At 46.8% G+C, this 129,730-nt stretch overlaps 4 protein-coding genes across 7 annotated transcripts; 2 read left to right on the top strand and 2 right to left on the bottom strand.

Annotated features, from left to right (window-relative positions):
* Nucleotides 1-6,012: 6,012 nt before the first annotated feature.
* LOC308664638 (HLA class II histocompatibility antigen, DR alpha chain) lies at nucleotides 6,013-14,091 on the bottom strand (the record flags this gene model as incomplete). Of its 2 annotated transcripts, XM_081322061.1 has the most annotated exons (5): nucleotides 13,940-14,091; nucleotides 12,237-12,515; nucleotides 9,442-9,723; nucleotides 8,360-8,510; nucleotides 6,013-7,568 (listed from the first exon to the last, which is right to left on the bottom strand). In XM_081322061.1, exons 1-5 carry the CDS (start codon nucleotides 14,025-14,027, stop codon nucleotides 7,565-7,567), a joined length of 804 nt encoding a protein of 267 aa, XP_081178187.1. In that variant the 5' UTR covers nucleotides 14,028-14,091. The 2 variants fall into 2 exon arrangements, with proteins under 2 accessions (XP_081178187.1, XP_081178188.1); XM_081322062.1 differs by lacking the exon at nucleotides 6,013-7,568 and having other exon boundaries at nucleotides 8,356-8,510.
* Nucleotides 14,092-20,244: 6,153 nt separating this feature from the next.
* On the bottom strand, nucleotides 20,245-25,752 carry LOC308664664 (H-2 class II histocompatibility antigen, I-E beta chain-like). Of its 2 annotated transcripts, none has more exons than XM_081322107.1 (6): nucleotides 25,213-25,299; nucleotides 24,000-24,272; nucleotides 23,074-23,355; nucleotides 22,796-22,909; nucleotides 22,538-22,561; nucleotides 20,245-21,110 (listed from the first exon to the last, which is right to left on the bottom strand). In XM_081322107.1, exons 2-4 carry the CDS (start codon nucleotides 24,205-24,207, stop codon nucleotides 22,812-22,814), a joined length of 588 nt encoding a protein of 195 aa, XP_081178233.1. In that variant the 5' UTR covers nucleotides 24,208-24,272; nucleotides 25,213-25,299; the 3' UTR covers nucleotides 20,245-21,110; nucleotides 22,538-22,561; nucleotides 22,796-22,811. The 2 variants fall into 2 exon arrangements, with proteins under 2 accessions (XP_081178233.1, XP_081178232.1); XM_081322106.1 differs by lacking the exon at nucleotides 25,213-25,299 and adding an exon at nucleotides 25,601-25,752 and having other exon boundaries at nucleotides 20,248-21,110.
* A 27,489-nt stretch (nucleotides 25,753-53,241) lies between these two features.
* On the top strand, nucleotides 53,242-63,767 carry LOC308662213 (uncharacterized protein). Of its 2 annotated transcripts, none has more exons than XM_081317771.1 (5): nucleotides 53,242-56,952; nucleotides 57,150-57,276; nucleotides 57,429-57,481; nucleotides 58,122-58,248; nucleotides 59,410-63,767. In XM_081317771.1, exons 1-5 carry the CDS (start codon nucleotides 55,204-55,206, stop codon nucleotides 61,035-61,037), a joined length of 3,684 nt encoding a protein of 1,227 aa, XP_081173897.1. In that variant the 5' UTR covers nucleotides 53,242-55,203; the 3' UTR covers nucleotides 61,038-63,767. The 2 variants fall into 2 exon arrangements, with proteins under 2 accessions (XP_081173897.1, XP_081173898.1); XM_081317772.1 differs by lacking the exon at nucleotides 59,410-63,767 and adding an exon at nucleotides 57,834-57,937 and having other exon boundaries at nucleotides 58,122-58,232.
* LOC308663074 (rano class II histocompatibility antigen, A beta chain-like) lies at nucleotides 63,663-74,445 on the top strand (the record flags this gene model as incomplete). The annotated part of the gene is made up of 6 exons (XM_081319219.1): nucleotides 63,663-63,701; nucleotides 67,163-67,214; nucleotides 70,518-70,727; nucleotides 73,691-73,972; nucleotides 74,124-74,212; nucleotides 74,377-74,445. The coding sequence occupies 6 exons, from the start codon at nucleotides 63,663-63,665 to the stop codon at nucleotides 74,443-74,445; spliced, it is 741 nt and encodes a 246-aa protein (XP_081175345.1).
* Between the last annotated feature and the right edge of the window lie 55,285 nt (nucleotides 74,446-129,730).

Consider the following 129,730-nt stretch of genomic DNA (forward strand, 5'->3'; position numbering starts at 1 on the left):
GGCGTATACATATACATATACATATACATATACATATACATATACATATACATATACATAGAATGAAGGCCATTACTAAGCACATTGGTTTGTGCTTAAATTGTAAGCCGCCCTGAGTCTTCGGAGAAGGGCGGGATATAAATGGGATTAAAATAAATAAATAAATAAATAAATAAATAAATAAATAAATAAATAAATAAATCTCTATCTGCAGAATGCCAGAGTTGATAGGGACCTTGGAGGTCTTCTAGTCCAACCCCTGCCCAAGCTGGAGACCCTATATAGTATTCTGGAAAAATGGTAGTCGAATCTTTTCTTGAAAACGTCCAGCGTCCGAGCACCGATTAATTGTCCTAATCATTGTCAGGAAATTCCTTCTTAATTTTATATAAATTCTGTCCCTCTCTAGAAGCCAGTACATTTCACTTCGCCAAGACAGAGGGCAACAAGCCATTCTGGAGCCCATTATTAGCAATCTGCAAAACCAAGCTTGCACTGTGCCTGGGGGAAATCAAGCCTGCCATGAAAAACTCACATGAGCTTTTAGAAAATGTACTGTCAAAAGTTGGACCGTAAGAAAGGCTGAGCGCCAAAGAATTGAGGCCTTTGAGCTATGGCGCTGGAGAAGACTCCTGCGAGTCACTTGGACCGCAAGGCGACCAAACCGGTCAGTCCTAGTTGAGATCAACCCTGACTGCTCTTTAGAAGGCCAGATCCTGAAGTTGAAACTCAAAGACTTTGGCCACCTAATGAGAAGGAAGGACTCACTGGAGAAGAGCCTCATGCTGGGAAAGATTGAGGGCAAGAGAAGAAGGGGACGACAGAGAATGAGGTGGCTGGATGGAGTCACTGAAGCAGGAGGCGTGAGCTTAAATGGACTCCAGAAGATGGTAGAGGACAGGAAGGTCTGGAGGAATGTTGTCCATAGGGTCGCGATGAGTCTCGGACAGGACTTTGCAGCTAACAACAACGGTCAAAAGTGGGAAAGTTATGCTGTGTCCAAACCTGTCTTCCAAAAATCTAATCTACTCAAGTATTACGGTTTTCCTGGGCAACTTCCATTTGAAAGCTAATAAACTAGCAACCTTTGAATTTTAATAGCTACCAGGAACATCCCACGTTGTTTTTCCCCCCACTGTGTAATCTCATTGATTGCAATGGGATTATGAAACAATAATCACGAAACACTGTTAAAGAATCCCATGAGCTGAACTTCCACTCACACTTCGTGGGCAAAAACAGGTCTTCTTGTCGACTATCAAATTATAGTCCCAAAGAGGCTTTTCAAAAGATAACTGGACTTTCTCGTTTCTTTTTTTCTTCTCATCTAAGAAGCCTCTTCAGTTCATTGAAGAACTGAAGAAGCTTCTTGGACAAGAAGCGAAACATTTTCAAGGGAACCCCACCCCCACCCTTAAGAAAATCCACTTACCCTTTGGAAAAAGCACCTTTGGGAAAACCATGACCTGGATGGTTGAGAATCTCATAGACGTTTAGCAACACAAACACACACACACACACATACCACAATGCTTTATTAACGTTTACTATAATACAAAATACAATAAAAATAAAGGTTTAAAAAAGAGGGGGGGGCAGGATAAAAAGAGGGGGGGAAAGGAAAAAAGGCGCTTTTCCAGTAGAGTGAAAATACTTACATTTGACTTTTAAGTTATATTTAGCAATTACACTAGCCGTTTCTATAACTGCACAATTAATCAAACTAAACTCCAAATTTTTTTTTCCTATTTCAAGTGTAAAAAAAGAAGTGATTTCCCAATGGAAACAGGGAAGTAAAAGTTCTTCTCTTTGTTTAAAAAAAGTTTCTACTGCCATACCAACCAAATCTATTTTTCCCCATCCATTTTTTCCCCCATGGTGACAAATAGCACATTTCTATTTACGCTTATTTAATTTTCTGCACTGTCGTCATTCAAGACGTTGAGAGTTTGGGAAAAATTCAGCGACGACCAGCAACTGAGAAGATCCAAGGCCTGGAGACTAAAACATACGAAGAAGGGATGGGGGACTTGGGTTTGGCTAGTCCAGGGGTAGGCAACCTCGGCTCTTTTATGACTCATGGACTTCAACTCCCAGAAATCCTGAGCCAGCATAGCTGGCTCAGGAATTCTGGGAGTTGAAGTCCATGAGTCATAAAACAGCCGAGGTTGCCTACCCCTGGGCTAGTCTAAAGAAAAGAAGAAATAGGGGACAGATGATAGATAGCAGCGTTCCGGTATTTGAGGGGCTGCCCCAAAAAAGAGGGAGTAACCCTCTTGTTCACCAGAGCACCAGAGGGACGGACGAGAAATAATTCCTCAATGGAATTGAGGAGAAACTTCCTGACAGGGTGGACAATGAACCTGTGGAAGAACTTAGCCCCAGAAATTGTGGGCGCTCCATCACTGGAGATTTTTAAGAAGAGACACTAGGTTCTCCTGCTTGAGCAGGGGGCTGGACTAGAAGACCTCCAAGGTCCCTTACAGCTCTATTCTGATTGATCGCTTATTCCCCACCATCAGCGAGAGCTTCCGGACTCCGATGGCGGCCCACAAGATCCTGGATCCGCCGTCCTCGGCCAGCCCGGTAGGACCAAGAAAAATCGCCCCTCGCTGACTCCCCTAAAGCTGGGAGAGGCAGAGCTGGGCTGGGCTGGGCTCCGGGTGGGAAGAGGAGAGGCCAGCGGTGGCTTACCGGGTCCACTTCGTTTCCTTGCTTGGCTGGACCAGCACAACTCATGGGGCGGGGAGGGGAGGGTGGGCAAGAAGGACCCCGCCCCACTGCCGCTCCCAGGGTGACTTTGGGCCAGTCTGTCTCTCTCTCTCTCCCCGCTCCCGGTCCTCCCTCTCTCCTATCTCTTTCTCTCCCTTTTCCTCTCCATCTCTCTCTCTCTTTTGCTCTCTGCCTCTCTCTCCCCCTCTCCCCCTCCTTCTTCCTTTCTTTCTTTCCCTCCCTCCATTTCCCTCCGTCCGTCTCTCTTTCCCTGCCCCTCTCTCTCCCCTCTCCCCTCTTTCTTCCTCTCTCTCTTTCCCTCCCTCTCCTTCGTCCATCTCTCTCTCTTTTGCTCTGCCTCTCTCTCCCCCTCTCCCCCTCCTTCTTCCTTCCTTTCTTTCCCTCCCTCCATCTCCCTCCGTCCGTCTCTTTCTCTGCCCCCCTCTCCCCTCTCCCCTCTTTCTTCCTCTCTCTCTTTCCCTCCCTCTCCTTCGTCCATCTCTCTCTCTTTTGCTCTGCCTCTCTCTCCCCCTCTCCCCCTCCTTCTTCCTTTCTCTCTCTTTCCCTCCCTCTCCCTCCCTCCGTCTCTCTTTCTCTGCCCCTCTCTCTGCCCCTCTCTCCCTCTTGCTTTTTTTCTCTCTCTCCCTCCCTCCCTCTCTCCCTCTTCCTTTATCTTTAGCGCCCCCTCCCCTCCCTCTTTCTGTTTCTCTCTCTCTCTCTCTCTCTCTCTCTCTCGCTCTCTCTCTCTCTCGCTCTCTCGCTCTCTCGCTCTCTTTGTCTCCCTCCCGCGCTCTTTCCCCCTCTCCGTCTGTCTGCCTGTCTCTCTCACTCGCTTGCTCACTCTCAGGTTTGGGCACTTTCTGGGGCTGCTGGAACCCCGCCCACCTTTGTCTTGTGACATCAGGGCGTGTAACACAATCCTTGGCTTTGTGAGGCCAGGCTGCCGGGGCAGCGTTTGTGCGTTAAGGCCTTTGCTTGCAAAGCGTCCTCTGAGCCGAATCCTCTTTCGGCCAGCAGCTTCTTCTGGGGCCGCGCGCGCGCGCGCACACACACACACACACACACACCCGCAAGAGCTGCTGTTGGGGAGAGTCTGCCAAAGACCCACATATAACCCCCCACCCCATTGATCACTGAAACACATTGCTGTAATCCTGACCCCCCCACCCCACACAAACATACATTAGTGAAGATGGGGCGCTCCCCTGCTGCACCCCAGTTGCCACCCCCTCTCCTAAGAGTCAGATCCAAGGACTGCAGACGCAGGTGGTGGATGCAAGCTTGGGCTGAAACGGGGTGGGGCTTAGAAGACACCGCCTCTGAGCAAGAGCAAAGTGCATTTTCTTCCCGGTGGAGAAAACTTCCCGGCGGGATCAAAGGCAAAGGATTGCCTTGGGCGTGGGGGTGGCTGGAATATTCCAGCAGCGGTTTTTTTGGGGAAATAAAAATCCCCATGACTTATTGGCTTATTGCCATCTGATAAAGCAGAAGTGGGGTTCAATGTCCCCCAGGTGCTTTGCAACGCCCCGCCCCCTCTCTCCAGCCCCCCCCCCCCTTTCCGCTGGACCCACGCCAGGGGGTTTCCTCGCCTGGACGGGACTTTCCATGAACTGGCCAATCACAACTCTGAAATAGGCCTCGTCACTATTTGCCAGGCAGGGAAAGTCTCCTTCTGGTCGGATTCACCACTTCAGCTGCGCGGCTGCCTTGAAATTTTCGCATCTCTGCCCAAGCGATTCTGTCCGTCCCCCCACCCCCGCAATATTTTATTAAAGTTTAATATAGCATAAAATACGATAAAAATAAAGGTTTAAAAAAGAGTGGGAGGGGGAGGATTAAAAAAAAGAACAGAAAAAGGCGTTTTTTCCAGTACATACTTACATTTGACTTTTGAATTATATTTAGTTATTAATGATTAATCTTTATATGTTACTTATATGTAAGGGTGTAGGTCTATACATATGTTGTATATAGCATGTTTTAAATGTGTGTTATGTATGTGTACACTTTGAGAGTAAGCAATTAAATTTCATTTTTAATGCCTGCTGTTGTGCCCACAGGGAAAAAATGACAATAAAAGGTTATCTAATCTTGTTGTTGTTGTTAGTTGCGAAGTCGTGTCCGACCCATCGCGACCCTATGGACAATGTTCCTCCAGGCCTTCCTGTCCTCTACCATCTTCTGGAGTCCATTTAAGCTCATGCTTAAATCTTATTATTAGTTATTTCTGCAACTTCACAATTATCCAACCTTCAAACTTAAGTCTATTTTTTTTCCTATTTCAAGGCTAAAAAAAAGAAGCGGTTTCCCAGTGGAAACAGGATTGAGTAAAAAAATCTTCTCTTTGTTTAAAAAAGTTTCCACTTGGGTACCAACCAAATCTATTTTTCCCCATCCATTTTTTTCCATTGTGACAAATAACATATTTCTATTTACACTTATTTAATTTTCTGCGCTGTCATTATCCAAGGTTGTTGACTTACAACAGACAACAACAACAACAACAACAACAACAACAATAATAATAATAATAATAATAATTTGGAAGGGACCTTGGAGGTTATCTAGTCCAACCCCCTGCTCAGGGAGGAAACCCTATATCATTTCAGACAAATGGCTGTCCAGTGTCTTCTTAAAAGCTTCCAGTGCTGGAGCATTCACCGTTTCTGGAGGCAGGTAGTTCCACTGGTTAATTGTTCATTTAGTAAACATTCAAAGTCGCAACAGCACTGAAAAAAGTGACTTATGACCGTTTTTCACACTTACGACCGTTGCAGCCTTCCCCAATGGTCACGTGATTTATATTCGGATGCTTGACCACTGACTCATATTTACGATGGTTGCAAGTTTCCTGGGATCATGTGATCCCCTTTTGCGAACTTCTGACAAAGTCAGTGGAGAAGCCAGATTCCCTTAAGGACCGTGTGACTAATTGAACAACTGCAGTGATTCGCTTAACAAACATGGGAGGAGAGGTCGTAAAAATGGGGTAGAATTCACCTAACACATTTCTCACTCGGCAACACAAATTTTGGGCTCAGCTGTGCTCGTAAACCGAGGACTACTGCACAATGGCGCGAATCACAACATTCTTTCAAAGTCTTTCCCCAACGATTCCAATTTTTATGTTCCTTTCTCAACATCCGCAGAAGGGATCCTTCCGCCAGTCACGCAATCTACCGCTTTCTTGGTAGATTTCTGGTAGGTTTCTCCAACCCTTCCCCCCACCCCCCATCCCATCCTACAAACCACAATCGACCCCGCTTCCTTTTTCCAATCACGCAAAAGGGACAGACAAGGCACGGTTGAGTAATAACCATCTTTATTCGAAAGAAGAAGCAGCGCAAAGCTTGGAAGCGGGTCCGGTTCTGCAGCGGTTGCGAAAAATTAAGGGGCTGGTTTTGCAGGACAAAGGGGTGGGCGGCGTTTTTTGTGTGTGGGGGGGTGGGGGGAGCGCAGAAGGAAGGCACTGTTCAAAACAACAACAACAAAAAGCCTTAATCATTCTGCGGGCCGCGTAAGAGAGATTGCTTAAATCACTGTCCAGGGTCCTGACAAAGGAAAGGAAAATTACTCAAGAGGTAGGGGGATGAGCACCACAGAGGGTGCCCCCTTCAGCTAGCCCCCCCTGTTCCTGGGCTTGGAGCAGGTGCCCCCTTAAAACTGGCCTTTCCCATCATTGGTAGCCAAGGACCCCGGTCCTGTGTTTTTTCTTTCAATAAAGGAGAATATTTGTATTTCAGGTTGGAAATGAGGGGTCCTTGGTGTTCCTTCAGCTTGGTGGTTGGTAGACGTCTCATGACCCAACTAGGGAACATCATTAGAAGAGAGGGGAGTTGGAGGAGGAGGGGGAGGAAGAGGATGAGAAGAAGGAGGAGGAGGAGGAGGAGGAGGAAGAAGGAGGAGGAGGAGGACTGTGGGGTCCTTGATGAAGGAGGAGGAGGAGGAGGAGGAGGACTGTGGGGTCCTTGATGATCCTTCAGCTTGGTGGTTGGTAGACGTCTCATGACCCAACTAGGGAACATCATTAGAAGAGAGGGGAGTTGGAGGAGGAGGAGGAGGAGGAGGAGGAGGAGGAAGAGGAAGAGGAAGAGGAAGAGGAAGAGGAAGAAGAAGAAGAAGAAGAAGAAGAAGAAGAAGAAGAAGAAGAAGAAGAAGAAGAAGAAGAAGAAGAAGAAGAAGAAGAAGAAGAAGAAGGAGAAGGACTGTGGGGTCCTTGATGAAGAAGAAGGAGGAGGAGGAGGAGGACTGTGTGGTCCTTGATGTTCCCTGAGCTTGGTGGTTTCTTGCAGATGTCTCATGACCCAATGAGGTAACATCATCAGCGCTAACAGGAGTGGGATTTGTAGAGGGGGAGGGGGAAGGAAGGAGGAGGAGGATGACAACTGTGGAGTCCTTAATGTTCCCTGAGCTTGGTGGTTTCTTGCAGACGTCTCATGACCCAACGAGGTAACATCATCAGAGCTCAGAGCTTGGGGGGGTTGTTTGCTTGCAGATGTTTCATGACCCAACTCGGTATCTCTCATCAGTGCTAGGGCAGATGTTACCTAGTTTTGATCATGAAGACAACCCAGCTCAGGGAGCACCCTTGCCAACCTCTCTCCATTCCAAAAACCCCTCCGATATTTCCCTCCAGTCCCAACGCTTGAGAGAGGAGGCAACCCCAGGATCCCCTGGGAATGTTGCATTTCTCAGATCTCCGACAAGGGAAGTGGGGAAGAACGCTGCCACTCCCTGGTTTACTCTGGAGTCATCACAAGTGTCAGAAAAGGAAAAGTGTGCAGCACAGGTAGAAATGCAGCTCACGGGAGGGGTGGGGGTGGGGGACGCTGATGCCTGCCCCAATCCTGGTTCACCTGGAAGGAAGGAAAGAAAGGGGGAGGGTTGAGAATCCTGGATGGGGGGTCCACTGGAGAGAAAGACCCGATGTATAATGCTGTGCCTGATCGCTGTGGGTCTTCCATGGGGGGGGGGGGCTTCCCAGAACCATCCCTTCTTCCGGGATGTACGGAGTCACAGCCCCTCCCCCATTTCAGGAGGAAGCCCCACCTGGCTGAGGGGCTGAGGGGGCAGAAACCAACCCATCATGGCTTCCTCTCATGCAGATGGTCCAATTAAGGTCTACGGGATGGGGGGCAAGAGGGGGAGGATCCAAAAATCAAGACGGAGGCCACAATCCTGCGATCAAAGCAGGCCCCTCCCCTTCAGTTGCCATCTTGATTGTTTTGATCCGTCCCAGAATCCTTGACTGCGGGTGGGTGGGGGGTGGTCACTAGATTGGATCTCTTCAGAGTCACGGTTTTTTTTTTTTTAAATTGTGGTTTGTTGAAGAAGCAACAGAACAAAAGAGCCTGGAGAAACATACGCAACTGTTCACACAACACACTCAAAAAAGGAAGCTCTGCTGGAGCTCTCTCATGCAAAACCTCAGATGGCCGCTAGGGGGGCACAACAGAGACTGCCCCTGGCTGCCCCCTAGTGGCTCTCTGGGGTTCTGCAGCCCAGATATCTCCCCTGCTTCCTAGTTTTGCCTAATATCGGGGTCCTGATGTGAATCTTACCCACCCTGGCTGATGCCAACCAGGTGGATTCCCCCCCTCCCTGGCCCTCCCCCCCAACGCAGAACTTAGAGGGTCCGGGAACTTACAGATGTCCTCGGCGGTAGCTGGCCTCTCCCATCCTCCTGCTTTTTATCATCAGGAAGGTGCCAACCACAATGCCCACCATGCCGATCGCCAGGCCCACGGCGCACACCACATTCTCGGTCGTCTCCGGGAGGGGCTCTGGAATATTGGCGTCTAAGGGGAGGAGAAAAGGACGAGGTGGAGAGACTGCCACCCAACCACCTCCTGTTTCAGAAGGCACCGCAGGGATTCCCTGGGAGGTTCCACAGTGAGGGTCGCGCGGGGGGGGGAGGAGGCAGCCAGAACAAATCAAATTTCAGCAAGTCACAAATGCCTAGGACTGCAAGAGAATTTGGAGGTCATCTAGTCCAACACACACACACCCTGCCCAGAGCAGGAATCTTCAAACTTTGCCAGGCAAATGGCTTGCCCAGTACTTTCTTGAAACCCTCCAGTGAACGAGCCAAACCGGCGCCCCCAGTGTGGCTTCAAGTGGCAGGTAGTTCCCCTGCTTCTGTTCTGTTCTATCCTCTTCCTTTCCCTTCAATATTTTATTCTGTTCTGTTGTTCTATTATTCTGCATTCTCTTCTATTCTACTCTCCCTCCCCTATCCTATCCTATCCTATCCTATCCTATCCTATCCTATCCTATCCTATCCTATCCTATCCTATCCTATCCTATCCCATTCCCCTCTTCCCTTCCCTTCTATATTCTGTTCTGTTATTCTGTATTCGCTTCTATTCTGCATTCCCTATTCTATTGAACTCTCCACTCCACTCCTCCTACTCTACTCTCCTTCTACTCTACTCTACTACTCTACTCTACTCTACTCTACTCTACTCTCCACCCCACTCCACTCCTCCTACTCTACTCTCACTCTACTCTACTGTACTCTCCACCCCACCCCACTCCACCCCACTCCACTCCACGCCATCCCATTGACAGTTTCAGGAGTGGGGTTTTCCAAGGGGGCACCCTCCTTTTCCCATTGGCTTACATACATGGGACCCCTGACCCAAAAGGCTGCCCTGTGTAAAAAAAGCCAAGGGGGGCTGATTCCCACCCACTGCTGCTACCCACCCCCTTGCCCATTCTTCTGCTTACTCCAAAGCTTGCCCAGAGGCTCCGTGAGGCCCCAATGATCCACCTCACAAATGTAGTCATCGTCCTGGTTTGGGACAAAGGTCAGGTAGGAGAACCGGCGGAAGGCATGGTTCTTCTTGGGGTAGTAATCCATGGTCTGCACCCCTTCGGTCACCAGCTGGCCGTTCTTCAACCAGGTCATGTTCAGCACCGGTGGAGAGAAGTTGTCCGCCATGCAGATCAGTAGGTTGGGTTCCCCTAGCTCCACCTCCATCTCCGGGTAGACCATCACTGTTGGAGGCTCTGCGGGGGGCGGGGGGGGAGAGGAGAGGGGCTTCAGTTGGGGAGGGGGGCCAACCTTGGCTTCCTCCAACTCTTGGACAAAGAAGGCCGTCCTTGGATGATGGGAAGGTAATGGGAAGGTCCTCGGGAGAAGTCTGAAGGATTTCTGAAGGGGGAGGGGACGGCTCCACACACGTGGTTGGCAAATACGTTCATGCACAGCCCCGTTTGTGCACCGCTCATGCCAGTTCTGAAAGGCTCAAGACTTGGTAGTGGGCTGTGGGCAGGGTATCCAGGGTTGGGGACCCCTGCAGTAAGCAGTTAGGAGCAAGAGAGAGAAGGACGGGGGTCTCCCCTCCAGTTTGGATCAAGCGTTCAAGTCAGAGGGTCCCCATGTGGCATCAGGGATAGCAACAAAAGTAATATTTGTATGCTTTATTTAATTTTAATTTTAATTTTAATTCTTGTTTGTTATGCCATCCTTCTTCCCCACATGGCATCAAGGATAGCAACAAGATTAATATTTGCTTTTATTTTATTTTATTTTATTTTATTTTATTTTATTTTATTTTATTTTGTTTTATTTTATTTTATTTTATTGCTTGCTTGTTATGCAACCCTTCTTCCCCACATAGCATCAGGGATAGCAACAAAAGTAATATTTGTATGCTTTATTTAATTTTAATTTTAATTTATTGTATTTATTGCTTGTTTGTTATGCCACCCTTCTTCCCCACATGGCATCAAGGATAGCAACAAGATTAATATTTGTTTTTTTTATTTTGTTATTTTATGTTATTTATTGCTTGTTTGTTATGCCACCCTTATTCCCCACATGGCATCATGGATAGCAACAAAACTAATATTTATTTATTTATGATGCCACACTTCTTCCCTACAAATTGACTCTGGACAGCATACAATTTTCTAGACTCTAGAGAAGGGAGGATGCAAAAGATTCTCACTGAGAAAATGCCTCCCAAGCTTGCTGCAGTTTTGAGTTTTTTTGGAAATATCTCCCTCTCTTCCCCCCCCCCCCCCCAAGCTCATGAAAAATAAGCTGGGCAGGCTGGGGGAATTCAAGAAAGGGAAGGGTGAAAAGGAACTAGTCCGTCTAGATCAAGGTCATAATCCAGGGTAAAAAAAGGTGGAATGCAAATAGTAATTATAAAAAAGAGAGAAGGGGGGTGGGGAGTGTTACACATAGAGGGCAAAAAGAAGAGGCTGAATCCGCTCCCCACCCCCACCCCTTGTCATTTGTGTTCATGGGGAAGCATCTTCCAGGGATCCATCTGGTGTAACCCCCCCCTCCAAGTGTCCTCCGAACTCTGTGCTCCCATAAGAGACGAGGGGGGGAGGGAAGGGGAGGGTGCGAGGGAGAAAAGGAGGGAGACAGACGGAGGGAGGGTGGGGGAGGGAAAGAGGGAGGGAGAGAGAGGGAGGGAAGGAAGAAGGGAGGGAGAGAGGGAGGGAGAGGAAGATAGAGGTAGAGAGAGAGGGAGGGAGGAAGAAAGGGGGAGGGAGGGAGAGAGGGAGGGAGGGAGAGAGAGGGAGGGAAGGAAGGAAGAAGGGAGGGAGAGGGAGGGAGAGAAAGATAGAGGTAGAGAGATAGAGGGAGGGAGGAAGAAAGAGGGGCGGGGAGGGAGAAGGAGAGGGGGGAGGGAGAGGGAGGGAGAGGGAGGGAGAGAGAGAGGGAAGGAAGAAGGGAGGGAGAGGGAGAGGGAGGAAGAGAAAGATAGAGGTAGAGAGAGAGAGGGAGGGAGGAAGAAAGAGGGGGAGGGAGGGAGAGGGAGAGAGAGAGGGAGAGAGAGAGAGGGAAGGAAGAAGGGAGGGAGAGAGGGAGGGAGAGAAATATAGAGGTAGAGAGATAGAGTGAGGGAGGAAGAAAGAGGGGCAGGGAGGGAGAGGGGAGAGAGAGAGGGAGGGAGAGGGAGAGGGAAAGAAGAAGGGAGGGAGAGAGGGAGCGAGGGAGGGAGAGGAAGAGAGGGGAGAGAGAGAGGGAGGCAGGAAGAGAGAGGGGGAGGGAGGGAGGGAGGGAAGGATTGAGGCAGAGAGGGAGAGGGCGGAAGGGAGGTCAAAAGAGTCAAGATGGCAGCTATTCACGCGAAGGAGCTGCGCCACCAGGCTCCAGGTTGACTCAGCCTTCCATCCTTCCGAGGTAGGTAAAATGAGGACCCAGATTGTTGGGGGCAATTAAGCTGACTTTGTAATAATGCAATGCCGCTTGGGGGTGTGTGTGAAAGCCCTAACAAGCAGGCATATACATAGAATGAAGGCTACTGCTAAGCTTGTAAGCCGCCCTGAGTCTTCGGAGAAGGGCGGGATATCAATGGAATTAAAATAAAAAATAAAATAAAAAAATAATGCTTCCACAGTTCCATGGCTGTGGCCGCCACCTTGACTTTTCTGACCACCCCCCCTCACGGATGGGGGTGGTGGTGGAGTGGGGGTGGGGAAGGAAGGAAGAGAGACACACGCGCCCCCTCCCCACCCGCCCGCCCGCCCGCCGGCCCGTCCCTCCCGGCCCCGCTCACGGTTGGCGGCCGGTGTGAAGTTGGATCGCTTCATCAGGATCTGCAGGTTGGACTGCAGGACGGCGATGTTGCCTTGCGCTCCCTCCGCCTGGAAGCTGGTGAAGCGCCCGAACTCCGGCAGCCGCCAGATGGTCTGCCTCTCCTGCAGGTCCACGTGGAAGATCTCGTCGTCGTCAAACTCGAACATGAACTCGGAGCTGCCGCTGGTGTTGCGGAGGGTCTTCTGGACGAAGGCCACCTGGGACAAGATCTCCTCGCCTGGGACCCGGCTGTCCTGGGCTGAAAGCGGGGAGGGAGGAGCCTCGGTGGAGCAGTGGGCTGATGCCTCCTTAAGTGACACCAGCTGCCTGCCATTAGTGCAGGTTCGAGTCCCACCAGGCTCAAGGTTGACTCAGCCTTCCATCCTTCCCAGGTAGGTCAAATGAGGACCCAGATTGTTGGGGGCAATTAAGCTGACTTTGTAATAATGCCGCTTGGGTGTGTGTGTGTGAAAGCCCTAATAAGCAGGCATATACATAGAATGAAGGCTACTGCTAAGCTTGTAAGCCGCCCTGAGTCTTCGGAGAAGGGCGGGGGATATAAATGGAATTAAAATTAAAAAAAAAATCAGTCTGGCCCGGGACTCTCCAGCCTCCCAGTCCGCGGAAAGGGGGCGGCACCCCTTGGCACGCCTCCCTCCACCGCGACAGCGAAGGGGGGGGCGGGGAGGGAGAAGAGGTGGCGCGCTCTCCGTTGCCCCACCCATCTCGGTCGAGGTGTGTGTGTGTGGGGGGGAGGGGTAGCGGGTGGGGCGGAGCCGGCGCCACCCGGAGGACAGCCATCACAGAAAGGGTCTACGCGGTCTCCTCCTTGAGCAGGGGGTAGGACTAGATGACCTCCAAGGTCCCTTCCCGCTTTTGTTGTTCTAATTGGCGCTCCAGGATAGCTGAGGGGAGAGGATCGACTTGGGGGGGGCAGAACGGTCTCCCCGGGGGGAAGGGGGCTCCTTCCCCTGTCCGCTCCCTTCTCTGCGGACAGCAACACCCCGAGTCCTGCTGGGCGGGTGATGGGGAGACGGGGGGGGGGGAGCGGGCGGTGAAAATGCCAGCTTCAGCTCTCCCAAGCAGGGCGGGGGTGTCCTGTCTTCTCTGTGCGCCCCGACTGGGTCCCGGACGGGCCGTTCTTGCCTGGGGAGGCGGAGGAGCGGGCCGATCTTTTCAGCCCGCAGGCGGTGGCTGCGTCCCCACGAAACAGCCAAACTCGGCCGATTTCCGGCTTCGCGGAACGCCCGGAACGCGCTGGCCCAGGGCTGGCTTCGCTCCCCCCCCTCACCCTCCCACCCCCGAGTGCCGCGGCCAGCGGGTAGCTGCCACCCTGGCACAGGAAGACGCGGAAAGCCCCCTTTCTGAGAATAGCCGGTCGTGTGAATGCACCCCGTTTACCTTCCCACGGATCGGGTCAGCAGATCCGCCCCGTCCCCAACTTTGCCAACTCGGACAACGATCCTCTCCCCACAGCTATCGTGGAGCGCCAATTAGAACAACAAAAGCGGGAAGGGACCTTGGAGGTCATCTAGTCCAACCCCCTGCTCAAGGAGGAGACCGCGTAGACCCTTTTCTCTCTAGAGGGGCGGCCTCAGATTCTTTTCCCTTCCCCCCCCCTTGGGTGAACTCCTCTTCCCCCTCCCGCCGCTCTCCCAGGGACCCCCAGAGAGGCGCCCCTACCTCTCCCGAGCTCAGCCAGGGCCAGGAGCAGCAGCAGCCGCCGCGCCAGCCCCTCCGCGATCCCCGCGCCGTTGCCTTTGCCAGCCATGGCGACTCGGTCGCAGCAGCGAGACGGCGAGAGGGAAAGTGGAAGCGCCGCGCCTCTCAAGGGCAATTTAGCTCAGCCGTCGGCTGGCGAGCGAGGCCCCGCCCGCGGAGCGACCAATTGGAAAATCGAGCGCCTGTGACGCCGCTGTCGCCAGGTAAAGATCTCCTCGCAGGTGGACGGTCCCGTAGATAAGAGCGCGGCCGGGCGCTGCAACCCCCCGGCCAGCCTCCCTGCAGCCCCCCCCCCCACTTCTTGCCCGGGGTCTCCGGTTCCGGGGGGAAGGGGCTGCTGCAGCCAGGCGCTACAGACCTGGAGCAGCCTCCCTGCCTTCCCACCCCCACCCCTTGCCTGGAGTCTCCGGTTCTGGGAGTTGCTGCTGGATATCCCCCTCCCCACAAGACGGGCGGAGGTGGGTTCGGTCTTCACAATTAAAAAAATAAAATAAAATAAAAAATTCCAAACGGGGCAGAAGGGACGGTTGGTGGGGCCCAGCTGGAGTCTCTGATTCACCCAATCAATCAGAATAAAGTTGGGAGGGACCTTCGAGGTCTTCTAGTCCAACCCCCTGCTCGAGTCGTTCCACACAGGTGGCTGTCCAGTCGCTTCTTAAAAGCCTTTCAGTGATGGAGCCCCCATGACTTCGGGTGGCAACCCGTTCCACTGGGTAATCGCTCTCACCGTCAGGAAGTTTCTCCTTAGTTCCAGGATCCATTCAGATGCCTTCAGATCCTCCCCGTGCTCGGCTAGGGGTTCATCAGCTGGCCCCGCAAGGATGGGGTGGCGAGTTCTAATTCTGACTTGGGCATGAAAGTCGGCTGGGTGAGCCTCTCTCTCTCTCTCTCTCAGCCCATCCCACCTCACAGGGGTGTTGTTGTGGGGTAAAGGAGTTGGCCGAAGGATTAAGTTATGTTCGCTGCCTTGCATTATATGTAAAAGTCACTTGAACCAGGCAGGAAATACATTTGATAAACAAATATAAAAAGAGGGGGGAGGGGTGTGGATAAAAAAAATGTAGTAATGCTATGGTAATTAATTATTTCCACAAAGAAGCTGAAGAAAAAGTGGACCACTCGGTGAGCCCCTGCAAGAAGATCACAGGGACTGACAATGTAGCCAGCGGCATGACAAAGTCGCCACAATGGAAGAATCTGCAATAATAATAATAATAATAATAAATCACCATTTGCCTGCAAGGCAGAGCTTTTCTGAGAGCAGAAAATAGACAAAGCAACACAAAATGAGGAAGCTGAAGTGCTCTGGGACTTTAGAGTTCGAACAGACAGGCGCCTGCCACACAACAGCCCAGAACTGACAACTGTCCATAAGAAGGACAAAAAAAAAAAAGTCTGGATCGTGGACGTGGCACCACCTGGAGACAGCAGAAGAGGAGAAAAAGAACTGGAGAAACTCACAAAATGCAGATCTGCAAATAGAAATTTAAAAAAAAAGGTATAAAAAAGCAACTCAATCCTACATTTCCATCGCTCAGCAAGATGGTTATTAAATGAGTTGCCCCCCTTTTTATGACCTTTTTTTTGGCCACCGTTCTTAAACGAATCGCTACGGTTGTTAAATGGGTCATGCTTTCCCCAGTAACTTTGCTTGACAGAAGCGGGCTAGGAAGGCCACACAAATGGTGATCGCGGGATCCCAGGAGGCTGCAACTGTCGTAAGTACATGCCAGTTGCCAAGCGTCTGAAATTTTGATCACATGACCATGGGGATGCAGCAAGGGTCATAAGTGTGGGAAAAACGGTCATAAGTGTCACTTTTTCAGTGCTGTTGTAACTTGGGACGGTTGCTAACTGAAAGGTGGTAAGTTGAGGACTTCCTGTAGTACCAATAGAGATGGGAGAGGGTTTGGCCTTGAGCGCAATCCCAAAACATCTGGAGCACCCCTTGAATACACCGTGGGCGTTGACGAAATCCCCCTCGGTCAATTGCGAAAGGCAGCTTTGCTTGGAACTGCTGAAATCCCGCAAGGAGAGCTTTCACGCCCTCAAACGTCCGCATCTGCCTCTCCCGGGTCCTGGGGCTCGATGGGTGGACAAAAAGGCCAAATGCAGCCGGAACATCTGGCTGTGGGACCCACCCCAGTGCCAGCCCCTCCCGGCGCCTCCGATCTTGCCGCCGGCCCCTCTTTCAGCCGAGAGAACGATCTCCTGCAAAGGGCCCAGCCGCTGGCTCCTCTGCCTGGAGACGGATGACGCTTCCAAAGCTCGCTTTTTCATTGGATGGGGCGGAAGTTCGACTTTCTGGAAGTCAGAAAGAGAGTTTCGCGCCGCTGCCGCTTCCCCCTTCGCTCTTACCCCTCCCCCGTCCTCGCTCCCCTCTCCCTCTCCCTCCCCCTCCCTCTCTCCTCGCTCCCTCCCCATTCCCCTTCCTCCCTCCCACTCGCTCCCTCCACACTCGCCCCTCGCTCTTCCCCACCCCTCCCTCTTTTCCCTCCCCCTCCTCGCTCTCCTCTCAATCTCCCTCACTCGCCCCTCGTTCTTCCCTCTCTACGCCCCTCTCTCCCTATTCTTCCTCACTCCTCCCTCACCCCCCCTCGCTCTTCTCCCTCCCCTTCCTCGCTCCCCCCTCAGTCTCCCCTTGCTCCTTCTCTTCACCCACCCCCTATTCTTACTCCCTCACTCCCCCTCACTGCCTTCCCACTTCCCCGTCGCTCTTCTCCCTTCCCCCTCCTCGCTCCCCCATCAATCTCCCTTACTCTCCCCCCAATTCTCCCTCACTCCTCCCTCGCTCCCCCGTCCCTCCCCACTCCCCCTCGCTGTTCCCGCTCACTTTTTTCCCTCCCCCCTCTCCTTGCTCCCCCTTGCTCCCCCTTGCTTTCCCCTCGCCCCCCTCATTCTTCCTCACCTCCCTTCTCCCCTTCCCCTCGCTCTCTCCCTCTCCCCCCTCTCTCCTCGCCTCCAGTTTTCCTTCCTGCTCCGCGTGGGTGCCATTTCCTCCCTCCTGATGCACGGCTGGGGGTCGGGCTTCCTCATGCATCTGAGACCCACAAGAAAAGGGGGATCGGCCCCAAGGGAAGAGGCCAAGGGGGTTGAGGACCCCCAATTACGTCCCTTGCGTCCTGAGCCTCTGCAGCTAGAGATGGAGGCAAGGGGGAAGGGAGATGAAACCCCCCCATTGCCCTCTTTAGGGTTTCTGCTCCACTCCAACCTTGCCCCTCCTCTCTGGACAAGGGGAATTGGGTCCCCACCAGGGCTTCCAAACAGCAGGAAGTGAGGAAGGGGGGAGGGGGAGAGGGGAGTTTCAGAAAGGCCAGGCAAGGCTAAAAGAGGAATGAGAAGTGAATTTTTTGAGGGAGGCAAGTTCGAGAAGGGCTCATGGCTGAAGCTTCATCCTCATTGCCTCAGACTGTACAGTAGCCCAGATGCTTCCTGGTGGTCCCCCATCCTCAGACTAACCAGGCTGATCCCTCTCAGCTTGGCGAGGCCATCTGAGGCTGGACAAGGTGCTGTCAGCTCTAGAGGGCTGATCTTAAAATATTAGTTAATTCTTGGTGTTGCCAGATCAGCCCAATGCTCAGAGCTCCGCCCCTTTCCCAACTGCAGCAGGCAGACATCCCACAGGGTGTGTATCCTGAGATGGCCTGGATCCTTTCAGGGGATTGGGGGTGGGTGCTGGAGGGGTCAAAGTCCCCCCTGGCCCATCACCAGCCTCGGCGGGCCAGAGCCGGGTCCTCCCTCCCCCCCCCCCCCCGCAGCTGCAGGAGGCAGCAGAGTCCGAATATGCTCCACAGTTGTGTATCTGGACACAGCCAGTCACACAAACTCGGGCCCAGAACCAGGCAGCCTTGGGAGGAACGGGGGGGGGGGGCTCCATCGCTGACCAAAGCAGAACTAACTAGACTCTTCTCATGTTTCCCTAGCACGATTTTGATTTTCTCCGAGTTCTTCCTCACACACACACACACACACACACACACACACAAACAAACATACAGAGAGCAACTTTGTTTCTACAACCCCCAACAGCTGCAGAGGCGCTTGAGTTTCGCTTCCCCACGCGCCCAGAATGAAGCGTTGGGCTCCTCCGAAGCGGAACCGAGAAAGTGGCCATGATCCAGCGGGCAACTAGCCTGGATTCTTCCCCGGGGCAGCTCCGGGACTGTCCTGCTCTGCCCCGCGGCGGAGTCTCCGGGTGGGGCGGCCCCCTCGGTCCTCTGTCCCCTCCCCCCAGGAGGCTGAGGGGTCCCTTCCCGACTCCCGGGGAGATCCTGGACAGCTCAGGAAACAAACTGATGGAAGTTTGGACAAATGTCCAGAGGCTCCGATTCTCCTCATTCACACATTACGTGCAGACTCGGCTCTCGGGGTGAGGGAAGGGGGAGGGCTGTGATGCCGGGAAAGAGGGAAGGAAAGAGAGGAAAAGGATGAGAAGCAGGGAGGTGGAGGGGCTCGGTTGCAGTGGGGGAGGGGGATGATGACGGAGGACCTGGAGGAGTGGGGGTGGGGTCAGGTCTCCCCAGAGAAAGTCTATCCATGGGCTGGTTTAACGTTGACACCAACCTGATGGCACTAACCATCATTAGCTGTCTGTTATAGGAGATCTCCAGCCTTTTCCCCATCAGTAAAAGCACTGGGGGTGGTGATGACTTAACAACAGTTCATTTAATGGCTGTTCAAAGTTACAGTGGCACTGAAAAATCTGACTCTTCACCTAATATTTCTTCTTTTTAAAATTTTTTTATTGTTTTTAATGTGTTTTTTTAAATAATTTTATGCATTCATGTGTTTAGGTTTGTGTATGAAACCCAGTCACTTGTGAGATGGGTGGTTATATAAATTTGATAGCTAGATGATATAGTGAGTGAATGAGAGAAGAGAAGAGAAGAGAAGAGAAGAGAAGAAAAGAAAAGAGAAGAGAAGGGGTAGTGGACAGATAGATAGAAATGACAGAAGAGAGAGACAAAGAAGAGAGATGAAGATAGAGATAGGGAGAGAGAGAGATGATAGAGAGATATGATAGAGAGATAAAGAAGATAGAAATAGGGAGAGAGATGATAGATAGATAGATAGATAGATAGATAGATAGATAGATAGATAGATAGACAGACAGACAGACAGACAGACAGACAGACAGAGATATAAAATAGATGTAATAGAGAAATGATAGAGAAGAGAGAAATTATAGAGATAAGGGAGAGAGAGAGGGAGGGAGGAAAGGCAAGAAAGAAGGAAGGAGAGAGAGAACTGTTAGATATAGATGGAGAGAGAGGGGGAGAGAGAGAGAGAGAGAGAGAGAGAGAGAGAGAGAGAGAGAGAGAGAGAGAGAGAGAGAGAGAGAGAGAGAGGGATGATAGAGATAAGACAGAGAGAGGGAGAGAGTGTCAACCGTCCAGCTGGCAAATTCAACATTGAAGAAACTCTAGGGTCTTGAGGTGCCATAAGAGATAACCTTTATTGAATACACATCCCGGCACTGAAAAAGTAAAATCAGCTCTAGTTTTCTTGCCCGGAAAATCTGGTTAGTTAATCATAGCCTTTCATAACCCCTGCCCACCCTTTGTTCACGTTGCCCAATCGCATTCCTTCTGTTTGTTATGGGAACGGTCCACTTCTCTGCTAGACATCTGATTCGGATGACCTTGGGTCTCATGGTCGGAATCCTGAAAGTCCCATTTCTTTCCCAGACTCCCCCTCTCCCTCGTTTCTATGGCGTTGAGCAGTGACAGAGGATAGCGAGCATCTTAGCGATTCAATCTTGACAGGGAGGGAGAAAAAGAGGGAGGGAAGGAGAGAGAGAGGGGGGGAGGGAAGGGAGAGAGAGAGAGAGAGAGAGAGAGAGAGAGAGAGAGAGAGAGAGAGAGAGAGAGAGAGAGAGAGAGAGAGAGAAAGTGTGTGTCCCTCTAAGGTCCCTGCCCCGCTCCCAGCCAGCAACCATTCTTGATATGTGAGCGTGAGTGACAAGTTTGAAGAGAGAGAGAGAGAGAGAGAGAGAGAGAGAGAGAGAGAGAGAGAGAGAGAGAGAGAGAGAGAGAGAGAGAGAGAGAGAGAGAGAGAGATAGTGTCCCTCTAAGGTCCCTGCCCCGCTCCCAGCCAGCAACCGTTCTTGATATGTGAGCGTGAGTGACAAGTTTGAAGAGAGAGAGAGAGAGAGAGAGAGAGAGAGAGAGAGAGAGAGAGAGAGAGAGAGAGAGAGAGAGAGTGTCCCTCTAAGGTCCCTGCCCCGCTCCCAGCCAGCAACCGTTCTTGATATGTGTGAGTGACAAGCTTGAGGAGAGAGAGAGAGAGAGAGAGAGAGAGAGAGAGAGAGAGAGAGAGAGAGAGAGAGAGAGAGAGAGAGAGAGAGAGAGATCTGCCCGGAGTGGTCTTGCATACTTGCTGAGATCAGCCCTGGCGAGGGAGGGATTTTCACCTGCTCACAGGGAGCGTTTCCTTCTCTAGATAATCCCAAAAGCTCTCTTCCAAAGTAACAAGACTCAAAAGAAAGCTGCTTCTCGTTTCCCCTTCAAATAAAGGGTGGATTTCATCTTCCTTGAGGCACACCGATCAAAACGAGTGAAATAATCAGATCAGCTAATTCCCATTTTAATAAGCATATTTTCAAACCAAAACAAAGAATGGCAAGCACATTGGATTTTTTTTTTAAAAAAAACAACAATGTAAAACAGAGTTAGGGAGGACTTATAGTAGTTAACAGAAGGAGAAAGCTTTTCCTAGGCAGTAAAAAGAGCGAAAGAAAGTGAGCAAATGGATTAGTCTCTAAGTAAAGATTTGGCCCGAAGGCTTTGAATTAAAGTGGTTAGGAGTCCCAAGGCGTTTCTCCATATCTGATTTCAGAGAAATGGGGGTGGGTGGGTTTGGAGTGACAGGCAGTCCTGGAGAGCTGGGGTCAGTCTAGATGGTCTCCACCCCTCCCTCACCAGAAACGGAGGCCTTCAAAAGAAGATGGGGGGGGGGTGGTCTCAGCAGGCGAAGCTCCAGGCTGCCGTTCTCCTCCCCCCAATCTAAAAGCTTCAGCCTCCATTTTTCAGGGGTTGCAAAAAAGCCAGAAATTCATCAGCTACTGAAAAAAAAAACCCAACTTCCTTTCGCATCAGGAAGCAGGAAGGACGGCAGGATTAATTCATGAGTGCTGTAGAGAAAAAGAGATGGGGAGAAAATGAGAATACAAAGCGAAACCTTCAGTGTAAAGCTTAAAGAACTTCTTATTCCTCTCTTTCAGCTGCCCCACCCCAGGAAGACCTACACTGCAGGGGTGGTGGTTGATAGGCAGGGGCAGAATGAGTGACAATTCCCCACCCCCTTTTCAGGGAGGAAAAAGATGCAAAGGACCAGCAATTCAGGGGCTGGTGGAATTATCCCCAACTGACTTCAATGGGGGGGGGGTAATCAAAAGAGGAAGGGACGCGGTGGCTCAGTGGGTTAGGATGCTGAGCTTGTCGATCAGAAGGTCGGCAGTTTGGCGGGTCGAATCCCGAGTGCCGCGTAACAGAGTGAGCGCCTGTTACTCGTCCCAGCTTCTGCCCACCTAGCAGTTCGAAAGCACGTAAAAATGCAAGTAGAAAAATAGGGACCACTCCGGTGGGAAGGTAACAGCATTCTGTGCGCCTTTGGTGTCTAGTCATGCCGGCCACATGACCACGGAGACGTCCTCGGACAAGCGCTGGCTCTTTGGCTTTGAAACGGAGATGAGCACCGGCCCCTAGAGTCGGAAACGACTAGCACGCATGTGCGGGGGAACCTTTACCTTTACCTTTAATCAAAAGAGGAGGCTTCCCCCCACCCCCAACATTTCATTTTATTAATTAATTAATAAATTAATTAATTAATGGGACTTATATGCCGCCCTATCTCCCGAAGGACTCAGGGCGGCTAACAACAATAACATATAATAAATACAGAAGTTAAGATAAAATTAAAATTAAAGGCCTCTGTACAATAAATTAAAATTAAAATTAAAATAAATTAAAAATTAGAGTTAAAAAATTAAAAACATAATTAAAATCCCTGTCAGTCCAGGTCAGCCAGGTGGAAAAGGAGTGTTTTGAGGCCGCGGCGAAAGGACCGGAGACCCGGGGCCATCCGAAGCTCAGGGGGGAGCTGGTTCCACAGGGCTGGCGCTCCCACAGAGAAGGCCCTCAGCCGACATTGTCTAGCCGACGGTACCCTGAGGAGGCCCTCTCTGTGTGAGCGTACTGGGCGATGGGAATTCATTCCTGGCATATTAACATATTAACAAAGAAGATGGGGCCAGGATGGGGCGTGGCAGCAAAGCCGAGTATCACTTGGCCAAAAAATGTGTGAAAAGTCACAAAGAGACTTTCCTTCCCTTTTGCAATTTCCCCAAAACTTGGAAACATCCTGGGCCAGATTTTAGTGTTTGTGTGTGTGTTTGTTTTTGATGGCACCGTTTTCAGGTCTCTGGAAGGAAAAGCTGCCCAAATTTTCAAAAATGTGTTGTATCCACAGCAAGGAGGTTTTGTTCAGCCACATTTTGTTTTAAAAAAGGAACAATTAACGAATGTTAAAGAAACATCTGTAACTTGAGGAGAAACTCACCTGCAGGAGGCTGGATGGGAATTGCTGGAAGGAGAAAAAGAGCCAATCAGAACCTCTCATGGGCTGGAGGACTCAGGGGTCCCCCTCCCCATCGATAGCCCATAATAGGTTGCAGGATGCTCACTTATACAGCAGACCCTCCGAGAACAGAATTTCCCATGCAAATTTCCAAGGGGGCCTCCTTGCCCTCTGCTAAGCTTGCTGAGAGCCCCCCCCCAGATGGTCCCCTCCCCACAACCTCTCATCCAGCCCCCAGACTCACCTTTCTTGCTCTTCAGAGGGAGAGCCCCGTGGCAAAGAAGATCACCCCGATCAGGGCCCCCATAATCCCCGTCCAGAGTTTTCTCCTGGCCGAGTTGGAGGATCGGGGCTCTGGGGAAGGAGAAGGAGCCTCCCCTGAGCAGGAGGATCAGGGCCAGCTTCCCCCCCCAGGAGGGTCCATCCCAGCTCCCCCCACAGGGAGGGCCTCTGTCCCCCTCTCAGGGCAGTTGGGGGTCCCCAGAGCAGGAGGGGAGGGAGGGAGGGGAGGGGCTCACCCCACTGGACGGTGATGGGGGCCTCCAGGCTGACGTGCCCCACCTGGCAGGCGTAGACGTCCCCCCGCTGGGGCTGGGTCTCCAGCATCACCTGGAGCTGGTAGGTCCAGTCTCCGTTCTGGAGCTCCTCCCCGAAGGCCACGCCCTCCTCCTCCGGCCGCCCGTTCTTCAGCCAGCGGACCTCGATCTCCACGGGGTAGAAGCCCCTCGCGGTGCAGAGGAGGATGGTGTGGGGGGAAGCCGGGTCCAGCTTGGTGGAGGAGATGGAGACGGTGGGCTTGGCTGGAGGGGAGGAGGGGGAGGAGGGACACGGGGGAGACACAAAGACGGCCGAGAAAGGGAGACCAAGTTGGTTAGTTCAGGCCAAGATCCCTTTTCACTCCTGAAAATATTATTTGTTTGAAGTCATTTCCAAAGCAAATTGCAGCAAGAAATTAAAAGGGATCCTGAAAGATGGAAAAACATAAATCGTCCCCAGTTGGGAACAGTTTCCATGATAAAATTGCACAAATCTAATAGGAATAAATGCTGGAAATGCCCTGGGATGGAAGGAACCTCCTGCCAGATTTTCTTATTTTGATGGAGCCGTGTTGCTATCTTGTCCCTTGCCAAGAGACGCAGGGGGAAGTGGGGAACAATCCGATGTGGTTGGACCAGTTTAGTCTGGCAAGGAATTTAAACGGTCATTTAAATTTTAACCTTATTTTTATTCATGGGTTTTGTTCTATCGTGCACCACCCAGAGCCCCTTTGCGGGAGGGAGGGAGGGGGCGGTTTAGAAGTATTAATCAACAGTGATAAGATACGAATGAATAAATTTTGCGGATCTGAGAGGAGAGAATATATAAGGAGGGAATCTTTCTCCGGGAGAATCCTAATAAATGAAAGGAAGGGGGGGGGGGTCCCGGGATCCGCTCCCGCACTCACCTCTCCGGCCGACCACAGAATTGCTCTTGAATGTCTCGTAGTTATGCCGGCAGAAGGAATCCACTTCGGCTCTCTTGATCTGCATGAAGACCTTATCGCTGTTCCACTTGTCCACATCAGGCTGCGCCAACGGAGTGACGACCACGTATTTCCCGAGGTCGCTGTCGAAGTAGTCAATCACCTGCCGGTCGTAGATGCCCCAGTCCATGAGTCGCACCTGCTGCGTCCCGTTGAGGAAGCGGCACTCAGGCTTCCTCTGGAGCAGGAAATGGGCTGCAGGGGGGAGGAGGAGGAGGAGGAGGAGGAGGAGGAGGAGGAGAAAAGGGCCCTCAGGAGGGACTCCAGGACCCATCGTTCCCAGCCGCCAGCAAACAGGGACCCATACGGGAAGCGGGAGGAGGGAGAGGCTTTCCGTGAGAGACTGGTGAAAGACGCCCCCTGCAGGAGAGAGGGGGAAGTCTCTCAGTGCCAGCGGGAGGTGGACTTGCTGGGTGGGTGGGGGGCTGCTGGGGGGGAGGAAAGAAAAAGGGGGAGGGGAGAACGTCCTGCTGGACTCCCCCATCCTCCCCCGGTGGGAAAAATCAGGCAGAAGCTCCACTGGTCTAGCAGATCTACTCTCTGCAGGGACCGTTGGATCTAAAGGGGGAGGAATTAGGGGGTGGGACTTAAACTTTCTGGGGTGGATGGAGAGTAATATCCATAACCCCCACTCTCTCTCTTCCTTTGGGGGGGCGGGGAAGATGGGGAAGAGGGCAGAATGAGTGACACTCCTGAGGGGTCCCAGCCCTTCAAAGGCCCACCTTCCCTGGGTGCCCCCAACTTATCTTTTACTCCCTAATCTTCAGCCCAACTCCCTGCCTTGGGATGATTTTCGAGGGTAATACTTGTTTCCTATCCCCCTCCCCAAAAAGGCCCCCTGCAGCCCCCCCGAACATCTGAAAGGGAGGGTCTCCAGCCTCTCTCACAATAGGGATTGTTGTGTGGAGCCCTAGGGGAGCAACTCGGAGCCCCCCAAATCCTCCTCTCTCACTTCCCCCCTCCCTCCAGGTCCCGAGAGAGCAATGGGGGATTATGGGGTGGGGGTTTATTGGCCTCCTCCCCAAATTCAGAGCCTCCCCTAGGAGGGACCGAAGCTCAACTCTGGCCTGACTTTGAAAGCCTCAAATTTCAGATTTGGGAGGAAAAACTGAAGTCTTTGAAGAAGCAAAAATACTTTTGCCAAAGTGCAGCTTTTTCCTTGTGTGGATTCAGGTCTGAAAATGCCTCAGTTTCCCGCTTTTGCTTTCCGTCCCTCTTTCGATGCAGCCGACTCCAACTCCTACCCAGCCATTTTGGGGAGGCGAGAGAGGGGCCCGGCGGCGACTCCCCACCTCGGCTACAATCGGGAAAGAAGGGGTCCCTCTCCGCCCTTCTGAGGGGGAGAAGTGGGGAGGGAAGGGGGAGGAGACCACGCAGAGATCGAGGCTGTTGTCCGCTCCCGTCACTCTTACCGTCTGAAGAGGTAGCAGCTTCCTTCTCCCCTCCCACGAGTATTGGGGGTGCTTCCCAGCCCCCTCCCTCCCCCGAAACCTCCTTCCCCCCGCCCAGCCCCCCCTCCTTACCGGGGGTCTCCTTCCCCCCTTCGCTTCCGGGGATCCGGGCCAGCGCCCCCACCAGCATCAGCATCAGCAGCATCAGGGGGAGCCCAGCGGAACCCATGGATGCCGCCCCACAAGCGCCCCCAAAGAGACCAGACAGAGACGCGGTTACTCCCCGCCCCAGAGGCAGAATCGGAGGGTCTGGATTGGGGGGGGGGGGGAAGGCGTTTTCCTCTGACTTCGGAGGGCCCAGAAGAAGCAGAAGGACCAATCGGAATTCTTGGTTTTGTAGCGTCATCAATCTCCGGGCAGAGTCTCCCTTGACTTCGCCGGATAGAGGAGATAGTTCGGAGCGGAGACAGGCGGAGAAAGTGGGAGGGGGATCCATTCAGTCCTGGGGGGGGGGGGCTGCAGCGTCGGGAGGTGTGTGTGTGTTTCATGCCAGCTCCGGAGAGGAGCGTGGATTTCCTTTTGCTGCCCACCCCCGGCATGATTCTCACCCAGTCTTCCTTTCTCTGTGCGCCTGGAAGGGTGGACTAGATGCCCTTTGAGTTCCCGGGGTGCCCAGGGGGAATCCCGGCCGGGGTTGGTGAAACTCCAGAAGGCCAAAGAAGAGCCGGAGCTTTGGGGCTCCTCAAGACGCAGTTTGGGGGAGGGAGCCCCCAGAAGCGTCTGGACTCTGCGGGGGGGGGGGGAGGGGAGGATGAGCTGGTGACTGCGGACACACAAATACGCACACAACTCACACACACACAGGTCCTAACCCCTCAGGCAACCAATTCCCACACTTCCTGGCCCATGGGGTGAAACCTCCAGGGAAGCCTCTGACCTTTGACCCCCTTCATTCCTGGCAAAGGGGCTGCGGGGGGAGGAGGTCTCACCCCCAGCACTGTGGGGTTCTCTGACCCGCTGCAAACGGCAGGTCGGTTTCGGATCCACAATGGCTGTTGTGGATCTTGATGGGAGGAAACTCGGAGGGGGGACAGAAGGGGGGGGAAAATCTCCGCAGGGGAATCAGCCCCCCCCATCCGAAGGGCCGCAGGAAGCGGGGCTGTGTCGGGGTTCAGCCCAGAGCCAGGAGGGTCCGAGGCAGCCTCCCCTTTGGTGAACAGTCCGGGGCTCCCTGGATTCCAACTGGATCTACCCCCACCCTCCATCCTCGGAAAGCCCAGCCGAGACCCCCGTTTTCCACCCTCCTCTCCCGGAATTCGGGAATCACCCCCCACCCCCCCACCCCCACCCCAGATGGAGCCGCGGCTCTTCCTGGCTCAGCCCGGCCGGATTGCCGGGGGAGCTTCACGCGCAGCTTTTCCTCCCGAGTGGAAATTCTGAGTTTGTTTTTGTCCACTAATCCTCTTCAACTTTTGTCTGTGTGTGCCTACAAAACTTCTTTTTTTAATATATATATATATATATATATATATATATATATATATATATATATGTATGTATGTATGTATGTATGTATGTATGTATGTATATATATATATATGTATGTATGTAGATCTAGAGTCTCGGGTTTCTTCCCACGTTCCTTTCATCTTCAGAAAGTTGTGGCGACGTTTCGACGAAATCCCATCCGTCATCATCAGGCCGGAGTGTTCCTCCTGCTGCTTCCAGGAGCAATGCGTGGTCTGGCTGTTCCTTTATTTCCAACTGCCGGTGGGGCTGTGTTCTGACTGGGAGGAGGCGTGGCTGCTTTCTGATTGGGTGGGGGTGTCCTCCGACTGGGTGGAGGCGTGGTTGCCTTCTGATTGAGTGGAGGCGTGGCTGTCTTCTGATTGGGTGGATGCGTGGATGTCTTCTGATTGGTTGGAGGCGTGGCTGTCTTCTGTTTGGGTGGGGTGTGTTCTGAATGGGTGGGGTTTTTTGTTGTGTTGTGATATCCTGAGTGTTGTGATTTGGTGTCCTGAGGAGTGGGCTGTGTAGTGGCCTCCAGAGCTTTGGTTTGGCTCCGAGTTTGAGGACCTGCTACGTATCTCTGGTATGGGTCAGTCAGGTTCGTGTGTGCGTTCTTCTGCTTGGGTGATGGCACTTTTGCTTGACTTGTTCTGTCTTCTGTGTGGGAGAGTTTTTGTTCTGGGTGTGGATGAGTCTTGCTGGGGCTGGTGGCATTTGGGGTTGTTTGTTGGTTTTTTAAATCCTTGTTTGCTGAAATTCGTTTCTCTATCAATGCTGGTTTCCAAATGGCATGTAGGCGGGAGGTGTCGTCTCGCTTGTTCATACTGTCTGGGTGTTTTTCTATTTCAATGGCTTCTCTGATTATTCTGCTGTTGAGATGTTCTATTTTGGCGATTGTTTTTGTACCTTCAAAATTGATGTTGTGTCCCGTAGTGTTTATGTGTTGTACTAGTGAAGATGTGTGATCTTTCTTCTGTACTGAGTTCTTATGTTCTTCTACACGTACCTCTATTCTTCTGTTAGTCTGTCCGATGTATGTTGCTGGACAGGAGGCGCATGGGATTTGGTATATGCCCTGGTTTTCCAGTTCTATTTTGTCTTTGGGATTTCTCAGGATGGTTGATATCTTTCTGTCAGTGTTAAATGCGGTTTTGATGTTATGTTTGCGTAGTACTTTACTGATTTTGTCGGTTGTTCCTTTTATGTAGGGCAAGATGGCTCGTCCGTTGTTCTGTTCTTCTTCTTGGATGTTTTTCTGTTTCGGAGTCCCCTGCTGAATCATATTGGTGATTTTGTTTTTTTGGAACTTGTTTGCTGTCAATATGTCTGTCAGGGTGTGTAGTTCTGTTTGTATATGTGTTTCATCTGCAAGGCGTCTGGTTCTTGTTATTAGTGTTTTGGCTACTGAATTTATTTGTGCTGGGTGATGATGTGATTGCGCATTGAGGTAACGGTTGGTGTGTGTTTTCTTTCGGTAGACTGTGTGTCCTAGCGTGCCGTTTTGTTTTTTGTATATAAGTACATCCAGGAAAGGTAACTGGTTGTTTGTTTCAATCTCCATGGTGAATTTTATTTTGGGATGTAGGCTGTTCAGGTGTGTTAGGAAGTTTTCTAGCTCCTTTCTCCCGTGGGGCCAGATCACGAAGGTGTCATCCACATATCTGAGCCACAGTTTTGGTTTGTTTGTAGTCTTTTCCAGAGCGTTAGTTTCAAATTCTTCCATGAAAAGGTTGGCGATAACTGGTGATAGAGGGGATCCCATTGGTGCGCCTTCTATTTGTTTGTATCTCTGGCCTCTGTGTATGAAGTATGTGTTTGATAAGCAGTGTTCTGCTAGTTCTATAATATGGTTTGGTGGTTGGTATTTGCTTCTTATTGTTGATAGAGCTTCTTGGACTGGCACCTGGGTGAATAGTGATACCACATCGAAGCTGACTAGCAAGTCTTTTTGGTCTATCTGTAGATTTTTCACTAATTCTATAAAGTGGTATGAGTTTTGGACATATGAAGCTGCCATTTCTGCATGAGGTTGTAGTTGTTTTGCTAGGTATTTGGCTAAGTTTTGTAGTGGTGAGCCTATAGAACTTACTATGGGTCTTAGTGGGATTCCATCTTTGTGTATTTTGGGGAGGCCATATAGTTTTGGGCATCTGGATGACTTCTCCCTAGGAATGATTGTTTGTTGGGTTTCTTGGCTTATAGAAGTTGATTTTATCTTTTTCTTGGTGGTCTTTTCTAGATAGGTTGTGGGATCTGTAAATATAGGTTTGTATGTAGTTTCTTTGAGTAAGTTGGACAGTTTCTCTTCATAGTCTGATGTGTCCATTACCACTGTAGCATTGCCTTTATCTGCTGGTAGTATGATTATGCTGTTGTCTTTTCTTAGGTTTTGCAATGCTACTTGTTCTTCTTTTGTTAGGTTGCTTTTGGGTGGTTTGCTTGTGCATAGGATGTGGGTGACTTCATGTCTGACTTGGTCTGCTTCATCTGCATTGAGTTTAGTTAAGCTGGTTTCAACTCCACATATGATGGTTTCTGTGGGAATACTAAGTGACATACCTTTCCTATGCCAATGTCGAGACCAAAATATAAGACCAAATTGTTTCAAATTGAAATTCCACATCAATACCACTTCAACCAAACGCATTCTAAGAAGAACAGAAATGGCATTACTAAGAAATGAACAAGGACCTCCTTGTTTGTTTGGTCTAATTGAAATCTTTTATTGTGGAGTTCATTTCTTAGTAATGCCATTTCTGTTCTTCTTAGAATGCGTTTGGTTGAAGTGGTATTGATGTTACAATCTTTATTTTAGTTTTATTTCTCCCACCAAATTCTGACTGGTGAAGATTTTCTCAAAAATTAATTACATTTATGTTTACAGATTGAACTCTACTTCTTTTGAATAGAAATATCCTTTCCAAATATGGGCAGCTTTTCTCACTTTTTCCAAATCTCTGCCTTAATTTGAAATAAACATTAACAAAGTCCTTAACATGCCACAAAGACATTGAGGGAAGAGAAACTAGATTGCAAACTCAAGTCTCTATAGAAGGATTTAAGGCCAATCAATCTGACAAACAATTTACATTATGAACAGAATAGAATTCTTAATTCCTGCCATTCGGTCTTTGCCAGTGAACTCAACATTTTGACTGCCAGGATCCTGGCAGAGACGGAATTTCGTGGGAAGAGGAATCCGCCCTGGGACACTCACTCATCAAGGCTCTGAGATTAACTCCGTTCTTCTGAATGGGGGTTGAAGGAAATATTTTGCCAAAAAAGAAGAACAAAATATCCATATCCATGGGCATTAACGGTTAAGATTTTCTTACTGGTAAATCATTTTAGTATCATTTTGAGATGGAGGAAAGGATGGATGGATGGACGGTGTGTTAAACCAAAGGGTAAATTTATAATTTATGATATAAATCGGAAGTTCAATAGAAATTCTGTGGACTTCAGTAATCCTTTACCCACAAGTATAGGATCCCAGCCTTAACCATTAAAGTCTGAAAAACCTTTTCCTCTCCCACAAACTTACCCAAAAGCAGACATTCTGTTTCTCATGTTTTACTACATGAGTAGAAAACAATTTTTCTAGATTCGGGTTCCGGTTACGCAAAGACAGAGCCTCAATTCCCGTTTCTCTTCAAAAGAGCTTTGGGGGTCCAGAGGGGGCCTGAATTCTTCCCAGACATTTGGTGGGGGATGGAGGGGTCAAACTCCCCCCTGGCCCAGCATCAGCCTCAGCAGGCCAGAGCCGGGTCCCCGCCCCCCCCCCGCAGCCGAAGGAGGTGGCACAGTCCGAATCCCCCCCCCCCCGTTGTGTGTCTGGACATGGAGGAGGAGGAGGAGGAGGAGGAGGAGGAGGAGAAGAAGAAGAAGAAGAAGAAGAAGAAGAAGAAGAAGAAGAAGAAGAAGAAGAAGAAGAAGAAGAAGAAGAAGAAGTTGGAAGGGACCTTGGAGGCCATCTAGTCCAACCCCCTGCTCAAGCAGCTTCATCTCCATCACTCTTCCTCTGAATCCCTTCCCTTCCCTTTGCAATAAAAGAATAAACTTTATAGGAAACCCTGGAATTCCTCCCTCCCTCCCTCCTTCCTTCCTTCCTTCCTTCCTTCCTTCCTTCCTTCCTTCCTTCCTTCCTTCCTTCCTTCCTTCCTTCCTTCCTCTTCCTCTTTCCTTCCCCCCCAGGAGGGTCCTTCCTTTCCCCTCCCCAGATTGACACCTCCCCTGCCTCCAGGTACTTCAGGTCTGAAGTGAAAACTGGTTTTGGAGGAGGGTGGGTAGATCCAGGGAGGGGAAGAGGCAGGACCCCCCTCTCCTGCTCGGAACCCCCTTGCTCTGCTTTTCCTCAAGCCCACTTTTGAGGACCAGGATGCCAGGAGGCGTGGTCCCCTTCAAGCACTTGTGGGGAGCCATTGGGGGACCTCGGAGACTCCCCCTATACTCACCCAGGCATTTGTGCATTTCTCTCCTTCACCACTGGAGGGTCCTGCCCCATTTTGGCCCCTATCCAATTTACATAACCACCCATCTCACAACAAGTGACTGGCTTGGATCCACAAAGTTCAACACAGGTATATACATTAAATCAGGGATCTTCAAACTTGGCCCTTTTATGACTTGTGGACTTCAACTCCCAGAATTCTTCAGCCAGGCATGCTGGCTAAGGAATTCTGGGAGTTGAAGTCCACAAGTCATAAAAGGGCCAAGTTTGAAGACCCCTGCATTAAATTATTAAAAAAACATTAAAAACAAAATTTTTTTAAAAGAAGAAATATTAGTTGAAGAGTAAATTTTTTCAGTGCCACTGTAACTTTGAACAGCCATTAAATGAACTGTTGTTACGTCATCACCATCCCCAGTGCTTTTACTGATGGGGAAAATGCTGGAGAGCTCCTTTAACCGATGGGCTAATGATGGTTAGTGCCACCAAGTTGGTGTCAACGTTTAACAGCTGATGGATAGGCTTTCTCTCGGGAGACCTGACCCCACCCCATTCCTCCAGGTCCTCCGTTATCATCCCTCTCCCCCCCACTGCAACTGAGCCCCTCCCCCACCCTGCTTCTCATCCTTTCCTTCTCTTTCCTTCCCTCTTTCCCGGCTTCAGAGCCCCCTCAACCTCCCTCCCCCCCCAGAGACGAGTCTCCCCGAAGGAGGAGAATTGGAGCCTGCGGGCCCTTTGGGCTTCCAGGGACGTTTCTCTAACCCTCCATTGTTTCTTCCCTCGGCTGTCCAGGGTCTCCTAAGGGGTCGGGAGGGGCCCCTCAGCCTCTTCCGGGAGGGGCAAAGGCAGAGGACCGAGGGGGCCGCCCCACCCGGAGAATCAGCCACGGGGCAGAGCCGGACAGTCCCCGACCTGCCCCAGGGAAGAATCCGGGCTTGTTGCCTGCTGGATCAGGGCCACTTTCTCGGTTCCGCTTCGGAGGAGCCCAGCGCTTCAGGCTGAGGCGGGGAGGGGGGAGAGAAACTCAAGCACTTCTTCAGCTGTTGGGGGTTGTAGAAACAAACAAAGCTCCTCTGTGTATTGGTGCGTTGAGGGTCGGGGTGGCAGGAAGAACTCAGAGAAAATCAAAATCTTCCTGGGGAAACGTGTAGAGGACAGGAGTTCTGCTTTGATCAGGCCAGCGATGGACGCCCCCCACTCCACTCCCAGACGCTGCCTGGGTCTGGGACCCACTTTGTGTTACTGGCTGTAGATACACAATTGTGGTGCAGCCTCCTTCAGCTGCAGGGGGGAGGGGGGACCCGGCTCTGGCCTGCCGAGGCTGGTGTTGGGCGAGTGGGGGGAGCTTCACCCTCCCAGTCCCCCTCCCCCTCCCCTGGAAAGGATCCAGACCCCCTCTGGACCCTCAAAGCTCTTTTGAACAGAATCGGGAATTCAGGATCTGCCTGACCCGCCTTTGGGTAACGGACCACAACCCGAATCTCTACGGAAAACTGAAAAAAAAAGGTTTCCACTGATGTAGTGAATCTTAAAAAAAAGTATGTTTGGTTTTTTTGGATAGTTTGGGGGTGTGTGAGAAAAAAAAGGTTTTCAGACTTTAATGGCTAAGGTTGTAATCCTATACTTGAGAGAATAGAATTACTGAAGTCCACGAAATTTCTATTAACATTCTGGGTTATTTTAACAACAACAATAAAGTTGGAAGGGATGTTGGAGGTCATCTAGTACAAACCCTGCTCAGACTCTTCTTAAAAACTTCCAGTGTTGGAGCATTCACGGCTTCTGGAGGCAGGTTGTTCCACTAGTTAATTGTTCTGTCAGGAAGTTTCTCCTTAGTTCCAGGTTGCTTCTCTCCTTGACTAGTTTCCATCCGCTGCTTCTTGTCCTGCTTTCAGATGCTTTGGAGAATAGCTTGACTCCCTCTTCTTTGGGGCAGCCCCTGAGATATTGGAAAACTGCTATTATGTCACCCCTCACCCTTCTCTTCATTAAACTACACATACCCAATTCCGGCAACCGTTCCCGATATGTTTTAGCCTCCAGTCCCCTGATCATCTTTGTTGCTCTTCTCTGTACTCTTTCTAGAGTCTCGACATCTTTTTTACATCGTGGTACATTGTTTGGTTTAATATGCTGTCCGTCCATCCATCCTTCTTAAATAGTACTGAGATCAGGGGCTACCACAAAGAAGAGGGAGTCAAGCTGTTCTCCAAAGCACCTGAAAGCAGGACAAGAAGCAACGGATGGAAACTAGTCAAGGAGAGAAGCAACCTGGAACTAAGGAGAAACTTCCTGACAGTGAGAACAATTAACCAGTGGAACAACCTGCCTCCAGAGGTGGTGAATGCTCCAACACTGGAGGTTTTTAAGAAGGGACTGGACAGCCATTTGCCTGAAATGGTATAGGGTTTCCTGCCTGAGCAGGGGGTTGGACTAGATGACCTCCAAGGTCCCTTCCAACTTATATTATTATTATTATTATTATTATTATTATTATTATTATTATTATTATTATTATTATTATTATTATTATTATTATTATTATTATTATTATTATTATTATTATTATTATTATTATCTTGCTCAGAACCTCTTATACATCCTGTCCGTGGATATGGATTTTCCCCCTCTTTTTTCTGAGGCAAAATATTTCCTTCAACTCCCATCCAGAGGAACGGAGCGAACCTCAAAGAGTTCATTCTTGGGAGGGAGTCCCAGGGCTGATTTCTCTCCCCATAAATTCCCCCGCCCCAACATTTCTCTCCCCCCCCCCGCTTCTCGCTCTGCCCCGAACTCTCTCCCCAATCGGCTGAAATCAAAGGAGACCCTGCCCGGAGATTGATGACGCTTCAGAAGGGCGATTTCCCATTGGTCCTTCTGCATCGATTCCACCTCTGGGGCTAGGCGCCTCCGCGTCTCTCTCCGTTCTCTCTGGGGGCGCTTGTGGGCTCTTTTGGGGTCCCCCTGACGCTGCTGCTGGTGGGGGCGCTGTCCCGGATCCACGGAAGCCAGGGGGGAAGGAGACCCCCGGTAAGGAGGGGGCTCGTCGGGGGGAGGCTATGGTTGGGAAGCACCCCAGAGGCTCGTGGGGGGAGGGGGGGAAAGAAAGCTGCTTGTTCTCCGGACGTGACTTTGGGAAACGGGTTGAGGGTAAGAGTGGTGGGAGCCTGCAACAGCCTCGATCTCTGCGTGGTCTCCTCCCCCTTCCTCCCCCCCAGGAGGACGGGGAGGGACCCCCTTTTCCACGATTGTAGCCGAGGTGGGGAGTCGCAGCCAGGCCTCTCTCTCGCCCTCCCCCCTCCAGTGTCTGGGTCGGAGTCGGCTGCATCGGAAGAGGAAGGGGACGGAAAGTGAAAGCGAAAGAGGGAAACAGGCATTTTCAAACCTGAATCCACACAAGGAAAAAGCTGCTTTTAGGCCAAAAGTATTTTTGCTTCTTCAGAAACTTCTCAAATTGTAGGTTTTGAGGGTCAGGCAAGAGTTGAGCTTCGTTCCCTTCTTGGGGGAGACTCTGAATTTGGGGAGGAGACCAAGAAACCCCCACCCCACAATCCCCCATTGCTCAATCGGGGCCTGGAGGGGAAGGGGGCAGTGAGGGAAGAGGACTGGGGGGGTGTCCACATTGCTCCTCTGAAAGTGGCTCCCCCAAACTCTCCCTTTTGTGAAGGGGGAGGGGACCCTCCCTTTGAGATGAGCTGGGGGGCTGCAGGGGGTCTTTGGGGGGAGGGGGAAACAGGCATCCCCAAAAATCATGAAAGGCAGGTAGTTGAGCTGAAGGTTAGGGGGGGAGAAGAAAAGTTGGGGGACCCAAGGAAGGAGGGGGGGCTGAAGGGCTGGGAGGATCCAGGAGTGTCAATCCAGATATCCTCATTGTGCCCCCTCCCCATATTCACCGCCCCCCCCCCCGTCAAAGGAGCAAATCAAAAACTCCTTATCAGAAGTCGATGAACCTTGGTTCATTTGACGCATGGTGCATTCCAGGTAAAAGAAAGAAAACCCGAAACATATTCTACTGTAAAAACTTTAATCAGAAAATAAAAGAGAGACTCTTAACCGACTACAATAGGCGGTCCGGAGTAGGTTTCGGATAATTAGGGAAGTGGGTGTTGAGTGTGATAAAGGAGGGGGGAATCTGTGTCGGGAGCAGGATATAAAAATGTGCCAAACAGCTGTTTAAGGTGTGGCTGAACTCCTGTGTGTGTTTCAGTTCACCAAGCCTTTGCAAATGCTTCTTTTTAAATAAAACTTTGTTGCTGGAATTCCAAGTGAATTTCTTTGTTTTGGGATCATGCCAGACAAATCTTATTGCATTCTTTGACCAAGTGACAAAACTAGTGGACCAGAGGAATGCTGTAGATATAATTTACTTGGACTTCAGTAAGGCATTTGATAAAGTAGATCACAACCTACTACTTGATGAGGTAGAAAAATGTGGGTTAGATAGCATCACCACCAGATGGATTCGTAGCTGGCTGACAGGCCGTACTCAGCATGTGGTCCTCAATGGAACTGCATCTACATGGAAGGAAGTGTGTAGTGGGGTGCCCCAGGGCTCTGTTCTGGACCCAGTGCTCTTCAACATCTTCATTAATGATTTGGATGAGGGGATAGATGGGGAACTCATCAAATTTGCAGACAACACCAAGCTGGCAGGAATAGCCAATACTCCAGAAGATAGGCTTAAGATACAGAAGGATCTCGACAGACTCGAACACTGGGCACTATCTAACAAAATGAAATTCAATGGTGAAAAAAGTAAGGTTCTACATTTAGGCAGGAAAAATCAAATGCATAGGTATAGTATAGGTGGTACCTTGCTCAATAGTAGTAACTGTGAGAGAGATCTCGGAGTCTTAGTAGACAATCACTTCAATATGAGCCAGCAGTGTGCTGCAGCTGCCAAAAAAGCCAACACAGTGCTAGGCTGCATTAACAGAGGGATAGAATCAAGATCATGTGAAGTACTAATACCAGTTTACAATGCCTTGGTAAGGCCACACCTGGAATACTGCATCCAATTTTGGTCACCACGATGTAAAAAAGATGTCGAGACTCTAGAAAGGGTACAGAGAAGAGCAACCAAGATGATTAGGGGGCTGGAGGCTAAAACATATAGGGAACGGTTGCTGGAATTGGGTATGTGTAGTTTAATGAAGAGAAGGACGAGGGGGGACAGGATAGCAGTGTTCCAAGATCTCAGGGGCTACCACAAAGAAGAGGGAGTCAAGCTATTCTCCAAAGCACCTGAAAGCAGGACAAGAAGCAATGGATGGAAACTAGTCAAGTTGAACAATTGCATTCAAGGGGCCCAAAGCCCAAATCTAAGCAACATTCCTTTTAAATTGCCCCACATTTTTTTTCAGATATCAGGAAAGGCTTTTCTTTGAGTCAAAATCATATTTCAATGCTTCAGTTTGCTGGGCCAAGACATTATCTCTCAGCAATCCAGTCATTTTGATTCCATGTCAACAAAAATTCTTGGACCTCCTTCATAGGAGCAGAAGGCCTATTGCACTATCCTAGTGAGGTGAACGATCAGAATTGATAAATCTAGCCAGAACTGGGTTTCTTAAAATCTTCTTGCCCTGTCCTTCTATGGGACACTGGCCCCAAACAGGACAAGATGAATCTGATTCCAAATCTTATTTTCAACTAGAACCAAAAGAACGTCCATCCAGTCTTGATTCAACTTCATCAAATTCAATCCAAACCTGAATTCAGGCGCTGCTCAATAAATTTGCCTTCTTGTTTGCTATTTGTGGATAATGGAAGAAGTGGATCGCAATCCCCAGCACTTGAGGAATTACCCCTCTCTTACCATTTTCATGCTACTCCACTTCAACACTGAGCCAGGGTGCATAGGCTTAGTCCAATGAAATGGGTCAGAAGCCTTTGGTAAATAGAGAAAAAACACCAATATTTCTCCTACCCTGTTGTGCAACTTGTGCCATAAGAGATTTAATTTAATTTAATTTAATAACATTTATATACCGCCCTTCTCCCTAAGGACTCAGGGCGGTTCACAGGGCAGAATAAAATAGCAAATACAAACATTAAAAAAGATTAAACAATTGCCCTAGTTAAAAACAATATAGATACAACGCTAAAAACCCCCAGAAAAATTAAAAAGCGAAAGATAAAACAACCCCAACACAACCCCCCTCATGATCTCGGTTGATAATAATTCTCTGTTTTTCAACAGTCACCAGTTTGTCTCTCAAGGGGTTCTTCTTGGGGAGAAACACCGAGCTAAATATACTTAAATCGGCCTTTAAATCTCCATTTTGGTCCAAGTACAGTTTGTATTCAGAAAGATTGCAAAACTCATTCTTCTTCAAAAAAGGATGGAACTAGAATGAGAACATCCAGGTATTTCAAAAGCAGTAAACTTGGTAAATTAGCCCTTTGTTCTCATTTGAATCTTTTTTTTACAGAGGTCTAACCAAAGAACCGGTTTCACTTCTATGTTCAAAAATGAAAAAGAAAGTCGGGGGGAGGGGGAGGGAGGGGAAGTGGGGGGGAGGGGGAGGGAGGGAGTTTATGTTTTTAAAATGTATTTTAAAACTTTTCAATCAAAAAAATGAAAAAGAAAGCTTCAGCAAAATTTGTCAAATATATTGAAAATATATGTATTGAAAACAATATGATTGGAAAAAAATTGTCAGTTATGACAGATCATGCCAGACAAATCTTATTGCATTTTTTGACCAGGTGACAAAATTAGTGGGCCAGAGGAATGCTGTGGATATAATTTACTTGGACTTCAGTAAGCCATTTGATAAAGTATATCACAACCTACTACTTGATAAGATAGAAAAATGTAGGTTAGACAGCATCACCACCAGATGGATTCATAGCTGTCTGACCGGCCGTACTCAGCATGTGGTCCTCAATAGAACTGCATCTACATGGAGGGAAGTGTGTAGTGGGGTGCCCCAGGGCTCCCTTCTGGGCCCAATGCTCTTCAAAATTTTCATCAATGAGATGGATGAGGGGGATATATGGGGAACTCATCAAATTTGCAGATGACAGCAAGCTGGCAGGAATAGCCAACATTCCAGAAGACAGGGTTAAGATACAGGAGGATCTTGAAACACTAACATTGGGCGCTATCTAACAAAATGAAATTCAATGGTGAAAATAGTAAGGTTCTACATTTACTGTAGGCAAGAAAAATCAAATGCACATGTATAGTATAGGTGGTACCTTGCTCAACAGTAGTAACTGTGAGAGGGATCTTGGAATCCTAGTGGACAATCACTTAAATATGAACCAGCAGTGTGCTGCAGCTGCCAAAAAAGCCAACACAGTGCTAGACTGCATTAACAGAGGGATAGAATCAAGATCACGTGAAGTGTAAATGCCACTTTACAATGCTTTGGTAAGGCCACACTTGGAATACTGCATCCAGTTTTGGTCACCACAATGCAAAAAAGATGTTGAGACTCTAGAAAGAGTACAGAGAAGAGCAAGAAAGATGATTAGGGGACTGGAGGCTAAAACATATAAGGAACGGCTGCTGGAATTGGGTATGTCTAGTTTAATGAAGAGAAGGCTGAGGGGTGACATGATAGCAGTGTTCCAATATCTCAGGGGCTGCCCCACAGAAGAGGGAGTCAAGCTATTCTCCAAAGTGCCCGAAGGCAGGAGAAGAAGCAACAGATGGAAAGTAATCAAGGAGAGAAGCAACCTAGAACTAAGGAGAAACTTCCTGACAGTTAGAACAATTAATCACTGGAACAACCTGCCTTCAGAAGCTGTGAATGCTCCAACACTGGAAGTTTTTAAGAAGAGACTGGACAGCCATTTGTCTGAAATGGTATAGGGTTTCCTGCCTGAGCAGGGGGTTGGACTAGATGACCTCCAAGGTCCCATCCAACTTTATATTATTATTATTATTATTATATTATTATTATTATTATTATTATTATTATTATTATTATTATTATTATTATTATTATTATTATTATTATTATTATTATTATTATTATTATTATTATTATATTGAGCCACGTTCCAAACACCAGGGAGTGGAAGGGACAGGACTCCCCCCCCTCCTCCTCAATCTCTCCGAGCCCTGCCAGATGGAGGGGACTCCTCAGAGACACCCCCCCATTCCTGCTTCCCCTGGAGAGCCTCTTCCGTGGCTGGGCAGCTGCTGGAGCTGGAGGTTCTCCTGGGGTCAGCAGGGGTCTCTGGCCTCCTGAGTGGGTCTCAGAATGGGGCCCCAAAAGCAGAGAAAGCCATCAAAAGTTTACAGGGCCCATCGAGCGATTACTGGAAAGCTCCTGGGCATGTGCAGAGGGACTCTTCCCTGCTCTTTGGATGCTCTGCTGTGGTGATATCCTCCTTCTCCTTTGGATGGTGACCTTGTTTGGGGCTTGGGGTGTCATGAGAGCCCCAAACCCCTTGTCTGCTTTGCAGTTTTAAGGCAGGAAGGGAACTCCTGCTTTCCAGCCGGGCCCCTTTGCTGCCCCCCCCAAAACCTGCTCTTCTAGTCCTCATCCATGATTGGGGGGGGTAGTGGGGGATCCCTGAGGAGGCCCCCAGCTTCAGGTCAGCCCCAGGGCCTCCTCTGAGTGCGGAGGAAGGCCTGTTCTGTCTCTTCCTGGACCGGATCCCCTTTGGCATCTCTTAATCCCTGTGCAGGGGTGGGTGGGGGAGGTGTATTTTGAAAACAAAATCCCATTTGTTCCTTCTGAAAGAAATATCGGTCCTAAATTGGGCACCTGCCCCTAAATGCTGCCTCCTAGTGGAAGTCAGAGAAAGACCAGGCCTGGAGAACCACCGAGCCCATGAGCCTTCCCCTCTTAAGCCCCGCTCAAGAGCTGGCATTCCTTTTGCAGGACCTGGCCAAGATGTCTCTCTTCATTTCAAATCCTCTGGGTCATTCTGAGGTTGACTCTTCCCGAATCCGTTCCGACTATTGTCACCCACAGCACTGCAGCTTGTCCTTGACTTACAACCATTCATTTAGTGACTGTCTGAAGTTACAGCAGCACTGAAAAAAGTGACTTATGGCAGATCCTCAAACTTAGGACCCTCGCAGAATCCCCGGTCACAGGATCAAAAATTGGGCACTGAGCAACTGGCCTCGCACTTACGACGGTTGCAGCATCTTGTGATCACCACTGGCAACCTTCCCAGTCGGCTTCCGAGGAGCAAAGTCAACGGGGGAAGATGGATTCACTTAACGATTGTGTGATTCACTTAACAGTGGCAAGAGCGATGACAACAAAGGTGAAAAAAAAATCAGACGTGACTTGTTTAATGACCGCCATGTTTGGCGATGGAAATTCTCTTCCCAGTTGTGGCCGTAAGTCGAGGACCACCTGTGTTCCAGGATGACTGTTTTCCCTTCTCTGTCACGTATGTCCTTTTCCTGGAACCCCCTCAGTTGCTCCTGCCTCGGCCCACTTCACTCACGAGAACTCTCAGCAACCGTTCCTTTAAGATCAACCTTTCCGATCATTTCTCCCCATTTTGAGCTCCTTTTCCTTTAAGGAAACAGAGGCAAGGTAATTGGAGTGTCCAACACAACCCTTTTCCACAATCCAAGGGGTCATACCCATCAATCTCCTTTTAATTGGAAGTCGTTTTGCTACAATAACATGTCTCTTTGCATTTTCCACACATGGTTTTCCCTGTCTGGATAGTTTGATGTATCTAGAATAGATGGAGTTCCCACGATTTCTGGTGGCAAGCTGTTCCACTGCTTAATTAATCTCAAGGGCCTATTCCGAGGACCCAGTTTATTAAAACCAAATTCCTTCCCTTTGCACCATCTCCCCCATTTCCATAACTATTTATTTATTGAAAACATTTATATTGCCACCCATCTTACGCCAAACACTGGCCAAGTCCCGACTAGGCAGCCTCATGACTTTACCTTTGACATAAAAATTGTCCAGAAGAGTTTGATTACAACAGACTTTGTCCATCACTGATGTCTGGAAATAAATTTGATTCACTGCACAGGCAGTCCTCAACTTATGACTGTAATTGAACCCACAATTTCCATCCTCAGCTGTGACATCATAAAGTGGGTTGTCACTTTACAACTTTTTTTCGTGGCAGTCGTTCAGTGAGCCCATTGTTGCTACGGAATGGTTTTTGATGGAAAGCAGAAGTAAGCTTCAATTTGTGACAAAGGCTTTATAAATCGTGGTCACAGGATTGCAGGGCGTTGCAAATGGCTGCAAAGGTTGCCAGGCACCCAAAATGTGGTTTCTTGCAGCCCCCCGCCCCCCAGCAGTTGGAACTTCAGAACCATGTCATAAGTACAGCAGTTACAACAGTTCGTTTAGTGACTGTTCAAAGTTACAGCGGCATTGAAAAATGTGATTTTATAACCCATTTTTCAGAATTACAACCTTTGCAGCATCCCCCAAGGTCACGTGATCCAAATTCAGATGCTTGGCAACTGGTTCATACTTATGACCATCTACTGAGCAACCGAAGTAATGGAATAAATTGAAGAATAAATAATGCATCCATAAAAATCTCTTAAAAGTATAAAAACAGAAAGGGGGAGCTGCAATAGGTCACTTCCGATGATCCGTGATGAAAGAAAACGCCAGCCAGGACTTTGGGGGGTCACCTTCGGTGGGACCTTCCCCAGAAACTGAAATGACCTTCTCTCCCCCATCACAATGTCAGCTGACCCGGCTTTCACCATCCATGGGATGGGGTGGGGGCTACACATCCTCCCTCACCACCCTTCTGGATCAAGCACCATTTCTGGAGAGGGGATCCCATGGTGGTGGTACCCAAGCATCCTCAAAAACCCCACAGGTGTGTAAAACAGGTGAGAATCCCCCCAATTCCAGGTGCTACTTCTCAGCATCACCCACTTGCGAGGCCAAAGAGAATAGAGAACATGGAATACCAGGGCTGGAAGCGAGAAGGACCTGGACAGCCTCGCCCTTAAATCCCAGATGGCCTGTCCTGCGTGGAAAAGAAAACCCATCCCCGAGAGACTCCAACCGAGGCTTCTCCTTTTTTTCCAGAGCCCCGTGTCCTTTGAGGAGGTGGCTGTGTACTTCACCAACGAGGAGTGGGCCCTCTTGGCCGCTGGCCAGAAAGCCCTCCACCGAGAAGTCATGCTGGAGAACTCGCGCAATGTGGCATCCTTGGGTAAGGCCTCTTCTCAGTTCGGGCTGTCAGAATTTGGTGTGTGTGTGTGTGTGTGGGAACCTGGATTGCAAGTCTTTAGCACCTCTTGTGCTTGGACCCCCCCAAGAGCAGCAGCAAATCTTCCAGCTAGAAATGTAGGTTCCGGGTGGGGGACACAAAATGTCTCTCCTGCCGAGATGCTTCCTCCATTTTGTGCTCCATTGCTTCGTGGTTGGGGGTTCCAGAAGGCCTTCCGTCTGATCCAGGCTGATGTTTTTAGGCCTCCTCGGGGTGTCCTTAGGCTGAGGTTGAGGGTCAAGGCAACCCCGACTTCATCTAGGAGAAATAGTGGCTTCTGAGGAACGTCTGTTTGTACCTGCATGTAATCCCGGATCCACCCTTCCCTATTGGAGAACACAATTTTTCCTTCGTATAGGGAGTTCTCAGTTCCAAAATTGAGCCAAAAGTCTCTGTTGCTAAGTGAGACATTTGTTAAGTGAGGTCTGCTCCATTTTACAACCTTTCCTGACATGGTTATGAGGTGAATAACTGCAGTTCTTAAATTAGTAACACGGTTGTTAAGTGAATCTGGCTTCCCACCCCCATGGACTTTGCTTGTCGGAAGGTTGCAAAAGGGAAGCACATGATACTGCAACAGTCGTAACTGTGAGTCACTTGCCAAGTGCCTGAATTTTAATCACGTGACCTGCAGTTTGATCATGGATGCTGTGATGGTCGTAAGTGTGAAAAATGGTCATAAGTCCCTTTTTTCAATGCCATTGTAACTTCAAACAGCCACAAAATGAATTGTTTTAGGTTGAGGACTCCTATATTTGTAAGAATTTTCCACAATGATCTCATAGCCTCCGAGAGAAGAGAATCTTGGTAGCTCAGGGTTGAACCATGGAGTCCTCAGTGTGCTACGTTGATGCTGTGTGGTTATAACCATCTGTTGGCAGTTCCAGAGATACTTTTGACAGTGTTACTTTTTTCATAGCTAGTATTGGTTGTGCTGTGGAGGGTTGAGCGGGTGGGCACTTTGTGATAAAATTGTGTGGGTATATCCATTTTGCTGGAAAATGGCAGTCTGTGTCCTTTTTCTGGTGTTCGGGGTTGCTGCGTGCATTTGTGATTATCTGAATAATATTTTAATATAGCAACTCTTGTGCAAGAATAGAATAGAAAGAGTTAGAAGGGACCTTGGAGGTCATCTAGTCCAACCCCCTGCTTAGGCAGGAAACCCTATACCATTTCAGACAAATGGCTGTCCAGTCTCTTCTTAAAGACTTCCAGTGTTGGAGCATTCACCGCTTCTGGAGGGAGGTTGTTCCACTGGTTAATTGTTTTCATTGTCAGGAAGTTTCTCCTGATTGCTTCTCTCCTTGATTAGTTTCCATCCGTTGCTTCTTGTCCTGCCTTCGGGCTCTTTGGAGAATAGCTTGACTCCCTCTTCTTTGGGGCAGCCCCTGAGATTTTGGAAGACTGCCATCATGTCATCCCTAGTTCTTCTCTTCATTAGATTAGACCAGACATGTCAAACCTGCAACATCATGTGATGTTGCGCAACGTATCGGAGATTTTCTCCACTGCTGGCAATGGGGTTGGTGCGGTTCCCTGATGAGGTGTCTGGCCCGCGGGCCGGCAGTTTGACACCCCTGGACTAGACATACCCAATTCCAACAACCATTTTAGCCTCCAGCCCCCTGATCATCTTTGTCATTCTTCTCTGCACTCTTTCGAGGTTGGGTTGTTACTCTGTGTTGCTTTGTGCCTGGAAGAAGAAAGTTGTGGTGTCATTGTAGTAGTCACATGAAGTGTATCATTATTACACTGTATGTAATCTCTGTCATTTGGTTGAGGCAACTAGCCACAAATCATCGCTTGTCTGGGAGAGAAGTGGGCCACTGCGAGGTCCGGATTCTCATCCCTCAAATGTGAAAAAGTCTGCAGGGACTCGGAGAGGGGAGGGCAGGGGAGAGGGTGCATTCAGGCTGCGGATGGCCCACCTCTGCTCTCCAGGGGAAAAAGATTTTAAACTGTTTTGATTCAAAACTCGCCTCTAGACAAGATGGCTGAGAGACAGACAGGATGAATGAATGAATGAATGAATGAATGAATCTACACCAGAGGCAAGAAAAGGGCTGATGGCATAATCTTCCTGTCAGGGAATGGCACCCCATTTGATGTCCAAATGAAGTCAGAGACACTGACACAAATTGGTAGTTTTATAGAAATAAACATATTTAATATCTACATTTACAGCAGACAAGATAGGTGCATCCCTACATCATGAGGTAAATCACAGAACAGCAGACAGAGCACACAGGAGGAAAAAAAAAGGTGGGAAAAAGGGAAACTCCCCCTTCTCACACAGCAACCAATCATAGCACAAATTGCCTCAGGCAGGAGCCCATACTCTCCAACTAATCAACTACAACTGTGTGTCCTGGCCCTTTATCCACTTTACTGTTCCAGCTATTAAGTTAAATATTTTAACACTGCCCATTTCCAACTTCCAAACTGAGCCCCTCTTGTATATGGATACATAGCCCTTGATTTACAACCATTCATTCAAAGTTACAATGGAAAAAAGAGGGCTTATGACCGTTTTTCACACAACCGTTGCAGCATCCCCATGGTCACATGATCAAAATTTGGATGCTGGACAACTGGCATGTATTTCTGACAGTTACAGTGTCTCACGGTCATGTGATGCCCTTTTTGTGACCGTCTGACAAGCAAAGTCCATGGGGAAGCCTGATTCACTCAATAACCGTGTTACTAACTTCACAACTGCAGTGATTCACTTGTGGCAAGAAAGGTCATAAAATGGAGCAAAGCTCAACTCACTTAACAACTGCCTTGCTTAGGAACAGAAATGTTGGGCTCGAGGACAGGGGTGGTGCAGATAGAGGGAGGAATGTGGAAGCAGGGCCAGAGAAGCATGGCATTAACAGCTGATCTGAGATCTATTAGGTTTGCCTTCTGACTGGGTTTCTATTTCTATTATTTCTATTTCTATTTCTATTTCTATTACTTCTATTTCTTTCGCTCTAACCCACCACCACTTTCACTTTCTATCTGCCAGCAGGAGATGGAGGGGAAGTGGGCAGCAGCAACAACAACGTCGGCAGGTGCAGGATGTCACCGGTGATCCCCAGCCATCCTGGGATGAAGGTGTCGTGGAGAAGGCAGGAAGGAGCCAAGGAGCCGAGGGGAAGCCCAAACGAGAAGCCAAAGGAACTGCTCTCCCTGGGAGGCAGTCCTCAGAAAGCACCAGTGCAGCAAAGAAATAGTAGGAAAAGTGTCCCCCACCGAGCAGAACTCTTGCCAAGTCAAACAGAGCAGAAGCAGCACCGGTGCCCAGAGTGTGGGAAGAGCTTCCGTCAGAGCTCACACCTGTTGTCCCACCGGAGTATCCACACGGGTGAGCGACCACACCAATGCCGGGAGTGTGGGAAGAGCTTCCGTCAGCTGGCCTACCTTGCATCTCACCGGAGGATCCACACAGGGGAGAAGCCCTTCCACTGCCCCGAGTGCGGGAAGCGCTTCAACCGGAGCACCAACCTGACCTGCCACCGGAGGAAGCATACAGGTGAGAAGCCTTTCCTCTGCCCCATCTGCAGCAAGGGCTTCTGCGACAAGTCAGGCTTCAACCTCCACCAGCTGATACACTCAAAGGACAAACCCCACAAGTGCCTGACCTGCGGCAAGACCTTCATTCGGCGCTCGCAGCTGACCTCTCATGAGGGGATCCACACAGGCAAGAGGCCCTTTTGCTGTCCCGAGTGCGGGAAGAGCTTCCACCGCAGCTCCAACCTCACCTCCCATCGGAGGATACACGTGGGGGAGAAACCCCATGGCTGCTCCGAGTGTGGAAAGAGCTTTTATGACAAGCAGCACCTTCTGCGGCACCAGAGGAGGCACACGGCAGAAAAGCCCTTCTCTTGTGCTGAGTGCGGGAAGACTTTCAGCCAGAAGAGGAACCTGGTGAGACACCAAAAGCTCCATGGTGGACCAACACCGCCTCAGTCCTTGCAGTGGACAAAGAGGTTCTGTAACAAGCGGCAGCCATGGAGGCATCCAGACACCCATGGGAAGGAACGAGGACCCTTCATGTCCTGGAGTGTTGAGGTGGCATCTGACGGAGTCCCAGTCCTGCTTCCCTGCCAAAAACTCGCACACGGAGATCAGTATGTCACAATTTCTCAGATCAAGTGACAGTTATTAGTGCTCTATTAGTCTTTGGTTTGACAATTTCTCCTTTTTAAAAATCTCTTGCCAGTTAGAGCAGGGGGTTGGACTAGAAGACCTCAAAGGTCCCTTCCAGCTCTATTCTGACTGATTGATCACTTGGGCCTTACTTCTGTGCTTGCAGTCCTGGCACGCTTGGCTGACAGCAGTGCTGAGCGTGGTTCTTTCAACTCAGCTGTAAACATAAGAAGATTCATGCTGATCAAGAACTCTCATATGTTCTAATTCCCTTCCTTTCTCACATGTACTGTGTATCTGTATCACTCAGGGTGGTGTGCAACACTCACAATTGGTTCCAATGCAATTATAAACGCTAGAAAGGCCAGAAATGCACTTAAAAAAATAATGCAAAACGGCCAAAGGAAGTCACAAAATGTGCAAGGCATGTTGACAACACAAGAGGTTGTACAATTGGGCACTTAACAACTGTCTTGTTTAGTAACAAAAATTCTGGTCCTAAGTGTGGCTGTAAGTCAAGGTCCGCCTGTACTTGGGTCAGATGATAGCAGTCATACCTCTGTCCTGTGTCATGGTTCCAACAGATGAAACTCTTCAAAAGAACTTTTTTATTTTTATTTTTTTAATTCCATTTATATCCCGCCCTTCTCCGAAGACTCAGGGCGGCTTACAAGCTTAGCAGTAGCCTTCATTCTATGTATATGCCTGCTTATTAGGGCTTTCACCCCCCCAAGCGGCATTATTACAAAGTCAGCTTAATTGCCCCCAACAATCTGGGTCCTCATTTTACCTACCTCGGAAGGATGGAAGGCTGAGTCAACCTTGGGGCATTATTTACCTTAAAGAATCTTTTATTCAAGAAACAAAGTATCTGCACTACATGTAAAGGTAGTGCTAGTCGTTTCCGACTCTAGGGGCCGGTGCTCATCTCCGTTTCAAAGCCGAAGAGCCAGCGCTTGTCCGAGGACGTCTCCGTGGTCATGTGGCCGGCATGACTAGACGCCAAAGGCGCCTGGAGCGCTGTTACCTTCCCACCATAGTGGTCCCTATTTTTCTACTTGCATTTTTTACATGCTTTCGAACTGCTAGGTTGGCAGAAGCTGGGACGAGTAACAGGCGCTCACTCTGCTACGCGGCACTCAGGATTCGACCCACCAAACTGCTGACCTTCTGATCGACAGGCTCAGCGTCCTAACCCACTGAGCCACCGCGTCCCTTATTCTGCACTACATAGTTAAAGCCAAAAACTGAATTCCCCTCTCCTGGGCACAAAGTAAAAAAGGTAAAGGTAAAGGTTCCCCCGCACATGTGTGCTAGTCGTTTCCGACTCTAGGGGCCGGTGCTCATCTCCGTTTCAAAGCCGAAGAGCCAGCGCTTGTCCGAGGACGTCTCCGTGGTCATGTGGCCGGCATGACTAGACGCCAAAGGCGCACGGAACGCTGTTACCTTCCCACCGTAGTGGTCCCTATTTTTCTACTTGCATTTTTACGTGCTTTCGAACTGCTAGGTTGGCAGAAGCTGGGACGAGTAACAGGCGCTCACTCTGCTACGCGGCACTCGGGATTCGACCCGCCAAACTGCCGACCTTCCGATCGACAAGTTCAGCGTCCTAACCCTCTGAGCCACCACGTCCCTTGGGCACAAAGTAGGAAAGCACAATTCCCTCCTCCAATTAACAGTCATAAATCACATTCCCCAATTAGCGTGAAGCATGGGCTTTCTCCTCAGCTTTCCAGCCTGCCAAAACTTTATCAACTCTGGGCTCAATAACCTTGGATTCCCACAGCTGAGTTATTGTTATGACTAACTGGACTCTCACCCACATTCCCCCTCCCTGCATCAACTAACTCTAAAAGCAAAAGAACAAAATGGCTGCATTTCCATCTGTTGTCAAAGCAAGAACATCCAATGTTAGCAGCAATGACATCCTGGAGATCAACAAAGGCTCCAGTTGAGAGGAAAGGAAATTGCAAAGCTGGGCGGTTCAACCTTCCCTATAACTGTCTCACTCTGCAAGAGTCACAAGCACTACTAGGAAGTGCAAACACAAAGCAAGTACTTTGCCTCTCCAGACCAGGCCACCATCTTCCACTCGTGAGCAAAAGAGGCCAGTGTCTTCCCACTATGTGAACTAGGCAGATACTTTTTGGGACAGCACAGTATGTGGATCCTGACACGCTAGCCTCCATGCAAGGGTTTGCATTCTGTCAAGCTTCTCATCTTGGGGACTTAGCGCCGCATGCAGAGTCCCCCGGATGAGCTAAGGGAGAGACCAGGCCGCCAGGGTGGGAATCTATCTCCAGAGTTGGAGATCAGGGATATTCTTCCCTTTTTCCATGCTGGAATTCTCCATGTTGGAATTCACTGGGTGATCCTGGGTTCAAGTCTTCCTCTCCCAATTGAAGATCATGTTAAAAAGCAGTACAGCTGCAGTTGCTCCTAATCATTCTGATTAGCCGTTTTTTTGTTTTTCCAGTCGTAAACATTTTGTATAATAAAAAATTACATATGCAAAATGGGCATTTTCAGTTCTATTTTGTAATTTCTTCCAAATAGAACTGATCCTTTCTCACAACAACTCCATGCTGGTGGGGTTTCCGCTTCATATACAATATGGCCAAGTGTCAAAACCATGGGCCCCCAAAACAAGTTAATTTTAGTCAATTCTAGTTATTCGCAGTAGTGAACATTCTGTAAATTTGCTGTGAATGTGAGTTAGCAACTTCTGAGACCTCACTTGTGAACGTGGGTGTTGAGTGACGTAAATATTTTGACACTGTGCATGTCCGCCAATCCCTGTGACGTCGCTGCAAGTATCGATTTTGCCATTACTGTAAAAATAAATTTTAATGAGTAGGTAAATTCTCAAATACGGAATGCACAAATAGCAGAATTCAACCCTGTTGTTGTTGTTGTTGTTAGTTGCGAAGTCGTGTCCGACCCATCGCGACCCTATGGACAATGTTCCTCCAGGCCTTCCTGTCCTCTACCATCTTCTGGAGTCCATTTAAGCTCACACCTACTGCTTCAGTGACTCCATCCAGCCACCTCATTCTCTGTTGTCCCCTTCTTCTATTGCCCTCAATCTTTCCCAGCATTAGGCTCTTCTCCAGTGAATCCTTCCTTCTCATTAGGTGGCCAAAGTATTTGAGTTTTAGCTTCAGGATCTGGCCTTCTAAAGAGCAGTCAGGGTTGATCTCCTCTAGGACTGACCGGTTTGATCGCCTTGCAGTCCAAGGGACTCGCAGGAGTCTTCTCCAGCACCAGAGTTCAAAGGCTTCAATTCTTTGGCGCTCAGCCTTTCTTATGGTCCAGCTTTCACTGCCATACATTGCAACTGGGAAGACCATCGCCTTGACTATACGCACTTTTGTTGACAGGGTGATGTCTCTGCTTTTTAGTGTGCTGTCTAGATTTGACATGGCTTTCCTCCCAAGGAGCAAGCGTCTTTTAATTTCTTGGCTACAGTCCCCATCTGCAGTGATCTTGGAGCCCAGGAAAATAAAATCTGTCACTACCTCCATTTCTTCCCCATCTATTTCCCAGGAATTGAGAGGGCCGGATGCCATGATCTTGGTTTTCTTAATGTTAAGTTTCAACCCAAGGTTTGCACTCTCCTTCTTCACCCGCAACAAGAGGCTCTTTAGTTCCTCTTCACTTTCTGCCATTAGAGTGGTATCATCTGCATATCTTAGGTTGTTGATGTTTCTTCCGGCAATTCAACCCTACCACATCAAAATCACTGTTTCCACCAAGGAGACCACGAGGCTGAGAGGCTGGTTCACCTTTGCAGCCATGTGTAGGGTGGAGAAAATCAGACCTACCAAAATGGAAACTGTGCCCTCCATTCCCCACCACCGTGTCTTTTGGGCATGAACAGGGTCAACCCTGGGTCCTCCCCTCTCCTAATCCCATCAGACCCCAATTGACACTCCCTGCCCCAGAGAAAGCCCCCTGCCCTACCACTGAATAACAGAGTTGGAATGTCTATGGAGATTCTTGGTCATCCAGGTCATGGTTGTCGTAAAGCTGCTTTTTCATGAGACAACTGGACTTTCTTGTTTTTCTTTGAAGATGTTTCGCTTCTCCTCCAAGAAGAACTGAAGGACCTACTTGGAGGAGAAGCAAGACATCTTCAAAAAAAAAACCACCCAAGAAAGTTCAGATGCCTCGTGAACATGGCATCTTTGGGATAATAGAGTTGGAAGGGACCGTGGAGGTCTTCCACTCCAACCCCTGCTCAAGTGGCAGTGTCATGGTTCAGACAGATGAAACTTCAAAAGAACTTTGAGGCATTGTTTACCTTAAAGGATCTTTTATTTGAGCAGCATAACATCAGCACTTACATAATTGAAGCCAAAAACTGAATTCCCCTCCCCTGGGCACCTAGCATCGAAGCACAATTCCCTCCTCTAATTAACGGTCATAAAGCACATTCCCCAATTAACTGGAAGCACGGGCTTCCTCTCCAGCCCGCCAATTCTTCATCAGCTCTGGGCTCAATAACCTTGATTCTCACGCTAAGTTTAGTGTTGTTATGTCTAGCTGGACTCTCATTCACATCCCCACTCCCAGCATCATCTAACTCTAAAAGCGAAAGGGAAAAAAATGGCTACATTTCCATCTGTTGTCAATGCAAAAACATCCAATGTTAGCAGCATTGACAGGCAGACCCCATACCATTGAAGAGACCCATTCCAGTGCAGTCCTGAGAGGGGGGGGCAACAGAGTGAGCAGCCCAGAAGCCCCAAGGTTCCACCCTCCCCCCGGGACACGCCCCCCAATTGTCTGAAGGTTCTGTCTCCACAGGGAGGGGCTTCCCTGCTCACTCCCCCATGAAGGGACCAATCAGTTGCCAGCCCATCAAATGGCCAGGATTTCCCACCTTGTGGCCCTCCACACCTATAAAATCTTGTTTTTCCGTTGTTCAGGGTCCCTCGTTCTTTTCAAGGAGGCACCCTAACGATCACAGCTCAGGATTGCGTGCCATAACTTTTGAATTCTGCATGGGTGCCTTGATTGCTCAGTAGCAAAGGGAGCAGTAGTCCAGAAACACCCCACAGAGGGCCCCCCCTCTCCCCGGCACAGCAGCCATGAAGGCTTTGGAGAAGACACTCACACGCTGGGCTGTGTCTCTACCCACAAAGCTCAGAATCACACAAAGTGTCATGTTTCCTGTGAACAATTATGGAAGTGAAAGCGGGACTTTGAAGAAGGAGGAGAGGAAGAGGAGTGGCGCCTTTGAACTTTGGTGCAAAGTTCAATAAATAAGTAAACAAATATATATTTTTTCTCTCTCCTGCAAATCCTTCTGGATTCCACTATGACCTCGTGTGTCTCATTTCTGCAAGATCTTTTCTTCTTTATCTTTTCCAGGATCTCCCCAACTCTAAAACAATTCCTTCCTTCCTTCCTTCCTTCCTTCCTTCCTTCCTTCCTTCCTTCCTTCCTTCCTTCCTTCCTTCCTTCACTATTTTATTGAACTCTATGGGAGGAAAATCTCTTAGCCTTGCTCTGAATTGAAGTATAAACTATGACATAAGAAAAAAAGAAAATAAAACTGCCCCCCCACCCATTTGCTCATATGAACTGGACCAGCCCCCGATTACTTCGTAACCTGCTTAAGGGGGGGGGACACACCCTAGTTTGTACCCATTTTAATGACTCAGATAACCTTTGAATGAGGCCCATTGCGGATAAGTGAGACAATATGACTGTTTCATGCACCCAAACCAGGTTAATAACCTACAAAGTCTAAGTTGACACCCCCCCCAATGCCCCCTACCTCCTGTCCCCAGAAGCTGATTCCCATCTGCCCCAGATCCCAGGCCCTTGGCTTGCTGGGCCTCAGAAGAGAACCCTGATTGGCCCAGACATGCCCAAGATGGTTACCCTGATTTTCCAGCCAGGACCATCCCCCTCTGGGATTGCGGGGGATCCGGACCCCAGGACTGCTGATTGGAGCATACCTAGGGACTCCCACGTCCTTCATGGCTGTGGGCTCCACCTCCCCACCCAACATCCCCTGCACCCCCTGCAGGCTTCATCTAAGTGCTCCTCCTGGATGTTTCTTTGGAAAGGGGGGTTCCTTTATAATCTCCTCCAGCAACCTCGGTGCCCCCCAGGGGTATTTTCCACACCCAAACTGAGCTAGAATCCAGCAGAAGCCCTGGGTCTCAGCAGCCCCAGTGTGGAGTTCACCAGGGGCCTTAGGAAAAGCTTGAAAGGACATCTAGTCCACCCCGACAAGCACCCAGTGAAAGAGAGCCTGGCTGGGAATGGTGAAGACAGCAAAGAAAGGGATCGTCCCCTCTGGGGCTCGCAGGGGATGCCTCTTTTAGCTGCAGTCCCCCAAGACTGAAATATATCTGCCCTTTCCGCTTTCTCTGCTTTTTTCTCAGCTGGGAACTATCTTCTGTAACAGGTGAAATCAAATCTGCCCGGAGACTGATGATGTCACAGAAGAGGGAATTCCCATTGGTCCTTTTTGTTTTTCTAGGGCTCCTAACTCCCAAGGTCAGGAAAAACCGCTTCTCTCCCCTCCTCCCCAGGTGAGGCTAACTGATTCCACCTCTGGGGCTGGAAGCATCAGGGTCTCCCTTCTCTTGGGGGAAGAGGTTTTGGGGGCAGCATCCATGGGCTCTGCTGGGGTTCCCTTGATGCTGCTGCTGCTGTTGTTCTGGAAGCCAAGGGGGGAAGGAGACCCCTGATAAGGAAAGGGCTGGGTGGGGGAGGGGGGTAGATAGCTCTGCAGAGCGGGCCCGGCTGAGCAGAGAGGTGAGATGGCCTGCAACAGCCCTGCAGTGCAGTCCGGTGGGACCAGCCCTTCTGCTGAGCCTTTCTGCTGGGCCCCCTTTGCTTCCTCCACCCTCCAGAAACAGGCCGCTAAAACATGCTAAAACCTGAACTAAGCGAGCGAGTGAGAAAAACACTCACACCATGTGATGGAGAACTAGGTTTAGTGCAAATTGTGCGATGATGGCAGGTTGCATTTCATGCAACTCAAAAGGGAGTTGCAGGTGAGGCCAACTCCTGTGCTGGGCAGATGATGAAGGAGGCTTCAGGCGCTGGTCCAGCCCGCACTTGTTCAATGTCACTTGTGCTGCTGCTGGCTGTGAGTTTTCAGAATGGGTTTTAATGATTTTTAAGAAGAGCCCTTAGCTAACACAAGATGCCCTCGGATAAAAACACCACGAGTGCAAAAAAGAGGAAACAGATAATGGATGGGACTGAATGAACTTTCCGTCCAGCTGGAACCAATTGTCTTTCTTTCTTTCTTTTTCTTTCTTTCTTTCTTTCTTTCTTTCTTTCTTTCTTTCTTTCTTTCTTTCTTCTTTCTTTCTTCTTTCTTTCTTTCTTTCTTTCTTTTTCTTTCTTTCTCTGGTCTGTTTCTTTCTCTTTCTCCCTCTCTTTCTTTTCTCTCTGTCTCTTTTTCTTTGTCTCTTTCTTTCTCTGTTTCTTTCTTTCTCTCCCTCTCCCTTTCTGTCTCTCTTTCTCTTTTTCTCCTGCTTTCTCTTCCTCTTTCCCTTTCTTTTTCTTTTTTTCTCTCTGTTTCTGTCTCTTTTTCTTTCTCTGTCTCTTTCTTTCTTTGGTCTCTGTCTCTCTTTCTCCCTCTTCCTTTTTTCTCCCTCTGTCTCTTTTTTCTTTTTCTTTCTTTTTTCTTTTCTGTCTTTCTTTCTCTCCCGCTTTCTCTTTTCTCCTCTCTCTTACTTTCTCTTTCTTTCTTTCTCTCTTTATTTATTTATCCTATTTCAAACCCACCCATTTCCCTAAAATATTTTAATTTGAATACCATTTAAAGTTACCTCATATGTGGCATATGTACTGTATCTCGTCTCTGTAAAGGTTGCCTGCTGCTTTCTTCACCTCTGGTTGCCTCAGCAATAGCTCAAACGGAGGCCCGAGGAGGGGAGGAAGAATAATACTAAATTCTTTGGTGAGGTAAAATTGGCCTGAAAATTGATCCAGGCCCTCAGAAATAAAAAAAAGGGAGGAACCATCTGGAGAAAGAAAGGAGTTTTTATTCCGAGGGTGGACCAAATTCTAAAAAGGTGCTATTTAAGTCGTCATCTTGACTTTTTTTTAACCGCCGAGAGGTTTATCTGCTAGTTTTTACCACAGGTTATCTCAGCAATATAATAGAGATTACCTCAAACGGAATCCCGAGAAGGGCTATCAGAATAATATTGAACTCTTTCGTGAGGCAAAATTTTCCCTAGGCACCCAGGAGCGCGGAAGAAGGAAAGTCTGAATAATAATTTCAAATTATTACTTTTGTCAAGTCTGTTTCTCAGGCTGGGCTGAGATCAGGAAAGCCAAAATGTCTCCGTTCGAGCCGTCATCTTGATTTTTTTTTCTCACCACCAAGAGGGGTGGAAGATTCCCGCGTAAGCCTTCATTGCGGGAAGAGGATCGCGGCGCCGAGGACCGCGAGAAGCCCCTTATTTGCATGTCGGCGTTTTTCCCGAAGAATCGGGAGGCGGAGCGAGAAGACGTTGAATGGCTGACGGTGGAATTCTGGGAGTTGAAGTCCCAGAAAGCGGTTGTGTGGGAGGGGTTGGAAGCGGAAAGCAGCGCGCGGGCGTCGGCGGAGGGGCGGTATTTAAAGGATGCTCCGCCCCGCCTTCGTCGCCAGCGGGGTAGCCGGGTGGGCTCCCGTGGCCGGAGTTGGGAGTGGACGCGCGCAACGGCGGCGGCGATGGCGGTTCCGGGGGTGGCGGCAGCAGCAGAGGTTTCCACGGAGCGGCTGGCGGAGGTGGAGGCACTGCTGGCGCAGCGGGTGTCGGAGCCGGTGCGGGCGCGCTGGCGGTGGGAGGTCAACCTGGGCCAGCCCAACCTTCAGCGGTTCCGGGCGCAGCTGAGCGAGGCCCGGCGGGGCAGGGAGGCCCTGCTGGCCCGGGACGCGGCGCTCTCGGAGACGGAGCAGCAACGGCTCCAAGGCTTCTTGAGGCTGGAGATGGCGCTGCTCCGCTGGTTCCAGGCGCGCGGCGAACGCGAGGCGGCCCGGCGGGCCCGACGGAGGAAGCCCGGCGGCGTTGCGGAGAGAGCGGCCGCGTCTGCCGCGGGCGGCGAGGGATCTGCGGCGCCGCCAGCTCGGGCGAAGGAGGAGGAGGAGGCAGCGCCGCCGCCGAGCGAGGACAAAGGCCTGCCGCCGATGCCTTCCGAGCCAGCTGCCGCAGCCAGGACGACTTCGGTGGGGAAGGTGGCGGCTCTGCGGGAGGCGCTACTGAGCGTGGTGACCGAGCTGGAGGCCGCCAAGGGCCGGGGGCGGCCGGTGTGGGCGGCGCGGAAGCTGGAGGCGGCCCTGGCGGCGTTCCTGGACGACCGGCTGTGGGAGAGCCTGCGGGACCTGGGCCGGGCCGTGCGGAAGGAAGGGCGCGCCCGGGTCCGGCAGCTGCTGGCCCTGCGGGAAGTGCTGGAGGAGGAAGGTTGGGCCGAGAGCGCGGAGGCGATGCGGAGGGAGCTGGAGGGGCTGAGGACTGGCCTGCGGGAGGCGCCGCTGGAGGAGCTGCAGCCGCTGCTGGAGAAGGCGGAGGCGCTGCTGCGGAAGACAGACTGCTGGGAGGTGGCCTGCCTGGAGAAGGGCCTGTGGGCTGGCCCGCTGGAGGAGGCTGAGGCGGCCCGGAGAGAAGCCGAAGCCTTGCGCCAGACCCTCCGGCAGGTGCCCTTGGGGCAGGGTGAGGTGGCCCTGCGGAGGGTTGGGCAGGAAGCGCCAGTGAAGGAGGTGCATCTCCTATGGGAGAAGGCAGCGGCCCTGGAGACGCAGGCCCTGGCCTTCTGGTCAGACACGCTGAAGCGGGCAGAGGAGATGCTGGACCAGGTGGACGCCCTGAGGAGTGCCCTGCAGAACTCTTCCCTAAAGGAGGCCCTCTGGGAGAAGGTGGAGGAGCTGCGGGACGCTTTGCGGGAAACCACTAGGGAGAAGGTGGGCCTCCTGCCCTTGGACCTGTGGGGCAAGAGCCCGCGGGAGATGTGCAGCCGCCTCCACAAGCTCTGCCGGGATTGGCTGCAGCCGGAGAAGAAGACCAAGGCTCAGATGCTGGACCTGGTGATCCTGGAGCAGCTGCTGGTCGTGCTGCCTACAGAGATAGCCAGCTGGGTGCAGGAGTGTGGAGCAGAGACCAGCGCCCAGGCAGTGGCCCTGGCTGAAGGCTTCCTGCTGAGCCAGGCGGAGAAGAAACAGCAGAAAGAGCTGCAGGTGAGGGGACATCCTCTGAAGCTATGCATTAATCAAGAGTATCTTTGAATTGAAGATTTTCTCCATTTTTTTCTCCAGAATATGTATTTGGGGCACTTGGTCCATTGTTCCATCTTCACCAAGAGTCAACGGTTCTGCAAAGTTGGGAGATTTTATCTGAAACCTTATTTCTTTTTTCAATCCTCCTGGTATTTCAGGTGCAAAAGCCCTTTCTGGAGGCCATCCCCAGACATCCTAAAGGGAGGAAGGATTTGCCAGATGCCTCTCAAGAGCTGCCTTTCAGGGGGATCCCCCAAGAAGATCCAATTTGGGACACTTCAGGAGGTAAAGGGAGCCTCTCCAAGGGACTTGACAGTCTCAAGAAATGTCTTGTTGGTCTTGTATCGTCTGAGTCGTTCATGTAATATTTTAAAAGTCTGCTTTAGCTCTATGTAGATCCCATGCAGGAAATTAAGTTATGCCCATGTTGTTTTTAGGATTGTCACCTTTTCCTGGTGGAACTGAAAGAGTGGCTGAACCTGCAGTTCAGGTAGGAGAAAAACATTTAAGGGTTCACTTGGAGTTCTCTTTCCTTGTGGGACTCAACACCGTTACTGCTCTTTAAGCAGCCTGAAATGGAATGTGGCAGAATTGGTTAGGAGATCCATTTCAAGTCATGCTCTTGGCAACTGGCACAAGGATCCAAGAGTAGTACACCACCGTGGAGAGTGGCTGGAGGATTTTCCCTCCATCTTTTTAACTCTTTAATCTTGTCTTTTTTGTATGGATTGCATAGTTTGTTATCTGTAAACTGCCCAGATTCACTTTAATAGTAAAGATGTATAATTTGGATTAATAAATCATACCAGACAAAAAAATCAGAAAACAATATTCTAATCCAGGAACTATCAAAGACAAAACCACCCCACTCCTCCATCCAACACTGGCAGAGAGAAAAAAACAGAAAACTTCAGACTCACTTGTGTTGATGATGTTGTCTAGTCAGGTAATAAAATGTCTGCTAGCAAACCACCAAGCTCAGTTCAACACTGAGCTATATATATTCTTTTCTCTTAGATGATAATTTGTACAAAATGTTTGGGGAATTTGTTGAACAAAGGGTATGAGTTGCAAAGGCTTCCTGTACTACTAACGGAGAAAAGTTTATTTTTTTTCTTTCCCTTTTCCAGGGTCTTGTATCCTTTGAGGAGGTGGCTGTGTGTTTCTCCAAGGAAGAGTGGATTCAGTTGGATCCCCGTCAAAAAGCCCTCCATGGGGAAGTCATGAGGGAGAACTTGAGGAATGTGGTCTCTCTGGGTAAGGGCACAGGCATATAGAAAAGGCATTTTGTGGTCACATAAAACCAGATCTTTGGCATAAACCCAACCACACTTTATATCTGAGAGAGGGAGAAGGTCCATTCTACAAAATTCTCTACCGGGTTCCAAGACACCTTACACGGGCACAGAGTGGTTGAGGGACAGTGCTGGAAGCAGAAACGGCCTACAGTGGGGGCTACAGTGTCCCTTTGTTGAATAATTCAAATTAATCCTTGTGATTGGACAGAGAAAGTTGGATATAGCAAATTTTATGCCTAGTGAAGTCAGATGTAACTATGAGGTTATAGGACTGGGTTATATAGACATAGTGTTTTAAATAGATCCAAGTGGATACTTTCTTCCTAGGGAGTTACTATTTTCTGCTGTGCAGAGCTCTAGTTGCCTCTCAGGATCTTTTCTTGCCTATAAAACATTCCTTGGCCTTTTTGGTGTTTTATGGCTGAGTTGAGAGTTTTAGTTTTCCTAGGAAAGTGTTTTTTGTAATGAAAGTAAAATCCAGTTTGATACCCCATAGTGACCAGTGCTTTGTTTGTATTGCAAACATACATTGAGTTAGGGTTTTAGAGTTTTTTTTTTCTATTTGAAACCAAGAACTTGAATGTATGGGGAAATGTATGTAGTGCAGAATAAAGAGAAAATCATGGATAGCAAGAGGCAAATATATTAATCCAGTTTGCAGTATCAGTCTAGAACAGTGGCTCCCAACCTTTTCTATAGCCTGCACCCCTAGAATGCTTCTGATATATTCCCACACCCCTTACAAAAGTTTGAAATAACGGCAACGAATTATGCGTATAAACTATAATTTTGAAAACCCAAGTTTTCGTAACCCCTGGAATATTGTCTTGGGAACCGTTGGTATAGAATGAATGGCTTTTAAAATTGTTTTTACTACCCTTAAAATATAAATTTCCATTACATGCAATTTTATACAATATTGTAAAATTGTCAGGAATTTGCATCAGTTCTCTAAATTTGATAAGCTTTAAGTCAGATTGTTTCATGTGGGTCAGAATAGCCTATAAAAATACTACAGAGGTTTTTGCAGTATTTGGGGGGGTTGGGATCCTCAATCATGTCATATGTTTTGGTGATTTCTTTCTTTCAGTTTAAACACTTATTTTCTTTTTCTCTGAAGATGCTGTTGGGCAAGAGAATGTGGGCTATAGGCAAATACTAGAAGCTCTCAGACGCAAAGAAGGAAGAGACCAAACAGAACTAAAAAGTCGCGAGAGAAACCAGTCAAAGGATGGGAGCAGAAAGTATTCCACTTTTCAGCGTGATGAAATTCAAGACGGAGCAGCCCCGCACATCCCTAAAGGAAAAAGGACAAATTGTTTTGGGGAAAGTGTGAAAACATTTGGAGAAAATTTAGATTTAAAGGAATGGGATCAAACCCATGCTAAAGAAGAGGAGGATCAGGACAGGGAAGATGAAAAAAGTTACAGTTGGACTTTCATTCTTTCATTGCGTGATAGAATCAACATGGGGGAGAAGCCCTACAAATGTAGAGAGTGTGGGAAGAACTTCAGGAGTAGCAGCCAGGTTACTTCCCATAGGAGGATCCACACGGGGGAGAAACCCTATAAATGCCTGGAGTGTGGGAAAAGCTTCAGCTGGAGCAATGACCTGACTTGCCATAAAAGGATCCACACGGGGGAAAAACTTTATAAGTGCTCTGAGTGTGGGAGGAGCTTCAGGAGGAACAGTCAGCTTGCTTATCATAAAAGACTCCATGCGGGAGAAAAACCATACAAATGCATGGAGTGTGGAAAGAACTTCCTGTGGAGCTATCAGCTTACTTCCCACAAAATGATCCATACAGGGGAGAAACCCTATAAATGCCCTGAGTGTGGGAAGAGCTTCAGGAGGAGCAGTGAACTGACTTCCCACAGAAGGATCCATACCGGGGAGAAGCCTTATAAATGCATGGAGTGTGGGAGGGGTTTCAGGGGAAGCAGTGAACTGACCTCCCACAGGAGGGTCCATACGGGAGAAAAACCGTATAAATGCATAGAATGTGGGAGGACCTTCAGGAGGAACAGCCAGCTTGCTTACCATAAAAGACTCCACTCCGGAGAGAAACCCTACAAATGTATGGAATGTGGGAAGAACTTTTTCTGGAGCTATCAGCTCACTTCCCATAAAATGATCCACACAGGAGAGAAGCCATATAAATGCATAGAGTGTGGGAAGAGCTTCAGAGGCAGCCGTGAGCTTTCTTCCCATAAAAGGATCCACACATTGGAAGAATTGCACAAATGTTTGGAATGTGGAAAGGCCTTCAGGAGCAGCAGTGAGCTCACTTCCCATAGGAAAATCCACCCAAGGGAGAGACCATACATATGTATGGAGTGTGGAAAAAACTTCTGTTGGAGTTCTCAGCTTACTTCCCACAAAAGGACTCACTTGGGTGAGAATCCATATAAATGTGTAGATTGTGGGAAGAGTTTCGGGGAAAGTAGTGAACTTACTTCCCATAAAAAGATCCACTTGGGTGAGAGACCATATAAGTGTATGAAATGTGGAAAGAGCTTTAGAAGGAACAGCCAGCTTTCCTGCCATAAGAGAATCCACACAGGGGAAAAACCATTCAAGTGTGCAGAATGCGGAAAAAGCTTCCGACAAAGCAGCCATCTCATTTCCCATAAAAACATCCATACAGGAGAGAAGCCCTATCAATGCATGGAATGTGGGAAGGCCTTCAAGAGGAGCAGTGAACTTGCTTCCCATAAAAGGATCCACATGGGGGGGGAAGCCATATGAATGAATGGATTTTCAGCAAGAGCAGCAGCCTTGCTTCATATGAAGGGTTCAGACAGAAGAAAAACCCTATAAATGGGTGGACTCCAGGGAGAGCCCCAGTGAAGCAGGAAGCTTCCCTAGACTAGGCCTACCTGGTTCTTTTTATGCATATCTTGTCTTCTTGGTATGAACTAAAAAAACATACTCTGAGTCATAACTCCTTGCTGCCTTAAAGCCAGATTTTTGCCAAGACCTGAAACCAACAGCCACAAGAAATAATTTACTTGGGGAAGATTTGTAACAATAGGAGTAGGCAGTTTTACATAAGGTGAATGGACTTGTGTCATATTAATGTTCCAACACTGTTGCACCGAAAAGAATACTGTGCTTTAGTTTATGTTTTACGATGTCACAGTCTCAGATGCTTTGACACCAACATATAGAATTCAAGCAATCCTCAATTTATGATCACAATTAGGATCAGAATTTCCGTTGCCAAGCAAGGAAGTTGTTAAATGAGTTGTGCTCAATTTTATAACACTTTTTTTGCTACAGTTAAGCTAGACACTGCAGTTGTTGAGTGAAATGTGGTTTTTAAGTGAATCTGGCTTCGCCCATTGACTTGGCTTGTGGAAGCTGGTGAACTCATAACCCTAGGATACTGTATCATGAATACATGCTGGTTGCCAAGTGCCCAAATCTTGATTATGTGACTATGGAGATGCTGATGACTCTTAAGTATGAGGACCAGTTGTAAATCACTGTTTTCAGTGCCCTTGTAACTTTAAATTTTAAACCATTGCTAAACAAATGAGTATAAGTTAAGAACTACCTGTATGGGAAACAAGCAGGGTGAACTTAATATTCTAATACAGAAGGGCAAATAAGTTTGTCACTGGCATCACTAAAACTTGGTGGAATGACAAGACATATAGCTTTGGAAGACAGCAACTTATTCAAAGGGAATAATGTCAGCAAAAGTAACGCTACATTGAAGGAATATGGCTGCGCACAGGTTCTTTGATCAAAGCATGAATTGTGTTAAGAGTGGGGAAAAATCAATGAAATGGAACTGATTGTAATTCTCAAACCGTCTGGAAGGCGGAATATATGTATAAGGACTTTTGGTGTCAGGTGACCAAAGTTTACCAGAAGCACATCGTAATTACAATTTCAGCTACTCTGACAACTACTGGAATTCTAATTCTGTTGAGAATTGGAAAATTCCTCCTTTCTTATTGACAACTTCAGAGAAGGGATAAGGGGATCTGCTCTCAACCTAATGCTTTCCAATAGGGAGAAAGCTAGAAGTGAAGATGGATGGATCCTGAGGGAAAGCGATCATATTATCCCTGAGTTCTTGATATTAAGGGAAGGAGGAACAGAAAAGAACCAGAGTTTTCATGCTGTTCTTCTGAAGAGTGGATCAGATCCAGGGTCATGAACAAGAGAACGATAGGAAATTCTGTTGAAGAATATGTTGAGGCACAACAACAGAAGGAGATATGGTAGACTTTCAAAGATGCGCTAGCATTGTATAAATGGAAAAAGGAGAGAGATCCATGTTCAAACAGAAGGAGTGGGGTGGTTCCTGTACCTAAAGAAAGGTGTGTGCTTTGGAGCAAGGAATCTGAAAAGGATATACTTTAAGGGGCACTTAGGGTATGGGGTGGAAGAACAATTCTTAGGCAAGAAATCCATTATGGCTTTAAACTCCAGTTGTATTACTTAGATTTCAGGGGTGGCCGGCCTGTGCTGCCTCTGTAAGATCAGGAGAAAGACTGCACCATCCAGTGACAATCCAAAACCATGAGAAGAGGGACACTATATTGCCAGAGGAATGAATGGGTGAAGATGGGTGACCTTTTGTAGCGGGCACTACCAATGTGGGCAGTTTGTCTCCTTAGAATAGGACAAAATAGCCTCTCTCTAGTAGTCTCTAACAAGGGCCTGCCACAAAAAAGAGGGAGTCAATCTATTTTCTAAAGCACCTGAAGACAAGACAAGAAGCAACAAATAGAAACTTATCCAAGAGAGAGCTAACCTAGAAACTTCCTGACAGAACTATCAATGGAACGGCTTGCCTCAGAGGTTGTGGGTGCTCCATCACGAGGTTTTTAACAAGCAATTGAAATGATACAGTCTTCTGCTTGGGCAAGGGGCTAGACCAATTTCATACCTTGCAAGTCAGCATTCAGGCACCTGGAGATTGGACAACAGGAAGGGTACCAATTGCAGAAAAAAAAATCAGACTTCTAGAAAAAAAAGGCAAGTGTTGGCGATAGGCGATTCATGCTCAGAGGAATCGAACCAACAACTTGTAGACTGAACAAGTGAGTGATTAGGGTGTTTTCCAGGAGCAATTAAAAAAGATGAGAGTAATGGGCTTATTAAAATAATTAGGTCTACAAATTATTATTCCTTTCTCCTCTTTCATGTGGGGTTGAATGATACAACACAGTCCCTGGAAACAATATGGAAATTATGAGCAACTAGGCATGAAAGCCAAAGAGATGGGGGCACAGGTGGTGTTCTCTTCCATACTCCCAATGAAAGGTAGGCATCCAACGAGAGAATGCAAAACCTTTGAAGTAAACCCCTGGCTTGGGGTATGGTGCTGTCAAAAGAACTTTGGATTCTTGGAGCATGGTCAACAATACCTACATGAGGAGCTTCTGGCCAGAGGTGAGCTACACCTCACAGGAAAGGTCATCTTTGGAAACCAACCTCGCTTTATCTGAAGGGCTTTAATAAAGGGCTTTAATAATAAAACAAGGGGGAAGGAGATTACGTTTTAGAAGCTAATTTGAAACTCAAATCTCGGCAATCAAATGGAAAGAAAGAAGGGAAACAGACACAAAATGTAGAAAACAAACACAGGGTTAGTCAAATAGGACTCTGAAGCCTATACATTTAATGCTCAAAGTCTGATCAACAAATGGTGAATTTGATATCCTAGTACATGAAAGCAATTGTAACATTATTCCCATTACCGAAACTTGGTGGAATAAAGCCCATGGCTGGAATGTACAGCTAGAGAAATTCAAACTCTTCAAAATAAACAGATCTAATAAAAGAGAGAGTGGAGTTGCACTATATCTAAAAAGTCACTACAGAAATGCAACAAAAAGAGGATGAAAACCTTGAATGCATTTGGATAAATATAAAACGAATTGACATTGCCATAGGTGTATATGCTACAGGGCACACAAACAGGAAATATCTGAATTTTTTGCTAGTCACGTTAACTAAGGTATATAGGAAGCCCACCACAATAGTAACGACCCTCATATCAAGTGGAAGACAAACTCTGCACCTAGTAGAAGATCAATCAGATTCCTGATATTCTTAGCAGAGAAATTTTGTCTCCCCAAAACCAGAGAGTCAACCATAATGGTTTAATTCTCATTAATGGAGATGAAAGGATAGATGGGTTGAAGTTGCAGGAACTCTGGTGGAGAGTGACCATGCAATATAATGAATTTGTCATGGTTCCGATAGATGAAACCCATCAAAAGAATTTCAAGTTCCTTAAAAAACATTTTATTATTGGCACTACATAGTTGAACCCAAAACTAAATTCCCTTCCCCCGGATACAAAGTAACAAATTGCAATTCCCACCCCTAATGAGCAGTCATAAATCACACTCTCCAATTAGCCTGAAACGCGGGCTTTCTCTCCAGATCCTCAGCCCGCCAAAATGTTATCAGCTCGTCCTTGAGTTCCCACTGAGCAGCATTATTATTATGGCTAGCTGAGCACAAGCATTCATCCCAACCCCTCTTCTACACTTGATTTCTAAATAGAAGAAAAGCATATTAAAAGCAAAGCAGAAATGGCTGCAATTTTCATTAGTTGTAAGAGCGGGAACATCCAATGTTTACACCACTGACATCCAGCCCCCTTTACAAAAAGGATAAATCCTGCAAATCAAACAAAATCATAGGTTAGGGCAGGGGTGTCAAACGACGTCATGTGGTATCGCAGCTTTTTCACCATTGTCAGCAATGGGGTGGGCGTGGTTTTGTTGTGATGCATCTGGCCCATGGGCCAGCAGTTTGACACCCCTGGGTTAGGGGTTGCCTCTCAGTTTATTAGGGTGCTTATCATGGAATTTACTAATGAGCCTGTCAGCTTTTACATCACTAGATTTTACCCAAATGGCTTCAGAAAATGGATATCCTTTCCACTGCACTAAGTACTGTAATTTTCCCTTGAAGTCTAGAGTCAAGAATACAGTTCACTGCATAATGGGTCTGTCCAGCTACCACCAGAGGGCCAGGTGCCTTCTTAGGCGGAGGTTGTAAGGTAGAACCCTGAACATTTTTCAGTAGGCTACAGTGGAACACAGGGTGGACTTCCCCTAACAGTCTGGGAAGCTTTAACTCGACCGTAACTGGGTTTATGATCCTTATGATGGGGAAGGGACCTAGATACTTCAGTCAAAACTTCTTACTAGGCAACTTAAGTTGTAAATATTTTGTGGATAAGTAAGCTTTCTCTCCAACTTGGAATGACCTTTGGGGAGCCCTCTTTTTATCCACTTGTTTTTTGTATGCCTTGGAAGCCTTTTTCAGAGTGAGTTTCATTTTGTCCCAAACCACCTCCCACCCCTTCAGCCACTGGTCAAGAGTTCGGGAAGCAGAGGGTATTGGGTTGAGTTATTTTCCTGTGGCAATTTTAAAAGGCATAACCGATGCTGCTGTGAACAGTTATTGTAAGCCACCTATGCAAAAGGGAGGAGGTTGGTTCAGTTCATTTGTTGATAGTCCGCATAGCATCGGTATTGCTCCACTATTGAGTTTGCTTTTTCAGTCACCCCATTCATAGAGGGGTGAAAAGCTCACAGCAGTCCCTGCAACAAGCCAATTAACTTGAGGAAACCTCTCCAAAATCTGGCCATAAATTGCAGCCCTCTGTCAGATTATCCATTTTGGCACGTGTAGTGTGTAAACGTGCTTAAGAAACATCTTAGTCTCTGGGCCGATGGGACTCCTTTGCAGGCAATGAAATGAGCTTTCTTTGAAAAAAGATCAATCACAGTCCAAATCACCATATTTCCTCTGCTTTCAGGTAACTCGACTGTAAAATCCATAGCAATTTCTCCCCATGGCTGGGAAGAGTCCGTAACTGGTTGTGACAGTCCAGGAGGCTTTCCCAGGGAGGGGTGCTTTAGGACTGGCTCAACTGCAAATAGTCTTTTCAGATTCTTGAAAGCAGTTTGACAGTTCATAGTCCATGTCAGCGGCTGGCCCAGTCACAGCTTTCCCCCATCTTTGCCAGTTTTTAACAAATCTATGAGGGGTAAAGCAATTTCGGCAAATGAGGGAATGAATTGTCGGTAAAAGTTGGTGAGCCCCAGAAAGCTTTGAAGCTGTTTGCGAGTCTTTGGGGGTTGCCATTCGATTACGGCTTTCACTTTGCCAGGATCCATTTCAATACCCTCACTGGAAATTCTATAGCCTAGATCAGGGTTTAGGCAACCTTGGCTCTTTTATGACTGGCTCAGGAATTCTGGGAGTTGAAGTCCACGAGTCATAAAAGAGCCAAGGTTGCCTACCCCTGGCCTAGATAATTCAGTTGGGTCTGATAAAACTCACACTTTGACAGTTTAACATATAGTTTGGCATTTAACAATTTCTTCAACACTTCTCGCACTAGCTTCACCTGGTCAGCCATATTTGTGCTGTATATCAGGATGTCATCAAGATAAACTAAAAACCCCTTGTACAAATGATCGTGTAGCACCTGATTGATCAGCTGCACAAAGACAGCTGGAGCTCCCTGTAGTCCAAATGGGATAACTGAACTGATAGCTCCCTGTGGGAAAGTTAAAAGCAGTTTTCCATTCATCTCCTTTTCTTATTCAGTAATATGCCTCTCTTAGGTCCAATATAGTGAAGATGCTCACCTTTTCTAGGTGGGTTAGTAGGTCCATTGGCTGTTGTGCATTCATGGGGTGCTGCCCCGTGTTGCTGCTGCACTCCAAACAGTTGGGCTCATAGCGGTGGCTGCAGCATCCCCAATTGCTGTAGGACCCCCAATGGCTGTGGCACCCCAACCTGTTGCTTCCTGGCCAACAGGTTGCACAGCTGTTGAATTAAATCTCATTGAATGCTCACATTTGGGTCTTCTCCCTGTGCAGGCCTCGGGCTTGGGTGGTGCCAACAGTGATGCACAGGGCTGTGTGACCAATAGTAATAATGACAGGGCTCTCACGATACCTGTGACAATCTGGACTTCGGCTGCCTCAGTGGTGACTAAGGCTTCAGTAGTAGGGGGCGTCCTTTGGGGCTGTCATTGTAATCCCGCTGCATGGAACCATCATGGTGGCAGTGCCTGTTGAGGGATCACGATGATCAATGCCAACCAGGGCTTCTCCGCTGGCTGGGGCTCTTGCATTGTGAGCGGTGCTCTGGACTCCTGGAGAAGCGATGATGTATCGGACTGCCGTGTTCAGAGTGGTGGCTGGGACTCTCCTTTCTCATGGGGCTGGAGGTTAATGCTGGTGGCTTTGAAGATGAGGAAGCTGCCTGCACCCCATCAGTGGGGCTGGGGCTTCTCTTAGGCACAGATTGGTGTCAGGTCTGCCGGTCATTGTGTTCGCTTGCATGCGAAGAGTGAGAAAGTTGTTCCCACTTCTCTAGCTGCTCGAATCTCCACCAGCTTGTCCACTGATTGGCTACAGACTGTGCACAGGTACTTCCATTCTCCAGAGTCCTTAATGGTCACCAATCTTTTGGCTCCCCAACAGTCTGGGGAACGCAATTCTCAAGAGGCTCCTGCTTGCAAATCTGCTTCAGATGTCTTTGAAGAACTTGCCTTTGGCAAGGTTGCTTCGAGGTGCTTGGAGTCTCCACAGAGAAGGATCCACTCTAATGTCCAGATCAGCTCTCATGTCTTTGGTCTTGCCCCCAGCTGCAAAGCCTCAAAAATTTCCTTCTCCACTGGTGCGCTGGCTTGTGCTCCCTCCGCTGAGGCTGTGCCATGGCTGGGGTGCTGGTTACAGGTGCTCCTTCCTCCTCCATGTTGAGATCTTCCTTGAGTCTATGTCAGCCTATCCCTCGAGTTAGGGAAAGTTACTGGAGCTAAGGACCCCAGGGTGCTTAGGATAGAAGGTAGTTTTGGGTTAATGTCATGGTTCTGATAGATGAAACCCATCAAAAGAACTTCAAGGTAAGAATTCTTTCTTAAAGAACATTTTATTCAGGAAACGAAGTATTGGCACTACATAGTTGAATCCAAAACTAAATTCCCTTCCCCCGGATACAAAGTAACAAATTGCAATTCCCACCCCCAATAAGCAGTCATAAATCACATTCTCCAATTAGCCTGAAACACAGCCTTTCTCTCCAGAACCTCAACTCGCCAAAATGTTATCAGTTTGTCCTTGAGTTCCCACCAAGCAGCGTTATTATTATGGCTAGCTGAGCTTAAGCATTCATCCCAACCTCCCTTCTACAACTGATTTCTAAATAGAAGAAAAGCATATTAAAAGCAAAGCAGAAATGGCTGCAATTTTCATTAGTTGTCAGAGCGGGAACATCCAGTGTTTACGGCATTGACAGAATTTAATATAAAACAAACACAAGTAATAGAACAGCCCTTAAGGACAAAAAACAAACCAAATTAAGGAGATAACTTGACATTTTGCATTTACATTTGTAATCCTTACACCAAACTTCTCTCTTGGGGGAACCTCCTCCAACTGAGCTGGAGAGTGCCTGGCTGGACCTGGTCTTTTTGGCGGAAGGGCCAGAGTCTAGGAAGCTCCACCTGGACTCCTGGGGGAGGGGGAGGGGCTTAAAAAAGTTTGAAAGGGCATCTAGTCCATTACTCCAGGCTGTCAAATCCCGTCCGCGAGAAGCAGGAAGAACGCACAACAGGAACGGGAGACGACCCACAAAAGAAATGCGTTTATTCAGGAACACAGCAAATCAAAGCAGGAACAAAGTCAGTGTTGGCTGCTCTCTCTTCTTTCCTTAAAGAAGGAAGGAGATGGAAAGCAAATGGGAAAGAGGGAAATTGAGACATTTGCAGATCTAATCCACAAATGCACCCAGAAACATTAAAAAAGACTCATTTTGACAAAAGTATTTTTGCTTCTTCAGAAACAGGAATTGAGCTTCCATCCCTTCTCAGGGAGCCTCTGAATTAGGGAGGAATCTCAGAATCCCCACCCCATAATCCCTCACTGCTCAGTCAGAACCTGGAGGAGAGAGCCATGGGGAGAACTGAGGGAGAAGGCTTTTGGGGGGAGAGAGATCTGAATTGCTCCTCTGAAGTTGGCTCCCCAGATCTATTCCTTTTGTGGAAGGGGCTGGAGACCCTACCTCTGAGATGGTCTTGGAGGATTGCAGGGGAGCTATTTGGGGAGGGGGACAGGAAAGTGGCCTGAACTGAAAATCATCCAAAGGTAGGTAGAATGGCTGAAGATTAAGGGGGGGAAAAAGAAAAGTTGGGGGTACCCAGAGAAAGTGAGGGTTGAAAGGCTGGGGGAACCCAGGAGTATCAGCCCAGATGCCCTTATTGTCACCCCTCTTCCCATATTCCCCTCCCCTAAAGAAGAGGGATGGATGGATATTACTTTCTCTCCAGCCCAGAGTGTTCCTGGGGGGTCTCTTCAACTCCTCCCCTATATTCCATGCTGTTTTAAGTGGACAAAGAGCCCCCACCCAGATAGTTTATAGTTTATTATATTTGTATACCGCCCTTCTCCCGAAGGACTCAGGGCGGTGAACAGGGCACATATAAAATACAAAGTACAAAAGTTAAAAAGAGAATTAAATACAAAGCCCGAGCTAAAACAATAAATAATAATGTAAAAAACCACAATAAAAAACCCCAACACATCCCCCATCAGGCCAGGCCGGCTTGTTCAAATAAATAGGTCTTCAGATCACGTCGGAAGGAGCGAAGGTCAGGCGCTGTCCGGAGCTCAACCGGCAACTGATTCCATAAGTCCGGGGCGCCCACAGAGAAGGCAGAAAGCAGGAAAGTGTGCTGGACCAGGTGAACTTCTGCCTGCATTTCTCCACTCTAGGAGAATGGAGGCAGTCTATCCAGAAGCTCCTTCCCATTCTCTTCCCCATTCCAAATCCCCAGCAACTCTCCATCACCCCCATCGCCCTGTCGGAAGAGTTAGGAACTTCTCCCCCTTTGTGTGGATTGAGGCTTTTCCTCCTCCACCGCCCAATGGCGAAACATGGAGTGGATTGGGCCAGGGATCTTTTGCATTCCCCCCTCCTCCCCCAGGGAGCCCCTCCAAGAAAGAAAGTGGGGCTGGGGCTGAGAAAGCTCCACGTGGTTCCTGCTTCCAGCTGGACCCTCCAGTGGCCATCCATCAGTCTCCTGCAGCAGTCTCATCCCTTCCCCCTTGGGTCTCTTCTCCATTAATGAGTGGGAATGATGGACCCTGGACCTCCCTCTGATGGTCTTCCTCCTGCTCCTGCTCCTCTTCCTCCTACTCCTATTCCTCTTCCTCTCCTCCTCCCTCACAGTCCATTTCTTGTACCAGATGAAGGCCGAGTGCCGCTGCTTCAATAGGACGACGCAGAGGGTGCGATACCTGTACAGGCAGTTTTACAACCGGCTGGAATACATCCACTTTGACAGCAAACTCAGGAAGTTTGTGGCCATCACAGAGTTGGGGCAGGGGGATGCCGGCGCTTGGAACAGAGATAAGATCGACCTGCAATACCAGAAATCTGGTCTTTGGGATTGGCTGATTAAGTTAAGCTGTTGTTACAGAAATGCTTAGCATTTACTAACAATCTACAGTAGAAATAAAAACCGAGGCTGCAATTTCACTTTGTATTTTATTGTGCTGGAAATTTTTTCCCCTTTTTCTCTTTCCCCCCTCTTTTTCCCTTTCCCCCTTTATCCTACACTTCTCCTTCCCCTTTCTTTTCCTTTCCCATTTCTCTACTACCTTTATTTTCTATCTTATGCTGTGATCATCCTAATACGTTATAATAAAAGGGAGCCTGTTTTTTAGGAGCGCTTCCAGCTCCACAGCCAAAATGTGCAAATTCCTGGGGGAAAAGTTCATCAGATTCACGTCTATATGGCATAGATGTTGAGGTTATGCAAACGGAGGAGAAACGGCCAAACTTTATTCCAGGATCTTCATTCGGGGCTGCTTTGCCAGAAAAAGGGGGGGGGGTCCTGAACCCCAGAAAGAAAGAGGGAAATTCTTTCACATTTGGGGCTGAGGGGAGGGAAATGGGAAGGGGCCGATTCTTACAGACCTTCTGAGCAAGGGAGACACATGCTTCAAAAATGGAAAATGGAGTTATGCAGGAATCAGGAGGCTGGCCCAGTAAGCGCGCGCGGGGGGGGGGGAATTATATTTTATTTGTTTTCTTTCTTTTTTCATACTTTCTACTCCTTCAATTCCCAACCAGGCTACGAGAGGTTTTCCTCCCACAGAGTTCAAAAACCTTAGGAGCTTTCTAGGAAGGAAGGAAGGAAGGAAGGAAGGAAGGAAGGAAGGAAGGAAGGAAGGAAGGAAGGAAGGAAGGAAGGAGCCATTTTCTCCTCTCCCCAGCATTCCCCCCCCCCCGATTTTCTCCCATAGAGATGAACAACAGACATTCTTGAATCCAAACCGACCTGCTATCAGCGGTGGGTCAGAAAACTGCACAGTGCTGGGGTCGAAACCGGCCCTCCGGCAGCCCCTTTGCCAGGAAGAGCCCCAAAGGGAGAAGCTTTTGGGAGGGGCTGGGGAGGGCCACTCCCACCCAGGACAGAGACTTGTGCATTGGGCATGTGTGTGTGTGAGAGAGGCGGTTTTAAATGTTGATAAGTAAATCGACAGAGTTAGACCACAACCTACTACTTGAAAAGCGAGAAAAAGGTGGGATAGACAACATCCCCACCAGATGGATTTGCAGCTGGCTGAGAAGCCTTACTCAGTGGCACCACATCTGCATGGAGGGAAGTGAGCAGTGGAGAACCAGAAGGCTCCGTCTGAGGCCCAGTAAACTTTCCAATATCTTCATCCATGACTCAGGGGAAGGAATTGAAGGGGAACTCATCAAATTCGCAGAGGACACCTGAAAGGAATAAAATATTATTCAGAAATTTCTAATGAGTCTAAAGGACATTAGAAGAAGCCACCTGAAAATCCTAAGTAATAATGATTGTCTCTCTATGTCATCTAAAAGTTGACAAGTACAAACCGCAAGCAAAGGAAATACAGAAATAACTATAGGAGCCGAGCTTTGTTAACAGAAAATTGGTGGAGCAGTGGGCTAATGCCTCCTTAAGTAACACCAGCTGCCTGCAATTAGTGCAGGTTCGCATCCCACCAGGCTCAAGGTTGACTCAGCCTTCCATCCTTCCGAGGTAGATAAAATGAGGACCCAGATTGTTGGGGGCAATTAAGCTGACTTTGTAATAATGCCGCTTGGGGGGTGTATGAAAGCCCTAATAAGCAGGCATATACATAGAATGAAGGCTACTGCTAAGCTTGTAAGCCGCCCTGAGTTTTCAGAGAAGGGCGGGATATAAATGGAATTAAAAAAAAAATTAGATGGTGATAGATAGGATGTGTACAAAGGGGCTTCCTGGAACATGGGAGGGACAGTGGTTTTAGGCGGTCCGGATAGTTTACCGGATGATTAGGGAAAGGGCGTTGAGTGCGATAGGGGAGGGGGAAAATCTGTGTCAGGGATAGGATATAAAAATGTGTCAAACAGCTCTGTAAGGTGTGACTGAACTCCTGTGTGGGTTTCAGCTCACCAAGCCTTTGCAAACCTTTCTTTTTAAATAAAAACTTTGTTACTGGAATTCCAAGTGAGTTTGTTTGTTTTGGGATATTGAGCCACGTTCCAAACACACCAAACTGGCAGGAGCAGCCAACACCCCAGAAGACAAACTCGGAATCCCAAAAGATCTTGACAGACTTGAACAAGGGACCCCGTCCAACAAAATGAGTTTCATTGTGGAGGAAAGGAAAGTCTCACCCTGAGGCAGGAAAAAAACCAAAGGTTCAAGTACAGATTAGGTGCAATCTGGCTCAAAATCTGGGGGTCCTAATGGGGAGCATCACACTGGAGGTCATTGTTGAATTAAGAGGCAATCCCCCCTCCCCCATCACACATACTGTTCCTCCCCTTCTTTAAACTATAATTTTATCTTGATTGGGAATTCCATTTTTATTGCTATAGTAATATTTATCTGTTAGGATTTTAATGTTTTAATGCTGTAAGCTGCCTAGAATCGTTTTATCATGAGATGGTGGCAAATAAATTTAATAAATAAATATATGTTCCGGATTATACCTAATTTTTTAAAATGTGGTTTTATTATGAATGAGATCCCTGCAATTCTCCGAAGCATGCTCTGTGTGCCTTCCTTGTCTTCTGGGTCTCTTTCCATCTCCCCCACATCTGGCAGGAAATTCCTTCTGTCTAGGGGTGATTCCAGCATTTATTCCTGTTAGATTTGTGCAATTTAATGATGGAAACTGATATCAACCGGGAAGGATGTACTTTTTTTTCATCTTTCAGGATCCCCTTTAATTTCTTGCTGCAATTTGCTTTGAAAATGACTTAAAACAAATAATATTTGCAGGAGTGAAAAGGGATCTTGGCTTGAACTAACCAACTTGGTCTCCCGTTCTGGGTCCACTTTGTGTTGTGTCCCTCCTCCCCCTCCTCCCCTCCAGCCAAGCCCACCCTCTCCATCTCCCCCACCAAGCTGGACCCGGATTCCCTCCATACCATCCTCCTCTGCACCGCGAGGGGCTTCTACCCCGTGGAGATCGAGGTCCGCTGGCTGAAGAACGGGTGGCCGGAGGAGGAGGGTGTGGCCTTCGGGGAGGAGCTCCAGAATGGAGACTGGACCTACCAGCTCCAGGTGATGCTGGAGACCCAGCCCCAGCGGGGGGACGTCTACGCCTGCCAGGTGGGGCACGCCAGCCTGGAGGCCCCCATCACCGTCCAGTGGGGTGAGCCCCTCCCCTCCTGCTCTGGGGACCCCCTCCTGCCCTGAGAGGGGGAGAGAGGCCCTCCCTGTGGGGGGAGCCGGGATGGACCCTCCGGGGGGGGGAAGCTGACTCTGATCCTCCTGCTCAGGGGAGGCTCCTTCTCCTTCCCCAGAGCCCCGATCCTCCAACTCGGCCAGGAGCAAACTCTGGACGGGGATTATGGGGGCCCTGATTGGGGTGATCTTCTTTGCATTGGGCTCTACCTGAAGACCAAGAAAGGTGAGTCGGGGGGGGGCTGGATAAGAGATTGTGGGGAGGGGACCATCCAGGGGAGTGGTCTCATCAAACTTTATGTTGAGATGGCCAAGAGAGTCCCCAGGGAAATTTGCTTGGGAAACTCTGTTCTTTGAGGGTCTACTGTATAGCTGAGCATCCTGCAACCTATTATGGGCTATCGATGGGGAGGGGGACCCCCTGAGTCCTCCAGCCCATGAAGGGTTGGCTCTTTTTCTCCTTCCAGCAATTCCCATCCAGCCACTTGCAGGTGAGTTTCTCCTCAGGTTACAGATGTTTCTTTAACATTCGTTAATTGTTCCTTTTTTAAAAAAAATGTGCCTGAACAAAACCACCTTGCTGTGGATACAACAAATTTTTGGAATGTTGGGCAGCTTTTTCTTACAGAGACCTGCAAATGCAATGCAATCAAAAACAAACAGACAGAGAAACACTAAAATCTGGCCCAGGATATTTCCAAGTTTTGGGAAATTGCAAAATGGAAGGGAGGTCTCCTTCTGACATTTCTCACAATTTCTGGCAAGCAGACACCAAGCTTTGCTGCCATCCCCCATCTTGGCCCCATCTTCTTTGTTCATATGAAATGTCTGGGGGGGGGCAGGCCTCCTTTCTTGATTAACCCCCCCAATTAAGTCAATTAGGGAACATTCCAGAAGTCCTGGGAGATGAATTGCTGGTACTTCCCATTCTTTTCCTTCCTGAAAGGGGCGGAGCCTCCCTCTATCTTGTCTCTGCCTATCAAGACACACACACACACACACACACACACACCACAATGTGGGCCTGTCTGGGGGGGCAGCTGAAAGAGAGGAATAATAAGTTATTTGCACTGAAAGTTTCACTTTATATTCTAATTTTCTCCCCATCTCTTTTTTTTCTACAGCACTCATGAATTAATCCTGACGTCCTTCCTGATTCCTGATGGGAAAGGAAGTTTTTTTTCCAGTAGCTGATGAATTCCTGGCTTTTTCACAATCTCTGAAAATTGGTCAAGATTTTAGATTAGGGAGAGGAGGAGAAGGGCAGCCTGGAGCTTCTCCTGCTGAGACCCCTCTGGCTTTCCTTTGAAGGCCTCTCTTTCTTGTGAGGGAGGGGTGGAGACCATCCAGACTGACCCTGGAGACTCTGGACTTTCCTGTCCCTCCAGACCCCCCATCTCTCCTGGCTTGAACCCACAGCAGCTTCATCTGCATTACTCTTCCTACAAACCCATTCCCTTCACTGTCGTATAAAATAATACATTTGTTGAAAAACCCTGGAATTCCTCCTTCCTTTCTCTTCCTCCTCATCTTTCCTGCCCCCACAGGAGGGTCCTCCCTTCTCTCCTCTCCCTCCCCAGATTGAGGCCTCCCCTGTGTCCGGATTGACCATCCTGGCTAGTTTAGTCCTGAAGCCAGAACTGGTTCGGGAGGAAGGTGGGCAGGACCCCCCCCTCTTCTTCAATCTCCCCAAAGCCCTGCCAGATGGAGGGGACCCCTCAGAGAACCCCCATTCCTGCCTCCCCTGGAGAGCTTCTTCTGGGGCTGAAAAACTGCTGGAGCTGGAGGTTCCCCTGGCTTCATCTGGGCCTCTTTCTCCAGGATCGGAGCCGGTTTGAGCCCCTCACAAGCCAGTGAGGCTCCTGCCCCATTCACACCCAGTGCCTCCCTCTTTGGGGCCCTGATCCCCTCAGCTGCACCCCTCCAGACAAACTCCCCCCCATCCATCCCCCCCGCAAAAGATGCCAGGGCTGGGGAGGGCGGAGAGCAATGCGGCCTCCCTGGGGATGGAGGGGAAATTTCCCTCCCTGCAGCCGAGGATCACCTTCGCTTTGTTTACCAGTGGGTGAAGTGACAAAGGACTCTGCCCAGAGACTGATGACGTGGTAGGAGGGAGAATTCCCATTGGTTACTCCCCTTGAGGGCATTTCCAGTTCTGAAGTCCTAGGAAATGCCTCCTCCATCCCCACTCCAGACCCCCCTTGATTCCTCCTCTTGGGTTGGGGGCGTCCCTGGGATATACATGCTGCTGGGAGGAGCGCTGGGCCAGTTCCCTGGAAGTGAAGCGGGGAAGGAAGGGGTAAGAAGGGGCTGGAAGGGAGGGGGTGAGGGGCTGGAAGGGACCCTCACTGTTTCTAGTGGAGGGGGAGAGAAAGGGGCTGGGACCCCAGATGTGACTGGGAAAGGGTTCAAGGGCAAGAGAGCCTGCATGAACCTCACTCCTTCCACACATCTCCCCAGGAGGATGGATAGAGACCCCCACTTTGTTGGTTGGGACTGAGGTGGGGAGGGGGTCATGGGGAGGCAGCCGAGGTGGGATTGTCTTAGGGCAAAAATCTGGTTTTTCACATCTGAGTATGTAAAGAATTCTTTTTGGTTGTGGGGTCCCAGTCCCTCCCCATCTAGGCAGGGATCCCAATTGAAGCTCCCACCCCTGAGACAAGTGCCTGGACACCAGTGACACCCCCGCACCTTCCATGCAGGAGAGCCCACCGGCTCTCCCCCACCCACCCCTGAGGCTTCTCTCCCTGAGGGACATCTTTCCAAGGGGGGCATTTCTTGCCTCCCCCCTGAGAATAAACAGTTCCCCCAGGGAATTGGAGCGTTTTTCTCCTCCTCCTCCTGCCCTCCAGAGTGAGGCCGTGACATGTTTCCCTCCCAGGGATGGAGCATGAAAGGGCTGCTCTGCACCAGAGAGGCCTTTTCCTGGCTGGTTCCCACAATGGAGCATAAAACGGGGAATCGATCCAGATCCAGTCAGAGCACAAACTGCACCCGGGAGAGGGAGGGAGAGAAAAAAGGAAGGAAGGAAAGGAAGGAAGGAAGGAAGGAAGGAAAGAAGGAAGGAAAAGAGGGAGGGAAGGAAGGAAGGAGAAGGAAGAAAGAAAAAAATGGAGGGAAGGTAGGAAGGAAAGGATGGATGGATAGAGGGAGGGATTCCCCCTTCCTATCCTTCTGATTTCCCCCCCATTGAGGTCAACAACAGCCATTCTTGAACCAAAACTGAAGGGTCAAAAAACCCTTCAGTGCTGGGGACAAAACCTCCCCCCACTCAGCCCCTTCGCCAGGAAGGAAAAGGGTCCAAGCAGAAGCTTTTTGGAGGGGTGGGGGGTCTTCCCCCTCCTTTTTGATGCAAGGCCAGATAACGCATTTCTGTGTGTCTGAAGGCTCCCAAGGACTCCCCAGTCAGACACCTCAGAGACCTCCAAGTCCTCAGCAGCTGTGGGACAGCGCCTCTCCTTCTGCCATCCACTGTAGCCCCCCAGACCTTCTAGGCAGTTCAATGGGGGGAGAGCAAAAGGAAGCCCACCCTCCCCTCCAGGGCTGGCCTGAAACCCCCCTTGAGCTGCATCCACCCAAGACTGAAGGGATTTCTCTTCCCCCCCACTTTCTCTGCTTCTCTCTTTGCGCCGTACTATCTCCTGCATTGGGTGAAATCAAGGGAGACTCTGCCTGGAGACCGATGACGTTACAAAAGAAAGAATTCCCATCGGTCCCTCCGCTTTTCTGGTCCCTCCCAATTCCAAAGTTCGAGCAAAAAGCCCCCACTCCTAATCCATACCCCCCCCGATTCCGCCTCTGGGTCTGGGAGCCTCTGCACCTTTCTCCCCTCTCTTTGGGGGCGCTTATGGGGCAGCATCCATGGACTCTGCTGGGGCCCCCTGAGGCTGCTTCTAGTGGGGGTGCTGGCCTGGATCCCTGGAAGCGAAGGGGGGAAGGAGAACCCCGGTAAGGAGGGGGCTGGGTGGGGAGAGGAGAGGGGACTCTTGGTGCCCCTGGGGGAGGGGGCAAAAAAGGGGCTGGGACCCCAGTGGTGGGAAAAAGGGTTGAGGGCAAGAGAGACGGGAGCCTGCAGGAAGGCTAAAACATGTAAGGAATGTTTGCTGGAATTGGGTATGTCTAGTCTAATGAAGAGAAGGACTAACCAAAGAGAGAAGCAACCTAGGAGAAATTTCCTTACAGAACAATTAAGCAGTGGAACAACCTGCCTCCAGAAGCTGTGAATGCTCCAACACTGGAAGTTTTTAAGAAGAGACTGGTCAGCCATTTGTCTGAAATGGTATAGAGTTTCCTGCCTGAGCAGTGAGTTGGACTCAATGACCCCCAAGGTCCCTTCCAACATTATTATTATTATTATTATTATTATTATTATTATTATTATTATTATTATTATTATTATTATTATTATTATTGTTGTTGTTGTTGTTGTTGTTGTTGTTGTTGTTGTTGTTGTTGTTGAATATTAGCTAACCTGTATGGTAAGGAAAAGGAGGTCGACCAACAGTTAAAAGAACACAAATATTAATTATTAATTAATTTTATTATTTGATGATGTTAGATTTTAATTTTATCAATCTAATTATTTTTATTATCTTGGATTTTAAATTACCAAACTGTTAACTAGAGGAAGACGAAGCATTTAAACCAACAACAATTGCAATCAATAATCAAATGTTACGAGCATAAGAAACCATTTCATTATCAGGTCCCTACTGTTACCCTTAGATGTTCCTTAGTGTTTAGATCTGGCCTCAGGATAATAATATAGCACTTGGGGAAGAAGATGCAACCCAACAGCCCAGCAGCAGAAGACAAGATGGAGAAAACCTGCACGGCCACCATAGATTTTCCTTTGCTGCTCAGGTAGGTGGGAAGGAAGGAGATCCAGACACTGCAGAAGACCAGCATGCTGAAGGTGATCAGTTTGGCTTCATTGAAGGCCCCAGGCAGGTTTCTGGCCAGGAAAGCCACTGTGAAGCAAATGGCAGCCAGGAAACCCATGTAGCCAAGGACAGTATAAAACATAGTGACAGAGCCTTCGTTGCATTGAAGGATGATCTCTCCAGGCTGGGAGTGCAGGTCAGAGTCAGGGAATGGTGGAGAAACTCCTAGCCACATGACACAGATAAAAATTTGGACCCCTGAACAAGAAAGGATGATGGAGTTGGCCAAACTCTTCCCCAACCATCTCCTCATCCTGTTCCCTGGTTTTGAGGCCAGGAAGGCCAGCACTACTGTGATTGTTTTGGACAACACAGAAGAGACGGATACCGAGAAGACAATGCTGAACATTGTTTGTCGGAGAAGACAGGTGGCTTTCCTTGGTTGTCCAATGAAGAGAAAGGGAGACAAAAAACAAAGCAGGAGGGAGACCAGGAGGGTAAAGGAGAGGTCCCGGTTGTTGGCTTTGACAATGGGAGTTTCTAGATATTTAAGGAATATGATTAAAACAAGGCCTGTGGTTAGGAAGAAGAGTAGAGCAAAGGAAATGAGGATGATGCCCAGATGTTCTTCATAGGACAGGAAGGTTATTTTTTTTGTAATACATTCGATTCGGTTCTTGGTTGGATATTGATCATCTGGGCACTTGGTGCATTTTTTGGTATCTGAGAAAAGAAAGTAACATTTCTTTTATAGTCTTTCAAATTTCAAAAAAACCCCCTTTGGATGAGATGTGATACTGATAGACAGGAAAGCCTCAGCAAATGGTATATTCTTATAGTCCAGCAAAAAAAATTCCCACTATAAAAAACTAGTAAAAACAAAAACAACATAATAAAATTAAAAGAAGAAATATCTGGTGCAACAACTTCCCTTCTCTGAGGTAATCCACCAAATTCTTATCTTGCACTGACCTTACCTTATCCCAAATATCAGGTAAAAGTAGCAACTCTCCAGAAGTTTAAGAAGATGGGGGCCTATTGGATTTCAAGGGCAAGTGGCTTCAATAGGGCAGGAATTGCACCAGAAAGGGCAGGCTTGTGAGGGCCTATAAAGTGGCAATGTTTTAGGGAACAGATCTTTGGCATGCCAATTGCATTTAGAAAGAAACTGGGAGCCTGTTCAGCCATCAGAATATGGGTGTTCTGTGGAAGAACATGAGGAAACCCAACATTGTGCATGGCTTTGCATTCTGGACCATCTGTAAATTCAAGGTGTTTTTTTCAAGAGCAACCCCATGAGTATGGGATAAAAACATAGAAACAGACTGATGGCAGAAAAAGACCTAGTGCTCCATCAAGACTGTTCCTTTAACTTACCGTATATACTTGAGTATAAGCCGACTCAAGTATAAGCCGAGACCCCTAATTTTACCCCCAAAAACTGAAAAAAGTTCTTGACTCAAGTATAAGCCGAGGCTGGGATCCGCCGAGTGGCTTTCAGCACTGGAGAAAATGCAAAATCGCTCGAGACCAAACTTGAAGGAATCAGCTGCCGGTGGGAGCGAGGCGATCCGTGCGGTCCCGTGACAGCCAGTCGGGCAAGCAACGCGAAGAGCGGCAGGGCTTTATTTTTGCACCGTGGAGCTCCCCCTCCCCCTCCTCCCAAACTCCCTCTCTCTCCCCCTTCCCCCCACTTCCCAGAGCTGAATACAGGGTATTAACCGGCGGCGGAGGCTTGCAGAACGGCGGATCGAGCCTCTGTCACCGGCGGCTGGATCCGCGCTCTGCAAGCCTCTGCCGCCGGCGGAGGCTGGATCCGTGCTCCACAAGCCTCTGCCGCCGGCTGGATCCGCGCTCCGCAAGCCTCTGCCGCCGGCGGAGGCTGGATCCGCGCTCCGCAAGCCTCTGCCGCCGGCGGAGGCTGGATCCGTGCTCCACAAGCCTCTGCCGCCGGCTGGATCCGCGCCCTGCCGCCGGCAGAGGCTTGCGGAGCACGGATCCAGCCTCCGCCGGCGGCAGAGGCTTGCGGAGCGCGGATCCAGTGGGGGGGAAAAGCCCTTTAGCAGGATTTGCCTGCATGCCGGCGGAGGCTGGATCCGCACTCCGCAAGCCTCTGCCGCCGGCGGAGGCTGGATCCGTGCTCCACAAGCCTCTGCCGCCGGCTGGATCCGCGCCCTGCCACCGGCAGAGGCTTGCGGAGCGCGGATCCAGCCTCCGCCGGCGGCAGAGGCTTGCGGAGCGCGGATCCAGTGGGGGGGAAAAGCCCTTTAGCAGGATTTGCCTGCATGCGCGGATCCAGCCGGCGGCAGAGCGCGGATCCAGCCGGCGGCAGAGGCTTGCGGAGCGCAGATCCAGCCTCCGCCGGCGGCTGGATCCGCGCCCTGCCACCGGCAGAGGCTTCCGGAGCGCGGATCCAGCCTCCGCCGGCGGCAGAGGCTTCCGGAGCGCGGATCCAGCCTCCGCCGGCGGCAGAGGCTTGCGGAGCGCGGATCCAGCCTCTGCCGCCGGCGGAGGTCTAGGGGTAGTGGGGGGGGCTCGCGGACATAGATGGGCTCAAGTGGAAGCCAAGCAGCTCTCCCGAATCTGGGCTTCTGGACGGAGCAGCCGGTGGTGCGTTTCAAAAAGCAGAAAAGTTGGATTTTGAACATTTCAGAGGCCGTGGGTCAAGCAGGCTACGCTTCCCCGGGCGCTGCAACGGCACCCATTTTCCCCGGCGAGTTTTCCCTACCTGGCCCCTGCAGAATCGCGGCGGCGCCCCTGGAGAAGCCTACCCCGAGGCTGCGGCCGATTTTTCCTTCTCCAGGCCTCTGCCGCCCGTTTCTGTCTGACACACACACACACACGCACGCACGAGGGGGAGAAACAACACTCTGGGCGGCAGAGGCCTGGAGAAGGAAAAATCAGATTACCCCTTCCACACGTAAAACTTCCAGTTTAATTACAAAGGAAGAAGAGAGAAACTTAGATCAACAGCTCACCTTCCTTTTCCTCTAGGTTGCAAGGGGAAAAATAAAAATCAAAGATCCTTGGAAGTAATGGTTGGAAAAGTTTGCAAGTCTTTGGGAAAGTTCAAGAAGTGAAAGGAATACCCTCCTCTTGAAAGACCAGATAAGGCAGACAGGGAGATGAAGAGTTCAACCGAGTTTCCTCTTTTGTTCAGGCTCCCCGATCAGACAAAGAACTAGCCAGCGGCAGGTTTCTCCCCTTTTCCCTCCCATCTCTCTTCCCCCAACCCTTGGGTCCCACAGCAACTCACGAACTCCAGCCGCCCCTTCTCCTTCGAAAGGTCTAGATCCCGAGATAAGATATATACAGAAATATACATAAAGAGAGAGACGGACGCAGGCTGTTGGTTTCTCGCCTCATCCCTGGCTTCCAGTTCAAAACTTCCCTCTAAGTGAGCCTCCCAGAAAAACAAATCTTCATGGAGGCGGAGGAGGCAAGGAGAATCCCTCCGATCGTTGTTTCCGGCAAATGCACCTCTTTGTTTGGGTCCCCTTTGACAGGCGCGGAGAACGATCTCCCCTCGCAATTTGGCCGGGTGGGCGCCGGGAGTCCTCTTCCCGTACCCAAGGACGAAAACTGGGGCTTTCAAGAACCCGGGATGGGAGCCGGGGAGTGGAAGGGCTACTACTCAAAGCGCCGCGCTGGGAGGAGGGAGAAAGGGAAAAGGGGGGAGGGGGAGGAAAACGGGAAGCAAGTTTTGGGTGAAGCCTCTTTCCTTTCACTTTTGGAAGCGCATCCAGGCGAGGAGAACAAAAGCGTCGCCTCGGCCGGGACTCGGCGCACTGCTTTTCCCGGCTTCTGACATCGCTACCTGTTGTACAGGCAGGGAGGGGGGGAAGCCAGAGCATCCAGCGCATAACAAAGCCTCGGCCTTTTCACCTGTCCTCCTCCTCTTCCTCCTCCTCCTCCTCCTCCTCCTCCTCCTGGACTCGGTCGCCAAATACCGACCACAATACATTTTGGGGGAGGGGATTGGAAAAGAAAGCAAAGAAGCGCCCGGCCGGCCAGGGCGCATCTGCTTTTGCCAGAGGACCCTCTGCATCTTCCCAAGAGTCACACAGAAGCAACAAGTCGCGGCTCCCGACCGCTTGGCAAGCTGCGAAAAAGGACACCCGGGTCCGCGCCTGGGAGTCCCGGTGTACCCTAACTCCTCTCCGAGCCTCTGCCGCCCGTTTCTGTCTGACACACACACACACACGCACGCACGAGGGGGAGAAACAACGCTCTGGGCGGCAGAGGCCTGGAGAAGGAAAAATCGGCCGCAGCCTCGGGGTAGGCTTCTCAGGGGGCGCCGCCGCGATTCTGCAGGGGCCAGGTAGGGAAAACTCGCCGGGGAAAACGGGTGCCGTTGCAGCGCCCGGCGAGTTTAAAAGCAGCGGGTGCAGATGCCTGAACAAAAGAGGAAACTTGGTTGAACTCTTCATCTCCCTGTCTGCCTTATCTGGTCTTTCAAGAGGAGGGTATTCCTTTCACTTCTTGAACTTTCCCAAAGACTTGCAAACTTTTCCAACCATTACTTCCAAGGATCTTTGATTTTTATTTTTCCCCTTGCAACCTAGAGGAAAAGGAAGGTGAGCTGTTGATCTAAGTTTCTCTCTTCTTCCTTTGTAATTAAACTGGAAGTTTTACGTGTGGAAGGGGTAATCTGATTTTTCCTTCTCCAGGCCTCTGCCGCCCAGAGTGTTGTTTCTCCCCCTCGTGCGTGCGTGTGTGTGTGTGTGTCAGACAGAAACGGGCGGCAGAGGCCTGGAGAAGGAAAAATCGGCCGCAGCCTCGGGGTAGGCTTCTCCAGGGGCGCCGCCGCGATTCTGCAGGGGCCAGGTAGGGAAAACTCGCCGGGGAAAACGGGTGCCGTTGCAGCGCCCGGGGAAGCGTAGCCTGCTTGACCCACGGCCTCTGAAATGTTCAAAATCCAACTTTTCTGCTTTTTGAAACGCACCACCGGCTGCTCCGTCCAGAAGCCCAGATTCGGGAGGGCTGCTTGGCTTCCACTTGAGCCCATCTATGTCCGCGAGCCCCCCCCACTACCCCTAGACCTCAGCCTCGGTCCCCTGTCCGACCCGGAGGAGTATTTTTTTAAAAAAAACTTCCATCGGGATTTGTTCCTGGAGTTTAAATCCTTGCAGTCCGAAGCAAGAGAGAAAGCCGCGACCTCCTCCTGCGGGAGATTCTCTGCCGGCTCCGAAGAGCTTGACCACCAACGCCGGGGCGGCAGAGGCTTGCAGGGCTGGCAGAGGTGGCGGCAGTCCAGCGTTGTTTCTCCCCCTCGTGCTCCCCCTCGTGCGTGTGTGTGTGTGTGTGTGTGTGTGTGTGTGTCAGACCCGCAGGAATGGCTAGTAAAGGTGGCGGCAGTCCGGCATTTGCGTTTCTCTGTGTGTCCAGCCCCGTGGGCTCGACACACAGGAAGGGGGGGAATGCCGGAATGCCGCTTCCCTACCAGCCATTCCCGTGGGTCTGACACACACGCACGCACGAGGGGGAGAAACAACGCTGGACTGCCGCCAGCTCTGCAAGGCTCTGCCGCTCCCTTCTCTCAGCAGCCTGTTCCGAACGAAGGGACAGTTCTTTTTTTTGTTCACTGGAGTATAAGCCGAAGTGGATTTTTTCAGCCCGAAAAGTGGGCTGAAAAATTCGGCTTATACTCAAGTATATACGGTATATAATAATAATAATAATAATAATAATAATAATAATAATAATAATAATAATAATAATAATAATAATAATAATAATAATAATAATTTGGAAGGGACCTTGGAGGTCATCTAGTCCAACCCCCTGCTCAGGCAGGAAACCCTATAACATTTCAGACAAATGGCTGTCCAGTCTCTTCTTAAAAACTTCCAGTGTTGGAGCATTCACCGCTTCTGGAGACAGGTGGTTCCACTGGTTAGTTGTTCTAACTGTCAGGAAGTTTCTCCTTAGTTCCAGGTTGCTTCTCTCCTTGATTAGTTTCCATCCGTTGCTTCTTGTCCTGCTGTCAGGTGCTTTGGAGAATAGCTTGACTCCCTCTTCTTTGGGGCAGCCCCTGAGAGATTGGAACACTGCTATCATGTCACCCCTCACCCTTCTCTTCATTAAACTACACATACCCAATTCCAGCAACCGTTCCTTATATGTTTTAGCCTCCAGTCCCCCAATCATCTTTATTGCCCCTCTCTGTACCCTTTCTAGAGTCTCGACATCTTTTTTACATTGTGGTGACCAAAACTGGATGCAGTATTCCAGGTGTGGCCTTACCAAGGCCTTGTAAAGTGGTATTAGTACATCACTTGATCTTGATTCTATTCCTCTGTTAATGCAGCCTAGCACTGTGTTGGCTTTTTTGGCAGCTGCAGCATACTTTTATTTATTTATTTATTTTCAGATGATGGGCGTATGTTTATCCCAAGAATGTTTAAACTCTGTTACTGATGACTGACCCACCTGATGACTCATCTATTAAGAATCAATAGACACCCATCGTAGGAAAGAATAAAGAAACTGTACTACATATGTTAGTTTGAAATAAAGGAAACATAATAATACTGCCAGGAATTAAGTTACAAAAAATAAGCAACTGTAACTAAAGATAGAGATAAAGGACAGGTAGAGCTTTCTGCAAGACAATTCTATGGATAAAATGATACAACTCCACAGATGAACAGACATGTATACTAAAATCAAGGTAGAACTCCCAAAAAAGATAAAAGTTCTGTGAAATTTTTACTTCCCCATTTCTTCAAAACAACCATATAAAACATCATGCTTTGCTATTTTTCAGGGTCTCAGCCCCCTTGGGTTGTTACTGGAGCGCTTCAATAAAAGTTTATCACGAAAGTCCATCTCTTATGTCTGGCTCTGACTGGCTGTGTGCCAGGCTTATCCATTTTTGGACAACAAAAAAAAGCAGGAAAATATAAGTCTGCCATCTGAGCATTTTCCCCCTTTCTTAATTATTATTATTTTAAAAATTGTCAGGTGTTGGACATATGTTTATCAAAAAAGGGTTAAACACAGTCACTTGGTGGAGCAGTGGGCTAATGCCTCCTTAAGTAACACCAGCTGCCTGCAATTAGTGCAGGTTCGTATCCCACCAGGCTCAAGGTTGACTCAGCCTTCCATCCTTCCGAGGTAGGTAAAATGAGGACCCAAATTGTTGGGGGCAATAAGCTGACTTTGTAATAATGCCGCTTGGGGGGGGCAAAAGCCCTAATAAGCAGGCATATGCATAGAATGAAGGCTATGGCTAAGCACATTGATTTGTGCTTAGAGTGTAAGCCGCCCTGAGTCTTCGGAGAAGGGCGGGATATAAATGGGATTTAAAAAAAACAAAACTTCTCTCCCTCCATTGTTCTTCCTAATTAGATATTTCAGCTTATAAAGATTTATGATCTTGATAAAAATTAACTGATTAATTGAAGGATGGATTGATATTTCTTTTGGCCTGTAATGTAAAGTTGATTTAGGTATGCAAATCCCATTCATCTAAAATCATTTGTCAAGGTACAAAGTATACAGATATTTCTAAGAAAGTAAAACATGGATGGAAACATCAACACTTGTAAATGAAAGAGAGATTAACAACAACAATAACAAAGTTGGAAGGGATCTTAGAAGTCATCTAGTCCAACCCCCTGCTCAGGCAGGAAACCATATTCCATTTCCTATCCTATTCTACCTCATCTTGCAAGATCTTTTTCTTTTCCCTCCCATTAGGGAAGAAATTGGACACCATGAAAATTAAGAACTAATCAATCAAACTTACATGTGTCTTTAATATGCATATTGATCAAAGTTTCCCTATGGTGTCACCCACCTTCCTGAGTGGAGATGGTCCCCTCTGGACAAGGAATGCAGTCATAGCAGCAAAATGGCTCTCCTTCTCGAGCCTGCTTGACAAATCCAGGATGGCATTTTTCCACACATTTAGACTGAGGCAGAGACTGAGAAGAGAAAGAAGAAATGCCAAAGAAAATATGTTAGGACTCACCATCCATGTAAGATGGAGGTAGACATGAACATCAGCCAAGTCGTCTCTGGGCTTCAAGTAGGCATATATGAAATCTCTGACCCCTTCCAAATGGTTGCAGGGGACACAATTGCAAGAAGATGCTTCATTCAGTTCCTCTCCTTTTTCTTCTGATTTATCAGATTACAATAAAGTAGCTTTCTACTTAACAAAGTCTGGAGGGATGAAATTGAGAAAAGATTTAAGCATTAAGTGGCAACCGGTGGGTTCCTCCTCATTGTGGAATTAACATGCATTCCTCCATTCTTCATAAATGCTTGACAAATACTAACTGTTAGAGTGAACTTTATTGTGAAATATATATTAATTTTTCATTTGTTTGGATTTATTAAACTAAAATAAAACTGTGAGGAAGAAAGAAACTTTTGACCAGTAGGATCTAGAAAGGTTTATTATGGAGTACATAACACATTGCAAAGCTGCTTCTCTTTGAAACCAGTCCAAAATTATCTGCAGTTAAGATAAAAGGGAAATTTCCTTACAGAGAAGGGCTGTCAACCTTAAAGATATTCTTCATTTGTGTGTGTGTGTGTGTATACATATACATACAACATATGTATGTGTGTATACATATACATACATATACATACAGTATATGTATGTGTGTATACATATACATATACATACAGTATATACACACACACATATATATATATTTGATCAATTTATGTGGCTGCCATCGTGGTGAACTAAAACAAAAATTGGCTGAGTAGTTTCTAAAACTATAGTAAGGTGAGATGGAGGTGAGGTCATGAGAACGTGTCTCTCAAAAAGGGTGAGTCAGGGATCTTTTGATGCCCACATGGGTCATGAGTGTGAGCCCTGTGTGGGAAATGGATATTCAACACAATGTATCCAATGAGAGGTCCTTTCTGTTGAGAGAATACAATTAGGTGACACAATTTGACAGGGAAATACAGACATATTTATTATTAGTTTGATTTGTAGCCTCTCATTGTGTCCTAACAATCAAGATAAACAGTTGCATTCAAGGGATTTTCAGATGAAGTGCACTCTTACAAGCCAATGCCCAAATCTAAGTAATATTTCCCTTGAAATTGTTCCTTAGTATTTCTGATATCAAGATTTATTGGCACCAAAGTGATGTTTTAGTACTTCAGTTTTCAAGCCATTATCATGATGAACCTTCGCCCAGGTTCGCCTGGTGCGCCAGTTGCGGCCCTATCTTAGCCGGGATGATTTGTGCACGGTCACTCATGCGCTCGTGTCCTCTCGTCTGGACTACTGCAACGCTCTCTACATGGGGCTGCCCTTGAGGACCACCCGGAAGCTCCAACTGGTACAGAATGCAGCCGCGAGAGTGGTGTTGGGAGTTTCCCGATACTCCCACGTTACACCTCTGCTCCGTGAGCTGCATTGGTTGCCAGTTGTCTTCCGGGTGAGATTCAAGGTACTGGTAACGGTGTTCAAAGCCCTTCATGGCATGGGGCCGGAGTACCTCAGGGAACATCTGCTGCCGGCATCAAGCTCCCTGCGCCCTGTGCGTTCCCACAGAGAGGGCCTCCTCAGGGTGCCACCGATCAGAGAATGTCGATTGGTGGCCCCCAGGGGGAGATCCTTCTCTGTGGGCGCTCCGGAGCTGTGGAATCAGCTACCGGTAGAGCTCCGGATGGCGCCCGATCTTCGCTCCTTTCGTCGCGATCTCAAGACATTTTTGTTTGTACAAGCTGGCCTAGCCTGATGGGGATCGGTGGGGTTGTTTTATCTTTGGTCTTTTAATTTTATCTTGGGGTTTTTTAGAATTGTACTTTTATTGTTTTTAACTAGGGCAATTGTTTAATCTCTTTTTAATGTTTGTATTTGCTATTTTATTCTGCCCTGTGAACCGCCCTGAGTCCTCAGGGAGAAGGGCGGTATATAAATGTTATTAAATTAAAATTAAATTAAATTAAATGGGCAGTAAATAAATTTAATCAATCAATCCATAAATGAACTCACATCAGACCAGTCATTAATATTTTATGTGAACTGAAAGCCTTGGGCCTCCTTCCTAAATTCCACTATCCCAGTGGACTTAGAGAGAGATAGCTATAAGCATATTCTCAGCTGATTAAAAACATCCAGAGTATGAGCCTGCAATTTTGGGAGACCCCTGACTCCAATCAAAGCAAGATGAAGCTTATTTAACAATTGGACCAACAGGACCTCCATCCAGTCTTGATTCCATTTCATTGGATTCAGTCCAAATCTGAATTCAGGGACTGGTCAACAGAATTGCCTTCATCTTTGATATTTGAAGACCAAAAACAAGTGAACCTGAAGCTATTAACACCAAAACCTCCAGCACATGAGGCCCTGTCTCACTAGTTTTAGGGTGATACTAAACTGCCAAAGGGACACCAAATGGCAATGTTTTGTGTCCTAAATAATAATCACCCCATTTCTCATTTTGGATCAGCTGACAACAGGGTTCAGCATGACAGCATCAGAAGGGAAACCTTGGTCAATAGAACTGAAGCATACTTATCTGCCTAAGAAAATTATAGAGGTTTTACTCCACACATTCAATTCTCATTGAAGTCTACCCACTTTTTTGGCTGGATTTAGCCTATTTGAAATGGCTTTGGAAAAAAGAGAAAAGACATCAATATTTTCCCCACCTTGTTCAGCAACTTTAGCTGTGAAATAGCATCTTGGTTGATTGTAAGTCTCTGTTTTTCAAAACTCCCCAATACCTTGTCAAAGGAATCATTGTTGGGGAGAACCACCCTACTAACGATCACCAGGTCTGCTGCTACGTCTCCATTCTGATCCAAGTAGACTTTCAGCAGGGAAAGATTGTACAATTCCCTCTTCTTTAGAAATGGGTGGAACTAGAATGGAAACATCCAGGAATTTAAAAGCAGAAATCTTATCTCTTATCACTTTTCACATTTGAATCTTTCTTCTATGGTTGTTTAACTTGCAAATATTGTGAGTTGGGAGAACAAGTGTTACCATTATCTTCAAAACTGAAGTACAAAGATTCAGCAATATTTCTAAATCATGTAGTGTACTGATAAAATGCATATTGACAAAATGTAATTGATAAAAATTGTCAATCATATATAACACTCTAGCGAAGGTCACCAATCAAGTAAACAAAATAGACAAATAACTAGAGTATTCATGAACTCCTTGCAAACAATAGGGTGATTACCAGAAAGCAAGGATTTGTTAAGAAGAAAGTTGCAAGGCTAATCTTCATTCATGTAGAGGAGATAGGAAAAATGACCAGATGTAAGGCTATATTAACAGTGTGAAAGTACAAATCTTTCACCATCTCTTTTGACAGTCAAAAAATTTAGGGAGGACTTCTTCTGAGTTTTTTCTCTGCGTATTACGCAGCTGTGGGTTTCCTCCCCCTCCCCCAAACCGTCTTATCTCATCCTTCCCTGCACCTCTTCCTCTGGTCCTCCAAACTCATTCACATATATCATTATACTTCCTTCCAGCTGCCTGTAGAGCTTAGGACTGCCCTTGACCTCCGTTCATTCCGCCGGGACCTGAAGACCTGGCTCTTTGAGCTCTCTGGCCTGGACTGAGGGTATTAATTGGGGTTTTAATTGGTTTTTAACTAAGATTTTTATATTCAAGGTTTAATATAATCATTTTAATTGTTTTAAATTTTGTAATTGTGGTATTGTTTATTTTAAAAACCTTGTGAACCGCCCTGAGTCCTATGGGAGAAGGGCGGTATATAAGTTTAATAAACTAAACTAAACTAAACTAAACTTAACAGATTGTGTGAATGCTTGTGGTATAACTTGTTTTTAGCAAAGAATTAACAAAATGCTTCATGATGTGATGAATGGGGATCTAGTTAATTGAGTGCTGGATGTTATGAGATAATTAAGTGGATCCAACTGTCTCAAAAATTGTACTCAAATAAATATTAATATTAATGATAAAACTGGGGAGTTATGAAAAACAATTGACCTTGGTCATTGTTTTTCTATATTTTCAATACAAAAAGGAAACAAATTATGGTTTTGTGATGGAAAAATTATAATAACACTTAGACAAATATCTTTTGGCCTCCTTTAAAAATTCCCAGCTTCTCTCAGGTCCCTATAGATCCCTGTCAGGAGGCTGCCATCCTGATGGGAGGGGGGACCTTTGGAGCTCTCCTGTGATGTGTTTAGCTTTGCTTTGTTGACTCGGTTCCACTGCCTGAGGTCATCTGCCTCACCTCACCAAGGAAGAGATGCCTGGGAACATCTTACCACAGTTTCCATCTGAGTTCTCACAACCTCTTTGCAACTCTGGATTGGCTCCTATGGACTGGGCAGTTGGGAGGGGTTTTGAACATTGGGCTTTAGCCTAACAGTTTCACCTGGAAACTTCAGATTCTGCCTGCCTTCTCTTGCTGTCACTGGCTCTCAATAAAAGTTCCTTTTGAAACAATGTTAGTTTCAAGATTCTGCTTTCAGAATCTTCAGCTGAGGGCCTTTCAGCTTCCAGAAAATAAAAATATGATTTTGTGTTAGACAGAGGTGCATGAGTAAAATTCAATAGGATACTAACTATTTGTTAGCATTCAGGACTTGATTCACAATTGTATGAATGTAATGAATGGCAGCTATAATCTGTATTACTATTTAATTTGTAGTTTTTCTCACATTATTCTTTGTGTAGAATGGTTACTGATTAAAATAAAGTAGTAGTAATAAGTTAAAGTTATGATAATAACCGTATTATTAATTTGTCGATTATGTCATTAATGATCCAGTGGAATGATACCAGGTCCTCTTGCAGACACCACACTGGGAGAAGACACAGCACAAAAATTTCATCAGCTTTAATCAAGGACAAAAAAGTGGAGGAAGAGATCAAAGGAGCTGCCTTAAGCCTTGAGGAAAAACATCAAGCAGAAGACCCATGTTGGAATAGAATAGAATAGAATAGAATAGAATAGAATAGAATAGAATAGAATAGAATAGAATAGAATAGAATAGAATAGAATAGAATAGAATAGAATAGAGCTGGAAGGGACTTGCTGCTCTCTTTGATCAGTTTCCAACCATTGTTTCTTGTCCTAGTTTACAGGAGCTTAAGATCAGAAAATGCCTGGGATATTTTTTTGAATATAAAAAAGGTCTTCGTTGTTGAAGGGAGAATGCAGCACTCTTCCAATAAGTAGATTTTGTACAGAAGTTTAAGATACTAAACAAACAAGCCCAGAGAGTACAAAAGACCCTGAAAAGGAATTTAGTTTGATGGATCCATGTTGGGACCCCATACCTTCCATGGCTGCAGCCTTGAAGCCCCCAACCTCTCTTCACCCTTCTTCCTTCTCCTCTGGGTTTTGGATAAAGCACTTAAGGTGTGGACCAGAATCTTAATAACGCTGTAGGTATAGCCATCATTTCTGATCAACATCCTTTTCTTTTTGTTTTGGGTGTCCACTGATGCTTTCTGGGTGCATCTTCTCCGGCTTTTGACAGAAAAGGTGTGTTTTGAAACAGAACAGTGAAAATATTCAGCTTGAAATTCAGGTTCCACAAAGAAAGTTGATTTATAGGCATTATCGTTTTTCCAACTCTTTTTCCACTGAAAGGGAAAGGTCCAAATACTATGGATGTGCTTGAGAGGCCAATCATTTTTCAGGAAAAATACTCCAACCACTGTCATGATCCAGACTTTCCCTTCAATGGGTCCTGGCAAACCTTCAAGTGCTGAATGGAAGGGAATAATTCTGTCCCAAAGGGAATCATATTCGATGAAGTGAACAAAGACGTTGACTTGTCTCCACTTAGAGAGGGCATCCACGAGAAATGTGGTATGTCCAGTTGTTGAGAATTGTTTTGATATAACAACACAAATTCTATTCTTGACAAGCATAGGAGTAAAAGTTCTCATGAAATTCTCTCCCTTTTCTGTGTCTCGAGCAAAGAGACCAATCAGGGTCCATCCAAAATGGAGGAGCAGTAGGACAATTCCTGGGTACTGGATCCCTTCTTTGGGGAACATCAGATGGAAAAAAGGGAATTGACTTTTATCAATCAGAAAATCTGAAGCAATTCTATCACTGACCTGAAAAAAAAAAGAATTTTGTGTTATATTTGGCATCCTATCAAGTTTAAAAATCTGAGATTTAGTCATGATTGAGGATATCATTATTTTGTTTAAGACCATGTAAAAAAATGTGAGCTTTCCATCCGTACTGCACACTCCTATTGTACAGAAGATCCTTTGACTGAACACAGAGCCTCTCTTCGCCTTCACAAGTGTGCAGCAGAAGCCTCTAAGCAATTGGGATGATGTCATGAAAAGACAGGTCTTTCAACATGTAAAAACAACAAAAAAGTTAAGGAAATGATCGGTCCATTAGTGGGGGAAAGTGGCAAGAAGGTGACAAGCAACAGGGAGAAAGCAGAACTATTTAACTCATTTTTTGCCTCTGTCTTTGTTGTGGTTAGCTGCGAAGTCGTTTCTGACCCATCGCGACCCTATGGACAATGTTCCTCCAGGCCTTCCTGTCCTCTACCATCTTCTGGAGTCCATTTAAGCTCACGCCTACTGCTTCAGTGACTCCATCCAGCCACCTCATTCTCTGTCGTCCCCTTCTTCTATTGCCCTCAATCTTTCCCAGCATTAGGCTCTTCTCCAGTGAGTCCTTCCTTCTCATTAGGTGGCCAAAGTATTTGAGTTTTAGCTTCAGGATCTGGCCTTCTAAAGAGCAGTCAGGGTTGATCTCCTCTAGGACTGACCGGTTTGATCGCCTTGTAGTCCAAGAGACTCGCAGGAGTCTTCTCCAGCACCATAGTTCAAAGGCCTCAATTCTTTGGCGCTCAGCCTTTTTTATGGTCCAACATTCACTGCCATACATTACAACTGGGAAGACCATAGCCTTGACTATACGCACTTTTGTTGACAGGATGATGTCTCTGCTTTTTAGTGTGCTGTCCAGATTTGCCATGGCTTTCCTCCCGAGGAGCAAGCATCTTTTAATTTCTTGGCTACAGTCCCCATCTGCAGTGATCTCGGAGCCCAGGAAAATAAAATCTGTCACTACCTCCATTTCTTCCCCATCTATTTGCCAGGAATTGAGAGGGCTGGATGCCATGATCTTGGTTTTCTTAATGTTAAGTTTCAACCCAAGGTTTGCACTCTCCTTCTTCACCCGCAACAAGAGGCTCTTTAGCTCTTCTTCACTTTCTGCCATTAGAGTGGTATCATCTGCATATCTTAGGTTGTTGATATTTCTTCCGGCAATCTTAATTCCAACTTTTGATTCATCTAGCCCTGCCTTTCTCATGATGTGCTCTGCATATAGGTTAAATAGGCAGGGCGACAGTATACAGCCTTGCTGGACTCCTTTCCCAATTTTGAAGCAATCAATGGTTCTGTGTCCAGTTCTCACTGTTGCTTCTTGGCCCACATATAGGTTTCTCAAGAGACAAATAAGATGGTCTGGTACGCCCATCTCTATAAGAACTTGCCACAGTTTGTTATGATGCACACAATCAAAGGCTTTAGCATAGTCAATGAAGCAGAAGTAGATGTTTTTCTGGAACTTTCTAGCTTTCTCCATGATCCAGCGTACGTTGACAATTTGATCTCTAGTTCCTCTGCCTCTTCGAAATCCTGCCTGTACTTCTGGTAGTTCTCGATCCACATACTGCTGAAGTCTAGCTTGTAGGATTTTAAGCATGACTTTACTAGCATGAGAAATGAGTGCAATGGTGCGATAGTTTGAACATTCTTTGGCACTGCCTTTCTTTGGATTTGGAATGTAAACTGATCTTTTCCAATCCCGTGGCCATTGTTGAGTTTTCCAAATTTGCTGGCAAATTGAGTGTAGCACTTTTACTGCATTGTCTTTTAAGCTTTTGAATAACTCATTCCGGTTATCTTTTAGCTTCCTAATTTAGCATTCCAATCCCCCATGATGATAAGGACATCATTTTTGGTGTTAATTCTATAAGGTGCTGTAGGGCTTCATAGAACTGGTCAATTTCATCCTCTTCAGCACTGGTGGTTGGGGCATAGGCTTGGATTACTGTGATATTGAATGGTTTGCCTTGGATTCGAACTGAGATCATTCTGTCATTTTGAGGATTGTGTCCCAGTATTGCTTTTCCTACTCTTTTTTTGACTATGAAGGCTACTCCATTTCTTCTGAGGGATTCTTGCCCGCAGTAGTATACTGATGGTCATCTGAATTAAATTCACCCATTCCTGTCCATTTTAGTTCGCTGATACCTAAGATGTCGATGTTCAGTATTGTCATCTCTTGTTTGACCACGTCCAGCTTTCCTTGATTCATGGATCTTACATTCCAGGTTCCTATGGAGAAAAAATCTTTACAGCATCTGACTTTCCTTTCACCACCAGACACATCCACAGCTGAGCATCCTTTTGGCTTTGGCCCAGTTGCTTCATTCTTTCTGGCACTACTAGTACTAGCCCTCTGCTCTTCCCCAGTAGCATATTGGACACCTTCCGACCTGAGGGGCTCATCTTCCAGCGTCATATCATTTTGCCTTTTGGTACTGTCCATAGGGTTTTCATGGCAAAGATACTGGAGTGGGTTGCCATTTCCTTCTCCAGTGGATCACATTTTGTCAGAACTCTCTGCTATGACCTTTCCATCTTGGATGGCCCTGCATGGTATAGCTCATAGCTTCATTGAATTATGCAAGCTCCTTTGCCACGACAAGGCAGTAATCCATGAAGGGGGCCTCTGTCTTTATACAAAGGGGAAAAAACACTCCAACCTATCAAAAACAGTACCATAAAAATAGAATAGAAACACAAGTTAAGATAGGCAAGGAAATGGTAAGTGAGCACCTATCCAACCTAGATGAATCTAAATCACCAGGACCAGATGGATTACACCCCAAGGTTCTCAAGGAACTGGCAGATGTGATCTCAGAACCACTGAACTATATTTTTCAAAGATCCTGGAGCATTGGGAAACTGCCAGAGGACTGGAAAAGAGCTGATGTAGTTCCCTTTTTCAAAAAAGAGAAAAAAATAGATCTAGGAAACTACAGCCTATCATCCTGACCTCAATACCTGGGAAGATTGTGGAAAAGATAAAGAGTGAATCAACAAACACCTAGAGGCAAAGAAAGTCATTACTAAAAGCCAACATGGGTTTGTCAAAAACAGATCATGCCAGACAAATCTTATTGCATTCTTTGACCAAGTGACAAAATTAGTGGATGAGACAAATGCTGTGGATATAATTTACTTGGACTTCTGTAAGGCATTTGGTAAAGTAGACCACAAACTACTACTTGATAGGATAGAAAAATGTAGGTTAGACAGCATCACCACGAGATGGATTCATAGCTGTCTGACCAGCCGTACTCAGTGTGTGGTCCTCAATGGAACTGCATCTACATGGAAAGAAGTGTGTAGTGGGGTGCCCCAGGGCTCTTTTCTAGGCCCAGTGCTCTTGAACATCAATGATTTGGACAAGGGGATAGATGGGGAACTCATCAAATTTGCAGACAACACCAAGCTGGCAGGAATAGCCAATACTCCAGAAGATAGGCTTAAGATACAGGAGGATCTGGACAGAGTGGAACACTGGGCAATATCTAACAAAATGAAATTCAATGCTGAAAAAAATAAGGTTCTACATTTAGGCAAGGAAAACCAAATATACAGATATAGTATAAGGGGTAACATTCTCAATAGTAGTAACTGTGAGAGGGATCTTGGAGTCCTAGTGGACAATCACTTAAATATGAGCCAACAGTGTGCTGCAGCTGCCAAAAAAAGCCAACACAGTGTTAGGCTGCATTAACAACGGGATAGAATCAAGATCACGTGAAGTATTAATACCACTTTACAATGCCTTGGTAAGGCCACATTTGGAAGACTGCATCCAGTTTTGGTCACCACGATGTAAAAAAGATGTTGAGACTAGAAAGAGTACAGAGAAGAGCAACAAAAATGATTAGGGGACTGGAGACTAAAACATATAAGGAACGGCTGCTGGAATTGGGTATGTCTAGTTTAATAAAGGGGACACGGTGGCTCAGTGGGTTAGGAAGCTGAGCTTGTCGATCAGAAGGTCGGCAGTTTGGCAGGTCGAATCCCGAGTGCCGCATAACAGAGTGAGTGCCTGTTACTCGTCCCAGCTTCTGCCAACCTAGCAGTTCGAAAAATGCAAGTGGAAAAATAGGGACCACTACGGTGGGAAGGTAACAGCGTTCCGTGTGCCTTTGGCGTCTAGTCATGCCGGCCACATGACCACGGAGACGTCCTCAGACAAGCGCTGGCTTTTCGGCTTTGAAACAGAGATGAGCACCGGCCCCTAGAGTTGGAAAAGACTAGTACGCATGTGTGGGGGAACCTTTACCTTTACCTTTAGTTTAATGAAGAGAAGGATGAGGGGGGACATGATAGCAGTGTTCCAATATATCAGGGGCTGCCACAAGGAAAAGGGAGACAAGCTATTCTCCAAAGCACCCAAAGGCAGGACAAGAAGCAATGGATGGAAACTAATCAAGGAGAGAAGCAACCTAGAACTAAGGAGAAACTTCCTGACAGTTACAACAATTAACCAGTGGAACAACCTGTTTGCAGAAGTGTTGAATGCTCCAACACTGGATGTTTTAAAGACAAGACTGGACAGCCATTTATCTGAAATGATACAGGGTTTCCTGCCAGAGCAGGGGGTTGGACTAGATGACCTCCAAGGTCCCTTCCAACTTCATTATTATTATTATTATTATTCAAAATAATCTTGAATTCCATTGAGAAGACACGGTTGGATCTATTGCGTACACACCAACACCCCACTCACTTTACAGAAAGGGAAGAACAAACACAAACCTGTGGGACTTTGTAGGTGCCTGCTAATGTTGACATCTGGATGGAGATGTCTGTGTCAGCTCCATCAAGAAGAGCCAAAAGGTTGTCCTTCCTTCCACAGCTGTAGTTGGGAACATTGGCTTCTCCAGTAGAGAGCATGTCCAGCAAGGCATCTGAAGTGCCAAGGGTGTTATCATAGTTATCATGGATGTTGTAGCCAAGTGTGAGATTGTGCAGGAGTTGAGGATTCTCCCTCAGCACTTCAATATTGCAGATTATGCGTAGTACATTTCTATAGGATGAACTATTGGGAAACCATGATCATGTTAATATTAGCATTATCAACAGCAACAGCAATACTTTTTCTCCATTTAATAATCTTTTTTCTCTACAAACTAGCTGAAACATAAGCCAACATTGATCTAAAACTAGGGGCAAATGAGAGTCACCCATCACACTTTAATATTGTTAGTGTTGAGGATGCGGATAACAAATCAGAAGCATACAATTATTTTTAGCAGTACTAATATTCATAGCACAGAATAATTCTGTCATTAAAGAAGAACCACCATTAAAGGAAGGAGATTTTGATGAGTGACCCAGAGAAGCTGTTCTAAAAACAAGCCATCTTCTATTCCTTTAAAAATCAGACATCGCATATCAATTGGTTATAAAAAATATGGAAAAGATTGAGCAGAGGAAATTAGAACCATTTCAATCATTAATTTCAACCAAAGTCAGTACTGTAGTCATTAATTTAGGATTGAACACAGAGAGGAAAATAATGTGGACTTCTTTCAGGTTTCATTTGCCTCATGTTTCTACTCTCAGATAATAAAGCAAAAGAGAGAGGCCATGTTAATCAAAAGGACTCACAATATTTGTCAGATTCTGGAATATGAGAGTAAGTGAAACAACAAGAAAAAAAGAGTGTTAGAACTGCAGATGGAGGGAATGAAACTCCATCGCATGACTTACAGCTGAAACTGACTAGAAGGAGCCATGTTGAAAGGTAATGTTGCAGGTGTTATTTCTGATGGAGAGATGACTATACCAATGAGAAGATCTCCTGGCTTATAATAGCTCCATGGGTTTTCTCCATCCTGGTTGTCCAAATTCAGTGGACACTTCATCCTCAGCTTCCCAGAGAGTGGCTGGGACACCAGCAGCATCAGAAGCAGCATCAGAAGGAGAAGCAGAAGCAGGAGGTCCATAATTCATGGGGTGGAATCAATCTCCTTCCTCTTTCTGAAAAAAAAAGAGTTAGAATTCAAAGCACTCTGACAGCACTCTGAAATCCAGTGGATTTCCTGATTCAAACAGAAAAACCAAGATTCACCTGAAAGAGAGAGAAAATATATTCAAGAGTGTGAGCCAAAAAAAGCATAACCTGTGATATTTATCCTTTTCTGATGCAAGATCCCTTCCATGTTGCTTCAGTCTGATGTTTACATCAAAGGCAGTCACTGGAGACATAGGAGAAGAGGTCTCAGAGACAGGGATGGTGATGATTGCAGTGAGAAGCAGATTCTGCTTTTGGGACCATGAAATTCTTCCATGTAAGGAGTTGTAGTTAAGTTTGCAGATGAGATGGTGGCAGTGCAAAGTGTAGTAGATGGCGTGACCTGATTTCTTTCCACAGCCATCCAGGTGTTAGTTTAGGGCAGGGGTGCCAAACTCTCTATGTCACATGACGTGTCGTGATGTATCATGACTTTCTTTCCATTGCCAGCAATGGGGTGTACATGGTTTCTCTTTGATTCATCCGCCCTGCAGGCTAGCAGTTTGACACCCCTGGTTTAGAGGGACCTTGTGGCAGTTCCTCTGATTATGTAGATGCACTTGGTGTGGTATGACTGCTGTGACATTCCCATCACTGAGGCTTTCTTTGTCCTCCCCAGAACACCTCCAAGTGCTTATAGATCGGGGTCCCTGTGTTCTGCTTTATCTTGGTCGATTGTTGATAGACTATGTTTTTTAACTGGAGGGCAGATGTCAATTTGAACAGCTTGGCCTAGAAGGGAGAACTGGGGGTTTGAGTGACAGGGGGAGATGATGGGATGGGCAGGTCCACCCTTACAATGAGGACCATAGGATGACCAATATCCCAGGTCCATCATTTGAAAGTTGTCCCACTGTTCAGTTCTCAGCTTCCACTCTCACTGCATGGCTACCAGATCTTCAGTGGCTCCCATTCGGCTGTTTCTTTTGAATGCCTACGTGATGTGTAAGAAGGCTTCTCTCACCCATGATGTTGCCTGCCCTGTTTCACTGAAGTCTATTTGTACCCCCAGAGGGGAGGAAACCTCAGTTGGAAATGCGGCCACCTACTTTGTGGGTTTTCCTCAGGTGACAGTTAGAACAATAAACCAGTGGAACAACCTGCCTCCAGAAGCTGTGAATGCTCCAACACTGGAAGTTTTTAAGAAGAGACTGGACAGCCATTTGTCTGAAATGGTATAGGGTTTCCTGCCTGAGCAGGGGGTTGGACTACATGACCTCCAAGGCCCTTTCCAACTTTACTATTATGATTATGATAGCAAAGAGAGCCCAGGGAAGTGGCGGAGAGGGGGCTGTGCTCATCCATCATTTGTTACAGCCTGTCTAGAGCTTTCTTTTCACCCAATGTTGGGTATCGGCAAAAATGTTTCCCCAGCCTGCGAGAAGTATTTTCTGTGAATGTGGTCCTTACAAGAACTGTCTCCAGCTTATTTCTGTTATAAATGATTGTTCAGCTAGCCCCTGCTAAATTAATATTCATAATTCACTGATTCATTGGTTCAACCTCCAAAAAGGAACCATGATTAAAAGTTGTGAAATGTGAATTCAGCCATTGGTGAGGTGACCAGGTTAAATGGGTTGTATGTATATGGTTCTGACAGATGAAACTCTTCAAAGAAGTTTGAGGCATTATTTTCCTTAAAGAATCTTTATTTGAGTAACATAGCATCGGCATTTACATATTTGAAGCCAAAATCTTAATTCCCCTCCCCTGAGCACTTAGTATCAAAGCACAATTCCCTCCTCTAATTAACAGTCATAAATCACATTCTCCAATTAGATGGAAATGCAGGCTTCCCCCCCAGTTCTCCAGCCCGCCAATTCTTATCATCTCTTATTTCAATAACCTTGGTTCACATACTAGTTTCAATATTGTTATGTCTAGCTAAACTCTCATGCACATCCCTCCTGCCACCCCCCCACCAGCATCATCTAACTCTAACTCTAATACTAAGAGTAAAACATAAGAAGAAAATGGTTGCATCTCCATCTGTTGTCAAAGCAAAAACATCCAATGTTAGTAGCATTGACACAAGTGGTGACCCTCTTTAATTCTGTAGGATCCCCAATGGATCTATCTTCCACCCATTAGGAAAGTTGTTACTAAATTGCATCTGCAATACCTCTTCCTCAGAGCCCCAGAGGGTCCCTCCAGAGAGAACCCCCCTCGCCTTTCCTTCCCAAACAAAGCCTGGTCCCCCTTTGGAGTCAAAGGCCCTGCATGGCTTCTCCCCCACAGGAGACTTTCCTGGAAACACACAAAGAGGAACTGGAGCTTCACAAATCCCGCTTGGTTGCATTTCCCCCTGAAATGCAACTCCAAAGCCCATAATCCATGTTAGTTGCTTCCCAGTTCCCCTCCTCCTTCCTGAGCTTTTTCTATGGGCAACGTGACAAGTCTGGGCTTTGCTTTTCCCTATCAGTGCCCAATGTGTGGAAGGGAGTGGCAGCGGAACATGGGTCCTTCTCTTCCCTTTCTTCCTTACATGGGGTGAAAGGCATTCTTTATTCCTCTTGTTGTGTAGTGAGTTCTTTGGAGGCAGGAAGCGAGACAAGAGGTTGCAAGCAGGAACATTGCTTTATTGAGGCAAACAAGAACAGAACTGAAACAGAGGCTTCTGCACAGCTACTTATAAGGTTGGCCACAAGGTGGCGGCCAATAGGTTTAAAGGAACCCATTCCTGCCCCAAATCATCCAATGATCTTCTTGGAGACTGCATGTCTCGCTAGTCAGTGACCATTACACAGACACCTCAATTGAGCAACCTTAAGCAGCATTCAAAAGACACGTGAAAGCAGTTCAGGTAAAATCCCAATACATTACATCCCTTTCCCCTAGAATGTACACACATTCCTTCCTCCCTTTCCCACAGCCCGGTCGAGACCTTAGTTGATGCCTGGCAACGGGCGGCTTTGGAGGCTCTCGACCGTGTTGTGCCTTTGCGGCCTCTGACCCGGCGTAGATCCCGGCTCGCTCCTTGGTTCTCCGTGGACCTGCGGGAGATGAAGTGCCGGAGAAGGGGCCTAGAGAGCATTTGGAGGTCCAGTCGGTCTGAGTCTGACCGAACACAGTTAAGATCCTTTTCTAGATCTTATCTTGTGGCAATGGAGGTGGCGAAGTGTGCTCACTTTGCCACCCTCATTGCATCCACAGATAAACACAGATAAACCATTTAGAGTGGCTGTCGACCACTATCAAAAATAGCTGTCACTGAAAGGGCCCAGCGAAGTCAATGTGAATCCTTGACCATAGTGTATCAGTTTCCTCCCATTTGTGGATAGGAGCATGTGGCATTTCTGTATTGGACTGTTGACATGTGTAACACCTGTGTCCTTGGGCCTCAATAGCCTTATCTAACCCTGGCCAGCATAGGTAGCTTTGAGCCAATGCCTTCATCCAGACTATGCCTGGATGTCCCTCATGCAGAGACTGAAGTACATGGTACCTCAATGAACTGGGGACAATAACCCTGTTCCCCCATAAGATGCAGCCTTTGTGAGCTGAAAGCTCATGTCTGTGAAGTAGCTCTGGAACTCAGGTCCAGGGCTATTTTCAAGCCACCCAGTGTGAATCCATGACAAAACGCTACTTAAAACCTTGTCTGCAGCAGTTTCTGCAGCCACATCCCCAGCATGGAGGGGAAATTAAGGCAAATCCTGAATTGATAAGATGTGAGCTGCTGGAGCAGGATCTGGTTCTACCTGTGGCAATGGCAACCTGCTAAGGCCGTCTGTGTGGCCCATGTCTTTGCTGGGTTTGTGAACCAGCCTGTAGCTGTAGGCTGACATAAAAACAGACCATCTTAACATTCTAGGGGACAGTATGCGAGGCATCTGCCTATCAGTAGTAAACCACCCCAACAGTGGCTTGTGGTCAGTGAAGACCGTGAATTCCCTGCCATACAAGTAATCATGGAATTTCTTCACCCTGGCCACAATGGCCAAGGCCTCCTTATCAATCTGAGTGTAATTGCGTTCAGCTGAGGACAATGTCCTTGAATAATAGGCAATGGGGCTTGAGTCCCATCACTTGACAAATGGCTTAGAACAGCCCCAACCTCATAAGCGGATGTGTCACACACAATGCATACAGGCAATGTTTCATTAAAGTGCGTAAACACTGAATTGGAGGACAGTAGTGATTTTACTGCCTTAAAGCTGATTTCATGAAGCTTGGTCCACTTCCATGGGGTGTTTTTGTCTAAGAGCTGGTGTAACGGCTCTGCCACTGTGGCCTTGTTAGGAAGCAATGCATGGTAAAAATTAAGGACACCCAGGAATGCCTGTGTTAGATGTTTTGTGCCAGCCATGGCAGTTCCCCAAAAAGGTCATCAGATGGGAGCAAAGAGGCTTCTTTGCTCCCACTGGTGGGTCAGGGGTCCCCGGCCCCTGCAGCCCCATTGGCGAGAGAGTTTTATGGTAAGGGAGGGGCTGAGACCCCCCATAAATACCTCTGCTCAAGGGGCTGCTCTTTGTCTAGTCTAGCCATGCTATGCTTGCTTGCTCTCTCTTTGTTCTCTCTTCTGCTAGCTTACAATCCAGGCATGGAGGCCTCCATGCCAGGAAACTCTTTCTATTTACTTTATCGTTAAATAAAGCTTTGAATGATTGCATTCTTGCGTGATGCCTTTCACTTGGAAGCACCTTAACGATCCATCGACCTCGTGAGACCATCTCACAGCCTGAAGCTCTCCTTTTGACTGGGACTAGGTGCCAGCTGAATAGCCTTCAGCTTGGACTTCAGCATCAATATGGAATCCCAGGAACTCAGTGGAAGAGACCCCAATGTTACATTTATTTCTTTTCAATTTAAGTCCCGCTGCATGAAACCGTTGAAGGACAGCTTTGAGCCTCCTTGCAAGCACCTCAGTGGACTCACCAGTGATGAGCACATCGTCAAAATAGGGGCAAACCCCCAGAATGCCCTTGAGCGTATGCTCCATGACTCCTTGAAAAATTCCTGGGGCTACACTAACAACGAATTGAAGGTGTTTGACTTTAAAAGCTCCTGTGTGTCACAATTGTTTGTGCAGCTGCTGTGGCCTTGTCCACAGGTAACTGCTGATAGGCCTGTGCCAAATCTAATTTAGCAAACATGGTACCCCATTGCAGCGATGCCAAGATGTGGCTAACGACTGGCACTGGGTATGCATGCTGCTTAAGTGCCCTATTTATGATGCACTTGTAAACAGTGCAAATTCTGACCTCTCCATTGGCCTTAAGTGGCGTGACAATTGGGGTTTCCCATTCACCCCCATCTATCGGCTGTAGTACCCCTGACTGACTAGCTTGTCCTGCTCTGCATCGATATTGTGTTTTAGTGCAAATGGCACTCTACGGGGTTTGATCTTAATAGGTGTTACGGAAAGATCAAGTTTAAAGGCTATTGGAGGGCCCTTGTACTCTCCCTCGCATACTGATGCTAATTTTGCTGCTTGTGTCCGGTGGATCCCGGTTATTTGGATGCCCAGAGCATCAAACCAATCAAGCCCTATTAAGCTTGTTCTCTGGCCCTCCACCACAATCACATCTAGGGGCCCTAAAAACCCCTTGAACTTGACGGCCAAGGTGGCCTCGCCTTTGACGGCAACTTGGGAATTCTGGAAGTCAGTCAGGATATGTTGAATAGCCTAAGCTTGGCCCACCTCATGCTGCGGTTGCACACGAACTGGAAGGTGTCCAGGGAAATGATGGATACAGCTGAACCAGTGTCCAGTTTCATCCTGCAAGGAATGCCTTGCAGCTCGACTTGAAGCCAAAGTTTGGGCTAAAGGGGACGGTGAGCTCCCCTGCGGCAAATGCTCCAATGGCTGGAGCAAAACTCTACACTATGCTGCCCCGGGCCCCCAATACCTCTCCTGATCAGAACGTCTGATTGGTGGACCTTCTGGCGACCTCTGCAGACTGATACGATGTGGCCAGTTTTCCTGCAGGCCCATGTGGCTGTCTGGAACCAGCAGTCCGCTCATTGGTGGTGGCCACCACAGCCTGAACACCGAGGGAAAGGAACTGCCTTGTAAGGGATCTTCAGTTCCTTGTCATGGTGCCATTGGATCTTGTCAACTTCATGGTCGAAGTCGATGTCTTCTGGAAGTTTGGCATCCTCGTGGTGGATGGCTTCCTTGTGAGGATTATGTTTGGTGGGCTGCAAGGCCTTCACCGCTCCGCTGGCAGCTTCATCCACCATGACTTCTTTTAAGGTTTCCTGGAGTGAGAGAGTCTCTTTTGCAAAAAGTTTCTGTTGCAGCTCTCTGCTCCTTAGTTCACAGACGAGTCGGTCTTGAAGCCTTTCTTCCAAGTCTAAAATTTGGCACAGGCGCGAAGCTTGTCTCAATACCGCGATGAATTCCATGGCTGTCTCTCTGGGTTGTTGAACTCATTGTTCAAAGGCATGCCTCCACACAATCACCAACAGTTTGGGCTGGAAATGGTCACCAAGCTGTTTCTACAAGTCCATGTAAGTAACGGACTCTGGCTGCACCGGTGTGACTAAGTTCTCCACGATGTCAAATGTTGCAGACCTGCAGACACAGAGGAGTGTTGTGGCCTTCAGGCCATGTTCGGCAACTTGGTTGGTGCGGAGGTAGTTTTCGACTCTTGAGATGTAGGATGACCATCTTTCTGGGTGAGTAACATCAAATTCCTCAAGCTTTCAGACTTTTGCCATCTTAGGGAATTCTTCATCGCTCGTGCCTCTCGTCTCATCTTGCTTCTTCTGTAGGTCCTGGGACTGGTCCACAGGGCAGTTTGGTTGATAGTGTGGCTTGCTAGGCCAACCGAGGGGGGGGGGGGAATGCGGTCCCTGCCAGGCCCTTTGCTGGCCTCACCCCCCTAGTGACTTTCAGCTCTTCTGAAGTAGCAGAAGAGACATTTTGCAGAGACAGATGGAATCAGCTGCAGTTCTCTGCTTCTCTCTCTGACCTGGGAGGCCCAAAATAGAAATCTTTCCTGGGGGAGAACTTGGCTGTCTGTCTTCCTTTACATCAACATGTCCCACCCTGGGGAAAACAAGAGCTGAATGCCAATGGAGCTGAGTTTCTGCCTGCTGGGTTCACCCCCCCCCCAAGAGCCCCTTTTTGCATTTCCTTTCCGCAAATGTGAGCTCTTTCTTCAGCCCCTCCTTGGCTCCCTTGTGCCCCCACCAAGTCCCTTTTTAACATACAGAAGTCTTGGGTCTCCTGCGACCATGAGTGCCGATGTTTCATTTCATTATTAAGACTTTTTAGATAAACAATGCCTGAGTTTTGTTTGAACTGTCTCATTAGTCGGAACACTACATCACTCTGCATGGTCTTCCCCAAAGTTTTCTGGAGACAAGTTATTACACTTAAGTCAATTCCCTGGGTGTTGAACTATCTTCACCCAGTATCACTTTGTGGACCTGGCAGACCACAGCCACTAAACAACAATGCCCTCAAGGGTGGATCTGTGATTTTTCTCTAAGATGCTCTTCTCCAGCTACTCCTCTGGAAACGTAGTCCTGAAGAAATTTAAGGTCCCCAGAGAAGAAGTTACTTCACACTGTCATTTTCAAAATTCTGGTCCCTGGGACCTCTTCTGCTACTTCTCCAATGACTGTCTTTGAGGTAAACATCAGACTGAAACAACATGGAAGGGATCTTACATCAGAAAAGGATAAATGCCTCAGTCACACACAATGTGGCACTGGTTTTGGGACAGGTAGGGACTTTGTCCTTGAATGCACTTTCTCTCCTTTCCAGGTGAAGCTCGATTTATCTCTGTCTGAATCAGGAAAGTAACTAGAATTTCCACATTATAAAGGTGTTTTCAATTCATCTAACTCTTATTGTTCTTTCTTGGAAACAGGAAGGGAATTGATTCAGATTCACAAATTATGTACCTTCTGCTTGTGCTTCTGTTGCTGGTGGTGTTCCAGCCAACCTCTGGAAAGCTTAGAATGAAGTGTCTGCTGAATTTCGAGCAGCAGGATGGAAAAAAGCCATGGAGCTATTACAGGCCAGGAGACCATATCATTAGTATCATCAACACTGGAACAAAAATATTGCGATCAACAATGCTGCCTTTCAACACGGCACCTCGTTGTCAGTTTGAGTTGTAAGTCATTCACTGTGATGAAGTTTCATTCCCTCTATATGCAGTTCTCATTCTTTTCTTCTTATTTCACTTATGGCTGTATTGTACGACCTATCTTATTTCTTGAACTGTTTTGATTTCCATTGCTTCTCTCTTTTGTCTCATTTTGTAGAAAAAATCCGGAATCCAAAGATGGGGCAGAAAAAAAAGAAACCCTGAAAAAAATCCAGATTCTATAACTTTCCTGATCTAATCATTAGTTATACTTCAATACCAACTTTGGTTTAAAGTAGTTATTGAATGGATTGTACTTGTCTCTGCCCAGCCCATGTCCATATTTCTCACAATTCATATTCAGTGCCTGATATTTTAGAATGGCTTTTCTGGATTTGAAACAGCCTTTTCCTATTATGATGGTTCAATTTTAATGACTGAATGATTTTGGATCCTAGTTACTTGTCAGTTGAAAATTAGTTCTGCTACAAATAATGATTTGTGATTTTTAACCTTATTGGAAAGCTAGCTTCAGCTCCAGCTCCCTCTCCCCAACACCCATTAAAAGAAATGATGATGGGTAACTATCATTTTCCTCTAGTTTTGATCCAACTTTGACCCGTTTCAATTTGTCTGCTGACCAAATCACTCTACGGAGGATGCTATTTCTTCTGTTCTCCATCTGAGCTTGAAGCACTTAGAGGAAAGATATACTCATGTGCCTTCATTGTTTGTCAACTTTGGCATTTAACACAATCATTTCCCAGCATCTAGTAGACAAACTGGGCCTTTTAGGCTTAAACATCCCTTTGTGCAACTGGATTCTTGATTTTCTTACCAACAGGCCCCAATATGTGCAAGTTGGAACAAATACCTCTAATACCATTTTCTTGAGCACAGATTCTCCTCAGGGCTGCATCCTAAGTCCGCTGCTGTTCACCCTGTTGACCCATGACTGTTGTGCTAGGTTTGCCACCAACCATACTGTGAAGTTCACAAATGATACAACAGTAGTGATCCTTATTCATGATGTCAAGGTGGAAGCTTACCACAAGGAGGTGGAGGGGTTGGTGAACTGGTGTAAGGAAAACAGCCTAGTTTTAAATACCAGAAAAACCAAAGAGATCATTGTCATTCTCTGTGCATAAATGATTAACCTGTGGAGATGGTTACTAGCATCAAATTCCTGGATGTACACCTAACAAGTAGGCTGGCTTGGTCGCTCAATAGTGAGAAACTGGCGAAGCGGGCACAGCAGCTCTTGCATTTTCTGCGTCACATAAGAAAAGCACATCTTCCTTCCCCTGTCCTGACCACTTTCTACAGAGAGATGATCGAGAGCATCCTGTCATACAGCATCAGAGTCTGGTTTGGAAGCATCACTGTTTCAGACAGGAAGGCGGTGCAGAGAATGGTGAGGATGGCCAAAAAAGATCATTGGTAGTTCCCTCCCTCCCATCCAGGACATAGCACAGAAGTGTTGTTTGAACATGGTCCGTAAGATTATCTGGGACACTACACATCCTCTTCACGACCTGTTTTCCTTGTTACCTTTTGGGTGGAGGCTTCATGATATCTATAGCAGAACATCCAGATTCAGCCATAGTTTCATTCCATACAGCATTAACCTTGTGAAAAGCTTCCTCCTTCCGTTATATATTCAAGATGGACAGTATTTAATATTTATTTGTTATGTATATATAGGGGTGTGGTCTATACATATGCTGTATATTGTATGTTTAGGTGTGTGTCATGTATGTGTTTCACTTTGAGAGTGGGCAACTAAATTTCATTTTTGATGTGTGCTGTTGTGTCCACAGTAAAAAAATAACAATAAAGGTTATCTCATCTCATCTCATCTCATCTCATCTCATCTCATCCCACCTCACCTCACCTCGACTCACCTCACCTCATCTCTTCTTATCTTATCTTTGGATCTGAATTGGCTTAAGACTCAGATAAAGAGCATTAAAATTGAAAACAAATATTTTGCTTTTGCTCTTAATGATGATGATGATAACATGAACATTTTTATGTTAGTTTACCTTTTGATAAGTATAGATTACTACGCTACGTTTTTAATATTCAACTGGTCAACAAGACTCCCCGGCTTCTGCACAATCTCACACTTGGCTACAATATCCATGACAACTATTTGAACACACTTTTGACTTCGGATGCCTTGATGGACCTGCTCTCTACTGGAAAAGCCAATGTTCCCAACTACAGCTGTGGAAGGAAGGACAACATTTTGGCTCTTGTTGATGCAGCTACTTATGACATCTCCATCCAGATGTCAACATTAGGAGACACCTACAAAGTCCCTCAGGTTTGTATGTCTACTTTCCTATAGGTAAACTGGATGGGGTGGTGGGTCGGTATGTGATAGATCACTTTGGAACTGAAGAACTGCTTTTCATCATGGCCATTATTTGTATCATGATTAGGGATTGGGATCCACAGTGTTTAGGAGGTAAGGATCAAAGCAGTGATATCCTATTATGACATTGTCATCATTGATTATGGTCTTTTGCTGCACACTTGGAAATGCAAGGAGAGGCTCTGGGTTCAATCGAAGGGTCTTTGGTATGAGCCTTGGTGGAGCAGTGGGCTAATGCCTCCTTAAGTAACACCAGCTGCCTGCAATTATTGCAGGTTCGCATCCCACCAGGCTCAAGGTTGACTCAGCCTTCCATCCTTCCGAAGTAGGTAAAATGAGGACCCCGATTGTTGGGGGCAATAAGCTGACTTTGTAATAATGCCGCTGGGGGGGGGGAAGCCCTAATAAGCAGGCATATACATAGAATGAAGGCTATTGCTAAGCACATTTAATTTGTGCTTAGATTGTAAACCGCCCTGAGTCTTCGGAGAAGGACGGGATATAAATGAGATTAAAATAAAAAAATAAAAAATAAAAGGAAGGTGCAGCAGAGATGGGGCATCATCTTTTGTACATAATGTTAGCAAAAATAATATAATCCAAATATATTACCTTACCTGTAGCTGATAAAAACACATACGTCTTATGAATTCATAGGGATTGCTATCATTAATCAACCACTTTACTTTAAAAAATTACAATCATATTAGCCAGCATGTTAAATAATTTTTTTTACCCTAAAGCGTTTATGATGAAATTCATCATAAACAGCTTGAAGAGCAATAAAGCTCCTGTGAAGGATTTTCTGCCAGCTGAACTATTCAAAAAATTTCCCTAATTGTGTTGTCCTCTATTGGCAGGTTCATTTATATATATTAATAATTCCACTGTGTGTGTGTGTGTGTGTGTGTGTGTGTGTGTGTGTGTGTGTAAAAGTAATTTATAGACCCACTGGTCCAGTGGTGGGATTCAAATATGTGAACAACCAGTTCCCTGTGTGGATGCTGTTTCCGGAAATCCATTCTGGGCCTGGGCAACAAAACAATTATCTACCAGTTTTACCAAAGTGGTGCGAACCAGCTGAATCCCACCACTGCATTGGTCTAATATATAATATGGCTAAAATAGATCCTCTTGAGTAGAGTTGAGAGTGGGTAGAGGAACAAAGAATTTCTTGCTGAAGAACAAGCAAGCTTTAGAAAATGTTTGGCCTAACCAAGAGCACTTGGCATATTGTCCTCAAAGGAACTAAATCCACACAAAGGGGAGCATGCAGTGAGGTACCTCAAGATTCTGTCTTAGCCCCAGTGTCCAATTATTGGTGTTACATTAAATCCATGGAAACTGACAGACTCCCAAAGTCTGTGTTTCAGAAGGAACAATGAAAGAAGAGACTATTTCAATTAAAGACACCTTAAATTGTACAGCTGACAAATAATATTAGGAGGTGTGGTCTTCCTGTTTCTGGGTGCAACTGGAAAAGAAGCTAAAAGGTTTGCTGCACAAAGAAATCAGATATAGAAGCAGAGAAAGAGAGAAACACGTTCAATAAGGATGGCACATTGAAATGAATGGTGCTCTACAAATGTACTTCCAAACTGGCAAGTATCTCGATGGAGAAATGCCTGAATATCTTAAGGTGGTATTTACTCAGGCAGGATTTGGGCACTGGATACAAATGTTAAATATGGAAGATTCAACCAAGACCCTTGTAATGAAGAGACTTTTTGTCATGGTTCTGACATGAAAACCTTCAAAAGAATTTCGAGGCATTGTTTAACTTAAAGGTTCTTTTATTCGAGAAACAAAGTATTGGCACTACTTAGTTGAACCCAAAACCTATATTCCCCTCCCCTGGATACAAAGTAACAAAGTACAATTCCCTCCTCCAATAAACAGTCATAAATCACATCCCCCAATTAGCTTGAAGTGTGGGCTTTCTCCCCATCTCTCCAGCCTGCCAAAACACTATCAGCTCTGGGCCCAATGTCCTTGGGTTCCCCCGGCTAAGTTATTATTGTTATGACTAGCTGGACTCTCATCCCTATTCCCCCTCCCAGCATCAACTAATTCTAAAAGCATAGAGAAAATGGCTGCATTTTCATCAGTTGTCAAAGCAAGAACATCAGATATTAGCAGCATTGATACTTGTATTTCCTGAGACCCGGAGATAGACAAAACACTTCTGTTATTTGAATGCAAATTACTGTGTTTCCCTGAAAATAATAATAATAATAATAATAATAATAATAATAATAATAATAATAATAATAATAATAATAATAATAATAATAATAATAATAATAATAATAATAAAAAAGTTGGAAGGGACCTTGGAGGTCATCTAGTCCAACCCCCTGCTCAGGCAGGAAACCTTATACCATTTCAGGCAAATGGCTGTCCAGTCTCTTCTTAAAAACTTCCAGTGTTGGAGCATTCACCACCTCTGGAGGCAGGTTGTTCCACTGGTTAATTGTTCTAACTGTCAGGAAGTTTCTCCTTAGTTCTAGGTTGCTTCTCTCCTTGACTAGTTTCCATCCGTTGCTTCTTGTCCTGCTTTCAGGTGCTTTGGAGAATAGCTTGACTCCCTCTTCTTTGTGGTAGCCCCTGAGATATTGGAATACTGCTATCATGTCACCCCTCACCCTTCTCTTCCTTAAACTACACATACCCAATTCCAGCAACCGTTCCCTATATGTTTTAGCCTCCAGTCCCCCAATCATCTTTGTTGCTCTTCTCTGTACCCTTTCTAGAGTTTCAACATCTTTTTACATCGTGGTGACCAAAACTGGATGCAGTATTCCAGGTGTGGCCTTACCAAAGCATTGTAAAGCTGGTCTTACTTTTTTTTTGGCCTCGAAAAGAGGCACCAGGCCTTTTTTTTTGGTGTATGTCTGTGTGTGTGTGTTTTCTACTTACCTCCAGTATCGACAGCCGCTCCCAGCTGGCCCACTTCTGCGGCCAAAGGAGCAGCTTCATTCTGCACCTGAGAATGGAGCTCCTACCTCCATTTGGCAGTCAGAGGCCTTTCTGGATAGAATCCATAGCTCGGTTCTCAGCTACAGTGGTCTTCTGGAGAGGTTTCTGACTGCAAAATGCAGGCCTGGGGGTTAGGATTAGGGTTGGCAAAAGAGGCCTGGCTGCAAGGTAAGTGGGTGCGGGCCGTGTGGACAGTTCCACCCGCCACCTAGCTTGATTTTTAGGTGTGTCCCTTGCCCCAAAACTAGTGCTTATTTTTGGGATAGGTCTTGCTTTCAGGAAAACACAGTATATAAGAAAAAGATCATTATCTTGGACTGCAGATTAGATCATTTAGATCCTTATAATAAAATATTTTTTCCTGTTTGGTCAAAATAAAAAAAAATGCATTCAGTGTGGATCTTTATTTGAACAAAATATTTCAGCGGACATATGGATATGTGGATCGGTGATGTAGGGTTGATACAGACATATGATTTGCATTCTATATTCTTATTCTAAGTTATTTTCTTTTATACTATTGTTATATACAGTCTAGTTAATGCTATGTATTTTTATTCTTTATTTTCATAGGGGTTAATAGCTAATCAACAATAAACTGTTCTAATAAGTTCATGAAATTGTATTTCTTTAAAGCTAATATTTTGGAATTGATCTGACCCCAAATATGACATAGTATATTCTTCATCATTTTTACAGATCAGTTTTGAATTATTTTCAGATTTGCTGCATGATAAAAGTCAATTGCCGTTTTATCACCGGCTTTTTCCCAAAAAAGGGGTCCTCTACCCAGGAATCATCCAAGTGCTCCTTCATTTCAGATGGACCCTGGTTGGTCTCTTTGCTCCAGACACAGAAAATGGAGACAATTTCATGAGGACTTTTACTCCTTTGCTTGTCAGGAATGGAATTTGTGTTGTTATCTCACAACAGTTCTCAACAACTCAACTTACAGCACCCCTCAGGGATGCCCTCTCTAAGTGGAGACAAGTCAATGTCTATATTCATTACATAGAACATGGTGCTGGTTTAGACAGAATTCTTCCTTTCCATTTAATACTTATGCGTTTGCCAGGACCCATTGAAAGGAAAGTCTGGATCACAACACTCACTTCATTATATCCATTGAAAGATCACAGAGCTCTCAAATATGTGAATAGTATCTGGACTGTTGATTTTGAGAGAAAAAAAGGGACAATAAAAGATGCCTTTATACCCAATTTCTTTGTGGACCCACCCTTTGGGCATCAGTCATTTCTCTGCTCTTTTTCAAAGCACCTCTTTTCTGTGAAAGGCCGGAAAAGATGCACTGAGAAATCACCACTGAAGACCCGACAGAAGAAAGACATGGTGTTGGCCATAAATCTCCACCATTGTTACAGTGTTATTAAGACTCTGGACCATGCCTTGAATGCTGCATATTCCTCCATATCCAGGAGGAGAAGGAAGAAGAGCAAAAGGAGTTTGGGGGTTCCAAGGTTGCAGCCGTGGCAGGTATGGGGTCCTGACAAGGATCCATTAAACTTAGTTCCTCTTGAGAAGAAATAAAAGGGAGAAGGGGGGGAACCATATCAACGTACTTGTGTTAACAGGACTACAACAAGTTTGGCCAATCTAATTGCTTAAGCAAGAATGCTCACAAGAACAGGAACCACAACAGATATAGTTTGATATTAAACACTGCTAATTTAAAAATGACATATGCATTTTTAAATAAATTCCTGTAGGTAAGAGTTTGTGATAAATATCTTAGAATTTTACCTTTATAATTTTGAAGGAGCCCCTTAGATCATGTAATCCTGTCATGGTTCCGACAGATGAAAACCTTCAAAAGAATTTCGAGGCATTGTTTAAATTAAAGGTTCTTTTATTCGAGAAACAAAGTATCGGGACTACATAGTTGAACCCAAAACCTAAATTCCCCTCCCCTGGATACAAAGTAACAAATTACAATTCCCTCCTCCAATAAACAGTCATAAATCACATCCCCCAATTAGCTTGAAGTGTGGGCTTTCTCCCCATCTCTCCAGCCCGCCAAAACACTATCAGATCTGGGCCCAATGTCCTTGGGTTCCCCCGGCTGAGTTATTATTGTTATGATTAGCTGGACTCTCATCCCTATTCCCCCTCCCAGCATCGACTAATTCTAAAAGCATAGAGAAAATGGCTGCATTTCCATCTGTTGTCAAAGCAAGAACATCCGATATTAGCAGTGTGGATATCTCCAACCTGTCTTCTCTGCAGGAATTCCAGTTAAAGGTTTTCTGACTGTTGGCTGCTCGTTCTTTGCATTCAATCAGGAGACTGAACTTTTCTGTTTCTCTGTCTCAGAACTAAAATTTCTCCTCCTTCCACCATGTTTATTCTCTTCTTCAGCCAGAATGTTTTCTCTTGCAAGTGTGTTCTTTTTTTACCATATCCCACATTCTGGAGTAACACTGAACAGATCTTAAGTGTTTGTATAATGTTCTTCGGTTATTCCCCCTCTATTAGTTGGAAAAGATGTTTCCAAACTCCTTCTGATTTTCTGCTTGAGTAGACCAACATGGCTCTTCTCCTTCTTGGCTTTCCTCAAGGCTAAAAACAGCTCCTCCTTGGCCTTGTGACTGTAAAGCTGGTCCAGTTTTTCTGCAATATTTTCTCCAAGTGTGGTGTCTGCAAGGGGCAGTTGGGGTCTCCCCCCCAAAAAAACCCCCCATTCACTTCCTGAGATTCTTATGGATGCATTTGTTTTCTTTCCACAAACATTGCACTTCTGATTTGGTTTGAGATCAACTGCTATTTTGATATGATTATCATAAATATTTTTATCAAGGTTGATATCCTCCATTATTCTTGCTCTGCATTTCACTTTTATTCTTCAAAGTGGAAGACTTTGTACTTGCTTTTCCCCTTAAATTCCATCTAGTTTTTTCACCCCTTATTGATAAAATATTAATTTTATATTTTCTACTGGATTTTACTTATGCACTTTTTCTCGATCAAAAAATCATAAAGGTTTCTCTGGAAGCGTTATCTTTTTAAAAGAATAGAGTTTTATAATCAGTTTTATCCACTTAATTCTTATACCATCTAGACTTCATTTAACTAGGTTCCTGATCATCACATCAGGAATTAGTTTGTTGATGTTTTGCTGAAAAGAAGTTATATCACCAGCAGTTCCACAATCTGTTAAAAATGTGTAAACAGAAAAGTGGGGGGTGGGGGGAGCCCACAACTACATAAAGACAGAAACTCAGATAGGATCCCCCCCCCTAACTTCTCAGGCTGTAAAAGAGAAGGTGGGACATTTGTACCTCCAGACATGCATGGTGGAGGTGGAGTTGGAAGAGACCTTGGAGGTTTTCTAGTCCAACCCCCTGCTCAGGCAGGAAACCCTATACCATTTCAGACAAATCGCTGTCCAGTCTCTTCTTAAAAACTTCCAGTGTTGGAGCATTCACAGCTTCTGAAGGCAGGTTGTTCCAGTGATTAATTGTTCTAACTGTCAGGAAGTTTCTCCTTAGTTCTAGGTTGCTTCTCTCCTTGATTACTTTCCATCTGTTGCTTCTTCTCCTGCCTTCGGGCACTTTGGAGAATAGCTTGGCTCCCTCTTCTTTGTGACAACCCCTGAGATATTGGAACACTGCTATCATGTCACCCCTCAGCCTTCTCTTCATTAAACTAGACATACCCAATTCCAGCAGCCGTTCCTTATATGTTTTAGCCTCCAGTCCCCTAATCATCTTTCTTGCTCTTCTCTGTACTCTTTCTAGAGTCTCAACATCTTTTTTGCATTGTGGTGACCAAAACTGGATGCAGTATTCCAAGTGTGGCCTTACCAAAGCATTGTAAAGTGGCATTTACACTTCACGTGATCTTGATTCTATCCCTCTGTTAATGCAGTCTAGCACTGTGTTGGCTTTTTTGGCAGCTGCAGCACACTGCTGGTTCATATTTAAGTGATTGTCCACTAGGATTCCAAGATCCCTCTCACAGTTACTACTGTTGAGCAAGGTACCACCTATACTATACATGTGCATTTGATTTTTCTTGCCTACAGTAAATGTAGAACCTTACTATTTTCACCATTGAATTTCATTTTGTTAGATAGCGCCCAATGTTAGTGTTTCAAGATCCTCCTGTATCTTAACCCTGTCTTCTGGAATGTTGGCTATTGCTGCCAGCTTGCTGTCATCTGCAAATTTGATGAGTTCCCCATATATCCCCCTCATCCATCTCATTGATGAAAATTTTGAAGAGCATTGGGCCCAGAAGGGAGCCCTGGGGCACCCCACTACACACTTCCCTCCATGTAGATGCAGTTCTATTGAGGACCACATGCTGAGTACGGCCGGTCAGACAGCTATGAATCCATCTGGTGGTGATGCTGTCTAACCTACATTTTTCTATCTTATCAAGTAGTAGGTTGTGATATACTTTATCAAATGCCGTACTGAAGTCCAAGTAAATTATATCCACAGCATTCCTCTGGCCCACTAATTTTGTCGCCTGGTCAAAAAATGCAATAAGATTTGTCTGGCATGATCTGTCATAACTGACAATTTTTTTCCAATCATATTGTTTTCAATACATATATTTTCAATATATTTGACAAATTTTGCTGAAGCTTTCTTTTTCATTTTTTTGATTGAAAAGTTTTAAAATACATTTTAAAAACATAAACTCCCTCCCTCCCCCTCCCCCCCACTTCCCCTCCCTCCCCCTCCCCCCGACTTTCTTTTTCATTTTTGAACATAGAAGTGAAACCGGTTCTTTGGTTAGACCTCTGTAAAAAAAAGATTCAAATGAGAACAAAGGGCTAATTTACCAAGTTTACTGCTTTTGAAATACCTGGATGTTCTCATTCTAGTTCCATCCTTTTTTGAAGAAGAATGAGTTTTGCAATCTTTCTGAATACAAACTGTACTTGGACCAAAATGGAGATTTAAAGGCCGATTTAAGTATATTTAGCTCGGTGTTTCTCCCCAAGAAGAACCCCTTGAGAGACAAACTGGTGACTGTTGAAAAACAGAGAATTATTATCAACCGAGATCATCTCTTATGGCACAAGTTGCACAACAGGGTAGGAGAAATATTGGTGTTTTTTCTCTATTTACCAAAGGCTTCTGACCCATTTCATTGGACTAAGCCTATGCACCCTGGCTCAGTGTTGAAGTGGAGTAGCATGAAAATGGTAAGAGAGGGGTAATTCCTCAAGTGCTGGGGATTGCGATCCACTTCTTCCATTATCCACAAATAGCAAACAAGAAGGCAAATTTATTGAGCAGTGCCTGAATTCAGGTTTGGATTGAATTTGATGAAGTTGAATCAAGACTGGATGGACGTTCTTTTGGGTCTAGTTGAAAATAAGATTTGGAATCAGATTCATCTTGTCCTGTTTGGGGCCAGTGTCCCATAGAAGGACAGGGCAAGAAGATTTTAAGAAACCCAGTTCTGGCTAGATTTATCAATTCTGATCGTTCACCTCACTAGGATAGTGCAATAGGCCTTCTGCTCCTATGAAGGAGGTCCAAGAATTTTTGTTGACATGGAATCAAAATGACTGGATTGCTGAGAGATAATGTCTTGGCCCAGCAAACTGAAGCATTGAAATATGATTTTGACTCAAAGAAAAGCCTTTCCTGATATCTGAAAAAAAATGTGGGGCAATTTAAAAGGAATGTTGCTTAGATTTGGGCTTTGGGCCCCTTGAATGCAATTGTTCAACTTGATTTTTAGATACTTTAAGTCATTCTAGGAAGAAAATGAGGCTCCAGATTTAACTAATAAATAATACGGGTTTGTTCTTCCAAGCCAGTGATGGTTATCTAATTGTAGTTCTTCAACGGAAAGGACCTTGTCTTGGATATCTAGCCAGACCTAAGAAAGCTCATCCGTTCTGCAACAAAAGATTCCTGACTTACACTTTTTGAGGGACATGTTCTCAAGACCTCATCTCCACCTCGTATCGTTATAGTTCCAGAAACTGAACAATCACTTGTATTTCAACAGTATGTCAGCGTATCAGGATGGTTAATGCTAACATATTTTCTTTGAATTCATTGTTTTTCTACTTAGTCTCTGCCTCAGTCCAAATGTGTGGAAAAATGTCGTCCTGGATTTGTCAAGCAAAAGCGAGAAGGAGAGCCATTTTGCTGCTACAACTGTGTTCCTTGTGCAGAGGGGACCATCTCCACTCAGGAAGGTGGGTGACACCAGAGAAGAGGATAGGCCTTGTAGAAGTGGATTCATCCAGAGTAATTTTCATCCAAGTGAAAGTTAAAAGACAGAATGAATCTAATTTTTTGTTTATTTTCTAGCTGCATGGTTTCTTATCAAAATGAAAAATAGTAAAGACCTTGACAGGGATTGGAGAGTATAGCATATTCGACAAGTTTTGCTACTGCAAATACTGCTTTTTAGTTTGCATCTGTCCTTCCACATCTATCTTTCTAGGCATATCTGAGTTCTTTGAAACTTAGAGAATTGTCACAGGTCCATTTCCTGGAAGGATTATTGCAATACTGTCCACACAAGCCTCCCCTGGTGGATCACTGAAGTTATACTGGCCCATAATGAGATGGTATGGACAATTATGGGTGCACCTCATTACACCGATATTACTACTGGTCCAAGTAGTCATTCCAGGTTACCTTGCTCTTCTAGTCAACTAGATTTTGGAAGACAGGCATTGTATATGTCCAGTATGGTTCTAAGTAAGTACCATCTGGACGGATCCAAAAAGTATCCCTCGTAAGATGGACTGATTCATTATTTACCTCTAATAACCTTGGTTACCATGAAAATTCTGCAGAATACACAGAAAATCATATTGGTCCTAGGTTTTCTCCAATTTTATAGCTCTGTATGGTTTAGAAAATGATGTTCTTCCTATCTTCTTTTTGAGGAGATATTAAGAAACATTTTTGCAAAATGTTGCTGGTATCAGCTGGTATCCCAAAAACATATTACTTGAAATGTAAAGGACAGAATGTTAAAGCAATATTGGTTTTTTGTTTTCTCAGATACAGAAAAATGCACCAAGTGTCCAGATGATCAATATCCAAATGAGGAACAAGTTCAATGTATCCTCAAAGTTATGACCTTCCTGTCTTATGAAGAGCATCTGGGCATCATCCTTGTCTCTTTTGCCCTATTTTTCTTCCTAACCACAGTTCTTGTCTTAATTATATTCATTCAATACCGAGAAACTCCTATTGTCAAAGCCAACAACCGAGACCTCTCTTACATCCTCCTGGTCTCCCTCCTGCTTTGCTTCTTGTCTCCACTTCTCTTCATTGGTCAGCCAAGGAAAGCCACCTGTTTTCTCCGACAAATGGTTTTCAGCATCATCTTTTCAGTTACCATTTCTTCGCTTTTGGCCAAAACCATCATGGTGGTGCTCTCTTTCTTTGCTACAAAACCAGGCAACCAATTGAAGAGGTGGTTGGGGAAGAGCTTGACCAACTCCATCATCCTTTCTTGTTCTGCTGTCCAAATTATCATCTGCTCCATCTGGCTGGGAGTTTCCCCCCCATTCCCTGACTCTGACTTCCACTCCCAGCCTGGAGTTATCATCTTACAATGCAACGAAGGTTCTGTTATCATGTTCTACACCACTCTCAGCTATCTGGGCTTTCTGGCTGCCATCTGCTTCACAGTGGCTTTCTTGGCCAAGAATCTGCCTGGGGCTTTCAATGAAGCCAAAGTGATCACCTTCAGCATGCTGGTCTTCTGCAGTGTCTGGGTGACTTTTGTGCCCACCTACCTGAGCACCAAAGGGAAATACATGGTAGCTGTGCAGATCTTCTCCATCCTTGCCTCCAGTGCTGGTCTGCTGGTCTGCATCTTCACCCCCAAGTGTTACATTATGATCCTCAGGCCAGAGATGAATACAAAGGAGCAGCTTATGAGCAGAAGAAATGTGACAAAATTTACCCTCAAAATTTCCCAAGAGTCCAAACCTTGAATATGGTGCAAAATGTTCTTCATGCATGATTTTGCTAGGAAAAATTAAAGGGCAGTTGGACAGTAGTGTCCTCCATCCTTGTCCAGCAACTTGCAAGGTGGCAATTTAGTTCTTTTGAGTAGTTGAATTATCATAACTAACCTGTGCCCTTTGCTGAGCCCTGAAATGCCCCATCAAGATATTTTAAACATGACATTTGTACATTGTGAAATATGTTGATATGCCAGAAATAAATGTATAATTGCACAAGCCTGTAAAAATGCCATTATTTTAGTTGAATGATAGTTTATCTGCAAGTGGGGTTCTTTGTCATACTGGACTCAAGATCTCAGCATCATCAGTATAATACTGCATTCTAGCCATCATGGCTCATTATTATAAATGATTATAAAGATGGTGGTTGTTATGAAGAAGCGAGTGATTTCTCCTAGTGCAGATAGAAATGTGGGCACTGGAAGTGTTTATCTGCTCATTCTGCTTAGTTGTTGTGCCTCTTCCTATTGACCCCTGTAGAGTGTGATGTCAATGCTGCAAACATTGACATGTTTTTGCACTGACAATATAAGAGACAGCCAGTTACTTTAATTGCTTCACTGGGGGTGGGAGGAAAACTACCTGGATGTTGTGAGAAGATTAGAAAAGCCCACGTACAGAATGGTAAGTGAAACCTCATATGTAAAACTAATTGGATAATGTGATTTATGACGTATAGATAAGGGTGGGGATTGTGTGTGTGTTATGATGGGTTTGGGGGGAGGAGATTTCAGATTCTGGCATCCCTCCATGAGTGCCGATGTTTCGTTTCATTATTAAGACTTTTTAGATAAACAATGCTTGCATTTTGTTTGAACTGCCTTATTTATCAGAACATGACATGTGATGTAGGTTACAAGAATGTTATAGACATACCTGTGGGATTTTTTAGGTGGTGAACATGGTGGCAACAGTTGGAAGGGACCTTGTAGGTCATCTAGTCCAACCCCCCACCCAAGCAGCTGTCCCTACACCATTTCTGACAGTCTCAGTCCCTTCAAGGACTGAGTCCCAAGTCATCCTGGGGTTCATATGATTGTCACAAAGATCCTAACTCAGTTATATATTGGAAAGGAGCTGGAAATGCTGGCTGATCTCTTGGAAGGCCAAAAAGGTCTTTGCAGTAGTGGGTGGATGCTCTCCTAGTAAAAACTAATATAAATTAATTAAAATAGAGAGAACCAAAAAGAAAGAGATAAATAACAGAAAAAGCTAAAAGTGCAACAAGAAAAGAAAATAGAAGAGTTAAAAAATGTTCAAGTCTGACAAGATCCTCCTGTATCTTAAGCCTATCTTCTGGAGTGTTGGCTATTCCTGCCAGTTTAGTGTCGTCTGCAAATTTGATGAATTCCCCATCTATCCCCTCATCCAAATCATTGATGAAGATGTTGAAGAGCACTGGGCCCAGAAGAGAGCCCTGGGGCACCCCTCTACAAACTTCCCTCCATGTAGATGCAGTTCCAGTGACGACCACATGCTGAGTACGGCCAGTCAGCCAGCTATGAATTGCATCTGCGGGGGCCCTGAAAAGGGCCTAAAGTCGCCCCAGAGAGGCAACGAAGAAGGAGGGGATCCTCATAGATCACGGTGAGGTGGGAGTCGAGCTGTTTCATTTGAGGAAGCCCTCTGAACTAACAGGTGAAAGACTGGCTGCAATACAGCGGCCAGTCAGAAGCTACTGAGAGTCAGGAAGAAAAAGCACTATTCAGCAGTTTAAGCATGCATTTGGAAGTGGGTGTGAATATTTTTCCTGCTCTACAATTTTAAAAATTTTCCCTGAAGGTGGAGGGGGGTTCCTTGGTACCCCTCCTCCTAGAAGAACAGTGGTGGTTCGAATTTTTGGGGACAAAGCAGATAGATTATAAAACTAATCTGGAAATAATTTAAAGTTGCAACACTGAAAAATTTGGGAGACTTAAAATATTTTGAAAACTTTATCCTTTAAAAAAAAATACTGGACTGAACCTTTGAGAAATAAATCCTGGTTGAAAAATAGACTTTTAGTGACATCTAGTGGTGAAAAAGTAAACAGTACTAAGACCTTGCTTTGCACTTTCCTTGCAAGGAGTGACCTTGGCTTGAAGCCCAAACAGAGATAGAACTAGACTCTTTGATGTGCCTGAACTTCTCAGCCTTTCAGATTGCATCTGGAAAAGGAGAAAAAAAAACAACTCTTTGGGCTGATTTTCTGCATGATGGATTACAGTTATAAACTATTTTGAAGCCAGCTGGCTTTCCTGGATTACAAACATCGTTTGTGCTGCAGGTGTTAAGAATTACTCAGACACAGAGGAAATCTGATTCTTGGTTATTCTTTCTGGGAGAGGTCCTATGGATTACTAAGTTGGAACAGTAGAATCTTGAAGATTATAAATTTTTGACTGACTGATGATTCTGGATTTTTGGACAACTGTTTGGAGTTGGTGTTGAAAGTCAAAAGTGGATTACATTTTTTTTCTTCTCTTTTCTCCTTCTTCCCAGTTTTTCTGGCTGGCATTATCCAATTACTCTCCACAGGGCAATGCTTAGTAGGAATTTTTTAGTTATTGTTTCCAGAAGAGGGTAAGGCTAAACCCTGTTCTCTTGTGAGATACATATGGTGACCTCCTTGAGATCAACATGGGGCAGAGGGATTGTAGTGAAAATCAGTTCTTGGTGGAATTGATTAAATGAAGTTGCTGTAAAGCCATGTAAGGCCAATGTTTGTTATCTCATTACAACAGTCCCATAGATTTGCAATGAGAGATGTTTTCTTTTGGGGTCTGGCATTTGAAAAATGACCCTCTTTTTGATTTATGGGAGATGTTTTCTTCCCTGTTTTATGGTTTTGTTGAACGGAAAATCTTCATCAGGGTCCAGTCCAAGCCGAGAATAAACAAAATGGAGATTGCTTTAGAAAGAAGGTTGTAATTTATTGAGGAGCAGACAGAAATATGGCTCTGGGAAAACTGACCACACATTTATTTATTTATTTATTTATTTATTTATTTGATTTATATACCGCCCTTCTCCTGAAGGACTCAGCGAGTGGTGGGTTTCTATACCTTCTGAGGCTTTTGTGTTTGGAGTTCCTGTTCCTGTGGCATGAGCTTTGACCTGAGTGTGCCCTTTTTGTGCCCTTTTTGGTATTGGTGGGTTAATCCTATTAAGTCCTAAAGGTCATGTCTTTAGAGTTTGGGTAGCGTATGTAGATTTTAGGGATCTTGTCTTCCTAATCTCATCATCTTCTAGCTTCCTGGCTCCAACCTTTCTTAGTAGGATTATTAGCATTTCTATAGACCTGGTTTCTGCCTGGGGGAGAGGGGATGGGGCTGGTTTCTGGGGGCTGATTTCTGTCTTTTAAGACTTTCTTTCTCCATGGCTGTATTCCTTTGGGAAATATAATATTCTGCTTTTTTATATATTCCCTGTTAGTCATATGATTATAGCCTAACTGGTTGGGTTGGCAATATATAAGCCATGATTTGTAATGTATTGTATCCCTTTAAATGTGTAATGATTGGCCAATGCTGTGTTCTTTCAACAGCCATAAGAGGGAGCTAGAGACATAGCTTTTCTCTCTCTCTCTCTCTCTGTTAGATACTTTGGTACATTGCTTGCTGATTATTGTTGACTGTGGTTTTGCTACTGTTTGCTAAACCCAAAGAACTGTGTTTTTGACTTTTGAACTGGTAAGACCACTTTGTATTGGATAACTCTTGAACTGTTGATATCTTCTCTGTACCCGTGTATGACCTGGACTGTTTATTCTTGACTTGTGCTACTCCTATAAGTAAAGTTTTTTTTCTTTTTTACACACCTCAGTGTATCAGTGTGGTTGCTGTGTAAACCCTGACCACTCTCAGTACCACTTCTCCTGTGCATGTTTTTCCTTGTTGGCTCAAGAGATATTCTGCACAAACCCTATCATTCCCCAAAATATTTCTTTCTCTGGGGGAAGGGTGCTGTCCTCCCACAATTTAATTTGCTTTTTTTTGCCTTAGTCCTTCCCCCTATTTTGCTTTTGGAAGGAAAAAAGGCAGAAGAAGGACCCTGATCTCACTTATTTATAGTAGCATGACATCCTTTATCTATGAATATGTACACTTACATAATTTGTTCCTTAGTCTCTCCTGATATTTTGAGATACATAAAAATGTGTGCATCTGTTTATTGTGTGTGGGGCCATCTCTCAATATTACTGTGTTTCCCCAAAAGTAAACCGTACCCTGGAAATAAGCCTTAGTTTTGTGGTGAGTTTCACCAGCAGAGGTGACACTCTAACCATAGCTGGGTGAGGATTTTCTGTTCAATCGTATTCTGGTTCCCCAGAGGGAGGGAGGGAGGGAGGGAGCAAGGAGAGAAAATTGGCCAGAAGCTGCTCCCCCATTACTGGGTCTCTTCAGAACTGAAGTAGCTCAGAGGCAGTGAAGATTTAATTCTGAGGACACCTTTTCCTCTATAGTTAACCCACATTAGGTCTTATCTCGCAGCGATAATGGCGGCGAGGTCTAATTACTTCTCCGCCCTTATCGCGTCCGCAGATAATCGCCCGGCCGCCCTGTTTAGGGTGACCCGCTCCCTCCTTAATCAGGAGGTGAGGGAGGAACCCTTGCAGGGTCGGGCCGAGGAGTTTGGTCAATATCTGTCGGATAAAATCGCTCGGATTCGGACCGGTCTGGACTCTAGCTGGGTGGAGTCTGACGATCAGGACACGGGCAGTCTTGTCGATGTTATCTGGGAGGAGTTTGATTCTGTGACCCCTGAGGAAGTGGACAGGATCATGGGGAGATTGAGCTCCACCACATGTTTATTGGACCCGTGCCCTTCCTGGCTGGTGTATGCAGCACGGGAGGGGACACGAGGCTGGTTCCAGGAGGTCATATCTGCCTCTTTGAGTGAGGGTAGTTTCCCTGCCGTCTTGAAGGAGGCGGTGGTGAGACCTCTCCTCAAGAAGCCTGCCTTGGACCCAGCTGTGTTAAATAACTTTCGTCCGGTCTCCAACCTTCGCTTTCTTGCGAAGGTTGTTGAGAGTGTGGTGGTGCATCAGCTCCCGCTGGTCCTGGATGAAGCGGATTATCTAGACCCGTGCCAATCGGGTTTCAGGCCCGGGTACAGCACGGAGACGGCATTGGTCGCTCTGGTGAATGATCTCTGGAGGGCCCGGGACAGGGGACATTCCTCTGTCCTAGTCCTATTAGACCTCTCAGCGGCTTTCGATACCATCGACCATGGTATCCTGCTGCGGCGTCTCAGGGGATTGGGAGTGGGAGGCACAGTTCTTCAGTGGCTCTCCTCCTATCTCCTGGGACGTTCGCAGTCGGTGTTGGCAGGGGGGCAGAGGTCGACCCCGAGGTCTCTCGTTTGTGGAGTTCCTCAGGGGTCAGTCCTCTCGCCTCTCCTGTTCAACATCTACATGAAACCGCTGGGTGAGATCATTCGTGGTTTTGGAGTTGGGTATCATCAGTATGCTGATGATACCCAGCTTTTCATTTCGACCCCAAACCACCCTAGTGATGCCCTCGATGTGATGTCCCATTGCCTGGAGGCGGTTCGGGTCTGGATGGGGAGGAACAGACTTCAACTCAACCCCAACAAGACTGAGTGGCTGTGCATACCAGCATCCCGGGATATTCAGAATATTCCACTTTTTTCTATGGGGGGGTGAGTTTTTACCCCCCGTAGATAGGGCTCGCAACTTGGGAGTCCTCCTAGATTCGCGGCTTACTTTGGAAGATCATATAGTGGCTGTGACTGGGGGGCTTTCGCCCAGGTTCGCCTGGTGCGCCAGTTGCGGCCCTATCTAGACCGGGATGCCCTGTGTACAGTCACTCATGCGCTCGTGACCTCTCGTCTGGACTACTGCAATGCTCTCTACATGGGGCTTCCCTTGAGGACCACTCAGAGGCTCCAGCTGGTACAGAATGCAGCCGCGAGAGTTGTCTTGGGAGTTTCCCGGTACTCCCATATTACACCTTTGCTGTGCGAGCTGCATTGGCTGCCAGTTGTCTTCCGGGTGAGGTTCAAGGTTTTGGTAATGGTTTTTAAAGCCCTACATGGCATGGGTCCGGAGTACCTTGGGGACCACCTGCTGCCGGCGTCAACTTCCCTCCGCCCTGTGCATTCCCACAGAGAGGGCCTCCTCAGGGTGCCACCGGTCAGAGAATGTCGGCTGGTGGCCCCCAGGGGGAGGACCTTCTCTGTGGGCACCCCGGCTTTATGGAATCAGCTGCCGGTTGAGCTCCGGATGGCACCTGACCTTCGCTCCTTCCGACGCGACTTGAAGACCTACCTATTTGAACAAGCCGGCCTGGCCTGATGAGGGATGCGTTGGGGTTTTTATTGGGGATTTTTTACATTTCTCTACTGTTTTTAGTTTGGGCTCGTATTTAATTCTTTTTTTAATTTTTTTAATTTGTATTTTTATATATGCCCTGTTCACCGCCCTGAGTCCTTCGGGAGAAGGGCGGTATACAAATATAATAAACTTAAACTTATATGGTACTAGAAGTGGGATATTGAACATTAGTGGCTAACAAGGGAATCAAGAGGTGAGGTGTTTTTTTAAACAAATATTCCTCTGACAATCAGCAGAGGTCACATACCAGCCACAGGTCTTTAATTTTTTCCCCGACAGAAACTGGCAGCAATCAACAGGCTCATTGGTGCTAGGGCAGTCACACAATTGAGAAATGGCAAAGATGCCTGTATGCCAACTCTGTCAGAAAGGCACAGGCTATAAAGATGTCTGTTAAAGAAGATTCCTCACCAGAAGGAGGAAAGTCTGCTCAGCACCTCAGCCCTTAGAAGTTGGAAAGGGAGGCTAAGAGAGACAAAGCCAAGAAAAGGATAAAAATTGATCTGGAGCTTTAAAAAATGGTGATTGCTGAGAAAGATCAATCAGGAGAAATATGAAAGAAGCACCAAATCCAATTAGAGCTGTTTCAATTGCAACACTGCATCTTCTACACTTACTCTTCTCCCCCAAATACAACCAGACTGTCAAGATTCCGACTGACGAACCTCTCCCTCAGCTGCTCGACCGATGGGCAGCAGCAGGCCGTCATACTTCTGTTGCACTGACACTTCCCACTCAGTGGCTTGCTTCTCTTTCCACCTCAGGATTTGGGTGGGCTCCACCCCAGGGAAGATTAGTGGGAACTTGGCTTTGGCCACCTTTGGCATCATGACCTTCCATATTTCCCCTCCCATCTGGCATTGGCTCCCCATCACTGTGACCCCGTCTCACATCACCACTGGTTCCTTTGGGCAGGTCACCATCACATGTTCTCCAAAGTCCATTTGGCCCATGTCTTGGCCGTACTTTACCAGACCCATTCCACCCATCTTCCCCCAAGTCTTCACAGCTCTTCTGGAAGCTACCAGACAGGCTGCAGGGGCTTAGGACCCCTTGAGAAAATTCTTCTTAAAGGAGAGCTGGCGTAATGTGAAGAGAGTACTAACCAAGGCAACAGAAAGTCAGAAGAACAAGCGGATAAGAAGCAAGCTCCCCAGGGAATGTTCTATGCTGGAGATAAAATGTGTACCTAAAGTTGAGGATTCCCTGTAAAAAACAAGGCCCTAAGTACATAGGGCCTTCCCCAATCATGAAAATTATTCACCCAGTGACTGTAGAACTGAAAGTGCCCAGAATGCTGGGTAAAGTGCACCCAGTATTTCACTGCAGCCCACTGAGGCCGGCTCAGGGATCAAAACTGAGACCAGTTGGAAAAGAAGCACCTGGTCCAATAAGGGTGGAGGGGGAAGGACATTATGAGCAAATCGTAGATTCTAGAATCCATAACGGGAAACTACAGTATCTAGTTCAGTGACGAGGTTATCCAATAGAGAAAGTGAGTTGGATCAAACCTCATAACATTAGAGCAGAAGACTTAATAAGTAGATTCCAGCCAGAATATCTTCAAAAGCCTTGGTGGAGCAGTGGGCTAATGCCTCCTTAAGTAACACCAGCTGCCTGCAATTAGTGCAGGTTCACGTCCCACCAGGCTCAAGGTTGACTCAGCCTTCCATCCTTCCGAGGTAGGTAAAATGAGGACCCAGATTGTTGGGGGCAATTAAGCTGACTTGGTAATAATGCCGCTTGGGGTGTGTGTGAAAGCCCTAATAAGCAGGCATATACATAGAATGAAGGCTACTGCTAAGCTTGTAAGCCGCCCTGAGTCTTCGGAGAAGGGCGGGATATAAATGGAATTAAAATAATAATAAAAAAAAAGCCAGGGGACCCTTATGTGGAGAATTGAGGGAAAATAAATGCCTTAATATGTGTTTGCTGTTTTCCAGGAACCTTCCAGTTTTTGGAAGGGTCCGCCTATCAAGTTTTGAAACTCCTTTTTTTTCTGCTGCAAGTTATTGCTTCTCAGCTTGCCCATGAACCCACAGGGGAGGAAATCAGTTTGGAATGCAAACTTGAAAGATTAAGGAAGCAGACCATGGGAACCATGACATTTACTAGGTGTCTGGCCAAACCCAGAGATACTTTCTCAAACAATATTGCTGCATTTAATTGGTCTCCTGATCCAGAGGGAGGAGAGAGAATACTATGCTTTCACTATGTAGGGCTTGGGTGGGGTTTTGCCAGAGCTTCTTTTGCTTTCATACATGCCAAAATGATGTACTCAATAAAGTTTTACATTAAGAGATTGGAATGTCTCAAAGGTGTTTGCTTGGTTGGCATCATCAGCTGGATGTCACAGATCTTGGAGGAATTGAAATACCAATTCAGAAAGAATCATGAAGGAGATGAGGTTGAAACCTCCTTAGAAACTTTGAAGATACCTACCCAGCTTAAAACAGTCCAAAGTCCAGGATAAGGTTCATATGTGTCCTCTCTTAAAGGGCTGTTTAATCCAAATATTGGGTAACGTGTGCTGAGAATAAGGAGGGTTACTAACAGTTTAAAAAGACAAATATTAATTATTAATTAATTTTATTATTTGATGATTATGTTTGATTTTAATTTTATTAATCTAACTTTTTCATTTCCTTGGATTTTAAATAAACCTAATTATCAAATGGAGGAAAATGAAGCATATATTGTAAACCAAAAATTGCAATCAATAATTAAAATTTAAGAACCCAAGAAACAATTTCATTATCAGTTCCCTACTTTAATCATTAGATCATCCTTAGTGTTTAGATCTGGTCTCAGGATGATAATGTAGCACTTGGGGAAGAAGATGCAGCCCAACAGTCCACCACTGGAGGCCAAGATGGAGAAAACCTGCACGGCCACCATGTATTTTCCTTTGGTGCTCAAGTAAGTGGAGAGGAAGGAGACCCAGACACTGCAGAAGACCAGCATGCTGAAGGTGATCAATTTGGCTTCATTGAAAGCTCCAGGCAGATTTCTGGCCAGGAAAGCCACCATGAAGCAAATG

This window comes from Vipera berus, assembly GCF_964194415.1.
Source record: "Vipera berus genome assembly, chromosome: 2".
NCBI lineage: Eukaryota > Metazoa > Chordata > Lepidosauria > Squamata > Viperidae > Vipera > Vipera berus.

What these genes read in the sequence shown, in the direction of transcription:
- LOC308664664 (XM_081322106.1), bottom strand. Translation starts at nt 25,697, where the DNA reads ATGGGTTCCGCTGGGCTCCCCCTGATGCTGCTGATGCTGATGCTGGTG. An exon ending in AGGGGGGAAGGAGACCCCCG is followed by an intron (nt 24,273 to 25,600) that starts GTAAGGAGGGGG and finishes TCCCCCCTGCAG; the next exon opens with CCCATTTCCTGCTCCAGAGG. An exon ending in TTCTGTGGTCGGCCGGAGAG is followed by an intron (nt 23,356 to 23,999) that starts GTGAGTGCGGGA and finishes CCTCCCCTCCAG; the next exon opens with CCAAGCCCACCGTCTCCATC.
- LOC308662213 (XM_081317771.1), top strand. Translation starts at nt 55,204, where the DNA reads ATGTCGGCGTTTTTCCCGAAGAATCGGGAGGCGGAGCGAGAAGACGTT. An exon ending in TGGCTGAACCTGCAGTTCAG is followed by an intron (nt 57,482 to 58,121) that starts GTAGGAGAAAAA and finishes TCCCTTTTCCAG; the next exon opens with GGTCTTGTATCCTTTGAGGA. An exon ending in GAGGAATGTGGTCTCTCTGG is followed by an intron (nt 58,249 to 59,409) that starts GTAAGGGCACAG and finishes TTTTCTCTGAAG; the next exon opens with ATGCTGTTGGGCAAGAGAAT.